Raw genomic sequence first — 141,890 nt, forward strand, 5'->3', positions numbered from 1 at the left:
GGATGAGGGAGGACCACATGCCACCCCATAGGGATCTCCGCTTCGGCAGGGCCCTGGGGGTCCGGGTCCTGCTGACTGACCCCCCGCAGAGTGTGCAGGCGTCTTCGTGGGCCTGGAATGTTCCACACCAGGCGTACAGGTCTTCCATCCTCTCTCTGCTGGTGGACCCCAGCCCTGGGCACCTCCTGAGGATGGGGTGTGGTGGGGCCCCATCAGTGGGGGAGCCCACAGTGGGCCAAGCAAACGCACAGCTGCTGGGGTGGGGGTGGGGTGGGGGCGGGTTCCCCTTGTTTATTCACAGACGGAAGGAACGGAAACAGTGGGCCCAGCTTGGCTCTGAGCCACAAGGGACGGAGGTGGCTACGTGAAGGCCGGGCTGCCGATGGCCTGGTCGGGGTCGCAGGAGAAGGCGATGGTGACAGCGTAGCGGGTACCCCACAGCACCTTCTCCACGTGGTGCAGGTTCTCGGACCCCGAGGTGAAGAAGGAGACACGGCCTGGGGAGATGAAGAGGAGAGAGGCAGGGGTGCAGGCCGCGGCCTCCAGGCCTCAGGGCCAACCCCGACACGGCAGGCCCAGGCCTGGCAGGGGGTGCCGGGAGCTCACACGCTGGTGCCCTTGGCGAAGGGCGGACGCTTGCCCCTGCCTCCCCGTGGCCCTGGGGGCTCTCCATGGGGAGGGGGCAGAGGACAGAGCCCTGCCGTGGGGAGGAGGATGTGGCTGCCCCCCACGGGCCTTGATGACCAGACAGACAAAACCCGAGGCGCAGGCCCTGGGCTGGTGACCCTCGAGTTTGGGTAAAAGATAAAAAGGCAGCTTGGCCAGGAGCTACCAAGGTCTGCCGTGGCTCAGGAGATTTCCAGCCTTTGGCTTGGCAGAATTCCTAGTTCATTTGCTTTGGGTAGTTCATGGGCCGCGCAGACACGGGTGGGGATGTGGTGTGACTTGGGTCCACAGCTGAAAACCAAGCTTAGGCACGAGGCTCAAGACCCTGGAGGCGCCAGGCCCTGTCACAAGGCCTCGGGACGAGTTGGCTCCCTTAAAGGTGATGTCGGAAATAACCTCTCCCTTGCATATGTGTCCCTTGGCCTGCGCCTCTGAACGGGGCACACCAACAAAACCAGGAGGGCAAGGGCAGATCCGAGGCTCCTTGGACTACTCTAGCCGCCTCCAGGTAGGAAGGACACACTTTTCTCAGGTAAACGGGACATTAATACTTTCCACAGCTCAAAAAAGGTTCTCAGTTTCTCTCAGTTTCAACCAAACCTGAAACACTGGGACACGGAGCCAGGCCCACTTGCCCAGGGGAGCAGAGCGTCTGCCACCCACGCCCGTCCCCTGTCTCTCAACCCCCACCGTGACCCAGCTTTCAAGGCACTTGGTGAGAGGAGGGCCCTCTGGTGTCTCTGCTCATCTTGCCAACAGAGACACAGAAAAAGAAAGAAACAGGATGGAAAAAATCCTGTGACCTGTGGGTGATATGAAAGTCTCACGTCCATGCTCCTGGAGTCTGGGAAGATGATGGTAAAATGGGGGCAGAAAAAAACCTACCTGAGCAAATAATGACCACAATTCTCCCCAACAGGCCGATCAAATCCCATGCAGGGCAAACACAAACTGACCACAGTGAAGCACATGGCAGTCAAACCGTGAAATGGAAGACGCGGGGACATGGGGAAACCCCTGACAACCTGGCGTGGGGGTGCAGGCCGGGCCCCCCAGAAACCTCGGGGGCCCGGGGAGGGCAGCAGAAAACTCCTGTCAACTCGGAGTTTCACAGCCAGTGGGATATCCTTCACAAGGGAAAAAAAGGTGAAATCCGGACTTTTTCAGAAAACTCCTTCCCGACAGACCCGCACAACAGGGAGGGCAAAGGCCGAGGAGAAATGGCTGCAGAGGGAGGGCGGGAGGGAGGGCAAAGGAAAGGTGGTCCCAGGGTGAGGCAGAACTCTGCAGCTCTGTCTCTGCTGATTTCCATACAAGAGAACACACTAAAAAAACAAACAAAAAAAAGGGATAGCACTGGAAGGAGAGTTCTCTCGGATCCTTGGGGTAAAATATATGGAAACCAAAGCCCAAGGGTCGGAAGCAGTAAATGGAAGAACACTGGCCCACCGGAGGGGGAGGCCAGGGCCCTCTCATTGGACATTCTGGTGTCCCCTTCAATTACGCCGCAGATTCAACCCAATCCAAAGCGATTCCTGCAGCCTCTGTAGAAATGAACGAGCTGGCCCTAAGACTGATTTGGAAGTGCAGAGGATCCAGGAAGGCCAAAACGATTTTGAAAAAGGATCATCGAGATTCTCTATGCGGTCAGCGCTGTGAAGCGCTGGGTGGGGAGAAGTGCAGACCCAGGGCGTGGAGCTGGGAGTCCTGGGATCCAGCCAGGCCGATGGAACCCAGATTTCTGAGAAGGCCCCGAGGGGAGCTTGCTGGGGAACAGAGAATTGGCAACGATGATGCCAGGGAACGACATTCCCATCTGCCATCAACAATCCCCAACCCCGACGCACAGCACACAGCTGTGCTATTTCAAAATGGGTCGGAGGCCGAGCGCCACAGCCAAGACCTTAAAGCTTCTGGAAACAAACGTGGGAAAAACCTCTGCGACCTTAGGGCAGGCAGAGAATTCTTAGGACACAAAAAGCACAAACTAGGAAAGAAAAAAAAAATCAAGAAATTGGACTTCACTGAAATTTAAATGTTTTTCCCTCCAAAAGAGACAATTAAGAAAATACAAAAGGGAGCCATACAATGGGAGATATTTGTAAAACACACTTCCAGTTAAAAAACTAGCATCCTGGAGCCACGGTGGCTCAGCAGGCAAGAATGCTTGCCTGCCATGCCAGAGGACCCGGGTTCGATTCCCAGTGCCTGCCCATGTAAAAAATAATAATAAAAAAAAAACTAAAAAAATAGCATTCTGAATATATGACGAATTCTTAGTAACAAAAAAACAAACAACATGATTAAATTGGGCAAAGTCTTGAACGGAAACTTCATAAAGACAACGTTCAGACGTCAGATAAGCACACAGAAAGGTGTTCAGCATTACCTGGAATTAGAGAAATGAAATCAAAACCACATGGCCAGGTGGGCCACGGTGGCTCAGCAGGCAGAGTTCTCGCCTGCCATGCCGGAGACCCGTGTTCGATTCCCAGTGTCTGCACGTGCAAAAAACAAAACAAAAAGCAACAAACCACATGGGCTGGAAGTTTTGGTCCTGGAGGGCAGTGATGGGAGCACAGCATGATAAACGTAGTTACCCTTAAATCATATACTGTAAAGTGGCTTAAATAGGAAGGCTTAGGTGCATACATGTTACCACAATAAACATTTTTGAGAATCCACAGAACTGCACAACCCAAAGGGTAAGCCTGATGCAACCTGTGAGCTATGGTTAAGGAGATCGTAACACTGGTCATCAGTGGAATTAAACATACCACAGCAGTGCAAAAGGTCAACAAGGAAATCTGAGGGTGTGGGCAGGTAAAATGGGAATTTGCCTTTCTGCATGATTCTTCTGTAGAACTACAAGTGTTCTGAAAAATAAAAATACTCCTGCCCCCTGGCTCCTGTGGCAGGCAGCCTCTACGAACCCCCCCTGACTCCCATCTGATCCCTGCCCTGAGTGTGGGCCGAACCTGGTGGCCCTCCATAAACAAGGAGAGGCACAGTGCAAGCCCTTACGACCCCCGAGTGTGGGCTGGATATGTGGGTGCTGGGAGCCCTTCCAAGACGAGTTTACAGAACGACCGTGGCCTCTGTGCTTCTGGGCCCTACTCACTCTGATGGCACCACCCGCCACGGGGAGCTGCCCTGTGCAGAGGCCCAGGGGTGAGGAACTGAGGGAGGCCCCAGGACAACAGCCCCCAAGGAACGGGGTCCAGCCAGCAACCACACTGGACCTGGAATCAGAGCCTCCTCCAGTTGACCCTGGGGATGCCTGCACGTTGGCCGGCCTTCATGAAGCCCTGGGAGAGACCCTGTGTGGGGGGATCCAGAGAGGCCAAGCCCAGAGATCCCACCCAGGGGAGCCAGAGAGGCTGTGCCCAGAGACCCTGTTCAGAGGACATGGAGAGACCCTGCTCAGAGACCCTGTCCAGGGCGCCTGGAGAGGCCATGCCCAGAGACCTTACTCAGGGGGACCCAGAGAGGCCATGCCCAGAGACCCTGCAAGGGGACCTGGAGAGGCCCAGAGACCCTGCCCGGGGCACCTGGAGAGGCTGTGCCCAGAGACGGAGGAGTGTATGGGGGGCAGCAGGTATCTACAGCAGCCCTGCTGGGTCCTGCCTTACCAACCTGGGTGAGCATTTTCCAACTCTCCAGATGGCCACGTGCTCACTCGTGGATAAAGCTCAAGCGGGCTCTATCATCTGCCTTGAGAGCCAGCAAAGACTAGGTGTCTAGATTAGGTGTCTAGCAAAGACTAAACACTTAAATCGGATGGCCTGGACGTCTACAGCGGTTACAATGATGCTGGGGTCCCCAGAAATGCCATGGAAACCAATCGGCAGTGCACAAGTCATTGGAGCACAAGGTGAGGTTACCTCCAGGCAGCGCGTGCTGAATGGAGACCAGGCGTGCCAGGTTCAAGAGCAGATGGGGTCCCATGCCAGCCTATGGGGAGGGGCAGGATCAGGGAGGGCCCTGACTAGGGCCCTGACCAGCCTGGGCGGGAGCTGCCCACGCTGGGCCAGTGGAAGGAGGTGAGGGTCAGGAGAACAGAGGGGCAGGAATGGACGAGGCCAGGGGGGAGTGTGGAGAGAGAGAAAGTTCCCTCAAGGTGAATTTGCAAAGAGTCTCAAATTAACACTGGGAAGCCAAACATCCAAACTGGGGACTGAAATTCTCTCCCCAAAATTCAAATTACAGAGGAATCTCAAAATGAGTGTATGTGAGGTCCTAAAAGAGAGAAAAGAAGTAATGAGAGTCATAATGAATCAAGAAACAAGGCTCCGGGCCCACCCAGCGCAACTCCTAGGCTGCAGGCAGCACTTACTCCCACTCCCCTACTGTCTTAATTTCCTTTTGAGGCATGCTTTCTTGTTCTCTGCCAACCTCTTTTTGGTGGCTACCCGTTCTTTGTTTGGGGTAAATTCAATATATTTCTATCTCCATTAACATTAAATGGAATGCGGGCCAAGATGGTGGCTTAGCAATGTGCGCGTTTTAGTTCGTCCTGCAGAACAACTACTAAATAACCAGAAACAGTATAGAACAGCTCCCGGAGCCATGCCAGTGACCGGACACACAGCGTACCCCAGTCTGGACCAGCTGGACAGGTTGCAAGCCTCCCCAAAACCGTGATTTCCCCAAGCTGCGGTGCCTGGCGCCCAGCGCCCCTCCCCCACAGGCGGCTGCCCAGAGGGAAAGGAAAGAGAATCTAAACCTGGTCAAGGCGGAGTTCGCTCATTGGGCTCACAGAAAAAGAGGAAAGGGGGAGGAAACAGAGGTTTTAGTGGCTGTGTTTCTACGGAAACTTCGCTGCCTCTGGATTCAGCGGTGGGACTTCTCGGGCTGCAACTGCCCCAGGCATAGGCAGAAACAGGCTGCTTTCAGAGCTGTCTCCCACATGAGCCTTCCCCAGGAGAGGAGTGAAGCCTAACTCAGGTGGAATCCCTCCCTCAAAGAATTCAGACCCCAGGGCCTGGCAATTTGAAGCCATTAAAACCAGCCTACAGAGACTTCCGGAGAAGATGGCGGCTTAGTAAGACGTGTGGGTCTTAGTTCCTCCTCTAGAACAGCTACTAAAGAAACAGAAATGGTACAGAATAGCTCCCGGAGCCACGACAGAGACCAAAAACACAGCGTACCCCATTCTGGAATGGCTGAACCGGCTGGGAGAATCCGCTGCGGTGAGATCCCTGAGGGGAGCGTGCTTCTCTGGGCCATGGCGGCTGGTGGATGGAGCCCCTCCCTCCCTCCTTCCTGGGTCAGCTGGGAGATTTGGAGTGGAGGTTCCCAAAGCCGTGGAGGCCGGCAACCTGGGTCCCTTCCACACACGTGGCTTCCAGGTCTGGCTGGGAACTTTGGATCGGGACTCCCCCAAGCCGCGGCGGCCAGCGACCCCGCCACGCTTGGCTTCCCGGCCGGCTGGGAGATTTGGATCGGCACTACCCCAAGCCGCGGAGGCCGGCGCCCCCCCCCACGCACGGATTCCCGGGCCGGCCGGGAGATTTGAATCGGCACTCCCCCAAGCCGCTTCGGCTGGTGACCCTCCCCCACAGCGAGAGTCTTCCAAAGTTAAAGGACCCACAGCATCTTTTACTGGTGGGACCCGCAGACAGACGAGCGCCACATACTGGGCAGGATAAGAAAAACAGAGCCCAGAGATTTCACAGGAAAATCTTTCAACCTGCTGGGTCCCACACCCAGGGAAATCTGATTAAATGCACAGACGCCAGCAAAAAATAACGGATCACGCCAGGAAAACTGAAGATATGGCCCAGTCAAAGGAACAAACCAACAGTTCAAATGAGATACAGGAACTGAGACAACTAATTCTGAATATACGAACAGAAATGGAAAACCTCTTCAAAAACCAAATCAATAAATTGAGGGAGGACATGAAGAAGACATGGGCTGAACAAAAAGAAGAAAGAGAAAGTCTGAAAAAACAAATCACAGAACTTATGGGATTGAAGGACAAAGTAGAAAAGATGGAAAAAACAATGGATACCTACAATGGTAGATTTAAAGAGACAGAGGCTAGAATTAGTGAACTGGAGGATGGAACACCTGAATTCCAAAAAGAAACAGAAACTATAGGAAAAAGAATGGAAAAATTTGAGCAGGGGATCAGGGAACTGAATGATAATATGAAGCGCACAAATATACGTGTTGTGGGTGTCCCAGAAGGAAAAGAGAAGGGAAAAGAAGGAGAAAAACTAATGGAAGAAATTATCACTGAAAATTTCCCAACTCTTATGAAAGACCTAAAATTACAGATCCAAGAAGTGCAGCGCACCCCAAAGAGAATAGACCCAAATAGGCGTTCTCCAAGACAGTTACTAGTTAGAATGTCAGAGGTCAAAGAGAAAGAGAGGATCTTGAAAGCAGCAAGAGAAAAACAATCCATCACATACAAGGGAAACCCAATAAGACTATGTGTAGATTTCTCAGCAGAAACCATGGAAGCTAGAAGGCAGTGGGATGATATATTTAAATTACTAAAAGAGAAAAACTGCCAATCAAGACTTCTATATCCAGCAAAATTGTCCTTCAAAAATGAGGGAGAAATTAAAACATTTTCAGACAAAAAGTCACTGAAAGAATTTGTGACCAAGAGACCAGCTCTGCAAGAAATACCAAAGGGAGCACTAGAGTCAGATATGAAAAGACAGAAGAGAGAGGTATGGAGAAGAGTGTAGAAAGAAGGAAAATCAGATATGATATATATATAATACAAAAGGCAAAATGTTAGAGGAAGATATTATCCAAACAGTAATAACACTAAATGTTAATGGACTGAATTCCCCAATCAAAAGACATAGACTTTTGATTGGCAGAATGGATTAAAAAACAGGATCCTTCTATATGCTGTCTACAGGAAACACATCTTAGACCCAAAGATAAACATAGGTTGAAAGTGAAAGGTTGGGAAAAGATATTTCATGCAAATAACAACCAGAAAAGAGCAGGAGTAGCTATACTAATATCCAACAAATTAGACTTCAAATGTAAAACAGTTAAAAGAGACAAAGAAGGACACTATCTACTAATAAAAGGAACAATTAAACAAGAAGACACAAAAATCATAAATATTTATGCACCGAACCAGAATGCCCCAAAATACATGAGGAATACATTGCAAACACTGAAAAGGGAAATAGACACATCTACCATAATAGCTGGAGACTTCAATTCACCATGCTGATCAATGGACAGAACATCTAGACAGAGGATCAATAAAGAAACAGAGAATTTGAATATTACAATAATGAGCTAGACTTAACAGACATTTATAGGACATTACATCCCACAACAGCAGGATACACCTTTTTCTCAAGTACTCATGGATCATTCTCAAAGATAGACCATATGCTGGGTCACAAAGCAAGTCTTAACAAATTCAAAAAGATTGAAATCATACACAACACTTTCTTGGATCATAAAGGAATGAAGATGGAAATCAATAATAGGTGGAGTGCCAGAAAATTCACAAATACGTGGAGGCTCAACAACACACTCCTAAACAACGAGTGGGTCAAAGAAGAAATTACAAGAGAAATCAGTAAATATCTCGAGGCGAATGAAAACGAAAACACAACATATCAAAACCTATGGGACACAGCAAAGGCAGTGCTAAGAGGGAAATTTATTGCCCTAAATGCCTATATCAGAAAAGAAGAAAAGGCAAAAATGCAGGAATTAACTGTCCACTTGGAAGAACTGGAGAAAGAACAGCAAACTAATCCCAAAGCAAGCAAAAGGAAAGAAATAACAAAGATTAGAGCAGAAATAAATGAAATTGAAAACATGAAAACAATAGAGAAAATCAATAAGACCAGAAGTTGGTTCTATGAGAAAATCAATAAGATTGATGGGCCCTTAGCAAGATTGACAAAAAGAAGAAGAGAGAGGATGCAAATAAATAAGATCAGAAATGGAAGAGGAGACATAACGACTGACCTCACAGAAATAAAGGAGGTAATAACAGGATACTATGAACAACTTTATGCTAATAAATACAACAATTTAGATGAAATGGACGGGTTCCTGGAAAGACATGAACACCCAACTTTGACTCAACTAGAAATAGATAACCTCAACAAACCAATCAGAAGTAAAGAAATTGAATCAAAAGCTTCCCAAAAAGAAAAGTCCAGGACGAGACGGCTTCACATGTGAATTCTACCAAACATTCCAGAAAGAATTAGTACCAATGCTGCTCAAACTCTTCAAAAAATTGAAGTGGAGGGAAAGCTACCTAACTCATTCTATGAAGCCAACATCACCATCATACCAAAACCAGGCAAAGATATTACAAAAAAAGAAAACTACAGACCAATCTCTCTAATGAATATAGATGCAAAAATCCTCAACAACATTCTAGCAAATCGAATCCAACAACACATTAAAAGAATTATACATCATGACCAAGTAGGATTCATCCCAGGTATGCAAGGATAGTTCAACATAAGAAAATCAATTAATGTAATACACCATATCAACAAATCAAAGCAGAAAAATCACATGATCATCTCAATTGATGCAGAGAAGGCATTTGACAAGATTCAACATCCTTTCCTGTTGAAAACACTTCAAAAGATAGGAATACAAGGGAACTTCCTTGAAATGATAGAGGGAATATATGAAAAACCCACAGCTAATATCATCCTTAATGGGGAAAAATTGAAAACTTTCCCCCTAAGATCAGGAACAAGACAAGGATGTCCATTATCACCACTATTATTCAACATTGTGTTGGAGGTTCTAGCCAGAGCAATTAGACAAGAAAAAGAAATACAAGGCATCAAAATTGGAAAGGAAGAAGTAAAACCATCACTGTTTGCAGACGATATGATACTATATGTCGAAAACCCGGAAAAATCCACAACAAAACTACTAGAGCTAATAAATGAGTACAGCAAAGTAGCAGGTTACAAGATCAACATTCAAAAATCTGTAGCATTTCTATACAATAGCAATGAACAAGCTGAGGGAGAAATCAAGAAACGAAATCCATTTACAATTGCAACTAAAAGAATAAAATGCCTAGGAATAAATTTAACTAAAGGGACAAAAAAACTATACAAAGAAAACTACAAAAAACTGTTCAAAGAAATCACAGAAGACCTAAATAGATGGAAGGGCATACCGTGTTCATGGATTGGAAGACTAAATATAGGTAAGATGTCAATGCTACCTAAATTGATTTACAGATTCAATGCAATACCAATCAAAATCCCAACAACTTATTTTTCAGAAATAGAAATACCAATAAGCAAATTTATCTGGAAGGGCAGAGTACCCCGAAGTGATACAAGTATCTTGAGGAAAAAAAACTAAGCTGGAGGTCTCACGCTGCCTGACTTTAAGGCATATTATGAAGCCACAGTGGTCAAAACAGCATGATATTGGCATAAAGATAGATATATCGACCAATGGAATCGAACAGAGTGCTCAGATATAGACCCTCTCATCTATGGACATTTGATCTTTGATAAGGCAGTCAAGCCAACTCACCTGGGACAGAACAGTCTCTTCAATAAATGGTGCCTAGAGAACTGGATATTCATATGCAAAAGAATGAAAGAGGACCTGTATCTGACACCCTATACAAAAGTTAACTCAAAATGGATCAAAGATCTAAACATCAGGTCTAAGACTAAAAAACAGTTTGAGGAAAATGTAGGGAAATATCTTATAAATTTATAGACCTTACACCTAAAGCAAGAGCACTGAAGAAAGAAAGAAATAAATGGGAACTCCTCAAAATTAAACACTTTTGTGCATCAAAGAACTTCATCAAGAAAGCAGAAAGACAGCCTACACAATGGGAGACAATATTTGGAAACGACATATCAGATAAAGGTCTAGTATCCAAAATTTATAAAGAGATTGTTCAACTCAACAACAAAAAGACAGCCAATGCAATTACAAAATGGGAAAAGACTTGAACAGACAACTCTCAGAAGAGGAAATACAAATGGCCAAAAGGCACATGAAGAGATGTTCAACGTTCCTGGCCATTAGAGAAATGCAAATCAAAACCACAATGAGATATCATCTCACACCCACCAGAATGGCCATTATCAACAAAACAGAAAATGACAAGTGCTGGAGAGGATGTGGAGAAAGAGGCACACTTATCCACTGTTGGTGGGAATGTCAAATGGTGCAACCACTGTGGAAGGCAGTTTGGCAGTTCTTCAAAAAGCTGAATATAGAATTGCCATATGACCCAGCAATACCATTGCTAGGTATCTACTCAGAGGACATAAGGGCAAAGACACAAACGGACATTTGCACACCAATGTTTATAGCAGCATTATTTACAATTGCAAGGAGATGGAAACAGCCAAAATGTCCATCAACAGACGAGTGGCTAAACAAACTGTGGTATATACATACAATGGAATATTATGCAGCTTTAAGACAGAATAAAGTTATGCTGTATGTAACAACATGGATGGACCTAGAGAACATTATGCTGAGTGAGACTAGCCAGAAACTGAAGGACAAATACTGTATGGTCTCACTGATATGAACTGACATTAGTGAATAAACTTGGAATATTTTGTTGGTAGCAGAGACCATCAGGAGATAGAAATAGGGTAAGATATTGGGTAATTGGAGTTGAAGGGATACAGACTGTGCAACAGGACTGGATACAAAAACTCAGAAATGGACAGCACGATACTACCTAACTGTAATATAATTATGTTAAAACACTGAATGAAGCTGCATGTGAGAACGACAGAGGGAGGAGGGCTGGGTGCATAAATGAAATCAGAAAGAAAGATAGATGTTAAAGATTGAGATGGTATAATCTAGGAATGCCTAGAGTGTATAACAATAGTGAAATGTACAAGGTACAATTTTAAAAATATTTTTGCATGAGGAAGAACAAAGGAATGTCATTATTGCAGGGTACTTAAAATAGATGGTAATTAATATTTTAAAATGTCACCTTCTGTGTGAGACTAAAGAAAAAATGTTTATTGTTACAAAATTTATATTTTGACTAGTGCATTTCCTAATATAACTAAAGTAGATAGTTTGATTGAATGCCATAAGTACTTGGAATCTCAGGTAGGACATGAAATTTTGTTGGTTTGTCCAGAGTGATGCCCCGATGAATCCCAGAGTGATTCGATCAGTGAGTGGAAAAGTATCTGCAAAAGCCCCCTTCGGGGAGTGGTGAGAACGGGGAGAAATTCAACTTCCCCAAGTTGAATTCTTGATATTCTCACAAGCAGTGTGGACAACCAAAGCTATAGGCAGAGCCCCCAGTCTTGGGGTTTGTTCATACGAAACTTAACCCCACAAAGGATAGGTCAAGTCTACTTAAAATTTAGGCCTAAGAGTGACCCCCAAGAGAGCCTCTTTTGTTGCTCAGATGTGGCCCCTCTCTCCAGCCAACACAACAAGCTGTCTCACCACCCTCCCCCTCTCTACGTGGGACATGACTCCCAGGGGTGTGGACCTTCCTGGCAACGTGGGACAGAGATCTTGGAATGAACGGAGACTCAGCATAAGGGATTGAGAAAAACCTTAGAATGAGCTGAAATTTAGCATCAAGGGATTGAGAAAACCTTCTGGACCAAAAGAGGGAAGAGGGAAATGAGACAAAGTGTCAATGCCTGAGAGATTTCAAACAGAGTCGAGAGGTTATCCTGGAGGTTATTCTTATGCATTAAGAAGATATCATCTTGTTATTCAAGATGTAATGGAGAGAGATCCAAGATGGCGGCTTAGTAAGGTACATGCGTCTTAGTTCCTCCGACTCCAAATCAACTAATAGGTGAACAGAAACAGTACAGAACAGCTCCCGGGGCTAGAGCAGGGAATGGACACACAGCGTAACCCAGTCTGGACTGGCTAGTCTGACTGCGAAACTCGGCTGCGGTGAGATCCCCGAGCGGCGCGCGATTTCCCGAGCAGCCGCAGCTGTGGTGGTCTGAGCTAATCCCTCCCTCCTTCCCGGGCTGGCTGAGAGACTTGGAGAGGCAAGCTTCCTAGCCAAGGCGGCCGGCGCCACACTTTTGCGGGCGGCTTCGAGTCTCGGCCTCGAGTCCGCGGTTACGAGTCTCGGATCAGAGGGCTATCCAAAGTCTGGGCTGGCTAGTCTGACTTCAAGACTCAGCTGCAGTGAGACCCCCGGTGGCGCGCGATTTCCCGAGCAGCCGCAGCTGTGGCGGTCCGAGCTACTCCCTCCCTCCTTCCCGGGCCGGCTGAGAGTATCGGAGAAGCAAGTTTCCCAAGCTGAGGCAGGCGGCGCCCTTCTTTTGCGGGCGGCTTCGAGTCTCGGCTTTGAGTCCGCGGCTACGAAACTCGGAACAGAGGGCTATCCAAAGTTTGGGCTGGCTAGTCTGACTGCGAGACTCGGCTGCGGTGAGACCCCCGAGCGGCACGCGATTTCCCGATCAGCGGCAGCTGCGGCGGTCCGAGCTACCCCCTCCCTCCTTTCCGGGCCGGCTGAGAGTATTGGAGAAGCAAGTTTCCCAGGCCGAGGCAGGCGGCACCCCTCTTTTGCGGGCGGCTTCGAGTCTCGGCTTTGAGTCCGCGGCTACGAATCTCGGATCAGAGGGCTATCCAAAGTCTGGGCTGGCTAGTCTGACTGCGAGACTCGGCTGCGGTGAGACCCCCGGCGGTGCACGATTTCCCGATCAGCGGCAGCTGCGGCGGTCCGAGCTAATCCCTCCCTCCTTCCCGGGCTGGCTGACAGTCTTGGAGAGGCAACTTTCCCAAGCCGTGACGGCCGGCGCCCCTCTTTTGCGGGCGGCTTCGAGTCTCGGCTTCGAGTCCGCGGATACGAGTCTCGGATCGGATGGCTATCCAAGCCGCGGTGGCCCCCCCCACGCGGGAGGCTTCCTGGTCCGGTGGGGAATCCCCCAGGCCCGCTGCGGCCCGCGACCAGCCACAGGGTCCCCTCAAGCTGCGGCAGCTGACGCCCCCACTACGCGCGGCCCCTGAACCAACGGAGAGAATTGGATCCGAAATTCCCAGGCCGCGGAGATCGGTGACTGGGGGAGACCCATTCCAAACACTTGAGACAAATGTCTGCCACGTGCGCCACCTACTGGGCAAGATAAGAAAAACAGATCCCAGAGATTTCACAGAAAAATCTTACAACCTGGCTGGGTCCGACACCCAGAGAAAGCTGAATAAATGCCCAGACGCCAGCAGCAGAAGATAACTGTCCACGCTCAAAAGATTGAGAATATGGCCCAGTCAAAGGAACAAACCAATAGCTCAAATGAGATACAAGAGCTGAGACAACTAATGCTGAATATACGAACAGAAATGGAAAACCTCTTCAAAAATGAAATCGATAAATTGAGGGAGGACATGAAGAGGACATGGGCTGAACATAAAGAAGAAATAGAAAAACTGAAAAAACAAATCGCAGAACTTATGGAAGTGAAGGATAAAGTAGCAAACAGAAAAAATAATGGATACCTACAATGATAGATTTAAAGAGACAGAAGATAGAATTAGTGATTTGGAGGATGGAACATCTGAATTCCAAAAAGAAAAAGAAACTATCGGGAAAAGAATGGAAAAATTTGAACAGGGTATCAGGGAACTCAAGGACAATATGAACCGCACAAATATATGTGTTGTGGGTGTCCCAGAAGGAGAAGAGAAGGGAAAAGGAGGAGAAAAACTAATGGAAGAAATTATCACTGAAAATTTCCCAACTCTTATGAAAGACCTAAAATTACAGATCCAAGAAGTGTAGCGCACCCCAAAGAGATTAGACCCAAATAGGCGTCTCCAAGACACTTACTAGTTAGAATGTCAGAGGTCAAAGAGAAAGAGGATCTTGAAAGCAGCAAGAGAAAAACAATCCATCACATACAAGGGAAACTCAATAAGACTATGTGTAGATTTCTCGCAGAAACCATGGAAGCTAGAAGACAGTGGGATGATATATTTAAATTACTAAAAGAGAAAAACTGGCAACCAAGACTCCTATATCCAGCAAAATTATCCTTCAAAAATGAGGGAGAAATTAAAACATTCTCAGACAAAAAGTTACTGAGAGAATTTGTGACCAAGAGACCAGCTCTGCAAGAAATACTAAAGGGAGCACTAGAGTCAGATACAAAAACACAGAAGAGAGAGATATGGAAAAGAGTGTAGAAAGAAGGAAAATCAGATATGATATATATAATACAAAAGGCAAAATGTTAGAGGAAAATATTATCCAAACAGTAATAACACTAAATGTTAATGGACTGAATTCCCCAATCAAAAGACATAGACTGGCAGAATGGATTAAAAAACAGGATCCTTCTATATGCTGTCTACAGGAAACACACCTTAGACCCAAAGATAAACATAGGTTGAAAGTGAAAGGTTGGGAAAAGATATTTCATGCAAATAACAACCAGAAAAGAGCAGGAGTGGCTATACTAATATCCAACAAATTAGACTTCAAATGTAAAACACTTAAAAGAGACAAAGAAGGACACTATATACTAATAAAAGGAACAATTAAACAAGAAGACATAACAATCATAAATATTTACGCACCGAACCAGAATGCCCCAAAATATGTGAGGAATACACTGCAAACACTGAAAAGGGAAATAGACTCATATACCATAATAGTTGGAGACTTCAACTCACCACTCTCATCAATGGACAGAACATCTAGACAGAGGATCAACAAAGAAATAGAGAATCTGAATATTACTATAAATGAACTAGACTTAATAGACATTTATAGGACATTACATCCCACAACAGCAGGATACACCTTTTTCTCAAGTACTCATGGATCATTCTCAAAGATAGAGCATATGCTGGGTCACAAAGCAAGTCTTAACAAATTTAAAAAGATTGAAATCATACACAACACTTTCTCGGACCATAAAGGAATGATGTTGGAAATCAATAATAGGCAGAGTGCCAGAAAATTCACAAATACGTGGAGGCTCAACAACACACTCCTAAACAATGAGTGGGTCAAAGAAGAAATTGCTAGAGAAATTAGCAAATACCTCGAGGCGAATGAAAATGAAAACACAACATATCAAAACTTATGGGATGCAGCAAAGGCAGTGCTAAGAGGGAAATTTATTGCTCTAAATGCCTATATCAGAAAAGAAGAAAAGGCAAAAATTCAGGAATTAACTATCCATTTGGAAGAACTGGAGAAAGAACAGCAAGCTAACCCCAAAGCAAGCAAAAGGAAAGAAATAACAAAGATTAGAGCAGAAATAAATGAAATTGAAAACAATATTGAAAATCAATAAGGCCAGAAGTTGGTTCTATGAGAAAATCAATAAGATTGATGGGCCCTTAGCAAGATTGACAAAAAGAAGAAGAGAGAGGATGCAAATAAATAAGATCAGAAATGGAAGAGGAGACATAACTACTGACCTCACAGAAATAAAGGAGGTAATAACAGGATACTATGAACAACTTTACACTAATAAATACAACAATTTAGAGGAAATGGACGGGTTCCTGGAAAGACATGAACAACCAACTTTGACTCAAGAAGAAATAGATGACCTCAACAAACCAATCACAAGTAAAGAAATTGAATCAGTCATTCAAAAGCTTCCTAAAAAGAAAAGTCCAGGACCAGATGGCTTCATATGTGAATTCTATCAAACATTCCAGAAAGAATTAGTACCAACTCTCCTCAAACTCTTCAAAAAAATCGAAGCGGAGGGAAAACTACCTAATTCATTCTATGAAGCCAACATTACCCTCATACCAAAACCAGGCAAAGATATTAAAAGAAAAGAAAACTACAGGCCGATCTCTCTAATGAATATAGATGCAAAAATCCTCAATAAAATTCTAGCAAATCGTATCCAACAACACATTAAGAGAATTATTCATCATGACCAAGTAGGATTCATTCCAGATATGCAAGGATGGTTCAACATAAGAAAATCAATTAATGTAATACACCATATCAACAAATCAAAGCAGAAAAATCACATGATCATCTCAATTGATGCAGAGAAGGCATTTGACAAGATTCAACATTCTTTCCTGTTGAAAACACTTCAAAGGATAGGAATACAAGGGAACTTCCTTAAAATGATAGAGGGAATATATGAAAAACCCACAGCTAATATCATCCTTAATGGGGAAAAATTGAAAACTTTCCCCCTAAGATCAGGAACAAGACAAGGATGTCCACTGTCACCACTATTATTCAACATTGTGTTGGAGGTTCTAGCCAGAGCAATTAGACAAGAAAAAGAAATACAAGGCATCAAAATTGGAAAGGAAGAAGTAAAACTATCACTGTTTGCAGACGATATGATACTATACGTCGAAAACCCGGAAAAATCCACAACAAAACTACTAGAGCTAATAAATGAGTACAGCAAAGTAGCAGGTTACAAGATCAACATTCAAAAATCTGTAGCATTTCTATACACTAGCAATGAACAAGCGGAGCGGGAAATCAAGAAACGAATCCCATTTACAATTGCAACTAAAAGAATAAAATACCTAGGAATAAATTTAACTAAAGAGACAAAAAACCTATACAAAGAAAACTACAAAAAACTGCTAAAAGAAATCACAGAAGACCTAAACAGATGGAAGGGCATACCGTGTTCATGGATTGGAAGACTAAATATAGTTAAGATGTCAATCCTACCTAAATTGATTTACAGATTCAATGCAATACCAATCAAAATCCCAACAACTTATTTTTCAGAAATAGAAAAACCAATAAGCAAATTTATCTGGAAGGGCAGGGTGCCCCGAATTGCTAAAAACATCTTGAGGAAAAAAAACGAAGCTGGAGGTCTTGCACTGCCTGACTTTAAGGCATATTATGAAGCCACAGTGGTCAAAACAGCATGGTATTGGCATAAAGATAGATATATCGACCAATGGAATCGAATAGAGTGCTCAGATATAGACCCTCTCATCTATGGACATTTGATCTTTGATAAGGCAGTCAAGCCAACTCACCTGGGACAGAACAGTCTCTTCAATAAATGGTGCCTAGAGAACTGGATATCCATATGCAAAAGAATGAAAGAAGACCCATATCTCACACCCTACACAAAAGTTAACTCAAAATGGATCAAAGATCTAAACATTAGGTCTAAGACCATAGAACAGTTAGAGGAAAATGTAGGGAGATATCTTATGAATCTTACAATTGGAGGCGGTTTTATGGACCTTAAACCTAAAGCAAGAGCACTGAAGAAGGAAATAAATAAATGGGAGCTCCTCAAAATTAAACACTTTTGTGCATCAAAGAACTTCATCAAGAAAGCAGAAAGACAGCCTACACAATGGGAATCAATATTTGGAAACGACATATCAGATAAAGGTCTAGTATCCAGAATTTATAATGAGATTGTTCAACTCAACAACAAAAAGATAGCCAACCCAATTACAAAATGGGAAAAAGACTTGAATAGAAAACTCTCAGAGGAAGAAATACAAATGGCCAAAAGACACATGAAGAGATGCTCAATGTCCCTGGGCATTAGAGAAATGCAAATCAAAACCACAATGAGATATCATCTCACACCCACCAGAATGGCCATTATCAACAAAACAGACAATGACAAGTGCTGGAGAGGATACGGAGAAAGAGGCACACTTATCCACTGTTGGTGGGAATGTCAAATGGTGCAACCACTGTGGAAGGCAGTTTGGCGGTTCCTCAAAAAGCTGAATATAGAATTGCCATACGACCCAGCAATACCATTGCTGGGAATCTACTCAAAGGAATTAAGGGCAAAAACTCAAACAGACATTTGCACACCAATGTTTATAGCAGCGTTATTTACAATTGCAAAGAGATGGAAACAACCAAAATGTCCATCAACAGACGAGTGGCTAAACAAACTGTGGTATATACATACGATGGAATATTATGCAGCTTTAAGGCAGGATAAACTTATGAAGCATGTAATAACATGGATGGACCTAGAGAACATTATGCTGAGTGAGTCTAGCCAAAAAGTAAAAGACAAATACTGTATGGTCCCAATGATGTGAATCGACACTCGAGAATAAACTTGGAATATGTCATTGGTAACAGAGTTCAGCAGGAGTTAGAAAAAGGGTAAGATAATGGGTAATTGGAGCTGATGGAATACAGACTGTGCAATAGGACTAGATACAAAAACTAAAAAATGGACAGCACAATAATACCTACTTGTAAAGTAATCATGTTAAAATACTGAATGAAGCTGCATCCGAGCTATAGGTTTTTGTTTTGTTTTGTTTTGTTTGTTTTGTTCTTATTATTATTACTTTTATTTTTTTCTCTGTATTAACATTCTATATCTTTTTCTGTTGTGTTGCTAGTTCTTCTAAACCGATGCAAATGTACTAAGAAACGATGATCATGCATCTATGTGATGATGTTAAGAATTACTGATTGCATATGTAGAATGGTATGATTTCTTAAAAAAAAAAAAAAATGGTCAGCACAATACTGCCTAATTGTAATGTAATTATGTTGGAACGATGAATGAAGCTGCATCTGAGCTATATATTTTTTTACTTTTTATTTTTAGTTTTGTTTTCTCTCTGTGTTATCACTTTATTTCTTTTTCTGTTGTCATGCTATTTCTTTCTCTAAATCGATGCATATGTACTGAGAAATGATGACCATACACCTATGTGATATTAAGAATTACTGATTGCATATGTAGAACGGAATGATTTCTAAATGTTGTGTTAATTTTTTTTAATTAATAAAAAAATTAAAAAAAAAAAAAAGATGTAATGGAGAGGCTGGAGGGAACCGCCTGAAAATGCAGAGCTGTGTTCCAGTAGCCATGTTTCTTGATGATGATTGTATAATGATATAGCTTTCACAATGTGACTATGTGATTGTGAAAACCTTGTGTCTGATGCTCCTTTTATCTACCTTGTCAACAGATGAGAGGAACATATGGAATAAAAATAAATAATAGGGGGAACAAATGCTAAAACAAATTTAGTTTAAATGCTAGTGATCAATGAAAGCAAGGGGTAAGGGATGTGGTAGGTATAATCTCTTTTTTTTTTCTTTCCTGTGTTCGTTTTATTTCTTTTTCTATTGTCTTTTTATTTTTTTCTGAATTAATGCAAATGTTCTAAGAAATGATGAATATGCCACTAAGTGATGATATTGTGAATTACTGATTATGTATGTTGTTTTATTTTATTTTTTTAATTAATAAATAAATTTTTTAAAAAACATTAAAAAAAAAAAAGAAACAAGGTTCCCTCTTCCACCCCCTCCTGGACTACCCTGTGAGCAGGACATGGAGGGGTGCATTTGCTCGGGGCAGGGGGCTCTGCTCAGGTACTTTTCCCGCCTACCAAGAGGCCCCCACCCTCTTGGGGGCCTGGGCCGTAGAACTAGGAGAGCCGGGGGCTGTGTGTCTGCCCCTTCTTGGCTCGCCGCTGCCCCCAGGGCCCTACTATACTGGAACTATGTGGAAAGTGGTGTAGGTCTGTGCTGGTTTGAATCTGTGGTGGACCCCAGAAAAGCCATGTCCTTTACTCCTCATTCAGTGTTGCTGGCTGGGAGTTTTTTATTGTTCCCTTGGAGATGTGACCCACCCAAAGGGTGGTAACTTTCGATTAAATGATTCCCATGGAGCTGTGTCTGCACCCATTCAAGATGGGATTGCTTACTGGAGCCCCTTAAGAGGGAATCATTTTGGAGAAAGCCGCAGATCCACCAGAGCCCACACAGCCAGATACCTTTGGAGATGAAGAAGAAAGATGCCCCCGGGTTCGCTTCATGAAACAGGAAGCTGGGAGAGAAAGCCAGCAGCCACCATCATGCTCACCATATGCCTTTCCAGTTGAGAGAGAAACTCTGAATGTCATCAGCCTTCTTGAACCAAGGTATCTTTCCCTGGGTGCCTTCTATAGCCTTATTTTAATTTCGACATTTTCAGAGTCTTAGAGCTGTAAATTAGCAACATGTTAAATTCCCCATTCTGCTTCTGGTATATCACGTTCTAGCAGCTGGGAAACCAGGACATGGTCCAAGACCCCCTTCGCAATGCTGAGTCTGAAGGAGCCCCCTGCTCTGGTCCCTTCCATCTCATCGCCTCCCACATTACTCATCATATATCAGCTTTTTGTTTATTGTTGTCTCCCTTCTTGAATGTATAATCCAAGGGACAGAAATTGTCTCTTGTGCACTGCTGCATCTCCAGAACTTAAACAAGGGTGAACACAAGCATGGTGCTCAATGCCTACCAGTGACGGACATACGGATGGATGGACAGATGGATGGATCCAACGAACCTTAAAGGCTCTAATGGTTTACCATCAGTTTCTACTGTCCCCGCTACTCAGCAATAGGGGTGCTTTCCGTGTTGCTGACAGAGGGAGTGTTTAAGGTGTAGCTGGTGGGCATCCCAGCTGCACGGACCTGGGAACTGAACTGGGTCTGGCCTTGTAACAGCTGCTCTCCTGGCCAGGTGGGAGAGGGTGGGTGGGGAAAGGGCCGGGCTGTGTGTACAGGATCTGGAGATAGAAGCTTCCCTGACTGACTTCCCAGTTCAGTCAGTGATCAGGACATCACGGCTTCCAACTGAGGCTGTCAAAACACCACAATTAGGGCCTGACTCCATCTGGGAAGTACATTTTCCTCCTCTAAAAGCAGTGCAGAAAGACAACCCACAGAAGGGGAGAAATATTTGGAAACTAGACATCTGACAAGAGCTAATATCCAGATTATAATATCCGGCTCCCACGACCAACAACAAAAGAACAATCAGGTTAAAAAGCAGGCAAAGGCTCTCCCTCCAGCCGACACAAGCAAAGTCACCACCCTCCCCCTGTCTACGTGGGACATGACTCCCAGGGGTGTGGACCTTCCTGGCAATGTGGGACAGAAATCCTAGAATGAGCTGGGACTCAGCATCAAGGGATTGAGAAAACCTCCTCAACCAAAAGGGGGAAAAGCGAAATGAGACAAAATAAAGTGTCAGTGGCTGAGAGATTCCAGAGTCGAGAGGTTATCCTGGAGGTTATTCTTACGCCTTAAGTAGATATCACCTTGTTATTCAAGATGTAATGGAGAGGCTGGAGGGAAATGCCTGAAAATGTAGAGCTGTGTTCCAATAGGCGTGCTTCTTGATGATGATTGTATAATGATATAGCTTTCACAATGTGACTGTGTGATTGTGAAAACCTTGTGTCTGATGCTCCTTTTATCTACCCTGTCAACAGACGAGTAAAACATATGGAATAAAAATAAATAATAGGGGGAACAAATGTTAAAATAAATTTAGTAGATTGAAATGCTAGTGATCAATGAAAGGGAGGGTTAAGAGCTATGGTATATATGAATTTTTTTCTATTTCTTTTTTGAATTAATGCAAATGTTCTAAGAAATGGTCACGATGATGAATATGCACTTATGTGATGATATTGTGAATTACTGATTATTTATGTAGACTGGAATGATCATATGTTAAGAATGTTTTTGTTTGTTGTTATTATTTTTGTAATTAATAAACAAAAATTTTTTTAATTAAAATTAAAAAAAAAAACGGCAAAGGACTTGGATAGACATTTCTGCAGAGAAGATACAGATGGCTGAGGAGCATGTGAAAAGACCTTCAACATCATTACCCACTAGGGAAATGCAAATAAAAACCATAATGCAATACCACCTCACACCCACTAGAATGGCTATTGTGAGAAAACAAAAACTGAAAATAACAAGTGTTGGAGAGGATGCAGATAAAAAGGAACTCTCACGCACTGCTGGTGGGGATGTAAAACGGTATACCCTCTTTGGAAAACAGTTTGGTGGGTCCTCAAAAAGTTAAACACAGAAACACAGTATGACCCAGCAATCCCACTTCAAGATATAGTTGCCAAAGAGCTGAAAGCAGGGATTCAAACAGACACTTGCACGCTGATGTTCACACTGGCATTATGCACAATGGCCAAAGGAGGAAGTAACTCAGAGTCCTTCCACAGACGAACGGATACACAAAACATGGTCTGTCCGTGCAGTGGAGTCCTACTCGGCCATGAAAAGGGAAGGAGGTTCTCAAACGTGCCACTATATGATGGACCTGGAGACATCCTGTTGAGTGAAATAAGCCAGGCACAGAAGTAGGATGTGAAATAAGTAGGATAAGCAAATCCAAGGACACTGCAGGTTTCCTGGGGCAGGACGAGGGGTGTGGAAGACGGGTGAATGTTGAACTGGCAAAGGGCTTTTGTTTGGGGTGATGGGAACGTTCTGGAAGGGCAGGTGGTGAGGGTATGGCAATGCTGTGGGTGTGTTAACCCCACCGAACCATGGGCTTGGGAGCAGCAGAGGTGGGGAATTTTATGTTAGATGTATGTTTCCACAATTAAAGAGAGAGGCTAAAGAGACCATGACAAATGCAACACATGGTCCTCTACTGGATCTAATAACGGAGGAGAGAATGCCCAAGGCATACTATTGGGACATACAGAAAACTGGAATATAGGCTGCAAGCTTTATATTAATGTTCGATTTGTTGAACTAGATAACTGCACTTACCTAAGGGAGTCACATAAATGAATTTCCTTGTCCTTAAGAAATGCACACGGAAGTAGCAGGTGTTCCAGGGGCACCAGGTATCTAACCTGCTCTCAAATGTTTAGAAAATAGATGAATAGACAGCTGAATGAATGGACAGACGGGTAGACAGATGGATCAATAGATAAATGGATGGATAAATGACAGAGCAAATGTGGTGAAATATTAAAAGATGGTTGGCGATCTGAGCGTCTGGGTAGAGGTGTGCTGGAGTTCTCTGCATGGGCTTCGTATTATTTTTGCAACTGTCCTGTAGGTTTGCAATGATTTCAAATCAAAAAGATTTTTGTTAAAACACCTGGTACTACAACCTGGTAAAATAACTGCTGAAGGCAAGCGGGGAAAGGCATGGATGTGCAAATCCAAGCAAGTGCACTGGGGCCCCCCCACAGTGGGGCTCTTAACGCACTTCCTGCCGGGGCCCTCCCCCAAGGCCAGCCCTCTTACCTGTCCTGGGCTCCACTGTCTTGTTGGCACCTTCCTCCACGAACACGAAGCGTCCTCCACTGAAGTCTGTCAGGTAGTCGGAGAGGTAGAGCAGCGAGGTGTAGTCGAAGGAGCCGTAGGTCACCTGGGGCACAGGCGGGGAACAGGGTCAGAGCTCAGGGCTCACGACCAGAGCTCAGGGCTCACGACCAGAACGTGCACTCAAGCCCAGAACACTCCTGGGTTTTATTTTCCTCATGGCCTCCTAAGGGGCCACCCACTGCCTCCCCAATTCCAGAGAAAGCCCTGCCGAGGCCTTAGCATCATGCTTTTCTGCCCAGGATTTCCGGATGGTGACGCGGACTTGGCAGCCTGCTGGGCAAGGAGTGCAGGATGCCCAGGACACGGTCACAAGCCAGTGAGGGCCACAAGGCGCTGCGCAGGGGATGCCTGGAGCCTGCGCAGACGTGCACGGATGACACTGGGCTGGTCCGTGGGATGCCCCTGGACCAAGGGGTGCTCCTGGACTATGGGGTGCCCCGTCCATGGGGATGTGGGGAGCCCCTGAGCTATGGGGTGCTCCTGGGCCACAGGGGACCCCTGAGCCATGGGATACCCCTGGGTTGCTGGGTACTTCTGGGCCATGGGGTGCTCCTGGGTGACAGGGTATCCCTGGGCTGCTGGATGCTCTTGAGCCATGGGGTACTCCTGGGCTGCTGGGTTCTCCTGGACCACAGGGTATCCCTGGGCTGCTGGGTTCTCCTGGGCCACGGGGTATCCCTGGGCTGCTGGGTTCTCCTGGGCCACGGGGTATCCCTGGGCTGCTGGGTTCTCCTGGGCCATGGGGTACCCCTGGGCTGCTGGGTACTCCTGGGCCACGGGGTATCCCTGGGTCACTGGACACTCCTGGGCCATGGGGTACCCCTGGGCTGTGAGGTGCTCCTGGGCCACGGGGTGCTCCTGGGCACCCCCAGCTGCACATGGTTTCTTGCAGGCTCTGACTAGTCTCTCCGGGGCACACTCTCCCCAGGTTTCCATGACCCTCGGGGGCGAGTGGGCCTGGGCTCCCCTCGCTAGGCCCCTCTTACCTGCTCCCGCAGGCCCCACCCAACTTCCCACAAAGCACCCCCTCCCTTGGGGGTGGCAGGACAGACAGCAAGCAGGGTACCACGCAGGAGGCAGTCTGTGCACAACTGAGGGAAACCAGCCACCTGCTGGGCAATCTCATGGCAGCATTTGCATTATTCTATGCAGCAGTGAGGAAAAAATCACGCCAACTTTTAAAAGACTGGGATTCTTCATGGTGTTGAACACAGTATCTTTATGCATTTGTTTTTATACTCATAAAGGCCTTGGAGAAGAACCCTTTAAAACCTCACATGAGTCACTATTTAGGTGCCTGACAGGGTCATGAGGGAGAGGCTGGAAGACATACTTTTTACGGTGCACCTTTTGTATTTTTAAATTTTCCAACCTTGTAGGATGCATCAGTTATTCAAAACAATTAAATTTAAAATACAGTGCACAGACTGGAAGTTGGGGCAGAACCACTCGAAGCATAATGCCATGACAATCACCCAGGTGTTTTTAATGATTCTCGTTCCCTGAAGTGAATGTCTTGCTAATTAGAGAACACAGATCATCAGCTGCTACTGGGACTTCCTGGTAAATAGAAAGAACTTAGTCATGGGCCAAAGGGGCAGGTGGCTGCAACGAGCACCAGGGAAAAGCCCTTCCCCCTCATGAAGTTGTTCACTGCTGGGGAAATACCAAAAGGACTAATATTCAGAGAATAAAAGGAAAACAACGATCTCCCAGCAAGTGCCCGTGCATCACAGAGGGCACGGCACCCTGCACCAAGGCGGCCTCTGCAGAGAAGGCCCCCAAGGGAAGGGACTGTGGGACCCTGTGCGCGGGGCAGCCCCTCTTCCCTGACACACGGCAGAGGAAGTGGCTGGCACAACGAAGGACTCCAAACAGAGTGCAAATAGCACCTGAGGACTCAGGAAGGCAGACAGGAGCACACAGACTGGGGATGGAATCAAACTGTGAATAAGCACCTGAACTTTGTGGGGGTCCCCTCCTCTGCCTTCTGGCTCTGATCTGGGGGCAGGTGGGGACAGAGGCAATCACAGAACTGCCAGGGGACGTGAGGCAGCATGACCTCTGGGCAAAACCCCTGGCCTCTTGCAGAGGATGGGAAAAGGGTCCCTGGATACGGAGGGGGGGGGTTTCTCTTCTCTCCTAGCCATGCTGGACAAATCCCTAGAAACATACAAAAGACCTGATATGACGCAAGAAAAAATAGAAAATCTCAACAGGTCTATAACAAGAAATTGAGTGAATAATTTAAAACCTCCCAACAAAGAAAAGCCCAGGACTGGAAGGTTTCACTGCTGAATTCTACCAAACATTCACAGGAGATTTGAAACCAATCCTTCTCAAGTCTTCCAAAAAATAAAAGAGGACGGCTGACTTCCTAACTCACTCTATGAGGCCAGCATTACCCTGGGACCAAAGTCAGATAAAGACAGCACAAGAAAAGAAACTTACGGACCAATATCCCTTATGAATATAGATGCAAAAATCCTCAACACAATCTTTGCAAACCAAATCCAACAGTACATTAAAAGGATTATACACCATGACCAAGTGGAATTTATTCCAGGAATGTGAGGGTGGCTCATCGTAAGAAAATCAGTGTAACAGACCACATCTATAGATTGAAGGGAAAAAAAACCACCCAATCCTTTCAATTGATGCAGAAAAGGCATCTGACAAAATCCAACATCCTTTCAGGACAAAAACACTCAGAAAACTAGCAACAGGAGGAAACTTTCTCAGCCTGATAAAAGGCATTTGTGAACCCCCACAGCATGCACCACACTCACTGGTGAAAGACTGAAAGCTTTCTCCAAGGTCAGAAATAAGACAAGGACACTCATGTCACACGGTGGTTCCACATCACACTGGCGGCTGCAGCCAGGCAAGAGAAAGGAGCTCCAGAATGGAGGAACACATCAAGGCATCCCTATTCACAGACAACATGACCTACATGGAGAAAATCACAACGAATCCACAACAAAGCTAAAGAACTAACACATGAATACAGCAAAATTACAGGACACAAGTTTAACATGCAGGTGATTTCAATACACCAGTAACGAACAATCTGAAAAGGAAATCAGTAGCACCTAAAAGAAAAAGCTACGGAGGAATAAATTTAACCAAGGCTGTGAACGACTAGGGCAGTAGAACACATTCTTGAGAGAAATTAAAGCAGATCTCAATAAATGGGAAAACATTCTGTGTTCACGGACTGGAAGACAAATTGTTATGATGTAGACACTGCGTAAAGCAACCTGCAGATTCAATGCTATCCCTACCAAAATTCTAGCAGCCTTCTCTGAAGTAACGAAAAGCTATTTCTCAAATTTGTGGGATTGCAGGAGGTCACGAATAACCATGAAGGGCTCACACTTGCTGATTTCAAAACTTAGCACACAGCCACATTAATTAAAACAGGGTGGGCCTGGGACACAGTGGCTCGGTGGCAGAGTTCTTGCCTGTCATGCCAGAGACCCGGGTTCGATTCCCAGTGCCTGCCTGTGCAAAAATAAATAAACAAAAAACAGGGTGGGCCTGGCATAAGGACAGACATATGAACCAATGGAATACAACTGAGGGTCCAGGGATAAATCCCCACATCTATGGCCAGTTGATTTTTGACAAGGCTGCCAAGTTCATTCAATGGGGAAAGAGAGTCTCTTCAACAGTGTGGGAACAATGGGAAATCCACATACAAAAGAATGAATGTGGACCCCTACCTCTCACCACATATAAAAATTAATTCAAAATGGATCCATGACCTGAACATAAGAGCCAATACTACAAAACTCTCATGACAAAACAAAGAGAAGTATCTTCAGGATGCTGCAATAAACAGTAGATTTTAAAATTTTATATCAAAAGCATAAGCAACAAAAGAAAAAATAAAGAAAATGGACATTATCAAAATTTATAACTCAAAGGAATATTTTCAGCCGTAAAAAGAAATGAGGTTCTGATACACATGACAGCATGGATAAACCTTGAAGACATCAAGTGGAGTGAAATAAGCCAGGCAGGAAAGGACAAGTATTGTATGAATTCTCTTATATGAAACAGTTAGAATAAAATTCGGAGTTGGAAAGCAGAAGAGTGAGTACATGAGTTTTGGTTTGAGATGATAAAAATACTCTGGAAATAGCGGTGAAAGTTAGCCTTGTCAATGTACTTAACAGCAGAGAACTGTTGACTTAAAATGGTTAAAATGATTTTTATGTCATGTATATCTTACTGCAATTAAAAATAAATTTTATGTTCTAAGAAATGATCATGATGAATATGCAACTATGTGATGATATTGTGAATTACTTATTATATATGTAGAATGTAATGATCACATGTTAAGAATGTTTGTGTTTTTTTGTTATATATATATTTTTTAATTTTTGAATTAATTAAAAAATTTTAAAATAAAAATAAATTTTAATTAAAAAAAACAAGACTTAAGAGACAACTCAGTACCAGGTGTGTTCTCCTGTGGATCCTGATTTGAACAAACTAGCCCTAAAAAAATCACATCTATGAGGCAATCAGGGAAATAGGAACTCTGACCTGTCTGATGATATAAAGACAGTACTATAGTTTTTAGACATAAGAATGGGATTGTGGTTGTGTTACATGGGGGGCAGAGTCACCTTTGCTTTCTGGATGGGGTTTGTGGATGCAATGATACGGCATCTGGGACTGGCCTCCAAAAACCCAGAGGAGCAGGGGAGGGAGCTGGGGACAGGGAGGGAGCAGGTGAAAAGAATAATTTAAATGAAAACCATCTGTTCAGCAACACTTTCTTACTCTACTAAATGTGGGCACTGTGGGGTAAAACCATTCCTGATCTTCCCAGAAACATACGTTCACCTTTTATTTGAATTTGAGCTACTGGGCTACAAGCCCCACCACTAAACCACATCCACTGTGGGCTGACCACAACTACTTCTAAATGATAAAAATTAGCTTTGAAAAGAGGTTGTTGGCTTTAATTACCTTCTTTTTATTAGCTGCACTTTTACCTTTATCTTCTAAAATTGTTTTTTTTTTTTGTATGCTGTATGGTGGAGTCACATTTCATTCTTTTTCCTTGTGAGTATTCCGTTATTGCAGCACCATTTGTTGAATTTTATTTGTTTGTTTTTTGGGAAGTGCATGGGCCGGGAATCAAACATGGGTCTCCCACATGGCAGGTGAGAATTCTACCACTGAGCTACCCTTGCACCCCTGTCTAAAATCATCTTTTTTTTTTGCATGGGCAGGCACCGGGAATCGAACCTGGGGCTCTCGTGAGAACTCTGCCAGCTAAGCCACTGTGGCCCGCCCCCTCTAAAACCTTTTAAGAAAGAGACAACAGAATGTTTATTGAGCAAATTCTAGTAGGCTAAAAAAACAGAAGTAACTAAAGGAGGTGCCTCCAAGTACCCAGGCCAATGGGAAAATCCATCAGACCACCCAGACAGGCAGACAGAGCGACGAGTGTTTCCTCGACTTTGCTCTCTCGCCTGCACTGGCTTCTGAGTGCTACCATCAGAAAGGCCACCGTCTCCCCGGCCTGGAGCTGGCGTCACCCATGCCCCCACACACCCGTCCTGGGCTGATGTATCGTCCAGAGACAGGTCACACAATCCCAAGCCTCAAACTACTCTGATTACGTTTCATTTAAAGGTCTAGCACTCAATAATAGGCAAGCATGTGAAGAGACAAGATGACATGACTCAATAATAAGAAAAACAACCGACAATAGAAAGAGACCAGGCGGTCCAGGTAACTGAGTTGTCATATGGACTTTAAAGAAACTGTGCTTAAAAAAATGTTTATTTGGTACAAAATTTATATTTTGACTAGTGCATTTCCTAATATAACTTATGTAGATAGCTTGACTGAACAGCATAAGTACTTGGAATCTCAGGTAGGCATGAGATTTTGTTGGTTTGTCCAGAGTGATGCCCCAATGAATCCCAGAGTGATTTGATCAGTGAGTGGAAAAGTATCTGCAAAGTCCCCTTCGGGGAATGGTGAGAATGGGGAGAAATTCAACTTCCCCAAGTTGAACTCTTGATATTCTCACAAGCAGTGTGGACAACCAATGCTATAGGCTGAGCCCCCAGTCTTGGGGTTTGTTCACATGAAACTTAACCCCACAAAGGATAGGTCAAGTCTACTTAAAATTTAGGCCTAAGACCAAACAGAGTCGAGAGGTTATCTTGGAGGTTATTCTTACGCATTAAGTAGATATCACCTTGTTGTTCAAGATGTAGTGGAGAGGCTGGAGGGAACTGCCTGAAAATGTAGAGCTGTGTTCCAGTAGCCATGTTTCTTGAGGATGATTGAATAATGATACAGCTGTCACAATGTGACTGTGGGACTGTGAAAACCTTGTGTCTGATTCTCCTTTTATCTACCATATCAACAGACGAGTAGAACATATGGAATAAAAATAAATAATAGGGGGAACAAATGTTAAAACAAATTTAGTTTGAAATGCTAGTGATAAATGAAAGCAAGGGGTAAGGGGTATGGTATGTATAATCTTTTTTCTGTTATCGTTTTCTTTTTCTGTTGTCTTTTTATTTCTTTTTCTAAATCAATGCAAATGTTCTAAGAGATGATGAATATGCAACTATGTGATGATATTGAGAACTACTGGTTATATATATAGAATGGAATATGTTAAAGTTTTTGTTTGTTTATTGTTAATTTTTTTTAATAAATAAATAAATAAAATTAAAAAAATTTAAGCCTAAGAGTCACCCCCAAGAGAGCCTCTTTCGTTGCTCAGATGTGGCCTCTCTCTCCAACCAACACAACGAGTAGTCTCACCACCCTCCTCCTGTCTACGTGGGACATGACTCCCAGGGGTGTGGACCTTCCTGGCAATGTGGGACAGAAATCCTGGAATGAGCTGAGACTCAGCATCAAGGGATGAGAAAACCTTCTGGACCAAAAGGGGGAAGAGTGAAATGAGACAAAGTGTCAATGGCTGAGAGATTCCAAACAGAGTCAAGAGGTTATCCTGGAGGTTATTCTTATGCATTAAGTAGATATCACCTTGTTATCCAAGATGTAATGGAGAGGCTGGAAGGAACTGCCTGAAAATGTAGAGCTGTGTTCCAGTAGCCACGTTTCTTGAGGATGATTGAAAAATGATATAGCTTTCACAATGTGACTGTGTGATTGTGAAAACCTTGTGTCTGATGCTCCTTTATCTACCCTGTGAACAAATGAGTAGAATATATGGAATAAAAATAAATAATAGGGGGAACAGGGCAGGCCACGGTGGCTCGGCAGGTAAGAGTGCTTGCCTGCGATGCCCAAGGACCTGGGTTCGATTCCCGGTGCCTGCCCATGTTAAAAAAAAAAAAAAAAAAAAAGACACTGGGTGACCATAAAGAAGAATTCGAAAATTTGAAAAAACAAATGGCAGAATTTAAGGGAATGGAAGGCACAATAGAAGAGATGAAAAAATTAATGCAGACTTACAACAGCAGATTTGAAGAGGCAGAAGAAAGGCTGTCTGAAGAGATACAGATTGTCTTTTATATATAGACTACATATAAAATACTACATGACAAAAAAAAAACAAAACACCTAAAGAAATTTTAAGGGCGGGCCATGGTGGCTCAGCAGGTAAGAATGCTTGCCTGCCAAGCCCGAGGACCCGGGTTCGATTCCCGGTGCCTGCCCATGTAAAAATAAATAAATAAATAATAGGGGGAACAAATGTTAAAATAAATTTAGTTTGAAATGCTAGAGATCTGTGAAAGCGAGGGTTAAGGGGTATGGTATGTATAATCTTTTTTTTCTGTTATGGCTTTATTTCTTTTTCTGTTGTCTTTTAATTTCTTTTTCTAAATCCATGCAAATGTTCTAAGAAATGATGAATATGCAACTAAGTGTTGATATTGTGAATTACTGATTATCTACGTTAATGTTATATTTCGTTTGTTAAATTTTTTAAATTAATAAATAAATTAAAAAAAAATAACCCCCAAATTAAAAAAAAAGAAACCGTGCTTAGTAGGTTCAAAGAAATGAAACACGAGCGTGAAGATTTCAGCAGACACTGAAAACAATAAACAAAGAACCAAGTGGAAGCTCTAGAAACAAAAATAATTCATCAGATGAGTTTTACAGCAGATTAAACACAAACAAAAAGGTGTGAACTGAAAGATCAAAGAAAATATATAAAGTCAAGCGCAGAGAGACAAAAGAGTGGAAAAATCATTATAGAGCACGAGGCAACGCTGGAACCGCCTAACACCAGGAGGAGACATGAGAGAGGAAGGGGCAGAAATAAAGCATAAAGAGATGACAGCGGAGCAGCTCCCTAACGCGCACAGAGAGGCAGGCCCTGCCGACTGCAGTAAAATTTCCGAGACTCCAAGGCAAAGCAAACTCGCTTGAAAGCAAACAGAGGAAAAGGTGGGAGTGCATTGAAAGAAGCAACAGGAATAAGGGTGGGGGGGAGGGACGCGCGGCCGGCAGCCACACTCCCAGGGCTGGGGACCAGGGTGACGGAGCGGAGGTAGTCGCTGGGAGAGGGAGCACACGCTGCGCCGACAGCGGCGGGGGTGGTAACCACGGGGCTCCCACGTCTTCCAAGGTTTACTTCACTACTTCTTACCGCCACTACAGGAGAAACACGTTTTATGCCCCCAACGGCATCCTACAGGCATGAATGCCCCAGACCAGCCTGTGCACAGGCGCAGGACGGGGAGCTGCTTGGCCTGCCTGGCGCCGTGCCCTCCCGCGGCCTCTCACCTTGTCCACGTGTGCGTGCCAGTATTCGTCGTGGGCCGTGCGGGCTCCCGTGCTGTTGATTCGAGAGAAGAAGGTGGGCTTCGTCAGGTACAGCGAGGAGGCACTGATGCCGAAAGCTTCGGCGACCGTGAGCTGGACTCTCCGCTGCACATCCCTGCAGAGGAGTTTGCATGCGTCACACTGAGCCGGGCGCCCTCGGAGACAGGTTTCTAGCACGGGGTCCTGGGGCTGCAGAGGGCTGAGCTGAGCCAGGGAAGAAATGGACGGGTGGGAGGCAGGGAGTCACATGCACTCACACAATCACCCGTGCACACACACCCGTGCAAGCACACACAGGCCTCCCTGGGGGACCCCCCCCCCCGCCTGTTCCTGGTCCCACCAGCGTGGCCTTTAGGGCCTCGACCTCTGTCCTCACACCTCAACCGCGTCCTCTTCCCCTCTTACTGGTACAGCTGGAAGTCCTCTTCCGAGAAGACGTTTCGTATTTTATCCCCAAAGTATCTGTGAAAAAAAAAGGCAATAAATATAACATTTAATTCTGGTTATCCATGTCTGCTTTGAAGTCAGTCTTTCCCCCGACTACATCCTTGCGGTTGACTTGCTCTCATCACCTTTACATTTCTACAACAGCCGGTTCCAGAAAAGGGGGTGCGATGTCCAGCGAGAGTGGGGACACTAACCAGGGATGACCACCCTGGCCAGTGCGAGGCGGCCCTGCCAGGAGCACTGAGATGGTCCCTGGCAGCTGCCGCCTGGCCGGCCCCAAGCCCTGCCCTTGCCACCGCTCCCTGCACCGCCACCCCCTTCCCACCCGGCCCCTGCCCACCCCATTCCTGAGCTTTGTGAATAAGGGCCCCTCCCACCCACCGGACCCTGCCTTCCCAGGCCCGCGGGGACCCCTACCCGAAGCTGCGGGGACCCGAGGGCAGCGGCTCTGCCAGAGCACCTGTGGCCGAGCTGGGGCCCAGCACGCCCGGCTCTCACCTGTACAGGTTCACGAAGTGCTTCCCCATCGACAGGGCTCCCGAGTGCAAGTCCAGGATGGACACCTGGAAGGGACGTCGGGAGAGCGACGTGTGAGGCTGCAGCAGTGGGTAACACGGTTTAAGACATCGCCAAAGGCAGGGACGCCTGCCCCTCTCCATAACCAGTCCAGCAAAGCCAGTCGCTTTTGCACGTTTACACACACAACTACCTTGTTTCACTTGTGATTCTGTCCATTCCTTTTCTTGTCTCCCCCACGTTTGCAATTAAAGTGCTGTCTGTATCCACGTCAAAGTGGGGGGTGCAGCAGGGGACTTGGGGTCACTGGGGACGAAGGAGGCTGGAGGTACACCCGCCCAGGACCTGGCTGCACCACTCGGACCCTTGTGCTGCCTGGAGGCTGGAATGGCGGCAGGACCCTCTGCCTGGGTTTCACCAGCCCCTAACGGAGTGAGGGTCAGTGCCCACAGCCCTCCTGCCCTCTGACCCCGGCGACAGGGTGCGGCCAGCCCAGTGGGCACTTGTCCTCGCCCAAGAACCTGCTCCCCTGCCCAGCACACCCTGTGCCCCATGGGCACGTGCGGCCAAAGGGCACTAAACAGCACGTCCTTGTCCCCTGAGCAGTGGAGAAAGAGGACGGCACTCGGAACTGCTGTTCACCCCGGAAGGCGCCCCAGAGCTCGCACAGTGCACCTTGCAGAGGCGAGAATCCAGAGCTCAGCCTCTGACGGCTGCCGTGTCCTGCCCTCCTGTGAGTCGGGCGAGCAGCCCAGCGGCTCGGGTGGCTCAGAGCTGCCCCTGGGGCCCTGTGAAGGGCAGTCTCAGGGCAGAGGGGGCAGCCTGGCCAGGGCCAGCAGGGCCTGCACGCGCCACACTGAGTCAGACAGGCAATTGTGGGCTGTGACATCTGTTACATCTCCCTGCAACTGAGTAGACCCAGGTACATTTATATCATGGGTAGGAGTGCTGAGGCCAAAACTCAACGTAGTTTTAATCATTTTTGGGAAGGGAATGTTGATCTATTTTTTTAAATTACCACTTGAAACAAACCTAAGGTTTATTGTGCTTCCTTTACTGTGGAATCAAGTGTATACACCACAGACTCCCATCCTGTTTTACCCAAATTAATGCATTTTAGTAGTTCTGAGTCACTATAATTCTCTTTAAAGAATGGGAGTGGGCCAGCAGAGTGAGTGGTAGGGAGAGGCCCAAGAACTGGTCCCCCCCCCACTTCAGGACACGTTGTGACCACACAGCCCCCTGTGGGAACAGCGGGTCACCACTGGGGTCGAGGGGGAAGCAGAGATAGGAGGAGGGAGGCCAGGGGGGAGGGGCAGGAGGAGGAGGGGAGGGCAGGGCCAGGAAGGGGGCAGGTGAGTTGAGAAGACCCTGGCCCACTACCTCGGGGGCTCTCCGGCTCCTGGCCTGTGCCCCACCCACCTTGAGTGCCCAAAGTCTGGCCCCCCCCAGCCCCGAGGCATGAGCATGAAGGACAGGAGGGGCCTAGAACCTTCTCGGGGGGCCGCAGACCAGACGATGCCCCCTCCCCGTGTAGGCCGATGCATCCCAGCTGAGCCTGCAAAGGCTCAGCTTTTCCTCTCAGCCTGTCCTCCCGTCCCCTGGCCCTCAGCTGCAGACACCTCGGGCTACCCAACTGCTCCCGTGGGCTCCACACTCCGCTGACCGCTGCAGCCCGGCTCACGGCAGCAGTGAGCCTGGAGCCCTGGACACAGGCCTTGCCCCCACCCCTCCCCGCGGCCTGGAGACCACAGACCCCCCTGCTCCTGAGATGTGCCTTCTCCACGCCCAGCTGCAAACTCTCACAGCTGAGCCCTGGTCCTGGCTTCCCCATGCCGGAGGCAACCCACCCACCCCCACCACACCCGCAGATGACCCCTCATCTGACTTCTGCCACCACAGATTAGTTATGTTTTCTAGAATCTTATGTGGACAGAATCACATTGTATGTGCTGTTTTCTGTTGATTTCTTTCACACAGAGCAACTGTTTTGAGAGTTACGCTGCTGCCTGTTCTAATAACGCATTCTCTTCCACGTTGAGGAGTCTTCCATGCACAGAGGCCCCCACGGTCTGCTCACCCATCCTGGGCAAGAACACCTGGGTTTTCCAGGTCGGGGATCCCAGACAAAGCTGCTGTGAAATCGGTGCGGAAGAAGCTTTCGCTCCTCTTGGGCAGATAGCCAGCGTGCAACTGTTGGGCCACGGCTTTGTAAAACACTGCCCAGGTGCCTTCCAGGGCGACCACTCCATGTCAGTGACCAGCGGATGGGTCTAAGCCCCGTGTCCCCACGTCCCAGTGATTCCGTGCTGCCAACCTCCCGATCGCAGCCATCCCAGGGGCGCGAAGTGGCAGCCTGCCTGGCTGGGCCTGCATTTCCCGAGGACAAGCGATGGGGAACACTTCCCATGTTCCTGACCATCAGGGTATCTTCTTCTTTTTTAATATCTTAAGTATACCCAATATCTTCTTGAGTTCAGATCTGTGGCCTCCAGAACACTCTCCAGCTTTCCGGCTGAGGTCACATCTTCCCAGGGGCACGGTGGGGGTCTGGAGCGGCGCCGGCCACACCTTCCACCATCACTGGGCCCGACGGCTTCCTGGGCCTGGTCCTGCCTCCTCCACGGACGTCCCTCGATGGCCTCCACCTCCATCTGGACCCCACGAAGGTCAGAGAGAGAAGGGCTGGAAAAACATCTGTGCAGATGTGTACACACTCTATACAATTTCTAGAAATGGAAAACGATTTAAACTCAACGGTTTGGCTAAATGGCAGATTCAATGCAGCTGAACCCAGAATTCCTGAACAGGAAAATAAAGCTAAGGCCAGAGAGGCAGAGGAGGGACAGATGGCAAGAGCGGAGGGGAGGGAGGAACGGGAGGTGGTGGAGCTGGCCGGGCACCAGTGGTGGAGTCCTGTGGGCCCGTGACTCGGTTTACCCACAGGAGGTAGAGCGCACAGACCCCCCAGAAGGAGTGGCTGCTGCAGGGCGCAGTCCCCCAGCCCAGGGACCCGGCTGGAGCGAGCGTCCAGTGAAAAGGACGCCGGTACGCAGGTCCAACTCACCCCTCCGTCGGCTCCTCCCAGGGCCAGACCCTTCTCGGCGATGCTGCGGGGGAGTAACTGTGTCAGAAAGTGTCTACACCAGCAGCAGTGCTGCTTCCAGACCCTGCACGTGACCTCGACTTGGAGGGCTCAGGCAGAAGCAGATGCAGAAGTGCAGGTCAGGGCCTGGGCTGCAAAGCCAGTGCCCCCCATGCGTGTGACCACTGCCCACGGCCCCTGAAACGTTTCACCACCCGAAGGAGACCTTGTCCTCGTGAATGACATGCATTTCTGAAAACTTCTTTTTCAGTGACAGTTCTCCAGCCCTGCTCTCCTGCTTGTTTGTTTCAAAACTGACACATGGACTCTCTGGGGGGGGCAGCTTTGAAATGTGGGGGGCAGGGACATAGGTCTGGGAGAGGGGCGTTGGGGCTCAGAGTGCAGGGCAGGGGGCAGGGGTGGAGGAGTGGATATGGGATAAGTGCGGGGCTGGGGCACAGGGTGGGATCAGGGCTGGGGCAAGGGCAGGGAGAGGGGATGGGGGCACAGGGTGTGGGCAGGAAGAGGGGATGGGTTGGGGGAGAGGGCAGAGGGTTGGGGCATGGGGGTGGGCAGAGGGAGTCAGGGTGGGGGTTCGGGGTTCGGGGTGCCAGGCAGGTTACCTGCGTAGCTGCTCGGCCTCCTCCCTGGTAATGCTTGTATCGGTAACTCCCCGGCCACACTTCCTCGGGGTGCATCCTGGAGACAGTGTCAAAGTCGGGTGTGATGTAAACCTCCGCAACGCAGTGCCAGGGCCTGCCCTACTCCCCGCCTGGCCCCTTCGCCTGGAGAGGATGTGGGCCCCATCTAAAGGTGGCCACGGCCCTGTGACCAGCTTGAGTCAAGGCCCCAAAGGACCAGCTGTGCCCCAGCACCAGAGCTGTGCCCAGGACAAGCGACTGTTTGTGGGGACACAAAATACCCAGCAACCCCACAGGTGATTCAAAACCTGTGGCAGCCTCTCAAAATTACCAGCGATAACAGCGAGAAAAGAACCTGAGGAGGGGAAATAATCAAAACCAACCAAGAGAGGGCAAATACAGTAGTAGACAAGGGCTTAACACTGTTATGACAACTGTTGTCCCTACGCTCAAAACGGGAGAGGAAAGGTTGAAGTGCAGATAAGCAAGACTCAAGCCAAATTTCTGGAGAGGAAAACGAAGTGGATGAGAGGGAAAATACACAGGATGGGATTTACAGCAAAACAGAAAGTACACTGAATTGGATGAAAATGAAAACACAATATGTCAAAATTTGTGAGATGCGACTGAAGCAGTTTTTAATGAGAAACTTGTATCACTAAGCACCTATCTTAGAAGAGAAGGTCCTGAATCAGCTTAAAAAGCTAGGAAAAGAAAGGCAAATTAAACCTAGAGAAGCAAATAAGAAAGATCATAAGAAATCAGCAAACTAGAAAACACTAAAGCAACAGAGAAAAGAGACCACCTATGTAATTGATGAAACTCTAGCCAGAGTCACCAGGAACAAAAGAGAGACCAAGACAGAATCTACAGACAGTAAAAGGGTAATAATGTAAATAATAAATATAAACAATATCATAAACAATAAAGAACATGATAGAAACCCCTAAAGTAACTATACTGTAATAATATTAGTGCATTAACTGTAATAAAGGTACCACACCAATGCAAAAAGTTAATGATACAGGAAAACATGGGGCTGAGGTGGGGGAATTCATACAGGAAGGCTGGTCTTTCTGCATGATTTTTCAGTAAATGCATAACTGCTCTAATAAAAAGAACTCACGCAAAGTAAAAGAAGACAGGTGCAGAAACACCACAGAGTTTATGGTGGTGAAATAACCCAGAAAAGCCTAATCTATAGAGACAGAAAGTCGCTGGCCAGGGGCTGGGGCACAAGTGGACAGTGGCTACACCTGGTCATTTGGAGCCTTTTTGGATGCAGGAGATATTCTACTATTGATTGCGGTGGTGACTGCCCAGCTCTGCAAATTCACTAATTTTCACTGAATTGCACATTTAAAATGGGGGATTGATAGTATATAAAATATACTTCAATGCTCCATTAAACATTTTTTTTGTGTGTGTATGTGTGTGTTTTATTTATTTATTACTTATTTTTTATATTTCTTTATTTTTTTATTAACGGAAAGAAAGAAAAAAAGAAAAAAAAATAAAAATAAAAAAAGAAATTGACACATTTAGAAATCATACCGTTCTACATATGCACTCAGTAATTCTTAACATCATCACATAGATGCATGATCATCGTTTCTTAGTATATTTGCATCGGTTTAGAGAAACTAGCAACACAACAGAAAAAGATATAAAATGTTAATATAGAGAAAAGAAATAAAAGTAGTAATGATAGTAAAAAACAACAACAAAAAAAACCCTATAGCTCAGATGCAGCTTCATTCAGTGTTTTAACATGATTACTTTACAATTAGGTATTATTGTGCTGTCCATTTTTGAGTTTTTGTATCTAGTCCTGTTGCACAGTCTGTATCCCTTCAGCTCCAATTACCCATTATCTTACCCTGTTTCTAACTCCTGCTGGACTCTGTTACCAATGACATATTTCAAGTTTATTCTCGAATGTCCGTTCACATCAGTGGGACCATACAGTATTTGTCCTTTAGTTTTTGGCTGGATTCACTCAGCATAATATTCTCTAGGTCCATCCATGTTATTACATGCTTCATAAGTTTATCTTGTCTTAAAGCTGCATAATATTCCATCGTACGTATATACCACAGTTTATTTAGCCATTCTTCTGTTGATGGACATTTTGGCTGTTTCCATCTGTTTGCAATTCTAAATAATGCTGCTATAAACATTGGTGTGCAAATGTCCGTTTGTGTCTTTGCCCTTAAGTCCTTTGAGTAGATACCTAGCAATGGTATTGCTGGGTCGTATGGCAATTCTATATTCAGCTTTTTGAGGAACCGCCAAACTGCCTTCCACAGTGGTTGCACCATTTGACATTCCCACCAACAGTGGATAAGTGTGCCTCTTTCTCCGCATCCTCTCCAGCACTTGTCATTTTCTGTTTTGTTGATATTGGCCATTCTGGTGGGTGTGAGATGATATCTCATTGTGGTTTTGATTTGCATTTCTCTAATGGCCAGGGACATTGAGCATTTCTTCATGCGCCTCTTGGCCATCCGTATTTCCTCTTCTGGTAGGTGTCTGTTCAAGTCTTTTTCCCATTTTGTAATTGGGTTGGCTGTCTTTTTGTTGTTGAGTTGAACAATCTCTTTATATATTCTGGATACTAGACCTTTATCTGATATGTCATTTCCAAATATTATCTCCCATTGTGTAGGCTGTCTTTCTACTTTCTTGATGAAGTTCTTTGATGCACAAAAGTGTTTAATTTTGAGGAGCTCCCATTTATTTATTTCTTTCTTCAGTGCTCTTGCTTTAGGTTTAAGGTCCATAAAACCACCTCCAGTTGTAAGATTCATAAGATATCTCCCTACATTTTCCTCTAACTGTTTTATGGTCTTAGACCTAATGTTTAGATCTTTGATCCATTTTGAGTTAACTTTTGTATAAGGTGTGAGATGCGGGTCTTCTTTCATTCTTTTACATATGGATATCCAGTTCTCTAGGCACCATTTATTGAAGAGACTGTTCTGTCCCAGGTGAGTTGGCTTGACTGCCTTATCAAAGATCAAATGTCCATAGATGAGAGGGTCTATATCTGAGCACTCTATTCGATTCCATTGGTCGATATATCTATCTTTATGCCAATACCATGCTGTTTTGACCACTGTGGCTTCATAATATGCCTTAAAGTCTGGCATCGTGAAACCTCCAGCTTCGTTTTTTTTCCTCAAGATGTTTTTAGCAATTCGGGGCACCCTGCCCTTCCAGATAAATTTGTTTATTGGTTTTTCTAATTCTGAAAAATAAGTTGTTGGGATTTTGATTGGTATTGAATTGAATCTGTAGATCAGTTTAGGTAGGATTGACATCTTAACTATATTTAGTCTTCCAATCCATGAACACGGTATGCCCTTCCATCTATTTAGATCTTCTGTGATTTCTTTTAGCAGTTTTTTGTAGTTTCTTTATATAGGTTTTTTTGTCTCTTTGGTTAAAGTTATTCCTAGGTATTTTATTCTTTTAGTTGCGATTGTAAATGGGATTTGTTTCTTGATTTCCCCCTCAGCTTGTTCATTGCTAGTGTATAGAAAAGCTACAGATTTTTGAATGTTGATCTTGTAGCCTGCTACTTTGCTGTACTCATTTATTAGCTCTAGTAGTTTTGTTGTGGATTTTTCCGGATTTTCGACATATAGTATCATATCGTCTGCAAACAGTGATAGTTTTACTTCTTCCTTTCCAATTTTGATGCCTTGTATTTCTTTTTCTTGTCTAATTGCTCTGGCTAGAACCTCCAACACAATGTTGAATAATAGTGGTGATAGTGGACATCCTTGTCTTATTCCTGATCTTAGGGGGAAAGTTTTCAATTTTTCCCCATTGAGGATGATATTAGCTGTGGGTTTTTCATATATTTCCTCTATCATTTTAAGGAAGTTCCCTTGTATTCCTATCTTCTGAAGTGTTTTCAACAGGAAAGGATGTTGAATCTTGTCAAATCCTTCTCTGCATCAATTGAGATGATCATGTGATTTTTCTGCTTTGATTTGTTGATATGGTGTATTACATTAATTGATTTTCTTATGTTGAACCATCCTTGCATACCTGGGATGAATCCTACTTGGTCATGATGTATAATTCTTTTAATGTGTTGTTGGATACGATTTGCTAGAATTTTATTGAGGATTTTTGCATCTATATTCATTAGAGAGATTGGTCTGTAGTTTTCTTTTTTTGTAATATCTTTGCCTGGTTTTGGTATGAGGGTGATGTTGGCTTCATAGAATGAATTAGGTAGTTTTCCCTCCACTTCGATTTTTTTGAAGAGTTTGAGGAGAGCTGGTACTAATTCCTTCTGGAATGTTTGATAGAATTCACATGTGAAGCCGTCTGGTCCTGGACTTTTCATTTTAGGGAGCTTTTGAATGACTAATTCAATCTCTTTACTTGTGATTGGTTTGTTGAGGTCATCTATTTCTTCTTGAGTCAAAGTTGGTTGTTCATGTCTTTCCAGGAACCCGTCCATTTCATCTGAATTGTTGTATTTATTAGCGTAAAGGTGTTCATAGTATCCTCTTATTACCTCCTTTATTTCTGTGAGGTCAGTAGTTATGTCTCCTCTTCCATTTCTGATCTTATTTATTTGCATCCTCTCTCTTCTTCTTTTTGTCAATCTTGCTAAGGGCCCATCAATCTTATTGATTTTCTCATAGAACCAACTTCTGGTCTTATCAATTTTCTCTATTGTTTTCAATTTCATTTATTTCTGCTCTAATCTTTGTTATTTCTTTCCTTTTGCTTGCTTTGGGGTTAGTTTGCTGTTCTTTCTCCAGTACTTCCAAGTGGACAGTTAATTCCTGCATTTTTGCCTTTTCTTCTTTTCTGATAAAGGCATTTAGGGCAATAAATTTCCCTCTTAGCACTGCCTTTGCTGCATCCCATAAGTTTTGATATGTTGCATTTTCATTTTCATTCGCCTCTAGGTATTTACTAATTTCTCTTGCAATTTCTTCTTTGACCCACTTGTTGTTTAAGAGAGTGTTGTTGAGCCTCCATGTATTTGTGAATTTTCTGGCACTCCGCCTATTATTGATTTCCAACTTCATTCCTTTATGATCCGAGAAAGTGTTGTGTATGATTTCAATCTTTTTAAATTTGTTAAGACTTGCTTTGTGACCCAGCATATGGTCTATCTTTGAGAATGATCCATGAGCACTTGAAAAAAAGGTGTATCCTGCTGTTGTGGGATGTAATGTCCTATAGATGTCTGTTAAGTCTAGCTCATTTATAGTAATATTCAGATTCTCTATTTCTTTATTGATCCTCTGTCTAGATGTTCTGTCCATTGATGAGAGTGGTGAATTGAAGTCTCCAACTATTATGGTATATGAGTCTATTTCCCTTTTCAGTGTTTGCAGTGTATTCCTCACATATTTTGGGGCATTCTGGTTCGGTGTGTAAATATTTATGATTGTTATGTCTTCTTGTTTAATTGTTCCTTTTATTAGTATATAGTGTCCTTCTTTGTCTCTTTTAAGTGTTTTACATTTGAAGTCTAATTTGTTGGATATTAGTATAGCCACTCCTGCTCTTTTCTGGTTGTTATTTGCATGAAATATCTTTTCCCAACCTCTCACTTTCAACCTATATTTATCTTTGGGTCTAAGATGTGTTTCCTGTAGACAGCATATAGAAGGATCCTGTTTTTTAATCCATTCTGCCAGTCTATGTCTTTTGATTGGGGAATTCAGTCCATTAACATTTAGAGTTATTACTGTTTGGATAATATTTTCCTCTACCATTTTGTCTTTTGTATTATATATATCATATCTGACTTTCCTTCTTTCTACACTCTTCTCCATATCTCTCTCTTCTGTCTTTTTGTATCTGACTCTAGTGCTCCCTTTAGTATTTCTTGCAGAGCTGGTCTCTTGGTCACAAATTCTCTCAGTGACTTTTTGTCTGAGAATGTTTTAATTTCTCCCTTATTTTTGAAGGACAATTTTGCTGGATATAGGACTCTTGGTTGGCAGTTTTTCTCTTTTAGTAACTTAAATATATCATCCCACTGTCTTCTAGCTTCCATGGTTTCTGCTGAGAAATCTACACATAGTCTTATTGGGCTTCCCTTGTATGTGATGGATTGTTTTTCTCTTGCTGCTTTCAAGATCCTCTCTTTCTCTTTGACCTCTGACATTCTAACTAGTAACTGTCTTGGAGAATGCCTATTTGGGTCTATTCTCTTTGGGGTGCGCTGCACTTCTTGGATCTGTAATTTTAGGTCTTTCATAAGAGTTGGGAAATTTTCAGTGATAATTTCTTCCATTATTTTTTCTCCTTCTTTTCCCTTCTCTTCTCCTTCTGGGACACCCACAACACGTATATTTGTGCGGTTCATATTGTCCTTGAGTTCCCTGATACTCTGTTTGAATTTTTCCATTCTTTTCCGGATAGTTTCTGTTTCTTTTTGGAATTCAGATGTTGTAACCTCCAAATCACTAATTTTATCTTCTTTCTTTTTAAATCTACCATTGTAGGTATCCGTTGTTTTTTCCATCTCTTCTACTTTATCCTTCACTTCCATAAGCTCTGTGATTTGTTTTTTCAGTTTTTCTATTTCTTCTTTTTGTTCTGCCCATGTCTTCTTCATGTCCTCCCTCAGTTTATCGATTTCGTTTTTGAAGAGGTTTTCCATTTCTGTTCGTATATTCAGCATTAGTTGTTTCAGCTCCTGTATCTCATTTGAACTACTGGTTTGTTCCTTTGACTGGGCCATATTTTCAATTTTCTGAGCATGATCCGTTATCTTCTGCTGGCGTCTGGGCATTTAGTCAGATTTCCCTGGGTGTTGGACCCCACAGGTTGTAAGATTTTTCTGTGAAATCTCTGGGTTCTGTTTTTCTTATCCTGCCCAGTAGGTGGCGCTCATGGCACACGTTTGTCTACAGGATCCACCAGTAAAAGTTGCTGTGGGTCCTTTAACTCTGGAAAACTCTCGCCATAGGGGAGGTTTGGCAGCCGAAGCGTCTTGGAAGAGTGCCAGCCGGCCCGGGGGTCCGAACGCGGGGAGGGTCGCCGGCCGCCGCAGCACGTGAGAGCGCCCGACCAAATTTTCTAGTCGGCCCGAGGCGCCAAGCGTGGCGGAAGGGCGCCAGCTGTCGCAGCCCGGGAGAGTGCACTGTTCCCAGGCAGACCGGGGAGTCACGTGTTTGGAAGGGACCCCCTGCTCACCGTTCTCCGCAGTCTGGGGATTTCTGACCCAACTCTTTCAGTTGGTCCGGGGGGCCTCGCGTGGTGGGGATGCCAGCCGCCGCGGCCTGAGGGGACCGCCTGCCCAATTCTGCCAGCTGGCCTGGGAAGGAGGAAGGGAGGGACTCCGGCCGCTTACCGTCCCGCCCAGGAAAGCCCGCGTCCCTCGGTGTTCTCACCGGAGCTGGTTCTCCCAGACAGTCAGCTGTTCCACGATGGGGTACGCTGTCCCTTTGATCTCCGTCGTGGCTCCGGGAGCTGGTCTGTATTGTCTCTACTCCCCCAGTAGCTGTTCTGGAGGAGGAAAGGTGAGGGCGGCAAGGCTGTCGAGGCTGGTGGCGGAGGAGCTGGTGAAGGCGGGAGAAGAGGGCACCGTGGTGGTTGGAGAGCCGCCGGAGCAGGAGGGGGAAGAGGGGGGAGAAGGAGGGCGGGCGGGTCGGCTGCTGCGGGGCGTGGGCGCTGTGCGGCGGGCCGGCGGAGAAAGAGAGGGGAGAAGGAGAGCCTATTAAACATTTTTAAAAGAATAAACAAACAGCCTGAAAACTCCTATATATAGAAGAAATTGAATTTGTAGTTAAAAACATTTCCACAAATAAATCTTCAGGTCCAGATGGTAAATTCCATCAAAAATCTAAGGAAGATATCAATTTCATATAAAAAGTTCCAGAAAATTGAAAAGGAGAAATATTTTCCCATTCATTCTATGAGATCAGCATTACTCTGATACCAAAATCAGACAAGAAACTCAAAAGAAAAGAAAACAAGAGGAAAATATCCAACTCCAGCAAAACGCATGAAAATGATATCATAACCAAGTGGGGTCTATATCTGAAGTGCAAGTTTGCTTTAAGATTAAAAAATCAGTCAATGTATAGGGAGTGAGATCCTGTTGGTTTGCACAGGTTGATATAAGACCCGATACTTCCCAGGAGTAACGTGGGCAGAAAACTAAAAAGAATCTGCGAAGTCCCCTTGAGGGACTGGGAAAAAGGTGAAAATATTAAAGTTCCCCACCGGGGGAAGGAAGACTTGATGTTTTTGCAAGCATTGGGAACTGCCATTTGACAGGACAGGCCCTTGATCCTGGGGCTTGCCTTTATGAAACTTATTCTTGCCAAGGAGAAGCTACGTCTACTTATGATTATGCCTAAGAGGCACCCCCAAAGATGTGATCTCTCTTTCTAAGTCAACTTAGAATTCACTGCCCTCCCCCTTATGTGGGACATGACTCCCAGGGGTGTAAATTTCCCTGGCAATGTGGATGAGTCAGGACCTGGCATCACGGGGATGAGAAAGCCTTTTTGGTCAAAAGGGGGAAGACAGAAACGAGACAAAATAAGCTTTCAGTGGCTGAGAGATTTCAAACGGAGTAGAGAAGTTAGCCTGGAGAAGTTATTCTTATGCATTATATAGATTTTCCTTTTCAGTTGTTAGTTTTCAGGAAATACCTGAAACCATTGAACTGTAATCTAGTAGCCTTGATTCTTGAAGATGATTGTATAACCATAGAGCTTTCATGATGGGACTGTTTGATTGTGAAAACCTTGTGACTAACACTCCCTTTGTCCAGTGTATGGACAGATGAGTAAGAAAAAACAAAGGGAGGTATGGGGGTTACGGGATGTTTTGGGTGTTCTTTTTACTTTTATTTTTATTCATAGTTCTCTTGTTTTGGGAATAATGAAAATGTTCAAAACTAGATTGTAATGATGAATGCACAGTTTTATGATGATACTGGGAACCACTGACTGGACACTTGAGATGATGATAGCACCATAAAAAATCATTGAAGGGAAAAAAAATCAGTCAATGAAATCCACCACATTAGTGGACTAAAAATGTAAAAATGTATGAATTATCTCAATAGGTGCGGAAAGAGCACTGGATAAAAACCAATATCCATTTCTAATAAAAACTGGAAACCAGAAGGAGTTCCCTCAGCTTGATAAAAGATCTTTATGAGAAACTGGAAGCCAGCATCAGCCTTCCTGGTGAGAGATGGAAGGAAGCTTCCCAGAGGCCAGAAGCGAGACCAGGGTTTCATGTGGACCTGCAGACTTCAGCCAGCGTGTGAGGGCAGGGAAAAGACATTCAGACAGGAAAGGAAGAAGTAAAACTATCTTTAATCATAGACGACATGATTATGGGCAAAATCCTGTGGCATCCACAAAAAGCTACTAGAACTAATAAGTGATTTTAATAGGCTGCAAAACATGGTTCCACAGATTAAACCAACTGTCTCTTTATATACTAGCAAGAAACAATAAAAAATTGAAATTTAAAAAATTACGCCAGTTACAACAGCATCCGAAAATGCAAAATACTTAGGTATAAAAATGACACATGATGTGCAAGGCCTGTACACTGAAAACTATCATATTTGCTGGCAAAACCAAAGAAGACCTGCCTAAATAGAGAGCTATAAAATATCTAAGATTGGAAGGTTCAGTTTCGTTGATACCTCAGGTGTCTTCACATTAACAAAGAGAGGCAATGAGTTCCAGGCAAAACTGCCACCGGCTTGTTTGCAGAAATTGACAACCTGATTCTAAAATGCATTTGAAAATGTACAGGACCTAGAACAGGCAAACAACTGTGGAAAAAGAAGGAAGTTAGAAACATACTGCCTGACTTCACAATTTGCTATAAAGCTATAGTAATCGAGACAGTGTGGCACTGACATAAAGAAGTACAGAGAATTCAGAAATACATCCACCTGTGTATGGCAAACTGATTTTCAACAAAAGTGCCAAGGCAATTCAAAGGGGAAAGGATAATCTTTTCAACAGAATGCCTCTGGAATGAATGGATGTCCAATATGGAAAAAAAAAAAAAGAAAAGAAACGTGACCCTTACTTTCAAATGCATGCCTCATGCATTTGAAAAATTAACTCAAGTGAATCACAGACTTAATGTAAAACCTAAAATTCTTCTAGGAGAAAATCTTCATGGGCTTGGGTTAGGCAAAGAGTTTTAGATACAACACCAAAAGCACACCACGTAGAAGGGAAGCTTGGTTAACTAGACTTTATGGAAGTTGAGGACTTTTACTCTTCTACCATTAAGAAAATGAAAAAACAAGCTTCAAACTGGGAGAAAATATTTACAAAGCTCATAGCTAGTAAAAGATTTGAACCCAGAATGCGTAAAGAAGTGTCAAAGTTCAGTAATGAAAGTAACAGCTCAATTAAAAAAATGCACTAAGCGTTTAAATAGACACTTCATCAGAGAAGATATATGGATGGAAAATGAGTCCATGAAAAGATGCTCAGTATCAGGAGCCACAAGTGAAATGCATTTTAAAACTACAATGAGATGTATTACCAACTTACTGGAGCGGCTAAAATTAAGAGACAATAACAAGTGTTGTCACTGATAGGAAAAAACTGGAGCACTCACACACTGTGGTGGGGATGGGAAATGGGCCACCACTTGGAGAACAGTTTGGCAGCATCTCTGAATGTTAAACATACACCCACCATGCAGCCCTGCCATTCCAGTCCTAGGTATTGACCCAAAGAAATGAAAGATTAAGCACACACAAAGGCTTGTACGCAAATGTTCTAGCAGCTTTCTTTGCAACAGTCTAAAACACCCCAGACGACCATGGATAAACAAACCAGTTTATCCCTGGAATACCACTTGTACATCATGGATAAACCTCAAAATAATTACACTAAGTGGAAGAAGGCAAAAAAAAAAAAAAAAAAAGAACATACTGTGTGGGTCCATTTATATTAAAATTCTAGAAAATGTGAGCTAATTCAGAAAATAGATCAGTGGTTGCCTCGGAGATATCTATAGCTGTTAAATCTTACCAAATTGTATACTTTAAATATATGCAGCTAAAGTATAGGTTATACCTCAATTTCAAAAAAATGTATATAGGGCAGGGGACGGTGGTTCAGCAGGCAGAGTTCTTGCCTGCCATGCCGGAGACCCGGGTTCGTTTCCCAGTACCTGCCCACGTACAAAACCAAAAACAAAAAAAAGTATATAATGTACCTAAAATCAATTTAACAAAAGGTGTATAATATATATCAGAAAATTATGAAATGCATAAAGATACTCCAAGACCTAAATAAATGGAGACATGTAACTTGCTCATGAAAGGAAACCAGTTATTGCAGAGCCTTCTCTCAAGGGTTGCTGTACTTGCTTCGGCTATGTGGCTCTGTTCTGTCTTCTTCTCTTTTTCCATCACTGTCCTAGCTTTCAAAAAACGATTTTTCCATGGTTAGGAACGAAGGTGACTTTTTCTCCCCACCCACTTGCTAACGCTCTCAACATGAACAAAGCTTCCGTGTCACCCCAACAGCCCTGCACTGCACCTCCCCATGCTCGTCGCCCCTCGAGTGGGAGGAGGGGCGTTCTGGGTCCACAGGCCCCCTCTCCACCCCTTGCCCTGCAGACTCTCGAGGGCTGGTTCTGGAGAATGGACTCCATTTCTAGGTGCGTCTCCACTGCGCCCCTCCATGGAAGAAGGGGCCCTGTTATGGGTTCAAGTGAAAAGCATATGAAATTTTAGAATACATGGAATGTTCTCTTAAAAACCCAGCTCAGTACGCCAGACTCTTTAGAGTAAAAGCATCTAGGCAGCTGGGAGTGTGCAGGAAAGCAGTAGCCAGTGACGGTCCTCCAACCTGGGGTCTGGTGGGGTCCGGTGGGGTCTGCTGGGGGCTTGTAGGGTCTGGTGGGATCTTGTAGGATCCGGTGGGGTCCAGTGGGGTCTTATGGTGTCTTCTAGTACCTGGTGGGGCCCAGTGGTGTCTGCTGGGGCGTTGCAGGGTCTGATGGGGTCCTTTGGGGTCTGGTGGGGTCTGGTAGGGCCTGGTGGGGTTCTGGCAGAGTCTTATGGGGTCTGGTGGGGTCTTATGGGGTCTGGTGGGGTCCAGTGGGGTCTGATGGGATATTGCGGGGCCCTTTGGGGTCTGCTGGAGTTCTCCAGGTGCTGAACTGCCTCGTCCCCGCCCCCACGGCCCTGACAACCATGGGCTCCTGTTCCTTGGCTCTTCTGGGACCCCCACCCAGCCTCAGGCCCAGATTAGGGGCTACCCCCCAACGTAACCAGAATGAGAGCAAGACTACGATGCAGATCGGAAGGAGGGCCTCTCATAGTAAAGGTCAGGAGGGACCCTGGTCGCATTTTCTGCATGACAAATTTCTACCACATTCTCTATGTTTTCTGATTTCAACTTTCTTACCCCCTGTGCAATAAATTCTCTTATATCCTTCTAGGCAAATCAGCTGCACCTAGCACCTAGCTTTCTGACCCCCTCCCCCCGCCCGGCCTCCCATGCCTGAGTCCCCCGCCCTGGTGCCCTACCCTAGCTACCCAAGATGTCCCCTTGCCCTTCCATGTCTCCTTGGGCTTTCCCCAGCATATGTGGGGTATAGCCAGGGAGGGGCCAGCCCTCTGGGAGGCTGATGTGCACCCCAGAAAGGCTGCAGAACACAAACCCAGCAGCCACTGCTCTGCTGAGATCTCTGCAGCGTCCACTCTCAGGTGGCCACAAGAGCTTGCCCATGCAGACCCCTGGCCCCTGGAGCTGGCCCCTTGGGGATCCCCCAGGAGTCTGTGCCATAGGTACCCAAGGAAAGGAATGAGACGCCATGGCAGGCTTCCAATGAGGTCGAGTGCCCTGTTCTCTGGTACCCCACCTGGCATCCAGATGGACACTTGGATAGAGCACAGGCCCTCGCAGCCGTGAGGGCAGGGCCACTGCGACCTGGCCGGACATGCAGTAACACGTCCTGCTCAAGCTTCTCAACCACTGCCATGGAAAGATACATGTAAACTCAAAATTGACCCTCAAAACTCGGAGACCCCCAGGTAGGACCTGGGCACGGACGTGCATTAAATGAGTAGGGCTAAGATTACAGCCCATCCTTGTGCCCTCACACTTCCTAGCCCGTCACCTCCTGGCCCTTCTGACCTCTGACTTCACGATGTGTCCCAGTCCCTCCCCAGAGCGCCCTCAGGTCCCACCTCTGGCACGGCACCTCCCACAGGCACTGCCATGAGACGAAGGCCACGACTTGGGCGGTGGCCCTGGTGGGAGTGTCCCTGCTGGGTAGAGCCTGTCCCACCTGCTGCCCTCGCTGGGGCTCTGCTGTGGGCCCAGGGGGCCTCCATCTCCTGGCCATAGTGGGTGATGGAGGCCAAGTAACCTGAGCATGAGGACAGGTCACTCATCAGACCTCCCAACACTTTGCACACGCGCACCCCTCTTTCACGGGGTTTCCAGCAGTGGGCCACGGCAAGAGGCAGACAGCGCATTCCATGTGGGGCGGGCAGCAGTGCGTGGCCCGAGGAGCTGCATTTCCTGGGAACCGCAGGGGTGCCACCAGCACGCACCTTCGAACCTCTGGTGGCTGTCATAGTCCTTGGAGCATGGCACCTCCATGAACCTGCCCGGCAGGACCTCTCCGCGGGATGCCAGGACCTCGGGGATGTCCTGGGGGCCCCTCAGGCTGCTCCAGAGCAGCAGTGCGGCCAGCGCAGCACAGATACCGGGGACTGCGGGCCTCAGCCACCTCCACAGGGCCTCCCGCCGGCCCGGAGCCATCATGGGGCTGTGGAGAGAAGACAGGCACGCGTGTCATGCCGTGTCGTGCAGGGCCACCACGTCTACAGAATGCAGCACTTCATCGGCCTTGCTGACCCTCTTCTCACCTGAGCATTCTGCCAGTCACTTCCGAGCTGAGAAGTGGCTTCATCAGTCCACACACAGTGGTGACAGGCATCCCACGGAAATGTGCAAAGCCGCAAGGACGCGGAAGGCCCCTGCGATACCCACCCACCACCCTGGCAGTCTTGGGCCCTTCCCTGTCTCCAGTGCCCAGACGTGGGGTGGAAGGACGAGGCGGCCAAGGTCCTCCCTCCACGCCCAGCCCTGCAGCGCCTCCTGGATGCCCACGGGAGTCTATGTCCAGTCGCGCTGCCCATCCCTGAAATGACTGCCCCATCACACATGTGATCCCCCCACACCCACACATAGAGGTGTGCCCCCTACACACACATGTGCACACTTGAACTGATTCATGAATTGAACCTGCTCAAGTAAAACAGCAAACCAGCCAGGTGAGAGTGTATGAACACCCTGGAAATTATCTGAGACCAAAGCCCTTTCTGCACAACCTGGGATTAATTCTCAAGGACGGCAGGTGTGACATGTCAACAGAAATGAATGAAGCAGCCCCCAAGGAAAGCAAAAAATAAAGCAATCAAAACAAATCATTGCATGCTAAAAGATCTCTCGCTAATAATTATAAATCAACTATCGTCTGTGAGAGTGTGTGTTAGGAGAGGAGTGGCCCAGTGGGACCTGGCATCTAGGAGGTGCCTAAAAGGAAACAGAAGGAACAAATAGAAAAATGGGAGGGATGGCACAAAGTCAAGGCAGAAGAGAGTTCCATATAGAACAGCATGGTTAAGCTGGAGCAGGAAATCTTGCTGATGGACCACTAAACCAGCAGCTGGTGTCCATGAAAGAGATACAGCCTCTCCACAGGTAGAAGTCTGGGGTCTGGGGAGGGCTGAGGAGGGGCTGTGCGGGTGCAGACCACTCTCAAGGATGTGTCCCTGGAAGGGGACAGGGTGGTACCCAGTGCGAGGGGCAGCTACTGCTGCCCCTCTTGCATGCCTGCCTCTGCCAGGGCTTGGCAGCAAAAGGTCACAGACCTAGCCTCCCCAAAACGGGGTCCAGAGACTCCCTGTGAGTCTGGGATGAGAAGCGAGGCTGCTGGCCCCAGCCTTGGGCCCTGTGGAAGCACTGGGACCTGATGACCCTGCATGTTCCCCTCTGGCCAGGGCTCTAGGAGGGAGCAGCTTTCCTGACCATTGAGATCAGAGGTCCTTTTCCCAGAACCCGAACCCCTAGTGCTCACAGGTGGCTAGGAAAGCTCCAACTGTCTGTTTTAAAAATGCCTTCTGCTCACAACAGTGGAAGCAGATGTTTCTGCAATATGAGCACCGGGAGGGTAAGGCCAGAAGGACAAGACACCCAGGGTCCCTGGCCCCAGAGGAGAGGTCAGGGTGGGGGTGCTGCAGCTGGGGCTCAGGCAAGAGGCTGCTGCCCATCGTGCCCGAAGGGCCTGGCTGCCTCCTGTAGCTCAGTCCTTACATCTGGGCCTCCGGCTGAGGGTTCATAGAAGGGGCCTCAGCAACAAGGTCCTCAATCAAAGGCTGTGCCTGCGTCGCCAAATGCAACTCGAAGATTGGCTGGAGCGCGAATTGGCCGAAAGCGACTTTTCAGGCCACCGAGCCGGGCCTCCTCCATCCTGACAGGGTCTAGGGGCACCTGGACGCAGCCTGCCCAGGTTCCGACCACGCCCCCACCGTCCAGGCCACGCCCCCGCGAACAACCACGCCCACCCCCTTGAGCACGCCCCGACCACCTCGACATCTACGCCAGGCCACGCCCCCGGCAGGCCCCGCCCACGCCGCCGCGCGGCTCCGGGGCCAGACCCCGCCCGGCGCAGGCCCCGCCCAAGCCCGGGCCCGGTTCGCCGCCGCGTGCTCCCAGCCGCATCAGCCCCTCGCTGTTCCCGCGCTCCCCGCTTACCTGTTCGGGCGTCGCCGCTCCGCTGCGCTGCCCTCCGGCGCCTTGGACGCGACCCTCCTCTGAGGCGCCATTGGGCCCTGGCCTCCGCGGAGCCACCCCGAGCCCGGGAGCGAGCGCCACGACAGGTAGCGTGAGGCGGACGCGGCACGGGGAAGCGGGAGCGATGCGCTCGGCGGTCGGCCCCGGGGCTGGCGGCCAGGCCGGAGCAGTCGGCAGCCGAGCGTCCGAGCGGGGCGGGGCCTGCTCGCCGGGGACCCGCGAGGCAGGTGCGGACGCGCTGGCTGGAGTCCAGCCCTGGTGTGGCCCGGCCAAGCCGCCCGGCCTCCGTCGCGCGGGGCCAGGGTCCCCGCCGGCGCTGACCCCTCTCTTCCCGTGGAGCGCGGACCTGAAGAACCCCGAGCCGGCCGCCGCAAGTCTCCTCCGGGCCCCCCACCTGCCGTCTCTGCAGCCCGTCTTGCCCAGCTGGCCGACCGCACGGCGACACTGGAGCGAGGGGTGCCGAGGACACACCCTGCCGCACGGCCAGTGCCCAGCGCCCCGCCTGCTGCTCGGGGCCCGCCTGTCAGTTTCCTAGAGGACCAGCCCTGGTCCGGGTGCTTGACACGGAGGGTGATTCAGGAGGGTCCAGTCTGACGGAGGTGAACGATAGAGGGGAAAATCCTCACATTCGTGGGACTGAAAAAGAGAGTACCTCGTAGTCTTGAACCTGGAAAAATAAGTGCCAAGTCAGATGGCATTCAGGAACTCCTGGCTGCCCTTGGTAGCTCACCTGATCTCCAGGCCTACCAGTTAGTCTGAAAAAGACCCAAATCTTTGAAGTAATCTAAATTTCTGTATACCTTATGCAGGAGGGACTCAAAGCAGTGAAATTAGCACAAAATTGAATACTGATTTCTCTGTTTCTTTACTTTTAGATTTTGCAGCAACTTGTGTGGGTAAAACAATTCTGAATAAATCTGTTGCAGGTAAGATGTGTATATATATATATTTTTTACCCCAGAGTTACAGAAATAGCAGGATTTCTCTTTCAACATGAGCAGGGACAGTGGTGGTACAGATTTTCCAGTTCAAAAATTTCTCTTTTCCTGGCACTTCGCCACGACCCCCCAAAAAGTTCAACAAATGGTACTGTAATAACGGGATAGTCACATGAAAAAAGAATGAAATGTGACCCCCACCATACAGCATACAAAAAAAAAAATTCTCTTTTAGGGCTGTTCCTTGGAAAATGGATTTTGTTTGTAAGATTTCAAAACAATTCGGCTTTAAGAGCATTTCATTTTCTCAATACCTTTTCATAAAGCTGATCCACTTCGCAGCTGGTAATTTATGTAATTGCCTTGAGAATCTGGTTGTTTAGATTGCATTGGATATGATCATTTTAAAAAATCAAAATGGGGTGGACCACGGTGGTGCAGTGGCAGAGTTCTCAGCTGCCATACTGGAGACCCGGGTTTAATTCCCAGTGCCTGCCCCTGCAAAAAAAAAAAAAAAAAAAAAAAAAAAAAATCAAAATGATTGGTTTATGTGTGCATTTATTTTATTTCCCTACTATATTGTAGATTCCTTAAGGTCAGGTATTTATTCATCCTATTAGCCTTGCACAGAATAAGTAGGTTTAATTAGTAAACTGAATTTATGACATATATTTACCTATGAATATGTAAAGATTTCCTTTCTTTTCTCCATCTAATCCTTTGTACTTTTATGATAGGTGGGAAAAAAATAAGATTTCACTATTTCCCATTTGCTTCATTATCATCCAGACAGTTCTTTAAGTTTAATATAAATTATACTCAGCTCAGATATACCTGTAGCTCATTTGTTTTCCAAGTTATCATTATCTGATTTTCAGTTTCAAAAATTTTCTCTGACCTGTGAATAAATTTTGATATTTCTTCTTCCATATAACCAAGTTGTCTTGACCTTTACAAATGTAATTACTTTTAATGCTATCTAAAATAAAATAAAATTGAGGGCAGATTTTCTATAGAAACATCAGATCATGAGATCTGATAAAAGATATTTAGTGATGTCTGTGTCACTGTTTTCACTGGCACAATATGTGTAGTTTAAAAGAGTCTTAAAACAAGGAGTCAGTTTGTAGTCATTTGTGTTATGATAAATTGTAACCATCTTGTAAGGAGACCAATGCTATTCTATTTTAGAGGAAAATCACAATTAAATGGTAGAGATTCCTTTATAGAAACCTGGAGGTAGTCTCCTTGATTTATTTTCTTATCAGTAGAATGAATTTCTGACGAGAAAATTAATTAATAAAACAAAACTGGCCTATAAGGGTGGGCCACAGTGGCGCAGTGGCAGAGTTCTCAGCTGCTATACGGGAGAACCGGGTTCGATTCCCAGTGCCTGCCCATGCAAAAAAAAAACTGTCCAATAATAGAAGTGAAATGGAAAGCATGAGGGAAAGGGCAGAAAGGGATAGCCTCTGCCCCTATTCTGACCCTATTTATAACTTTAAATTTTTCCACTAGGATCAAGTGACCAGACAAAAGATTTTTGTTGTAGGAAGTCCCCAAAACTATCGAAATGTCAGCTTCCTCGCCATTTAAGATGCGGTTAGTTCATTTGGACCTTAAAGGAGCTCCACCAAAGGTGTCGTACCTTTCGGAGGTAAGGATTCCTTTTTATTTCTAGAGGAGAACCTGTTGCCTTGGGTCCAGTCTTTAAGGCAGCAGATGGTATTCCATCGAAACTCATGCTTAGCACTCAATTGTGAGGTTGTAGGTTAGAGCAAGTTAATGGCAGTGACATAGATTTCCCCTTACAACAACAGAACAACCAGGATAGCACAAGGTCAAACGTTTTCAGGATACCCACAACCTTTTCAGCAAAACTAAGTGACAGGGTAAACCCATGAATTCCAAAATACAAAGAGGCGAAATCAGGCCACTGACAGCATAACACCCATGTGGGGTTAGCAGCTGGGCAGGAAGTGAATGAGGAAAGAGAAAGGAAAATTCTGACAGTGCTAAGACCAGAAAACCTAGAAAATAGCCCCCAAAGTAAAGATCTCCCTTAGGGAGAAACTTGGGAAAGGTCTCCCAGGCTCCAATTTGGAGGTGAGCGCAAAAAGACCCAAAAAGGGTACTGGGGGGGCCCAAGGTCTTGAGGCTCTTGGGAAGAAACCCCCTTCCAGGAGATCAGAGCCCCATACTAGAGACAGAATTTTGAGAAGAGAATCCACACTAAGCAAGGAGAAACACTGAAACCGAGGAGACAGAAGGTTTAGATCCTGGAGGAAAGGGATCCAGGAAGGCAGATATAAAAATATACTGCCAAGGTAGCTAGACAGGACTCATAATTTCTAATAGTGTATGGTAACAAAAGGGAAGGGAGCCCAGGACTGCCTGTCTCCATCCTGAACAGGAAGCTGTTCTTAAAAATGTGAGAAAACTCATCTCATGTAAAAATGAACAACAGTAGATATCTACTCAGAGGACGTGAGGGCAAGGACACACACAGGCATTTGCACAGCAGTGTTTATAGCGGCATTATTTACAATTGCCAAGAGATGGAAACAGCCCAAATGTCCATCAACAGACAAGTGGCTAAACAAGCTGTGGTATATACATAACAATGGAATATTACACAGCTGTAAGGCAGAATAAAGTGATGAAGTATGTAACAACATGGATAGACCTTAAGGACATTATGCTGAGTGAGATTAGCCAGAAACAAAAGGACAAATACTGTATGGTCTCACTGATATGAACTAACATTTGTGAATGAACTTGGAGAATTTCAGTTAAGAACAGAAACCATCAGTAAATAGAAATAGGGTAGATATTGGGTAACTGGAGCTGAAGGGATACAGATTGTGCAGCAGGACTGATTGAAAAAACTCAGAAATGGGCAGCACAATACTACCTAAATGTAATACAATAATGTTAGAACACTGAATGAAGCTGAATGTGAGAATGATAGAGGGAGGAGAGCTGGGGGCACAAACAAAATTAGAAGGAAAGATAGACGATAAAGACTGAGATGGTATAATCTAGGAATGCCTAGAGTGTATAATGATAATGACCAAATGTACAAATTAAAAAACGTCTTTGCATGAGGAAGAGCAAAGGAATGTCAGTACTGCAGAGTGTTGAAAATAGATGGTAATTCATATTTTAAAACTTTAACGTATGTGTGAGACTAAAGCAAAAATTGTTTGGTACAAAATTTATAGTTTGACTAGTGCATTTCCTAATATAACTTATGTGGACAGCTTAATTGAACACCATAAGTGTTCTTGGAACCTTGAATATGGCATGAGATTTTGTAGGTTTGTCCAGAGTGATGCCCCGATAAATCCCAGAGTGATTTGAACAGTGAATAAAAAATATTTGCAAAGTCCCCTTGGGGAAATGGTGAGAAACGGGAAAAATTCATCTTCCCTAAATAGAGAATTTCTGATATTCTCACAAGCGTTGGGGCCCCCTAAATCAATATGCTGAGCCCTCAATCTTGCGGTTTGTTCCTATGAAATTTACCCCACAAAGGATAGGCTAAGCCTACTTAAAATTAGGCCTTAGAGTCACCCCTAGAGAACCTTTTTTGTTGCTCAGATGTGGCCTCTCTCTCTCAGCCAACATGGCAAGCAGACTCACTGCCCTCCCCCTCTCTACATGGGACATGACTCCCAGGGGTGTGGACCTTCCTGGCAAGGTGGGACAGAAATCCTAGAATGAGCTGGGATTCAGCATTAAGAGATTGAGAATACCTTCTTTTTTTTTTAAAAAAAATGGGCAGTCACCGGAAATCGAACCCGGGTCCTCTGGCATCACAGGCAAGCATTCCTGCCTGCTGATCCACCATGGCCCGCCTGAGAATACCTTCTTGACTAAAAGGGGGAAGAGTGAAATGAGACAAAATAACGTGTTAATGGCTGAGAGATTCCAAACAGAGTCAAGAGATTATCCTGGAGGTTATTCTTACGCATTGTATTGATATCCCCTTTTTAGTTAAGATGTAATGGAAAGGCTGGAGGGAAGTGTCTGAAAATGTAGAGCCATGTTCCAGTAGCCATGTTTCTTGAAGATGATTGTATATTGGTATAGCTTTTGCAATGTGGCTGTGTGATTATGAAAACCTTGTGTCTGATGCTCCATTTATCTACCTGATTGACAGACAAGTAAAACATATGGATTAAAAATAAATAAATAATAGGGGGAACAAATGTTAAAGTAAATTTAGTAGATTGAAATGCTGGTGATCGGTGAGGGGGAGGGATTGGGGTATGATATGTACAAATTTTTTTCTTTTTTCTTTTTATTTCTTTTTTTGGATTGATGCAAATGTTCTGAGAGGTGATCGTGGTGATGAATATACAATTATGTGATGCTATTGTGAGTTACTGATTATATATGTAGAATAGAATGATCATATAGTAAGAATGTTTGTGTTTGTATGTTGATACATTTAACAAAAATAAAAAAATTATAAAGAAAAAACCGTAGGACTGTACAGCACAAACAGTGAACCCTAATGTAAACTATGGATTATAGTTAATAGTATAAGTACAATAATATTACTTCATCAGTTGCAACAAAGTAACTGCACTAATGCAAAGTGTAAATAATACGGAAGACTGCATGTGGGGGGGGGTGTGGTAGATGGGAACTCGTGTTTTCTGCATGATTTTTCTGTTAACCTACAACTTCTATTATGAAAAAATAACAATAAATTTCTAAGAAAAAGCAACAGAAAAAGATTTTGGTTAAACTCCACATTGAGTCATTTTAAGAAAAAAGATAATAGTAATGTGACTAGCATTGAAACAATGACAGTGCACTGTCATTGGAAACTGGCCGCAAAGCAGATGATACAGCACTGTAATATTTCAAATCAATATAATAGATATCAATAAAATGAAGCTTTGATAAAACATCATAAATTAGAGATAGAATAGCTCAACAGGTGGATGTGAAAAGCCGGCTGATAGAGCTCAGGAACAAATTATAAATAAAAGAAGAGCTCAGGCGTGAATTATAAATAAAAGAAAAATATTTCAGAAATGAAGACTAAATTAGAAGAAGCACAAAGATGAATAAGCACCCTGTGAAGTACAGTATTCTGAAACAAATGACAAAGGAAAAAAGTCAAGCATGGAGAAAGATAAAAAGGCATTATAACTAACTGACAGATAGAGAAGATAGGCAAAGACCCAACATACGTATAACGAGTCCCTGTTTCATTTATCTGTTGCTGCATGACAGCTGTATTAGCTAGGGTTCTCTTGAGAAACAGAATCAGCAGGAAATATCTATAGATAAAAAATTAATAAAAGTGTCTCACGTAACCATGGGAGTGTAGATTCCAAAATCTGTAGGGTAGGCTATGAAGCTGATGACTCCGATGAAGCGTCTGAATGCATTCTACAGGAGAGACTCGTCGGCAGAAGTAGGAAAAGAAACTGTCTCTTCTGAATTCTTAAAAGCCTTTCAGTGATTAGATTAAGCATCACTCATTGCAGAAGACACTCCCGTGGCTGATTACAAATGGAATCAGCTGTGGAAGCAGCTGACCTGCTCGTGATTCAATTCTGTGAAATGTCCTCATCACAACAGACAGGCAAGCACTTGCCCAACCAGACAAACAGTCACAACCACTTGGCCAAGTTGACACGTGAATCTGACCATGACAACAGGCCACTCCAAACTTACGGGTTTATAGCAGTTTATTTTTCTGTGGGTTGACTGGGTGGTACTGCTGGTCCCTGGGCTCCCTCACATGCAGAAAATAGCCCCAAAAGAAATACCTAAGAGTCCCATATCGCCTTGCCCACATGCCTGGCCGTTGTGCTGGCTGTCACCTGGGGCGCCGTAGCCCTCTCCATGTGTGCGCTCGTCTTCCAGGCGGACAAGCCAGCCTCCTTCAGCAGGCAGTCTCAGGGCTGTGTTGCAAGAGATTGAGAGCAGAAACTGCAGGGCTTCTTGAGGCCTAAGGGCTGCAGCTTGCTTAGTGACCCTCTGCTGCTGATTGTTGGTAAAGCAGGTCCCCCAGTCAAGAGCTGGGAATCAATTCCACCTCTTGATGGAAGGGGCTGCAAGACACTGGCCATGTTTTTTCAAAGAAGAGAACCAAAGCAGTGTGCTGAACAAATGCTAAAAAAAGAACAATTCTGGGGTGGTGCGACGGTAGCTCAGTGGCAGAATTCTCGCCTGCCATGCCAGAGACCAGAATTCAATTCCCGGTGCTGCCCATGCAGAAAAAAAAACAAAAAACCAACAACAATAATTCAGAAAATTATTTTACTGAAATAAAAGAATATTTGATAAATTGGGTATATTAAAATGCTAGTGAGCAGTGAAAAGGAGGGGTAAAGGCTATGGTATGTATGAATTTTTTGGTTTTCCATATTATTTCTTTTTCTGAATTGATGCAAATGTTCTAAGAAATGATCATGATGATGAATATAGTGATGATGTGAGTTATTGATTATATATCAAGAATGGAATGATCATATGGTAAGAATGTTCGTGTTTGTATGTTATGTTTAAAAAATTAATTAATTAATAAAAAAAAATTTGAACCTACTCATTAAACAGTTATACCATATTCCTGGGAAAATTGACCTAGAATCATTTATACCAAGACATCTTTGGTAAACCTTTCAGACTTTAAAGAAAGCAAAAGTGAAAAAACAAAAACAAGTTTGAGCTTCCAGGAGAAAGACTCAAGTCATATATAAGGGAAAAAAAATCAGGTTGGCATTAGACATTTCTACAGCAACATCTTATTCAACAAAGTGTGCGTCAAAAATATCATATCTAGCCTGAGGAAATTTATGAAGAGCAAGCTTTAGATAACCAAGAAATTATTAAAGAAATTTTAGCCTAAGGATGGAGCGAGAAAATAATCATGAGGGTAAATTCTTCGTTAAAGAAGAATTGAAGGGAATAAACTCGGAAGGAACAGCATAATGTGAAAATCACCATCCTGCAACTCCTAATGAAATCTGAGTACTATGCAATAACTGTCTATGGTGCTGAAACAATTAGACAAAAGTCACTGCCACCTGGGGGCTGCCAGGGTTGTTCAGTGGTAGAATTCTTGCCTGCCATGCAGGAGACCTGGGTTCAATTCCCGGTCCATGCCTTTCCCCAAAAATCAAACAAGCAAGCAAACAAACAAACAAACCAAAAACTGAACAAAAAATTCAACAAATGGTGCTGCAATAACGGGATACTCACATGGAAAATGAATGAAATGTGACCCCTGCCATGCAGCATACAAAAAAAAGAAAAAAGTCAATGCCACCTGAATTCGTGGATCAACCCAACACTGCACCAGACCTGCGTCTTCTAGAACCATCTAGGAAAGACTCCTCGTGGCTTCATATCTAACTGGGCAGTGAGTAGGAAAATGGGAGACATTGCAGCTTGAGAATGCAATCAGTCAAATCCAGAATTGGGAAAAATCATATAAAACAAATTGCTTCAACAGATAACTCTCAAAGAAAAAGGGAACAGCATTAAAAATTAATAGAACCTTAAGAGCCACCCCCCCCCCCAAAAAATTCAATGTTTGGACATTGGATCTGATTCAAACAAACATACCTATAAAAAGACTTTTGAAACAGGAAGCTCTGAACATGGAATAGATGTTGGATGAATGTGGTTAGGTGTAATAATGGAATTGTGGTTGTTTTTGAAAGTCTTTATCTGAGAGTCATATTGAAGTATTTCTGGTGAAAATACATGTTGTCCTTAAAATAAGCCAGCCAAAAAGAAAGATGGAAGTTATGTACAACAGACTTGGCAAAATGCTGACAAGTATGAGTGCACAGGGATTCATTATTACAATTTTTCCTACTTTTGTGTTTGTTAAAAAAATTTTTTTAAGGAAAAAAGAAATTGTGATGGACCTCCTCTTTTGTCACTGGCTATGTTTTGTGAATTATGCACGGCTAATTTTTAGTCCCAAACTGATTTCCTCCTTCCATTCAGCATGCTTCAGAATTTGGTCGTGTTCTTGGGGAAAGCAAACCTCGGCCGTAACATAAAGAAAATAATGTTACAAATCATGTCTACTATCCTTACTTGGGAGGCTGGTTGCTGATCTAAGGGTCCCTCTCCATTAGTGCAGACAACCTGCTATTTCTTATCACTGGTCTTGATGTCACATGAAGAAAGTCTTGATTTTATGTATAGTAGACGTGCACTAGTACTAAAAATTCCGGAGGATAGATGTTCTAGTTTGCTAGCTGCTGGAATGCAATATACCAGAAACGGAATGGCTTTTTAAAAGGGAAATTTAATAAGTTGCTAGTTTACTGTTCTAAGGTTGAGAAAATGTCCCAGTTAAAACAAGTCTATAGAAATGTCCAATCTAAAGCATCCAGAGAAAGATACCTTGGTTCAAGAAGGCTGATGAAGTTCAGGGTCTCTCTCTCAAGTGAGAAGGCACATGGCGAACACAGTCAGGGTTTCTCTCAGCTGGAAGGGCACATAGTGAGCACGGCATCATCTGCTAGCTTCCTCTCCTGGCAGAAGCTCCCTGGGAGGTGCTTTCCTTCTGTATCTCCAAAGGTCGCTGGCTGGTGGACTCTCTTCTTCGTAGTGTTGCAGCATTTTCTGCTCTCTCCGAATCTTTCTCCAAAATGTTTCCTCTTTTATAGGACTCCAGTAAACTAATCAAGACCCACCTGAATAGGTGGAGATATGTCTCCATCTAATCCAGTTTAGCAACCACTCTTGATTGAGTCACATCTCCAGGGAGATGATCTAATTACAGTTTCAAGCATACAGTACTGAATAGGGATTAGAAGAAACAACTGCCTTTCCAAAATGGGATTAGGATTAAAACATGGCTTTTCTAGGGCACATACATCCTTTTAAACTTCTGGCACAATAAAGAGGTGCACATTCTTTGAAATAGAGAAGGAAGTGGTGGAAAATCTAGGGGAAGAGAACCTCAGAGTGGATCCCCAGAACAGATAGCCCTCTGCTCCGTCTTTCACTTGCTTCCCTGTTCCCCTCTGCCACCTGGCTTTCCCTCCCCAAGCAGTAAACACTAGGCTTCAAATCCAGGAGCTCTCCCCCATTCTCTGAGTATCCCAGTTCCTGTGCCCTGAACACTGTGTGCCCCATTCCCTGTGCCCCCCAACTTCTTAGGCAACCCATTCCCTGGGCCTCCCAACTCCCTGTGTCCCCAACTTCCTATATCCCCATTCTTTGTGCTCCCCGTGTTCCTCAACTCCCCATGTTCCCCATTCACTGTATCCCCTGTTCCCTGCACGACCTGACCCCCCCCCATTCCCGGGGCCCCCGAGCTTAGATCTCTGCACCCCCTTAACCTGGCTTCCATCGGTATGTGTCTCATCTGGCTAAGAAACCGCAATATGACAGACAAGAGAATGGAGTCTCCTCGCTGCCCACCCTCCAGAGTTCATGCTGGCTAGGGCTGCTCCGTGCTGGGACGGCTCTGCTGGAGCCATTCTGCGCTGGGGCCGCTCTGTGCTGGGGCCGCTGTGCCCTCAAGACCGCTCTGCGCTGGGGCCGCTTTGCGCTGGGGTGGTGCTGCTCTGGGGGGCTCTGCGCTGGGGCCGCTTTGTGCTGGGGCTGCTGTGCCCTCAAGACCGCTCTGCGCTGGGGCCGCTTTGCGCTGGGGCAGCTGCTCTGGGCTGTTCTGCGCTGGGGCCGCTTTGTGCTGGGGCTGCTGTGCCCTCAAGACCGCTCTGCGTGGGGGCAGCTGCTCTGGGGGGCTCTGCGCTGGGGCCACTCTACACCGGGACAGCTCTACTCTTCCCTGCGGCTGTCACCTGATTAGAGAGTCTGATTAGGCATGGTGGGAAGTACACATTCCATTGACAGGTTTCCGGGGAAAATATAAATATATCAAATATGGTCAATCCCAGGGGTAAAGAGTGAACTGTCCCCCAACTATAGATTTCCCAACCTACCAGTGGTCACTTGGTAACGTGCCCCTGTCTCCCCTCAGATTTTCCCTCTGTTCCACGCTCTGGGTGCAAACGCCCTGCTCATTGAGTATGAAGACATGTTCCCCTACGAGGGTCCTCTGAAGCGGCTGAGGGCCAAGCACGCCTACAGGTACCACTGAGGCGGGCGGGTGGCAAGCCAGAGGCCGGGGGACAGCTGAGAACGTCCGGTCCTGCTTGTTCTTGTTCTGCCCTTTTAAACACATCTCCTTAAACTGAGAAAAACAAAACCCAACACTGAGGGGAGTCTGGAAAAGTTTACACAAGAAAGCAGCATCAGCTGTGAGCCAGCACAGGGAAGAGCTGGGGTTCCCCTTTCAGGGTGTGCCAGAAGTGCCTCGAGAGTGCCAGCCAGACCCGTCGGGGGGAACGTGGGATGAAAGGGGGGGTCGATCAAAATGGAAATATCAGATGTGGTGTGTCAGGGAGCACCCGCTTGGCTTTAAAGTCAGGGGTCCCCATGTAAGTCCATAATGGATGCCCCAAAAGAAGAATGAACCTCTCATAGCAACCAAAGGCACTAAAACAACAATGAAATGCCATTTTCGGCTGTCAGATCGATGGCACTTCTTAAGAAGTTATGTTCTGTGCCCATGAGGGTCCTGGTGGAGAGATAGGGACCTGCCACTCTGGAGGCCGAACACAGCTCTGGACTCTGGTCACTGCCATGGATGTCTGGGTGGGAGGGTGGGAAGGACACACCCAGTGCCCGCCTGCTGCCCGCGAGCATCAGTGACTCATTTTCTTTATAGTGTTCTCTTTTATTTCCTGCAATGAACATGTGTTTTTTTAAAGTGAAAAAGCTCCTGGGATACCTTTGATGCTTAAAGAAGGTATATTTAGGGTAAGGACAGAATTTTATACGATAAACAATGAATTGATAAAGCTTAAGAGATGGTTCAAACATATATAGAAACTAATCACTTTTTCATTGAGATTTCTTAAGTTGAGATAAATTCATGAACAAATTTATCATGACAGAGCTTGTAAAAAATCGTAGAATTGACACAGGGCCTTCAGTGTCCCACCCCATCCATGTGGTGACCCTGTGGCCAAGGCAGCCTTAGAATAGTGACCAGAGAGACCTGGTGGGCAGGTGGGAACATGAATGCCCACGGCTTAAGTCCCCTGACGTTCTCTTGTCACTAGAACGTGAAACCCAGGTCTGTGGCTTCTATGTCTCTCCTCCTCCTGTCCGCTGGCTCAGGGGTCGGCAGATATCCTCTGCAAAGGGCATAACCCCTGTTGTAGCGATTCACTTCCCCGCATGATACAGAAAGGAGAGGGCTTGGCTGTGTACCCAAAACACTTCATTTACCGACACTGAAGCTGTGCCGTGTAATTCCTGGGTCGTGAAACATCACTGTTCTTTTGATTTTTTTTTTCCAACCATGTTAAAAAGCTGTAAAGAAACATGACAGGCTGGGTGTGCCCATGGGCCACAGTCTCCAGGCCCAGTTCCTTATAAAATGCAGGTGACCCCAGCCTACTGTGGTTGGGTAAGAAGAGCTGGTAAAAGCAGGCAGTTGCCATTTCCCCAGTTCTGGAGTAGGAGCTGCCCCAGAAACCTGAAGATCCTGTGCCCTGGGAGATAGCAACCTGGCTGGCCCCAGGGGGCCCTTGGGCACCTGGCAGGGAAGGGTATGGGTCTGTGGGCTGTGCTGAGCACGCAGTGCCACCCTCTGTCTGGGTGACTTTTGTCTAGTCCCTCTGAAATCCAGGAGATCCTGCATCTGGCCAGACTGAATGAGCTCGAGGTCATCCCCCTGGTGCAGACATTCGGGCACATGGAGGTAAGTGGGGCATTGCGGATGGCGTCCAGGTGTGGGTCTAGACACCCAGGTGGGTCGAGACGTCCAGGTGTGGGTCCAGGCACCCAGGTGTCTGTCCAGTGCCCAGGTGTGGGTCCAGGCATCCAGGTGTGAGCCCAGGCATGCATCTAGACTTCCAGGTGTGTGTCCAGGTGCCAGGTTCAGGTGTCCAGACCCACTAGGCTCGGTGGAGGTGTGGGAGCAGCAGGCTCCAGGGGACTTAGTCACACCCGTGGCAGAAAGGGGTCAGTGCTCCTGGAGGGGCTTTGTGGAGTCCAGCTCAGGGCCTCTTTTCCACCCGACCAACAGAGAAAGGCCCAGAAGAGGTCAGCATGACCCCCAGACCCTGGTTCTCCAGGTAGTTGTTCTTTTTAATTTATGTTCATCAAACCTTGATCTTGTAAAGGGTATGGGATGTATGAGTTTTTTCTTTTTTCTTTTTATTTCTTTTTCTGGAATGATGCAAATGTTCTAAAAGTGACCTTGGTGACGGATGGATAACTGTGATGATGTTGTGAGCCACTGATTGTACACTGTGGATGGGCAACGGGAAGACTTCTCAGTAAAAATATTTAAAAAAAAAACAACACAACCATCATCTTGTGCAGTAAAGTACAAAATGAAGGGGAAAACCGCTTTCCTTTTTCTGTATTTCTATCTTGTCTTTGGCTACAAGCATATCTTTGCACAGTTGTCATCATGCCACACCTACAGTTTTTGTATCTTTTTCTCACTTAATACTGGAAATATTTTCCCAAGCTTCTATGTGGTCTTCAGGAGTATTTTTCATATCTTTTAGATAGAATGGAAGTAAATCAAGTTCACCGTTGATTTCATGGCTGGTCAGTTCCATTTTTTTTCTCCAACAAATACCTATTAGATTTATTAGCAACAGTCTTTCCCTCATTCTTGTCTTGATGGTAAAGGTTGTGGCTTTCATTTGGAGTGGGGCATTCCTTCTCTTGCTTCACGCTAGGTGTTCTGGACCATCTTTCTGGAATTCTCCGCCATGTTTCAGTCTGGCGGCACTTAGAGGGCGGCTAGGAGGCATGGCAGTCACGCAGACCTGGGCTTGAGAGTGACTCCACCAGACTCCACCACACAAAGCTCCATTCCCTAGTCTGTACCTGGAGCTAAACTTGACCAGACAGAGTAAGAATTCTGGAAAGCATCCAGCGCCTGACTCTAGCTGCTGATGCCTCTTCCACACGGTTACTTATTGAGTATTTCTCACGTGCCTGATTTATCTACATGTATTCCCTGACTCAAGTGAGCCAGAGAGCGACAGCTGGAAAAAAGTCAAGGCGCCAACAGTTCACTGATTGTAAGACATATAACTGGCACCCCTGCCTTCCCAGCTATTGGCTTCTCAACTGAGTAGCTCAGTTTCTTAGGAGCTGGTGGTTTGCTACAATCAGCTAGGTTTCCTGGTCTCTCAGTTTTGCCTCTTTAGATGCAAGTTAAACAAAACGATGTTGTATTTGTATTGAAAATACTCTTTCCTTTGGAAATTAAAAATCGTTGTTCCCAGACGTGGATTTCCATGCTGGCAGATAGGAGAGAGAAACCCCAGGCATGGCAGGCTCGCATCCTCGTCTGTCTCCCCATCCTGGAAGCTTTAGTAAGTAAAGCTGGAGTGGACAGAATTTTACTTTATTTTGTTGATTTTCGGGTGAGGTGAATTGGGATTTCTTGGTTGCTCACGTTCTGATGTCATCTGTGGATTAAGAATTCCCAGTAGAAAAACACACCCGTCATAAAAGCTGTTTCTAACCTTACTGAGGTAAAGGCTGCACACCATTAAATTCACCCACTGTAAGTGTTTTAAATAAGTTTATACAGTTGTGCCATCATCTCCACAATCTAGTTTTAGACCATTTCCATACACGCACCCCCAAAGTTCTCTTCCACCCATTTTTAATCTAACCCAGCCCCAGCCTCAGGCAACCACTCATCAGCTTTCTGTCTCTGTAGATTTGCTGTTTCTACAAATTTCGTGTCAGTAGAGTCATGCAAAATACAGTCTCTGAGGCTGGCTTCTTTCACTGAGCATAATGTTACTGAAGTTTCTCCGTGTATGTAGGTGACTCAGTAGTAGTTTGCTCCTTCTAACTGCCGGGTTGCTTTCCATCTGTGGCTGGAGAACCTTTTTATCCACATTGTTTCTAGTTTGTGACTATCACAAATAATGCTGCAGCAAACAGTTTCATGTGGGTCTTTGTATGGACACATGTTTTCGTTTCTCTTGGGTAAACTCTGAGGAGTGGAATCCCTAGAGCATAGGGTAAATTTCTGTTTGGCTTTGTGAAGAATTGTCAAACTGTTTCCCGCAGTGGCTGCACTGTCTCACAGCCACTGCAGTGGCTTCGCAATGCATTGGAAAGACGGTCTCCTTATGCTTCTGATTTTCATTCCCAGGTGAGTAATGAGATTGGTATCTTTTCATAGAGATTATTGCATTATTATTATTATTACTATTTTAGAGATCATTCGACATTTGTAGGTCTTCTTTGCTGAAATGTCTGAACTATCTTTTTCCCATTTTTTAATTGGGTTGTTTTATCTTCTTATTGAACTATAAGACTTATATATAAGTCCTTTATCAAATATAAGACTTGTAAATATTTTCTCTCTGTCAGTAGCTTATCTTTTCATTTTCTTTATGGTGTCTTTTGAACAGCAAAAATCTTTAATTTTGATGAAGTCCAGTTTATTGTTTTGTTATTTTTGTTAAACCTAAGAAATCTCTACCTAACCCAAAGTCAAATGATTTCCTTCTATTTTCTACTGAAAGGTTCATAGTTTTACTTATATTTATACACATGATACTTTTTTACTTAATTTTTGTGAGTGATAAGGCCAAGTTCATTTTTCTGCATATAGATCTGCGATTGTCCCAGCACCATTAGTTGAAAGAATTCTGCATTTTCCATTGAATTGCCTTGGCACCTTTGCTGGGATGGTTAATAGTAAATGTAAGGATCTGTTTTTGGACTCTTGTGATCTGTGAATCAGTGTGTGCATCCGTATCCTCACCTCCAACTCTCGATTACTCTTGGCAGTTCTCCACCTTTGTTCTTTTTCAAAATTATTTTTGGCTATTCCTGGTCCTTTGTATTCTCGGTCCAACCTGACAGTTTCTACGGAATGATTGTTGGGTTTTCTCCAGGATTGCATTGAATCTGTAGGTCAAGGTGGGGAGAATTGGTATCGTAGCAATGTTAAGTCTCCCAATCCATGAACATGGTATGTCTCTCCATTAAATAAATGAGGGCTTAATTTCCCTCAGCATTGTTTTGTAGTTTTCAGTGCGCTTATTTTGTTAAATTTACCGATATACCTCTGGCGTTTTGGAGCAGCTAGAAGGAAAAATCTGGAATAATCCATAACAAACTCTGAAAAATCTGTTCTATAACTACTTGTTGAAGTGTACTTTGAAAATTATTGCTTTTTCTTTCTTTTCTTTGTCTATATATTTCACAGTAAAAATGTTTTACAGTTTACTGATACATATTTTATTATTTTTGGTTCCCTTGCTGATGGAATTGCTTACTTGATTACATTTCTGAATTGTTCATTGCTAGTATATAGAAATATAACTGATTTTTTTTCTTCATGCTTTCGAGATTTTCTCTTTGTGTTTGGCTTTCGGCAGTTCAATTGTGGTATATAAAAGTTTGGGTTTTTTTGTGTTTATATTATGTTGGGTTTGTTGAGGTTCTTGGATCTGTCGATTATTGTTTTTTATCAACTTTGTAAAGATTTTAGCCATTTCTTGAAATTATTTTTCTGCTCACTTCTCTTTTGCCTCTTCTCCTGGGATCTCCATGGCACTTGTGTTGGCATGCTTGATGTCACAAGGTCTCTGAGGCGCTATTCATTTTTCTTCCTTCTTTTCTCTGTGCTATTCAGATTGAATAATTTCTGTTAATCTATTTTCACATTCACTAATTCTTTTTCAGAGTTTCTCTTTCTCTATGAGATTCTCTTTTGTTGAATCAATATCATAAATGTCTTTAATTCTTTGTGAATAGTTTTCTTTAGTTCTTTCAGTGTGTTCATAATCATTGCTTTGAAAGCTTTGCCTAATTTGTCTAATATGGGGGCCCACTTAGAGTCACTTTCTATTGGCTCCTGTTTTGCTGTTTTGTAGTAAGTTGCCTGGGTTTAAGCTGTGGGATATCTTCATTTGCCCTGATATCTCTCCTCTGGTTTTTAGTCTTGTTTTTATTTTGCAGCCTGGCTTCTGAGAGGTCACCCTCTCTTGTGATGGCTGGTGGCAGGCTGTGGCTTTGGGCAGAGGTGTGCTCTCGAAGCATCCACCTCTGCCTCTGGGACTGGCTGTGGCTGGGGACTCTCCAAGCCCACCTGGCTCTCATGTGTGTTTCAGCCTCTCTTCCGCCGGCCCTCCCAGGTCTCCCCACATGCCCGTGTGGTCTCCCGCCAGCTAAAGTGTGTGGAGAGGTGCACAGCCTTCTGTGCCTCTCTCATTTTTGGAGTCTCCCCATGAGATTTCGGCCAGGCGCTGCTCATGCCTGGGCCTGCACCATTGGCTGGCCGAGCTGTGCATCTTCTCTGTTGCTTTCCTGCTCTTTGCTACTTCTGTTGACGGTGCCAGCAAAAGAGTGGGTTTTGTCCTGGGCGCCCCACCAGGGCCGCCCCTCCAGCAGCAGCACCGTTGGTGCTGACAGCCAGCCCACCTTACCAACCGGGTAAGAGGAGTGACCCCAGGCACGAGGGCTGCTGTTCTTACCCAAAGTAATAACAGTTTTTAGGAATACACAATTTCAAATGGTTGTGTGCCTTTGGTTGATCTCCAGAGCCCTACTTTTTTTTTTTTTTTTTTTTTTTTTTGTCAAATCTGTCCTGTTTCCACACCTGCTTTTGGGGGAAGGTCTTGCCATGGCTGGAAGACTGCTGACTCAGTAGCTCTGAGCGCAGATGGAGCTTGCCCTGTCCCAGCCTCAGCACTCACCCCACCCAGAATGGAAGGTCCCCGCTGTGCCCTGCTTCACTGCAGACTTCCTGGGGATCAGGAGAGCGAGCAGCATAGGCCACCAAGGCTGGGAGCAAGTCCCACGTCTCCCGCCCGCCCGCGACACTGCAGCGACACTCAGAGTTGAGGCACGGCCCACACAACCTGTCCTAGGCAGGTGTGAAGGCCGGGGGCTGCAGGGGTCTCCCCCTCCCTGGGCACAGGATGGTGAAGGGCTCACCCGTGAGCTGCCCTCATTCCCTGACTGTCGTCTCCCCACAGTTTGTGCTGAAGCATGCGGCGTTCGCCCACCTCCGAGAGGTGGCACCTTTCCCCAACACCCTGAACCCCCATGAGGCGGAGTCCCTGGCGCTGGTGGGGGCCCTGCTGGGCCAGGTCATGGAGCAGCACAAGGGCGCCCGCTGGCTGCACATCGGCTGTGACGAGGTGTGGCTCTTTCCCCATCCCTCTCTCTGCCCTTCCCTCTCACCTGCAGGCCAGGTGCATGTCCCTGAGATCTGCCACCTTCCTTCTCTGTTCACTTCAGGGCCACCTCCTGCCACGGCACAGTTTGTTCTTTTAAATAGAAAAATCTCCCGAGTACCAAAGCTTAAAGACAGGGTTTGCCAAGGAGCCCTCTCCCCATTTAGGGAGGCCCACAGCCCCGAGTTCTCCCAGAGGACAGGACGGCCAGGCTGAGGCAGTCAGCCAACCCACCGTAGGCCCTGGCAGGCCAGATGAGAGCCCCACCCAGTCTGGTCACAGCACACTTAGACCCTTGGGTCCAGCAGTTTGAGCATGTGACTTTCTTCCAACTAAATGCAGCATAGGATGGTGGGCACAGAGGACTCATTTTGGGAACCATAAAGTGCCAGCTCAGAAGTAAGGACCCCTGGGGGCACCCCAGCCGAAGGTGTGCTCCTCCACTGAGGACCACCCACCTCCCTGCCCCTGGCCCCCCACCGGCTTCCCGCATTCCTCCCAGATCACACCCATAGGGCCTGGGGAAGGTGTGTGCCACCTAGGCTGGGTGAGCCAAGGTCTCCTAGAGCCTGTAACTGGGGGGCTGGCCAAGGTCAGGGAGTGGCAGACGTTTCGGCTACAGAGACTGACCATTTCCATCAGAGACAGCCTGGGTGGTGGCTTAGGCCTACATGAGTGGTGGCTTAGGCCTACGTGAGTGGTGGCTTAGACCTGCGTGGGTGGTGGCTTAGGCCTGCTTGAGGAAGGCAGAGTCCCCGAGGCCATAGGGGCGGGAGGGTCCGAGCCCCCTGTGGCCCTGTGAGCCCCGGCGTCCCCTGTGCTGCTCCCAGGTCTACTACCTGGGCGAGGGGGAGGCCTCGCGGCGCTGGCTGCAGCGGGAGCAAGGCAGCAAGTCCCAGCTGTGCCTGGCCCACGTGCGGGCGGTGGCTGCCCACCTGCTCGCCCGGCACCCCACCACGCGGCCCCTGCTCTGGGACGACATGCTGCGCGACATCCCTGAGGACGGCCTTGCAGGTAGGGGGGCAAGGCCGCACCAGGGGTGGGGGGCGGACTGTGCCTGGGAGGGGGCTCTGGGATGGGGCTCCAGTGCTGGCGGGGCAGGGAGTGTGGCTTCCCCTGGGACTCCTGACTACGGGAAGAGCAGATGGACACAGTGAGTCTACGCCAATGCCTAGCCTATAACTCCAGGCAGTCCATTTGGAACTTGCTGCATTTTAAATGTTCTCCTGCAAAATGCCAGCTTTAAAAATCCTTCCGTAAAAGTCATTTTTAGTGTCTTACAGGAGTGTGGAGGTGATAGATTTTACCTGAGGCAACAAAAGGTGGCCCCGTGCCTCGGATCGGGAGGAAGGGGGTGTGGGGCAGAAGGGTCCAGGGGCGGCCTGGGTGGTCACATCTCTATTCTAGCCGCCTCAGCCCCACACGGGTGCACCCACCCCATGCATCTACACATGTCCCCATGCTCCCCCATGCATAACCCATGTGTCCCCCCAACACATGTCTCCTCGGGTCCTACGTGGCCAGCCTTCAGAGGCTGGGAACCAGGAAGTGAGAAAAGCCCCTGGGTCCTGGTCAGCCCTGTGCCCCGCATACTGCCTGAGGCTAGGGTGACAGCCCCTGACCCCCAATAAAGAGGGGATTGAGGTGGGTCCTTTCTTCCTGAGGCCCAGCGAGTGCAGGGTGCACCCCTTGGCCTGGGACCCCATGCCTGTGTCATACACACAAACACACCCAGTGAGGCAGGGGGGCCAGATTCCAAAGGAAGCACATCTGAGGGCCACGCTGTCCCCTGGTCGCCACGAGCCACGTGGGTTCAGTGAGAACGAATGAAAACGTGTTCTCTGCTGCAAGGTGACCCCGGCCCGAAGCCTGCAGCTGGGGGGTTCAGCCGCCCAGCTTTGGGGTGGCAGAGCGTCCCCTTGGAGGGCTCCAGGAGAGGGAGCATTTCCAAGCAGGTACCCTCAAGGAGCACCCTGGCAGTGAGGGGCCCAGACCTCAGGTCCTGCAGACTCCTGAGACCCGTCTCATCCTTTAGGCTCAGGCGTGCCGCCGCTGGTGGAGCCGGTGATATGGGACTACGGGGCTGACCTGGACGTGCCCAGCAAGGGTCAGTGCTGGATGGGGAGCCCCTGCCCCTGCCACCCCTCTGAGCCCACCTCCCCGGCTTCACACAGAGCCCTGGCTAACCCCGTGGAGGCCCTGCTGCGGTGACTGCCCCAGGGTCTGCAGCCGTTTTCCCCGGAGCAGTAGTTGGGCCTCGTTGGCTGGATGGAGCTGGTCAGGGCCGCCTGGCAGTGGCACCCCATGCCCTTGCAGCCGGCCATGTCCTGGGGCGGGAAGTAACACCCCTCGTCTCCCTGCAGTCCTCCTCATGGAGAAGTACCACAGGTGCGGCTTTCCTGGGCTCTGGGCCGCCAGCGCCTTCAAGGGGGCCACGGGCACCAACCAGACCTTGACCCCCGTGGACCATCACCTCCGGAACCACGCGCAGTGGCTGCAGGTGGCCCGCAGGGGGCCAGCCAGGGCCCTCCAGGGCATCGTCCTCACAGGCTGGCAGAGGTGGGGGCGCGTCCCGCGGGGCGGGGAGAGGTGCGGTGGGGGCAGGAGGAGAGAGCACTTACCCTATGGAGAGCGTCTCCTGTGCACCCCAGAGCAGACCAGGAGTCGCAGGGAAAACATTACATGTTTTCGAGTCTCTTAACACTTGGGGGTGTCCAGAAATTAGTGGGGGCTCCGGGGGTTGCTCAGGTGAGCCCTGTGTAGGCAGGAGGCCCATGCCTTCACCAGGTGCCATGGGGGACGAGCCCTGCAGGAGAAGGGGCTGCACCTTCACCTGTGCCCACTTCCCCACTAATGGCTGAGAAAACAGAGCATGGGCAGGGGGCCAGCCCCAGACAGCAGGGCCTTCAGAGACCCAGAGACCCTTCACCCCTGGGCAGCCTTGGCCCTCCGTACAGCCCCTGCCCGGGGACAGATGCTGGCCTAACCAGCTGCCTGCGCAGCCCCCACTCATCTTCCCCCCTCAAGGAATGGTCTCAGAGAAGAGCCCCCTGCCCTAGCCCCACCTGCTGATCCTGCCCAGCTCCACCTGCCATGCCTGCCCTCTGGAAACACCAGAATTTAGAGGCGAGAGGGCCAGTAGGAATAAGTAGTAAAAGTTAAAAAGAAAGAGTACACATTAAAGAATTTAAAACACTGATGTGTTCAGGGGAGAAACGCGCACTGAGGGGGTGGGTTAGCTTGCTTTATAGGAAGGTTTTGGCTAGTGGCAGGTTTCCATAGTAACCTTTGCACTTAGATGCTCACATGGCTAGCTAGCATAGTTCCAGAAGGAGATAAATATAGTGCTTGTGGTCAGCCCCTCACTATCCAAATTTGTCTCTGGGCAAATTTTTAATGATCTTTGCAACCCCACGCTTTCTGTTATTAACTGAGAGTTTTCTTCAGGTTCATGGTTTATAAGCTTTTCTGGTTTGGGAAGTTTCAGGGCTTCAGGAGAACTTTTTATCCCACGGAGTTTGAAGTGTTGCATTAATTCCTTTGGAGTAAGTTGTCCTTTAGCTCTTTTAAGAGCTGAATAGGACCTGCAGGTGCCCTATTTTAACTTGCTTTAGGACTAGCAACGCCCTCCAGAACTGGGACTGGTGGCTGGCTCTGCACCAAGCCAGTGAGGCCACAGGGCGCCACGGGATCCACTGCTCCTAGTGGCCTCTCATTCTGCACCCACCCTGAGATGGCAGGGTGTCTCCTGGAGCTTTGCGAAATGTTTCTGCTAGTTCTTGCTGGTTGTTCAGATCTCCCGTGTCTCTCTCTGCCATCCCGATGGGGCAGGCTCCTGTTTCTTTAATTTTTTTTAATGTGAAGAAAAGAAAATGGTGTGAAAGGAGGGAGAACACCTCAATGGCAGAGGAGGGATGTCCAGGCTGGGGTCGGTTGAGGCTGGGGAGGAGAGAGGAGTTGTAAGGAGGTGAGTGGAAGGGGAGGTGCAGGGCTGTGAGTGGGGTGCCCACCTGATGCCTGGGGGGCCCTGGACATTCTTCAGGGTCCAAGGAGTCCCAGCAAAGAATCCCAGAGTGCTTTGTTCCCTCCTGTGTCCAAAGCAGAGCTGGGCCAACCCCTGGGACAGCCAGCCAGCCTGGGGTGCAAGCCCAGGTGGCAGAGCCAAGAGTGAGCCCTTCTTGGGTTGTAGGTACGACCACTTCTCAGTGCTGTGTGAGCTGCTCCCAGTGGGAATCCCGTCCCTGGCTGCCTGTCTGCAGACCCTCCTGCATGGTATGGACCCCACTGCTGCCCCAGTGCGGCAGAAAGATGCAGCGGGAGCTGGGAGGTCAGGTGGGGACAGTGGGGCCAGGCCAGGTCTTCCAGCCTAGACCTGCAACAGGCTGGGATGTTGAGGGGATGGGCATCCTGGACACAGTCAACCCTATAGGAGAGCCCCGTTGCAGCTGGGGATGGGTGCCCCTTACCCCAGGCCACCTGTGGGAACAAGGGGGTCAGGTTCAGGCAGGAGGCACCTGCAGCATGGGCAGCAGCCACCAGCCTACAAGCCAGGCCGCTTTTCATTCTTTCTTAAATTTTTAACTCTGAACCACAGTGTGGAAAAAGCAAGGAAGGTCCAGAAAGACCCAAACCCTGTTTAACCAGCAGTGCGTCTGCCCCCACCCCCCAGGGCCGTTGCACTGCGCAGCCGAGGCTGCCACCCACCCTTCCCTGCTAACATTTTTTTCTGATTTTTAAAACTCAATGCACATACTTGGGTCCCCTGGGGGCAGCCCGTATGGCAGCAGCAGGACAGGCCCTGACCCTGGCCATCTGCGGTGCACAGGGGGCCTCACCCCAGAGGCAGAGGAGCAGGTGCAACGCTGCCTCGGCCTCCCCAGCCTGGAGAGCATCGGCTCTGTGAGGTAGCCCCCCACCTTCCTGCCGCGAGGCGCCTGCTCCTTCCCGGTCCCTCCCCCACACACCCCCGTGCCCCCACCCACCCCTGACCTCATGCGGGCACTTGCAGCGAGGGCACCGGCTCCTTCCCTGGCAGCGACATCCTCGCCCTCGTCACGCAAGTCAGCCTGCACCTGCGCAGCTCGGTGGCCGGCCTTTTGGATGGGAATAGGTGAGCCGTTCTGGGAGGGCCCTTCTGAACCTCCTGTGCCTTGGGTGTCCTTTAAATGGCCTGGGGGCTGCCCCTGCCCCCGTGAGCCCAGCAGGCACCTGTGTGTGTTTGTGCCCAGGTACGTGACAGGCTGGTTCAGCCCCTTCCATCGCAGGCGGAAGCTCATCCACCCCGTCATGGTCCAGCACATTCAGCCAGAGGCCCTCAGGTAAGTCCCAGCCCCTAGGCCCCGTCTTTTCTTTTTTTAATTAATACAACCAGTCAACATACAATACGAACATTCTTGTATCATCCCATATTTGTATATTCATAATCATGATCATTTCTTAGAACATTTGCATCAATTCAGAAAAAGAAAGAAAAAGACAACAGAAAAAAATTCATACATACCACACCCCTTAACTCCTCCCTTTCATTGATCACTGGCATTTCAATCTACTGAATTTATTTTAACATTTGTTCCATTATTTATTTTTAATCCACGTTTTACTCATCTGTCTATAATAAATACAAGAAGCATCAGACAAGGTTTCACAATCACACAGGCACATTGCGAAAGCTATATCATTATACAATCATCCTCAAGAAACATGGCTACCGGAACACAGCTCTACATTTTCAGGCAGTTCCCTCCAGCCTCTCTGTTACGCCTTAACTAAACAGGTGGTATCTGTATAATGCATAAGAATAACCTCCATAACCTCTTGACTCTGTTTGGAATCTCTCAGCCGTTGACACTTTGTCTCATTTCTCTCTTCCCCCTTTTGGTCGAGGTTTTCTCAATCCCTTGGTGCTGAGTCCCTGAGCCCCATCTTTAACTGGGCCTAGCCTGAAAGGGGGGCCAGGGGGCACGCCTGGGACCTGGCCCCTGGGGCCGGCCCTGTGGGGCTGAGTGCTCTGCAGAGCCTCTGTGCCACAGGACCGCCAGCCTGGCCCGGCCCCCTCTGCACACCCTGCACTGAAGCCTAAGCCCCAAGACAACCTTCTGTCTGGCTAAGAAAAAAACTGCCAGCCATTGGTCAGGTGTAAAATGCAGCAAGTTCATTTATTCTTCTTCCCAACAATCGTGGAAGGTCATGGTAATAGCCTGGTTTACAGTAAGTAAACTGAGGCACTTGGTCGCATTGACTCAGGTAGTGGACACGGGCCCTGGCCTGGGGTTCACAGTTGCTGTCCCCCAGTCTCCTGGCCAGGTGGGACGCCGTGGCTCAGGAGCTAGAAGCCGCCCTGCAGCGCACCTTCTACCCCGACGCGGTGGACGAGTGGCTGGAGGAGAACGTGCGCCCCAGCCTCAGGGAGCTGCAGCAGTTGCTCAGGGACCTGGATGAAGCGGCTGCAGCGGCTGCCCCCCTCCCCACCAGCCTCGAGCCAGCCCCAGGCCCCTAAAGGGGAACGCAGCATTGGGGGAGGTGGGGGCACTGGGCTGCCCCTCCCCCATCCTGCAGAGCTGCCTCGGAGGCCAGCCTGGCCCCACGGGGTAGATGGCATTGAAGGGAAGGACTTCAGAAGCCATGTTATGCTGTATTGAAAAATTTTACTGAGAAATAAAAAGAATGAGGCTAGTAAGTTTGCAAGCTGTTCTTTCTGTTGCCTTTGGATCCCTTCCTTTGTGTCCTGGGCCCTGGAGCAAAGCGTCCAGAAACAAGCCTGACCCAGTATGCAGCCCTTGGGGATGAACGCACCACGCACCTCCCCACTCTCAACCCAGGCACCAGGCAGACCCCAGGTGAGAGGCTCAAGACGGGTTGGACCCAGCTGTAGGCTGCCTGGCCTGCTGCCACCCCACGAGCCCATCAATCTGAGGACCTCTCCTGCCTCCCTAGGCTCAATCCTGACCACCAGCCCAAGCGCCCCAGGAAGTCAGGGCAAACAGCCAAGGAGAGCAGCCTTAGACCTTTTGGTGGGGGTGACACAGCTCCCCACACCTACCTGCCCCCAGGGAGCCTCATGAGGTCCCACACAGGGAGCGGGCACCCCCGCTTAGAGCTGTGGGGGCAGCAGTCACCCCAACAAGGGAGCGCTGGGGTGCGAGGCTCAGGAAAGGCCTGGTGTGGGAAGCACCTGGGGAGCAAGCCAGAGTGCCAGGTATGGGTCAGCAACCCAGGCACCCATGCCCAGCTCGGGGCAGCTGTGAGCTCCAGGCCACACCTCCCATCCAGAATGTCTGCCCATTGTCCAGGAGAAGCTGGGAAGCTGGGTCTTCATGTGAAAGCTCCCGTTTCTAAATACTGCTTTAAGTTTTTGAAATGCTTGAAAAGGTGACGTCTTTTCTCATCAATAGCCTTCTGGAGAAGAGCGGGTGGCCTGGCTGGGATCCTGCAGTCCAGAAAACCCAGGCGTGCGACGAGTGGAGTGAAGGTGACATACACCCACGCTAGCAGTCAGGAGCTGGGTCCCAGGGGCCGGGAAGAGCCCCCAGGCCAGGGGCCTGCTTCGAGCAAGCAACTCTTGGAGGCTGTGCCACACAGGGCCCCTGTGGCCAAGGGACGCCAAGTTGGAAGGGCCCCTGTGTCTGGAGGCACAAGAACCTCTTGTGGGTTCAGGCATTCAACCACAGGGCTCCAGACAAACTAGAAAGCTGACACGGCCTGGACCTGCAGGAACCTGCCAGACGCAGGGCCTCCCCCATGCACCCATTCAGCCAGCACACGGGCCCAGGCGCCCCTCTACTCGGAGGCAATGGGCCAAGGCCCTGTCCATTCACCAACAGCATTGTCACGCACAAGCCACTGGACCTGAGCCAGGGCCTCAATGCCTGATCCTGGAGTAGATTCTAGAGGCTCTGGAATGTTCTGGAGGTCAGCTGCCTCTCCCCTGGCACCCAGGGAGGCAGCAGCCATCTGTAGCTCTTGTGCTGAGGCTTCCAACCCCTCCTATGTGGAGGGCAACAGTGCACAGGCAGAAAGCAGACAGGCCAGCCCTGGGGTGCAGACGGCCAGAGGGAAAGGGTCCCTAACTGCTGCACTGAAGGGAGAGATCCTGGACCCCCATTGGGGGCACCACTCTTCAGGATGCTGGAGGCCAGGGTGGGCTTTCAAGATGAAGTCCCCGCAGGCGTGTCAGGGAGTCCCTGCCTCCGGCCATCAACTCTGGTGCCCAGGCTCATCAGTGTCGCTGCCACTGCTCTGGGACGGGTCCGTGGGACTCTCCGGGCCATGCAACTCCAGGAAGCCGGCAATGAGCTTGGCAACAGCTTCCACGTCACTGGGACAGGGCCACCCGAGAAAAGCAGGTGACCCCAGTGCAACAGGGAGCCCTCCCACTCCCAGCAGTCCCTGGAGCCTCCATCCTGGGCCCCATCCTCATCAACGCCCAGCGGGTTCTCTGCCCCCCAGGACAGTCTGATGTCCTGCATCCCCCCACTGGGCTGATCCCCAACAGCTTGTAACCCTCCTGCTAGTACCACTGTGTCCTACAAACTCTCCTCCTCTCTCCCACTGCTCTACAAGTGGGCAGTCAGGAAGGCTGCCTGACAGACGCAGCAGCCATGGCCAGGCCCGGTCCCAGCGCAATAGGGGCTCAGAGTAGGGTGCCATCTGTGTGTGCCCTGCCCCACCCCCCACTCCAAGAGACAGGGCCTGCCCCCTACCTGCGCTGGCCCATCACTGCGCTCTGGGTGAGGGGATGGGAGAAGCCAGTTGCAAACCGGAGCACGACCACGTAGCCCTTTCCGAAATACCGTACTTTCTCCTCTTCCACATTCACATCACGGATGTCGTTCAGCAAAACCACCGCTGCAGGGTGGGGAGGTGGGGGGTGAGCGACCGCATGGCCCCAGCACTGCTTGCCTGCCTGCTGTTTTCTGACAGAGGACAGGGCCACATGGACATCCCCACAGGAGAGAGGTGGACAGATGGTCCCACAGCACAGAGGACAGCCCCATCCCTGGTCTTGGGTATCTTGCAGTAACGATATCTGTTCACAGCCAGCCAGGTCTGAGTGCTAAGGGAAGCCCTGGCTGCTCATCTGTGTGAGGGGCATCTGGGTGGTCCTTAAAAGCCGGTCACTGAGGCATGGGGGAGTCCCAGCAGGTCTCGGGGCAGCTGCAGAGAAACCACCTCCTTGGGTTCCGGGGACACCCTAGTCTCCAGCAGCCTCACCCATGCACAAAGCCCCACGGCCCCACCCGCCGCCCATCCTGTAGCCATCTCCGAGGGGCTAGGGGTGCCCAAGACGTACTCACAGGCACCCGCCCACCACAATGTCCTTCCTACCCCGAGGCAGGGGCTCTGCTCAGTTCAGGACTCTCGTCAGTCACCCCCACTGGAAAGCCCACCCAGGCTCCAACCAGCCCACGGGGACTGACCCGCTATGACCAGCCCACAATGACTGACCCGTGGTGATCAGCCTTCTCACACCCACCACTCAGGGTGCCGGTGGAGTCCTGACCTTGGTCGTGGCCGGCTCTGCAGAAAGTCAGCAACTTCTTGTACAAGCTGAATGTCTTCAAAACGCCTTTCCCAGTGTTCTTGTTGAAAACGGCTTCCTGAAAGGCACAGAGCTGTGAGCAGACATGCCAATGCACACACCAACACACCCACCACCCCAACAGCCAAGGCTTGTGGAGGGTTTGCACCCCCCCACTGCCAACCCCAGGCAGAGCCCCTTACCCTGAAACCCACCCACCCATGCTGCTGTGGGAGGCAAACATTCCAGAACCCGAGTCCCTCTTGTATCCTTGGAGATCAGGGGGTGGTGGTGGATAAAAAGACACGGGCTCAGCTGCTGAAGTCAGCGGCTCCTCCACACCTGACCACTAAGGTCACTGATTAGGGCATGGAGGTCAGAGGTCAGAGCAGCACTTGGGGCCAGCCCTTTAGCAAAAGGCTCAGGTGGGGACCAAGGGTGAGAAGGAAGCCTGCACCTACCCCCGCTCTGGGTGAGGAGTGCTCCAGGAATACACAATCTGGGTCAAAAAGTCATGAGGAGGGATTGCAAGGGTAGTTCAGTGGTAGAATTCTCACCTGCCATGCAGGACACCCAAGTTCAATGGCCAGCCCATGCACCCTTTCCCCTGACCCCAGCCAAAAAAATTCCACAAATGGTGCTGTAATAACTAGTCACATGGAAAAAGAATGAAATGCTGACCCCACCACACAGCATACAAAAAAAAGATGTCATGAGTAACTCATGACATGTTTATAAGGGGAACAACAACCTTAGAAAGTTTCTCAGCTGGCAATGGTCCTGGTCACCGAGGCCCTGCTGCCCACAACCAGACCTGGAAAGGCGAGGCTGGTCAGGCAGAGCAAGCAAGTCCAGCTGAGGGAACTGCTGTGCCAAGTCAGAAGTTTCAGGCCCAGGGACTGGGGGGTAAGCGTCCAGGGAGCCTCCCTTCAGTTTTGGTTCCCACCAGAGGCCAGGAGGGCCACAGAGCCACACAGCTCAAGCTCCAAACAGCCCCTGCCCTCCTCGAGGTCCCCACAGCCCAGCCTGCTGCCCCTGCCCTTACCTCCCAGTCCTCCAGGTTCTGCACTGCCACAAACAGGCAGCCGGTGATGTAGAAGAGCTTCCAGCCTAGGCTATCTGCAGAGCAAGCAGAGGCTGCTGGTAGGTTTGGGGACCCAGCAAAGGTGTCCACTAGGAGGCTGTCCCTCCCCAGCACCTCCGCCCACACCACAGCCATCCTGGCAGAGAGCTGGCTGGATCTGACCCGTCTGCCAGATCTGCAGCACTGCTGTGCCTGCTCCATCAAGCGGGATGCCCGCCCTCCCAGGTACTTGTCCAGGGGCAATCAGGTGGCATGGGGTGTGGTGGTGGAAAGCTAGGAACGCTAATAGGAGGCAGTGTCCAGTGTGGGTTCACCCTGTATCAGAGTCCCAGGCAGATGTTAAAGAGTAGCTTTTAGGAGAACATTCATGACACAGGAAAACGCTTATCTATATGAGGCCAAAGCAGCAGGCAGCCCAGGTCGGGTACCCGCGCCTGAGAACAGACATGCTGGCCACTCCAGGCCACTGCTGCACTGTGGCGGGGTCCCCGAGGGTCATGAGGGACAGTTTCCCCTTCTTTTCGCTATTTTCCGAACAGCTGGGCAAGTCAAGAACCAGGCCCTTTACCTCCACTGTAGTAGGCAGCAGCCAGGCCAATAGACAGGATTCCTGGAAAAGAGAATGAGAGCCTCTGTCTGGCTGTCCACCCAGGGTCCTACCTCCTCCCTGACCCAGCGGTGCTGGCTCCAGGGCTCTCACATGCCTTGGCCCCAGGACCACAGCCCCAGGCAAACAGGCCCTTCCCCTTGCCAGGGGTGGCTGCAGACGGGATGGAGGGGTGGGGGCAGGATGGAAGAGGAAAGCCTGGGATTCAGAAGTGGGGGGACAGCTAAGAAATTCATCTGAAACCCTGATACTGGCCTCCACAAGCACCCCTGAAAACGTCCAAGGCAGGGCCTGGTGCTCAGGTGCGGAACAAGGACAGACATATGGCAGCCAGGAGGCCAAGCAGAACCCCGGCCAGGGTCGCAGGGAACAGCACAGTTGCCCCTGAGCTCCTGCTGGGCAGGTATGTGGAGGGGCAGCTCCAGACCAGTACAAGGTGCTGAAGATGTAAACCACTGAGCACAGAGCAGGGGCCGGGATGGGGGGGCCCAGAGAGCAGGGGAAGAGTCTCACTGAGACCAGATAAGTGGCAAAGAGAGATGCCTTGTTTGTAAAACATGAATACAGGAAAAACTGAAAAGCATACGAAGAAACAAAATGTGGCCTCTCTCTCCAGCCAACACAATGAGTAGTCTCACCACCCTCCCCCTCTCTGCGTGGGACATGACTCCCAGGGGTGTGGACCTTCCTGGCAACGTGGGACAGAGATTCTGGAATGAGCTGAGACTCAGCATCAAGGGACTGAGAAAAACCCTAGAATGAGCTGAGAATTAACATCAAGGGATTGAGAGAACCTTCTTGATCAAAGGGGAAGAGTGAAATGAGACTAAGTGTCAATGGCTGAGAGATTTCAAACAGAGTCAAGAGGTTATCCTGGAGGTTATTCTTATGCATTAAGTAGATATCACCTTGTTGTTCAAGATGTAGTGGGGAGGCTGGAGGGAACTGCCTGAAAATGTAGAGCTGTGTTCCAGTAGCCATGTTTCTTAATGATGATTGAACAATGATACAGCTTTCACAATGTGACTCTGTGAATGTGAAAACCTTGTGTCTGATGCTCCTTTTATCTACTATACCAACAAAAGAGTAGAACATATGGAATAAAAATAAATAGGGGGAACAAATGTTAAAATAAATTTAGTTTGAAATGCTAGTGGCAAATGAAAGCAAGGGGTAAGGGGTATGGTATGTATAATCTTTTTTTCTCTGTTATCATTTTATTTCTTTTTCTGTTGCCTTTTTATTTCTATTTCTAAATCAATGCAAATGTTCTAAGAAATTATGAATATGCAGCTATGTGATATTAAGAATTACTGATTGTATATGTAGAATGGAATATCTTAATGTTTTGTTAATTTTTTTAATTAATAAAAAAAAAATAGTGGCTGTATTCCGGGGGTAGTAAAACAAGGAATTTTTCATTTCATTTTTATTCTTCTTCCAAAGTCAGTGTTTCTTTTGTTTCTTAGAGAAATAAATCCTTACCGACCAGGAGCGACCAGGACCTGATGCCAGGTGCCCTCCTCAAATGCAGGCGGGAGCCCGTGCGCACCTCCACCTGCATGTACATCTCTGCGGTCTGGGGGCGCCGCGCAGAAGGCCGAGGCTGCGGGGACAGATGCCAGCCATGAGGCCCCTCAAGCCCGCCACCTGCCCCTCCTTGGCCCTGGCCATCTCAGGGCCCGCCCCTCCGCCATCACCCCCGCAAGGGCAGCACCCCCACTAGCCAAGGTGAGTGGTCTCTACAGTGTGTGGAGTCGGCCCCAGGGTCTGCTTCCCCCTGAAGCTCTTCTGTGGAGGGTCGCACCCGCCCCACCGGCTGCGTCCGCCGCCGAGAGGAAGCGGGAAGGAGCGCGAGGGCGCGGCTAGTCCGAGTCACGCTCTGAGCTCGCCTGCTGCTAGGACAGGCCCACGTCGTTTGCTCAAATCACGCAGACTAACCCTAGACTTCGCCCCGCCGCCGCCCCACGCCCCCGGTCCTCCCTCCCAGCCCGGTTATCCAGGACAGCTGCGCCCCCCGCGGACCCCGGCGCCTCGGGCCGCCGTCACTTCCTGCAGCCAAGCTCTCTTGCTCCGTTTCCAGCTGCCTCCCCAAGGAGAAAGCCGCACGACAGCAGTGCCTCGTCAGTGGGGCTCGCCCCGGGGCCCATGCGAGCCGCAAGGCGGGCTGGGGCGCAGGCCCTCCACGAAGAGTGCGGGCCGCCACTCGGTCAACCCGCGAAAGGACACAAGCGCGGGAAGGGACGCGCCCGTCAAACCGCCGTGAGAGCGGCGTCCGGGCGGAGAGAGCGGCGGCGCGCACGCGTCCGCCTTCCTCATCGCGAGGGGACCGGGCCCTGCCCGCCTCCTCGGCGCCAGACGCGCTTCTCGTCTACTGGGCCGAGCCCACCCACCCCCAGACCCCGGCCAGTGAAAGCCCCGCGCGCGCTTCCCGACTTCCGTTTTCGAGGGGCCACTAGGAAAGCCGGCGCGGCGCCCGTGGGAACGGCCTCCCCTCCCGCCCTCACGGCTCCGCCACACCCGGAGGGCAGCCGGGGACCAAGGAGTCCTACCGAGAAGCCGTGCGCACCTGTGCCGCCGCGAAGGACCCCGGCCGCGCGGCGAAAGTGGAAGGCGAGGACCCGCGGCGTTCGCTTCCGGGCTCGCCAGGCAGGTCGGCACCCACTTCCGGGCTCATGGGAGAGGGCGGTGCTCACTTCCAGGATCAGGGTTCCGGGGCGGGATTCATTTCCGGGATCGCGGAGGTGGGGCGGAGTCCACTTCCGGGCCAAGCGAGGCCCATCTGTGTCGGTAACCGGAAGCCTGAGGATTCGCCAGTTGCCCTTACCTGTGTCCTGTCGACGGCTGCTCGCGTGTGACCGGTTTATTGAAATCTTAATGCGTGTAAACATGTGTAAATTATACCCCAGAAACAGCTGGTAAAAATAGTTTCAAGAATATGATCTATTGAGAGAAACTATAATAAATAAACACACACATTTCATAGAAAAAAAAAAAGAATATGATCTACGTAGAAATGTCTAGCAAAAGTTGTGCAAGAAGTTTACAGTAAAAAGTGTAAACCCTTTGGTGAGCGACGTAGAACTAAGAGTTGTTCATGGATTGGAAGGTTCAATATTCTGAAGATGTCAGTTCTCCTAATGTGATCTGTAGATTCAATGCAATTCCAATAAAGATACAAATAGAGGTAAAAAAAAAAATTGAAGATAACTAGCATTTCTCATGCACACAGTGAGAGAAAGGCAGATGAGCATGTCTGGATCCTTGACTTAGAAAACCTTCAGTGTAGCTGGGAAAACGAAACATTCACGCATGTTTGTAAACCCCACAGATGGCATTTTTTCTGTTATTAACTTGGCCCAATCTTTAGGAAGGAAGGATGTAGTCGGAGACATTTTATTCCACAGGAACAGCTTGTCAGGGCCTACTAAGTGTCCTCTCTTCCTCACTCTACTAAATTTTCACTGATTTTTGCTGCTAAATAGCTGAAGAACAGCCTTCCCAGATCACTTTTCAATTTCCAGCCAGATAGAAGAGGAAGGACCCTACCTGGAACTGGAGAGTCTCTACCACACAACCACTGCCCACTGCAGTGGTCTCCAAAGTGAGATTGCCAGGATGACTGTGGGGTGCTGGATTTATATTTGTTTTTATCTTTTTATACCTTTTTGTAATTTATATAAATATTAATACAATTGTGCATAACATAGTTTTATAAATGCATACTCATACACTGGTCTGCAAAAACTCATGAGTTTTATCGATAGGTACATGCTCAGAAAATTTGGAGATAACTGTTATAGTTTCTTCAGATACTCAATGCATGTGATACTCAAACTTTAGTATCTGTCCTTTAGTATCTGTCCGAATCTCCTGGAGGGCTTGCTAAAACACAGATTGGAGGACCTTGTTCGCAGAGTTTCAAATGTACTATGTATTGGGTGGGGCTCTGAGAATTTGCTGTTCCTGGGACCACTCTTTGAGAACCACTGCTCTAAGCTGCCACAAAACTATGCTCTGCCTGAACACTAGAGCTTCCCTGACCTAATGCTTCAGCTTATGTTGCATCTTTTTGAAATGGCCTACTTCACTGTTAAGGTTGTACACTGTTTTTAAGGTCTATTTTAATTGTCAGAACCTCCTTTAAGTCCTTCCTGATTACTGCAACTAGAATTTTGTGTGTTGGAATTTAAATAGGACAAACTGACATCTCAGTTATTGATATCCAGCAAATTCTACTTTGCATTATAGTTATTTACACAATTTCACCTTTCCTGCTAGACTATTTGCTATTTAAAAATAAAGACACAAGCATTCTACAAATGTTAAGTTGAACAAGTTATATCTGATTTTGTTAAAAGTCCTGCTGAATATTGGTAATAGCAAAAGACTGGAAATAAACACACTAACCACTAATAGAGGATTACTTGAATAAAATGCATATGTTGTGCCAATTATCATTATATTTTATCTCAGCTCCAAATTCATCCTTCATTGTCTGCTCTGTGAAGATGGATCTGAGTGCTTCATTTTCTCCTGTAGCAGTGTGAAGCTTTGTCAGTAGAGGGCACTGCAGAGACATTGCAGGAAGAGGCCCTCTTGGTCCCTGGTTCTGCCCAGCTTTGCTCTGCGGACTCTTGAAGCACACAGGGCTTCTGTGGCATCCAGCCTCTTTGGTGCCCGTCAGCCAGCAGCACCCAGTGTCCAGCAGCTTCCCCTGGTGCCCTCCTGGCTATTGGTAGCAAAGTGCCTCTGGTGAGACACCTCTTGTGCCATTTTTCCCTAGCACGCTGGAGGGCAGATTTTCAGCAACTTCTGCCAACAACAGTGATTTATTTGCCAACCAGTGAGTCACAGCTGAGCCCTCTCCAACAAAGTCTCCAACAAAACCCCAGGCGGTGGGATGGAGTTCTTCATTGAAGAACTGGTGGTAAAGAGATTGAGGGGAAGAGGTGGCAGCTCCTTATTTCTGCTGTTCCTACAGTCTTCACATTTCTCCTAGTCTTAATGTCTCTCCACGTGCGAATTGACTTATAGTTAATAAATCTTTATATTAAACTCCCCCCGTTTAAGTTGTTGTGTGGGTTCTGTCTTCTGATTGGACCCTGACAAATACATACAACCCTCATGATGGAGTGCTATGCAGCTATGAAAAGGAATGAGTATCTTTATATTACTATAGAATGCGCTCATCCATATATATTTGATTGAGAAAAGCAGGGTTGAGAAAGTATGTGTTTTATGCCATAGATTAAGAAGGGTATGTATGGGGGTGTAAATATATATATATATATATATCCATATTTTTTGAAATGGATAGTAGAGTTAGCATTGTTAGCATCGTTAGCATTGTTAGTCTGAGCCTGTTATGTGGGTAATATGAGATAAAGGAGATGAATAATTATGTAGGTGCCATGGAGAAATTGAAATTTCAGTACAGGAGAAAGGAGTCACAGATATAATTTCAATGAGGCTAAATAAGATTCCTGTATTCTTGATTTTGAATTAGAAAAACCTATATGAACTTATGTTATATTTTGCATGTGTTATGTTTCCTAGTACTGTTTGCTGAAAGGTCCTAGAAAAAATGACCAACCCAATAGCAATGAGCAACTCTAGTACCCGTTTTCTGTTTTTTCAATACCAATTCATTCTAAAGGCATCATGATTTTTGGAGAAATACTAATTCCAAGTCTGAAGCAAGAAATTTATAAGGAAATGTATCAGAAAGAAAGAAGATACTAAAGACCGTTAGTTCTTGTCAAAAGAATTCAGGAACCTAAATAAGAGATTCACACTACTTTAAAAAAAAAAAAAAGGATTATTTGAGCATCAGTAAGAAAAATTACAATGAATTGAAAATCATCAGGTTTTTAAATCCATGGATTTATAACGCTATGTGAGAAATGGTAGAATTTAAACATCACTTTCATGACCTACAATGGATCTAGACAATTTCATCAATGGCTGCTAAGAGCACAAGACAACATTTAGGTAACAGAATCTCCTCATGGAATTATACATCATCTATGAAGTACTCTTGCTAAACACCTTGATTCTGAATCTGATCAAACTTCTAGAGTTATCCAAGGACCTATTTACAGGAGCTTCCAAATACAAAGGGATATGCTAAAGGACCCCACAGAGATGCAGTTGACCACAGTGGGGAACCCTACAGGGAAAAAACCTATTTCTTTTTTTTTTTTTTTTAATTTTGTTATTAATTAAAAAAAATTACGGGAAAGAAACACAAACATTCTTAATATGTGATCATTCTACTCTACATATATAATCAGTCATTCATAATATCACATACTTGCATATTCATCATCATCATAATTTCTTAGAACATTTGCATCGATTCAGAAAAAGAAATGAAGACAACAGAAAAATAAAACAAAAACAGAAAAAAAAACTATACACACCATACCCCTTACTCTTCCCTTTCATTAATCACTAGCATTTCAAACTAAATTTATTTTAACATTTGTTCCCCCTATTATTTATTTTTATTCCATATGTTCTACTCATCTGTTGACAAGGTAGATAAAAGGAGCATCAGACACAAGATTTTCACAATCACACAGTCACACTGTGAAAGCTATACCATTATACAATCATCATCAAGAAACATGGCTACTGGAACACAGCTGTACATTTTCAGGCAGTTCCCTCTAGCCTCTCCATTTCCTCTTGGATAACAAGGTGATATCTACTTAATGGGTAAGAATAACCTCCAGGATAACCTTTCGACTCTGTTTGGAATCTCTCGGCCATTGACACTTTGTCTCATTTCACTCTTCCCCTTTTGGTTGAGAGGATTTTCTCAATCCCTAGATGCTGATTCCCAGCTCATTCTCAGATTTCTGTCCCACGTTGCCAGGAAGGTCCACATCCCTGGGAGTCACGTCCCACGTAGACAGGGGGAGGGTGGTGAGTTTGCTTGTTGTGTTGGCTGGAGAGAGAGGCCACATCTGAGCAACAAAAGAGGTTCTCGTGGGGGTGACTCTTAGGCCTAATTTTAAGTAGACTTGACCTATCCTTTGTTGGGTTAAGTTTCATATGAACAACACCCAAGACTGGGGGCTCAGCCTATAGCTTTGGTTGTCCACACTGCTTGTGAGAATATCAAGAATTCAACTTGTGGAAGTTGAATTTCTCCCCGTTCTCACCATTCCCCAAAGGGGACTTTGCAAATACTTTTCCGCTCACTGATCAAATCACTCTGGACAAACCAACAAAATCTCACGTCCTACCCGAGGTTCCATGTACTTATGTTGTTCAACCAAGCTATCTACATAAGTTATATTAGGAAATGCACTAGTCAAAATATAAATTTTGTACCAAATAAACATTTTTTGCTTTAGTCTCACACAGAAGTTGAAATTTTAAAATATTACCATTTATTTTCAGCACCCTGCAGTAATGACGTTCCTTTGTTCTTCCTCATGCAAAAACATTTTTTAAATTTGTACATTTAGTCACTGTCGTTATACACTCTAGGCATTCCTAGATTATACCATTTCAATCTTTATCGTCTAGCTTTCTTTCTGATTTCATTTGTGCTTCCAACCCTCCTCCCTCTATCATTCTCACATTCAGCTTCATTCAATGTTTTAACATAATTGTATTACAGCTAGGTAGTATTGTGCTGTCCATTTCTGAGTTTTTACATTTAGTCCTGTTGCACAATCTGTATCCCTTCAGCTCCAATTATCCAATATCTTTCCCTATTTCTATCTCCTGATGGTCTCTGTAACCAATGAAATTCTCCAAGTTTATTCACTAATGTTAGTTCATATCAGTGAGACCGTACAGTATTTGTCCTTTTGTTTTTGGCTAATCTCACTCAGCATAATGTCCTTAAGGCCCATCCATGTAGTTACGTACTTCATAACTTTATTCTGCCTTACAGCTGCATAATGTTCCATCATATGTATATGTCATGGTTTGTTTAGCCACCCGTCTGTTGATGGACATTTTGGCTGTTTCCATCTCTTGGTAATTGTAAATAATGCTGCTATAAACATTGGTGTGCAAATGTCCATTTGTGTCCTTGCCCTCATGTCCTTTGAGTAGAGACAGCATGTAGATGGGTCCCGTTCCCTAATCCATTCTGCCAGTCCATGTCCCCCAATTGGGAAGCTTAATCCATCAACATCAGTGTTATTACTGCCGGGGCACTACCCTCCTCTACCATTTTGCCTTTTGGCTTTTATATGTCCTTCTAATTTTCCTTTTTTTACCTTTACTCATGGTCTTCCTTTCTACACTCTTCTCCACACCTCTCTCTTCTGCCTTCGTATCTGTTTCTAAGGACCTATTTCTTTTTAATGACATGCTAAGATGAATTTGGGTCGGCCAGATAAAATAAAGCAACAACAACAAGAAAAAGCACATAAGAATGGGAATGCTATTATTGCAACTTCTAAATAAGCCTCAAATTATTTCAAAATAAAAATTTTGAAATATCCCAACAAATATTTTTATTTCAAAATAAAATTGATGAAACTAAGCAATTGCAATTTATTTTTTCAAGCATAGTAATGGTGTTATGGTTGTTTTTGAAACACTAGCAAAACCATATAGAAATGACAGGCTGAAATTATCATTTTATTCTTGCAGAAAATTGAAGGGGGACAGTTTCTAAGAGAGACTGACATGCTTTGAGTAATCCAGAGGGTTAATCTGAAAGCCAGGAATTAGATGTTTGTAAAAAGCTGTAGGAACAAAAAACTCTATAAATAACACCCTTTTAATGAAGAAAAAATTTAAAAAAATGCTAGTGGGGTGACTGAAACCTGGAATGCCTTTACTATCTGACCTCTACGACCTCCAAAAAGAGATGAGAAGGCTGTCTGCCACTTCAGTTTTGAAGAAAAAAAAGGAAGGGTCTAATGGGATTCCTGGGAACCTTTGTTATTTCACAAAGACAACCACAGATTGCTTTTCTTATCTTCCACTGAACTCATGTTCTCTTGTCTCTCACTTTTTGACGTTCCTGAAAAGAGCATGCACTGATTTTATAATGTTTATAGTTCACAAAGAAAATCTCATCATTTCCATTATAGCCAGGCAATAGTAGCAACAAATTTTGTTTAACTGAAGTACATTTCTTATAGAACCAACATCCTTTGCTTTGTAAAAATGTGAGGGATCAAATCATCATACTCCGGAAAACTGTTTGTATTGAATGGAGGAAAACGTCAAGCAACCCCGTTTAAATTTCCCCCTCGTGCTTCGGCTCTCTGTTCACGCGGTCCCCGGCCCCGACGCGCCCGCGCCTGCGCACTGCCGCCGAACCGCGCGGCGCCTACGTGACGCGCCCCGGGGCGGCCATGGCGGCCGGCCGCAGGCGAGAGCCCCGCCTCTGCCCCGCCCCGTTAGGTCGGGACCTTCTCAACCGCTGCGAAGAGTCGGAGCTGGACGGAGTCTCGACGCCGAGTAAGAGGGGCGACCCTCGCCGCGCTTCCCGGGGCATACGATCCGCCAGGCCCGGCGACCGCCGCGGCCGGGCCGAGCGCCCCGGAAACTACAAGCCCGACTCTCCGCCAGTGCCCGCGCGGCCTCCTGGCCCGCCTCGTCTCGTGAACGCGGGCTCGGCCGCCGGCAACGCGGAAGCCGCGCGTGCACCTGCGCCGTGGGCGGCGCGGGCCCGCCCCCGCGGGCTCCGATTGGCTGCCCTGTCCCCGCCCCGAGTGCTCATTGGCCTAGACCGGGTCGGGTGGGCGGGGTCGCGCTGGGGGTGACCCCAACAAAGGGTGGCCGGCGGCGGGCGGCCGGGACCCGCGTCTACGCGCTCCCCTCAGGCCCTGCGCCCGCCGGTGCCACCCGCCGCGCTCCAGATGAAGTGTGAGCATTGCACGAGGAAGGTGAGTTCTGCGGACCGGGGGTGTGCTCGGTCCGGATGTGGGTCGGGGGCGCGTGGAGACCGCGGGCGCTCATCTCCTCGGGCCTCCGAAGGTCACACTGACCCCTAGTCCATCCCGCCGCGGCCCTCCTCGTGGATGCGGGAAGCGTGGGGTTCCCGAGTAGGGCTCCAGCGCCCCACGAGAAACGCTCGGCTTTTAACTGGGGCATCAGAGGCTGCGGTTGGCCGGTCAGCTTGAGCCGAAAGCCAGCCGCGGCGAAAGGAACTTGGGGCCTGGCCGGAGAGTGCGTGCTCTGGGAGTTGGTGGTCAATGTTGTTAGGGTCTGTAATGGAACCGCGTCTCGCCTTCCCCGTGCCCCAGGGTACTTCTGAGCTACTGCTCAGGACAGCCCGAGCAGACACCGTTCTTGATGCGAACATTTAATACAGAGGTGGAAAATGTGTTTGAGTGGTATTTGTACTTTTTAGAAGGTAAGGTAAACATTGGCTCTCTTCCTCTCCGGCTCCACCTTGGTAACCATGGCAACCAGCTTGAAGGGTTTGACGTTAGCCTTCCACTGACAGTGCATGCATGGAGATTTTGTTTTTACAAAACATTGTTTCTAGCACACTAGCCGGTGTTCTTTTTTTACTCAGCACTATATGGGAGGCATCTTTCCAGCATTACAAATAAGTCTAGTTCGTTCTTTGTTCTAGGTGTATTCAGGTATCCAGGCCTTGAGTCCCCTGTTGATGGAAGCCATGTTGCTTCTAGGTTTTAGCTACTAGAAACACTGCAGACATAGAAATATATGTATATATCTCTAAGTAAATGTGCTTTCGTTTCTGTAAAAGATTTCTAAACATGAGGTTGATTGGTCAGAGGGTATCTATATAGTTTTAATGGATATAATGAGATGGAAAACCGTTTCTAATGTGTTTCTTTGCCTTTTTTAAGGAATGTAGTAAAAAATCAAAAACCGATGATGAAGAAAATGCATCAGTGGATGCCCCGCGCTCAGCCAATGAGAAGGAAGAGGCAAGTATATTTTACAATGTTATACCAGCCTGGAGTAAACCCCTGCAAAGGGAGCTCTTTTTCTCACACATCCTTGCTCCTGGAAAGATAGAAGTGAAAATGGAAGGGGCCAAAGAACCACCTTGGCCTGGGCCAGCAGGCCACTGCCCTCAGGATGAGGCTGTAGAGGAAAGTGTCTTCCCCAGAACACATCAAGCCAAAAGAAAGTGCTTTGGGAGCAAAGAAACAGTTCTCCATAGTAATTTATTAGAAGTAGCAATATAATATTTAAACCTTGAATTTACTTATTTTTTAATGGGAAATTCCATCCTGTAAAATGGGGGTTCCGAAAGGTGATAAGTTTATTCTGTCCTCCTGAGTTGGTAGTGATGGTATATGTTTACTGGCACGTTCTCTGCTGGGCCCTAAAGAAAGTCTTTACACGTGTGCTCTCAGTTCCTGTTCAGCTCGAGCCCTATCTCTTTGCCTGTCTTATGGAGAGAAAGATGCTGAGGGGAGGGGTTGACATTATTTCTTCCCTTGGAGATTTCTGATCTCAACTTTCCAAATGAAGAATTAGCAACAGGGGAGCAGCAAGTAACAGATTTACTTGTAAAGTTCGTTGGTCCTCATATGATGTTTACTCTGATGTTGATCTGGCCCAGGGAGCCCTCTGCTGTGGGAACTGTGGGGCTCAGAGAGCACAGGGGATGCATCGGCCCCAGTGAGACAGAAGTAAGATGGGAAACACCCAGCCTCCCTTGCTGTGTCATCTGGGACAGAGCCCTGAGCCCCCGGCTCCTTATCAGCAGCATGGGTAGTTGGGTTACTTTCCCCCAGGGCTGTGGTGGAGGTGAGATAATGATTTCAGCCAGTGCCTTGTCAGCTTAGCAAGTGGAAACACTGTTAGGGCAAGAACAGCCAGGGAAGGGTTTACTAGAGTGAGCCTTGCATTGGTGGGGGGTGTTCACTAGCATCTGAGGCGTGAGGATGGGGTGGACTGGGTGGCTGGGAAAGGGGCTGCCACTCCCCCTGGCCAGGTTGCTGGTAGAGAGGTGTTTCAGGGCAATAGATTCAAGCTGGCTGGGGCAGGCAGCGATGCAAGGAGACCAGTTAAGAGGTAGCTTCGAGAACTTGGGCAGAGGGCAGTGAGGCCTGGTGGGCCAACCAGAGGGGAGGTTGCAGGGGCCTGAGATCAGGGCCATCTAAGTCCACAGACTGTGTGCCTCCTGCAAGAAGTCTGTGTGAAGATGGAGAGGTGTCCATGGGAGCTGGCAGGTGCTGCCCTGGGTGGAGATAGGATGTCCGGCTGGGACCAAGAAGAGAGAGCTATGCCTAGCCATCTGCAGAACACATATGCTTAGGAAACAGGAGGACAAAGTAGAAGACATGCAGGAAGTGGGAAGGGAGCCAGACCCTAGCCATGGAAGGAAGGCTGGGTGTGGAGAGCAAGCCAGACAATGGAGTCAGAAGTTGAGGCGCTGCTGGGCTGGAGAGTGTGTGGTCTGGTTGTGGGCCTTCTGTGGGTGGTCCTGGCCCTGTATGGAGACAGTTACTCAGCTCAGCAGACATTTATTAAGTACCATCTGTGTGCCAGGCCACATACTGTAGACCCTTGCACCAGCGGCACTAGCAAGGAGCTCGTCGGAAGTGCCCGTCCTCAGGCCCACGTGGACCTCCTGAACTCCGAGGTGGCTGTGCTGGGGGCTGCGTGCTGATAGATGTGGGGAGGAGCAGGGCGGACGTGGGACAGGGTGCTCTGGAGGGATGGGTGTGTCCTGAGGCCACACACAGGGCCTCTGATAAAGTTGTGCTTGGGAGAAGCCAGGCACAGCCCCTGAGTGCTTCCTTCACTTGTGGGAATGACTGCTGTAGGCATCAGAATATCTGCACGTCTACCCAGGCAGCTGTTTGTTGTATGCCTTCCTGGTGCAGGGCCTGTCAGAGGTGCTGGGAAGTGGGAAATGAGACGAAGGCCCTATCCTCTTAGAACCTCTGTCCCACTGGAGAGAGACAGCAGATAAATGCCAGTGTGGTCGCCTCATGACAACAAAGTAGGGGGAGCAGTGGGGCAAGTGAGGTGGGTGGCATCCTCTGCAGGTCTTGGGGTGCTCTTTATGGAGGGCCACATGACAGGAGGCCGCCAGGAAGTTAGGCTGAGCCTGGGACACTCAGGAGAGCATTTTCCATAGGCCAGAGTGGCGGGAGGTGATGAGAGTGGCAAGGGCCTCTGTGGGAGGGGCTGCATAGAGGCTTGGTTTACGTTTCCAGAAGATGGCTACACTAGCTACCAGGCAGAGAGAGGCTGCAGGGGTGGGGGTGGGAGTGGGTGCCGATCAGGAGGGCTGTCTGTGGGGCTGAGGGAACCAGGGGTGCCGATCAGGAGGGCTGCCTGTGGGGATGAGAAAACCAGGGGTGCCGATCAGAAGGGCTGCCTGTGGGGGTGAGGGAACCAGGGGTGTCAGTGTGCAGCTGAACAGAATCGCTCTTTCCTGAGATGGGGAAAAGGGGCAGGGGGAGACACACTGTCCAGTCTTGGAGAGTTCAAGATTTTGTTTGTATGTCCGGCTTAGGGGAGAGGCCAGGGCTGTGGGCGTCCATGCTGGAGCCATGGGACTAGATAAGCCCAGCTAGGAAATGCAGGATTGGAGGAGGGACCAAAGGTTAGCCAGGCTGTCCAAGGCAACTGAGGAGTGGCAGCTAGGGAATGAGTCACAAGCAGGGAGAGGAAGGGAACCAGGGAGGAGGGAGAGGGCCAGACGGGTCAGTCACCCCTTGATGACTGACAGGACACTGACTGTCCCCTGGTATCATGGCCCACGTCCTGTGCCCTCAGCCCAACTGTGAGCTGCTTGCAGACAGAGGCTGTCCCTTCTCAGCACCAGGGGCACCAGCCCCAGCCCCTGGTATTGTCTTGCATACTTCCTGTTCTGTATATTGCACATTTGTACTGTTCATCTTCCTGGAGAAGCAAATCTTAAAAAGCTTTAGTTTGAAGATTTGGGCCCCCAAAATTGTCTCTGTTTTGTAGAAAGGAGAATTCCATAAATTGGCTGATGCCAAAATCTTCCTGAGTGATTGCCTGGCGTGTGAGAGCTGCCTGACTGCGAAGGAAGGCGCCCGGGTGTCTCAGCAGAATGCAAAGGACTTCTTTCGCTTTCTAAACCTTAATAAGGTAGGCATCCAGGGCGCTGCTGCTGCTGCCATCCAGCTTGAGGAGCTGACGGACTGGCTAGAGGTGGAGGTGGAGGCACCTGAGCCCTGGACACCTGGCCCAGCGAGCGAGGGCACGCATGCTGATCTTGACTCCAGGCACCCCTGTCCCCTGCTATCCTGGACCCTCTCCCAAGCCTTTCCGATCAGAAACAAGATCCATACTCCCTTGCTGGTGGCAGGAGTGATCCCGTGAGGCTGAACTGGCACCACCTCAGCCCACTGACGTTTGGGGAGCCCTCCTGGCTGGGCTTTTGCATGTCTTGGCTTTCCTGCACCCCCAGTGACTTTCCCCTTGTAGTCTTCCAAACCACAGAAAAGAGTCTTCTTTTTTTTGGTGTACACATTTAGTTTTATTGTAACTAAACAACTTGTACACTTTTAACGTTTAAAACTGAGCATCATTTTTCCAGTGAAACAAAAACAAAATTAAAATAGAGAATGTCAATTCCGAATAAAGAGCCTACAGGTTCTACTGATTCTCCCATAAAGTGGCAGGGCTCGGGTCATCATTAGGTGACAATTTTATTTTGTTTTATTTTTATTTGGTTTTTTATTTTAATTATATTTTTAAAAAGTAATATATTCCAGGACTCACAACTCTAAAGGCACAAAATGGTATACAAGAAGGTGTCTCCCCCTCCCTCCCTCGCCTCCAGCCACCAAGTCAATCTCCACAGGGACAGCCAGTATTACCAATTCCGTTTGGGTACTGAATCTTTTTTTGGATACTCGGTACAAATACGAGCAAATGCATTTTTTCTCTTAATATGCATGTTCACTTGCTTTTTCTATTTAATTTTTTCAAACTTTTTATTGTATAGTATACCATGTACACAAATCAAAGAAATAAAAAAGCAGTAGTTTTCAAGCACTCTTCAACAAGTAGTTATAGGACACATCCCAGAGTTTGTCATGGTCTACCATACCATCATCTCAGATTTTTCCTTCTAGCTGTTCCAGAATATAGGAAGCTAGAGGGCTTAAATAGTTTTTTATCATCACAATCGACTTTTCCTTCTTTTTTTGTGAAAAAAATAACATATATACAAAAAAGCTATAAATTTCAAAGCACATCACCACAATTAGATGTAGAACTTATTTCAGAGTTTGACGTGGATTACAATGTCACAATTTTAGGTATTTACTTCTAGTTGCTCTAAAATACCAAGAGACTAAGAGAGAGATCAATTTAATGATTCAGCATTCATATATATGTGTTAAATCCTATCTTCTCTGTATAACTCCACCATCACCTTTGATCTTTTCATACCTCTCTTTGGGGTTGTTTGAACTATGTCAGTTCTAAATTTTTGATATTGGAAGGGTCTGTCACTTGTATGGGGTAGGGAGATTGAACTATCTGATGTTCTGGAGAGAGTGGGCCCTTTAGGTTTCAGGGCTTATCTGGACCAAGGACCCATTTGGAGGTTGTAGGTTTCTGGAAAGTTACTCTAGTGCCTGGAACCTTTGTGGAATCTTATATATTACCCTAGGTGTTCTTTAGGATTGGCTGGAATGGTCCTGTTTGGAGGTTGGCAGGTTATGATAGGTAGCGAGGTCTAACTGATGATTGCATTAGAATAACCTCCGGAGTAGTCTCTCAACTCTATTTGAACTCTCTCTGCCACTGATACTTTTTTAATTACACTTCTTTTCCCCTTTTTGGTCTGGATGGAATTACTGATCCCACAGTACCAGGTCTGGATTCGTCCCTGGTAGTCATCTCCTGTGTCGCCAGGAACTTTCATCCCTGAATGTCATGCCCCATGTAGGGGAGAGGGCAATGATTTCACTTTCAGAATTGGGCTTAGAGAGACTGAGGCCACATCTGAGCAACAGCAGAGGTCCTCCAGAAGTAACCCTTGGGTATGCCTATAGGTAGTCTAAGCTTCTCTGCTACCTACATAAGCATCACAAGAGTGAGACTCATGATTGAAGGCATGGCCTATTGATTTGGGTATCCCTAAAGTTTGACACAGTATCAGGGGATTCCCTAATGGTAAGGTTTAATAGTTCCATATTCTATCTCCCCTCCCTCAGGGGAATTTGCCAATAGGCATTACAATGTAATAGGCATTACAATAATCTATACAGGATTAAAGACCCTCTTATTCTGTGCTCCCTGTGTTTTAATTGTTCAAATGAGCTATGCAGATAGGTTGGATTAGATTATGCACTACAGAAAATTTCAGTTCCAGACCAAATAAACCTTTCTTCCATTGGTCTCAAAGAGTATGTGTGGTTCTAAAATATAGACACCGTCTTCCTTTCCCCTGTGTTCTAAATTACTTTAATCCCAACCTGCTCGGCTTTGTTCTTATCTCTAAATATCAGATTATGTATATAAAACAGCCCCTCAAAATCCAGAAATAATAATCACCACTCCGGACTTAATGTGTCTGCTCTAAAATCAAGGCCCCTGTTTTCTTATAAGCCTTTTCTAAAGGTGACCATACTATTCTTGTTCTTTTGTTTCTGTCTTATTTTGTCTCACCAAATGTCCCATGTGTTCATTTATATCATTGTGTGCCTCACGACTTCGTTCATTTTTTAGCAGCACAACGTTCATTTATTAGTATACACCATCGTTCGCCAGTCTACTTCTCCATCAGTGTATCTTTCAGCCCCACCTGCATACATTGGGAATCATTTAGAGGGCCCAAAGTCCACAGTCCATCAACATTCTCAATTTTAGATAATTTCATTTTTCCCAAGAGAAAGAAAATCAGTAAACATACCCTCTACAAATAGGAAACCTAAACCTCCTTGTCCCTCCCCCCCATTATTTACCTCTGCTGTTGCAATGATAGTGCTGATGGTTTCCTTTTGAACATAGCTCATAGCATACAATAGCCATTTTCCCCCTGTCCCCTGTACTTACATGCTCTTTATACAAGAATCATATCTTTGAAGTAGTTCTTGCGAGAACTAATTCATATCTGTGGTGTTAATCAGTGAAACATGTAGGTCTATACAAACAACCCCTTTCAATCTTGTTCATCTTCAATATGGTAATATTACTTATAGGCCCACTAGAGAACAACCTTCACTCCTATCTGTTCCCTTACATCAAAGTTCAAGCCCATTAGCTAACAGTTCACCCATCTCTAGCTTCTATGTATCTCTAAGATCCCTATACTCTGTTTTGTAGGCCTCTGATTGTATCTTTATGCTGGTCATAAAAGTGGAATCATACAGCATCTATCTTTTTGTGTCCATCGAATTTCACTCAGCCTTATGTCCTCAAGGCTCATCCATCTTGTCCTGTGCCTCAGGATGTTATTTTTGTCTTACTGCTGCATAATATTTCATCGTATGTATACACCGCATTTTGTTGATCCACTCATCTGTTGATGGACATTTGGTTTGTTTCCATCTTTTGGCGATTGTGAATAATGCTGCTTTGCATATCAATGTGCAAATGTTTGTTTGTTTCATTGCTTTCAGCTCTTCTGGGTATATACCAACTAGTGATATTGCTGGGTCATAGGGCACCTCAATATTTAGTTTCCTAAGGAACCACAAAATAGTCTTCCATAGTGACTGCACCATTGTACTTCCCACCAGCAGTGCATAGGTGTCCCAGTTTCTCCACATCCTCTCCAACATTTATAGTTTCCTGTTTGTTTAATAGCAGCCATTCTTATAGGTATGAGGTGGTATCTCATTGTAGTCTTGTTCTGCATTTCCCTTATAGACAATGAAAATGAGCATCTCTTCATGTGCTTTTGAGCTATCTGTATTTGCTCTTCAGAAAAATGCCTATTCATATCTTTAGCCCATTTTATAATTGGGTTGTTTGTTCTTTTGTTAGTGAGTTGTATGATTTCTTTGTATATACAGGAAAACAGACCTTTGTCCGATATGTGATTTCCAAATATTTTCTCCCATTGAGTTGGCTGCCTGGTCACCTTTTTGACAAAGCCTTTTGATGTGCAGAAGCATTTGATTTTGAGGAGTTCTCATTTATCTGTTTTTTCTTTTGTTGCTTGTGCTTTGGGTGTAAAGTTTAGGAAATTACCTCCTGTTACTAGGTCTTGAAGATGTTTCCATACATTTTCTTCTAGAAGCTTTATGGTGCTAGTTCTTATATTTAAGCGTTTGATCCACTTTGAGTTAATTTTTGTGCAGGGTGTAAGATAGGGTTCCTCTTTCATTCTCTTGGCTATTGATAGCCAGTTCCATGCCCAATTATTGAAAAGTCTATTTTGTCCCAGTTCAGAGGATTTGTGGGCCTTGTGAAAAATCAGTTGACCATAGATTTGGTGGTCTATTTCTGCACTCTCAATTCGATTCCATTGGTCAGTGCTTCTATCTTTGTGCCAGTCTCCTGCTGTTTTGACCACTGTGGCTTTATAGTAGATTTGAAAGTCAGGCAGTGTTAACTCTCCCCCTTTGTTCTTCTTTTTAGGATGCTTTTAGCTATTCAGGGTCTCTTTCCCTTCCAGACAAATTTGGTAGTTAGCTTTTCCGAATGTTCAAAGTAAGTTGTTGGAATTTTGATTGGTAATGTGTTGACTCTGTAGATCAATTTGGGGAGAATTGACATCTTAACTATATTTAGCCTTCCTATCCCTGAGCAGGGAATCTCTTTCCACCTATTTAGATCTCCTTCGATTTCTTTTAGCAATGTTATGAAGTTTTCTTTGTACAAGTCCTTTACATCCCTAGTTAAGTTCACTCCTAAGTATTTGATTCTTTTAGTTGCTATTTTGAATGGATTTTTTTCCTTAACTGACTCCTCAGCTAGCTCGTTACTTGTGTATAGAAAGTTACTGATTTTTGCACATTAATTTTATATCCCACCACCTTGCTGAATTTGTTTATTAGCTCAAGTAACTTTGCTGTAGATTTCTCAGAATCTTCCAAGTATAGTGTTCTAGTTTGCTAGCTGCTGGAATGCAACACACCAGAGACAGATTGGCTTTTAATAAAAGGTCTTCAGAGGAAAGGCAGCTAACTTTCAACTGAGGTTCTTTCTTACACAGGGAGGCACAGGGTAATCTCTGCTGGCCTTCTCTCCAGGCCTCTGGGTTCCAACATCTTTCCCCAGGGTGACTTCTTTCTGCATCTCCAAAGGCCTGGGCTGAGCTGCAAGAGCTGAGATGAGGTATGCTGAGCTACTTGGGCTGTACTAGGTGTTCTCTCTCATTTAAGCACCAGCCAGTTAAGTCAGAATCATTCATTACAGCAGGCATGCCTCCTAGCCAACTACAGGTGTAATCAGCAACAGATGAGGTTCATGTACCATTGGCTCATGTCCACAGCAACAGAACTAGGTGCCTTCACCTGGCCAAGTTGACAACTGAATCTAACTACCACATGTAGTATCATATCATCTGCAAATAGTAAGACTTTTTCTTCTTCCTTTCCAGTTTGGATGCCTTTTATTTCTTTGTCCTGTGTGATTGCTCTAGCTAGAACTTCTATACAATGTTGAATAATAGTGGTGACAGTGGGCATCCTTGTCTTGTTCCTGATCTTAGGGGGAAAGTTTTCAGTCTCTCTCCATTGAGTACAATGCTGGCTATTGGTTTTTCATATATTCCCTTTATCGTATTGATTCCTATCTTTTGGATTGTTTTTATCAGAAAAGGATGCTTAATTTTGTCAAATGCTTTTTCAGTATCAATCGAGAGGCTCGTGTGATTTTTCCCTTTTGATTTGATTCTCTTGTGTTGAACCATCCTTGCATTCCTGATATAAACTCCACTTGGTCATGGTGTATTATCCATTTAATGTGGTGTTGAATTCGATTTGCTAATATTTTATTGAGAATTTTTGCATCTGTGTTCATTTAGGGAGATTGGGCTGTCTTCGTCCTTTGTTATAGCATCTTTACCCGGTTTTGGTATTAAAATGATATTAACTTCATACAATGAGTTAGGTAGAATTCCTTTTTCCTCAATTTTTTGGAAATGTTTGAGCAGGATTGGTATTAGTTCTTTGTGGAATGTTTGATAAAATTCCCTTGTGAAGCCATCTGGCCTTGGGCTTTTCTTTGTGGGAACAGTTTTCATGACTGATTGAATCTCTTTACTTGTGATTGTTTTGTTGAGATCTTCTATTTCTTCCTGTGTCATTATAGCTTGTTTGTGTGTCTCCAAGAATTCATCCATTTCATCTGAGTTGTCTAGTTTATTGGCATATAGTTGTTCATAGTATCCTCTTATGATTTCTTTTATTTCTTCTGTGATAACGCACCCCTTCTAATTTCTGATTTTGTTTATTTGCATCCTCTCTCTCTTTTATTCTTTGTCAGTCTTGCTAGTGGCCCATCAATTTTATTGATTTTTTTCAAAGAACCAGCTTTTGGTTTTATTGATTCTTTCTGTCGTTCTTTTGTTCTGTCATTCATTTATCTATGGTATAGTCTTTGTTATTTCTCTTCTGTTTGCTTTGGGGTTAGTTGGTTGTTTGTTCTCAAGTTCCTCCAGCTGTGCTGCTAAGTCCTCAATTTTTGCTCTTTCTTGTTTTTTAATAAAGCATTTAGGGCAATAAATTTCCCTCTCAGCACAGCCTTTGCTGCATCCCATAAGTTCTGATAAGTTATTTTCATTTATATCCAGATAGCTGCTGATTTCTCTAGCAATTTCTTCTTTGACCCACTGGTTGTTTAAGAGTGTATTATTTAATCTCCTTGTATTTGTGAATGTTCTTGTTCTTTTGTGGTTATTGAGAGATCCAGCTTTATTCCATTGTGAACAGAGAAAGTGCTTTGAGTAACTTCAGTGTTTTTAAATTTATAAAGACCTGTTTTGTGCCCCAGCATATGATCTATCTTGGAGAATGTTCCATGAGCATTAGAGAAGAATGTATAACCTTGTGCTGTGGGGTGGAATGACCTATATATGTCTGGTAGATCTAATTCATTTATCAAGTTATTCAACTTCTCTGTTTCCTTGTTGATCTTCTGTCTGGTTGGTTGTTCTATCTATAGAGAAGAGTGGTGTATTGAAGTCTCTTACTATTACTGTTGAAACACCTATCACTCCCTTCAGTTTTGCCAATGTGTGTCCCATGTACTTTGGAGCTCCTTGATTGGGAGCATTAACATTTATGATATATCTTCTTGGTGAATTGACCCTTTAATTAGTGTATAGTGTCCTTCTTTGTCTCTTTTGAGGTCTTTACATTTAAAGTCTATTTTGTGGGCCACAGTGGCTCAGTGTTAGAGTTCTCACCTGCCGTGCCGGAGACTCGGGTTGATTCCCAGTGCCTGCCCATGTAAAAAAAAAAAAATCATATAAAGTCTGTTTTGTCCGATATTAGTATACCTATTCCTGCTTTCTTTGGGGCATGGAAAATCTTATTCCAGCCTTTCACTTTCATTTAATTTGTATCCTTGTATCTAAGATGAGCCTCTTGTTAGGAGCGTATAGCTGGATTATGTTTCTTAATCTATTCTGCCAATCTGTATCTTTTAATCGGTAAATTTAGTCTGTTAACCTTCAAAGTTATTCCTGAAAATGCATTTCTCGAATCCACCATCTTATCTTTTTTATTTTATTTGTCAGATCTATATATTCTTTTACCTCTTTCTCTTTGTATTCTTTAAATTACCCTTAGTAGTACTCTTCAATTCTATGCCCTCCTCCAGACCTCCCTCTCCTATCTTTTTTTTTTTCAGCTGGCAGGACTCCTTTTAGTATTTCTTGTAGAGCCTGATTCTTGTTGACAAATTCTTTCAGGACTTATTTGTCTGTGAAAACTTTAATCTCTCCCTCAATTTTGACAGAAAATTTGGCTGCGTACAGTATTCTTGGCTGGAAGTCTTTCTCTTTCAGGATCTTGAATATATCATACCACTGCTTTCTCACCTCCAGGATGCTAGTTGTGTAGTCTGAACTCAGCCTTATCTGGTTTTCCTTGAATGTAGTAGATTGTTTTTCTCTTGTCACTTTCAGGATTTTCTGCTTCTCTTCAGCATTTGACAGACTGATTAGAATGTGCTTTGGGGAAGGCCTATTTGATTTTATTCTGTTTGGAGTTCTTTGGGCTTCTCTGACTTGTATATTTATGTCCTTTATGAGGGTTGGGAAGTTTTCCCCCATTATATCCTCAACTACTCTTCCTAGCCCTTTACTCCTCTCTTCTCCTTCGGGACACCAATGATTCTTATATTTGTGCCCTTTGTTTTGTCTGTCATTTCCCTGAGTTCCAATTCAGTTTTTTCCATCTTTTTGCCATTTGCTGTTTTGAGTCTTAGAAGCCGATTATCCTGTCTTATGTATCACTTATTCTTTCTTCTGTCTCTTCAAATCTGGTGTTGTGTGCCTCTAGTATGTTTTTTATTTAGTCTACAGTCTTTAATCTCTGTGATATCTGCTATTTTCTGTTTACTCTTTCCAATTTCTTTTTGTGCTCTTCTCCTGTCTTATTGATCTCCTTTATGTCCTTTGCTGTTCCACTTATTTTATTAAGTAGAGTTGTATGAACATCTTGAATTAGTTGTTCCATTATCTCTGTCTCTGGTGTTTTAATTTGGTCATTAGGCAGGGCTATATCTGTCTGCATTGTTATATGCTTAATGATCTTCTGCTGTCTTCATGGCATGTAAATAACTTGATTGATTTACTTTGGGAGTTGATTTCTTTCACTAGTCTAAGGCCTTGTGTTTGCGGGAAGGTGGTAGAGCAGGGAGCAGGGCACAGGGTGGGGCACTCAGTGCAGTGATTTGTTACAGGGCAGGTACAGGCGCAGGTTGGGGATGTTATGCTGATACTTTTGAATGTGGGTGCCCTGCAGGCAGGGAGGATGTAGCTTTGCGGGTGCACCAGTTTGAGGACGTAACCGTGGTGTGCACTGGTCTAAGGGACGAGGCCCTCTATGTGCATGTGTAGAGCTGTGGCAGCAGGTCAGCATTATGCTTTCCTGGATTGGGGGTGGATGTGACCTGGCTGTACAGGTCAGCACTTTCTCAAAGCTAGGAAGTGTGGCTGAGAGCTGCGTGCATGCACATCTCTAGAACTGCTGTTAAGTGTGGTTCCCAGAGCTGAATGACGTGATAAGGGGCCTATGCGTATGCCTGGGCCTGGGAGTGCTGTAAATGGATGCCCAGAGCTCAGGGGTGCAGAGTGAGGCTGTGCGACACTATGGGCAGGGGTAGCCTAAGTATGGTCATTAGTGCCAGCTGCCTTTATGCTCTGGCAACAGCCTGCAGAGAACAGGGAGGGGGAGGTAATGCTCGGGAGGGGTGCAGGAGAGATGGGTTGGACTGCACTTAGGGTGGGGGCTGGGGTAGGTATGTGCAGTGGGGGCTGGTGGGTAGGAAGCTCCTGGAGCGTGGGGAATGGGAGCAGGTGATGGCGTTTGGGTGCGTGGGGTGTGGGATGAGTCACCGGTCCTGCCGCTACGCTGGTGAGGGTAGCGGGCCCAAGGAATGCGGCCTGGCTTACTTCCCGTCTCCACACCACTGCACCACGCTCAGCTTTCTGCCTCTCACTTTCTCAGCCTCTGCAACCAAAGCTGCCCCATGTGGAGGGAACTTTATTTTAAAAGTGTCATCTTAATCTCCAAGAATGTCCGTTAAACATCACGATTAGGGCCGGCCACGGTGACTCAGCAGGCAGAGTTCTCGCCTGCCATGCTGGAGACCTAGGTTAACTTCCTGGTGCCTGCCCATGCAAAAACAAACAAAAAAACAACAACAAAAAAATCATGATTAAACATGCCAAAGGGAAAACCATGTTGTCAGAATCCCCACTTAACTCACCCAGATCTCTCAAACCCACCCCTTGCTGACCTTTAACCCTATTTTTTAAAAGTTTTTAAACAAGAGAAAGTAGACACATACAAGTTGGTAAATGCTAACTACCCATATTCACATAGAGACACAGTGTAATATCTGTGCCCATACAAGGAAAAAGGAGGGAAAAAATTAGCATTCTATGAACCGCAGCACAGGGGCCTCGCACCCTCCAGCTTCCATCAGAGTGAAGGGAACAGAAGGTTTTTCTTTTTTTCCCACAGAGCGTGGTGGTATGTTGATTCCATAAAGTTTTTTGTCGAGACAGGAGAAGATAAAAATGACTTTTCTTATTTATACCATTTCATCTTACTTCTTGGGGCCCCCCTTTCAGTTCCTAGGCTTTCCTCCCCTGTCTAGATGGGTTGCTGCCAATGACTGTTTTCCTTTACTAAAATCCCAGAAATTCTTTTGATATCTCCTATACTGATTTCCATTTCCTAGGTCCTTTGGCTTTCTCTTTCTTGGCTGATGTTTTCATTTTGGTATAGCCCATCCTCTGTTTCTTCCTGAGAAAGAAAGGATGGGAAATAAAGTTTTGGAGACCTTACCTGTCTGATAATGTCATGAAGTTGATGGTTGCTTGTCATTTTCTTTCAGGAAAGACCCTCTCTTCTGGTTTTATGTGTTCTTGTTTCCCGTTTTTACATGTGATCTGTTTATTTCTGTCCAGAAGCGCCTAGGGCCTAGGGTCGCCTCTCTGGCTGGTGTTTTGAAATGTTATAATGATGTGCCTCTGTGTGGCCTTTTTTTTTAATTCACCGGACCCTTTCAGTGTGGAAGTGTATGTCCTTTCCTCTGGGAAATTTTCTGAACTTACTTCCTCAGTGGTTTCTTCTCCATTGTTTTCTGCTTTCTCCCTCTAGTATTCCTTTTATAGGGATGTTACACCTTCTAAACTGGTCCTTTTGCTGTTTTTAATTTTTATTTTATCAAAGTGATACATGCACATGTTAAATGGTGTGGAATGCTGACAATAAGGCAGCTCCTGTCAGCAGCCTGCTTCCACTCCCCTTGGCTGCTTGGAATTGTGCCTGGGAAGATTTGTTGGCTACCATATCAAGCCATAACCTAAGCATTCTCTTTCCTCTGTTCTTTGTTTTTTTTCTTCGTTTTTTTTTCCTTCTGTTGAGTTTTTATTTCTACTAGAATGTTTCAAGAGTTCCTTCTTTAAGTGTTCCTTTTTCATAGCATCTTATTCTTATTAACAGATGCAGTGTATGTTTCTGAGATTAGTGTATATAGTTTCTTTGAAGTTTTCTTTTGTTCCCTGTTTTATCTTTTTCCAAGTCCCATTTTTCTGGCTGCATATTTTGCTTACATATTGGTAGATCTCCTATAGCTTATGATTCTTAGCTGTCTATAATTGAGAGATGGGCATTAGAAAGTATTTGGAAACTGTGTGCATGTGTGGTGCCTTCATTGGTGCAGAAACTTCCCCCTACTCTAGCATCTGTGCTTGAGCTCCCTGGATGAGCCTCTAGCTGTCTCCTGGGGCTGGGCCATCGCTCAGGTGTCCTGGGCACGGAGGGTGCTTGAGAGGATATCTTAAGCAGTCTCTGTTCACAGCCCCTGCACTCTTGCTCTCCTGGAATGTTCTGGCTGGAGGTGGTAAGCATCCTGGGTTCCCCATCTCCTCTCCACTGGCTGCTCACTCCTCTTCTGTGCTCTCTGCCCCCCCACCCCCAGCCACACTTATCCTTGCCTGTGTGTGCTGGTCTTGTCCTTTGCTGCTGTTGTGTGGTGCTTCAGGCAGACCGCAGCTAGGCACAGACTTTGAGGGGAGACCTGCAGATGCTCCTGTTCTTGGGACTGGCATAGTGAGGCTCTCCTGAGGGCCGGGCTCCCATCCACAGTGTGTCTGAGCACTTGTCTGTGCTCCTGTTGCTCCCCACAGCTCTCCCCTGTGGAGACACAAGTGCTGGCCTTCCCAAAGCCCTTTGCCGCTGGGATTTTGATACTGCCTAGTAAGGACCACAGGGTGGCTATGCGTGAACTCGGGCCCCCCTGGAATGGTCTCTGCTGCCTCACACCAACATCCTCAGGTCTCAGACACAAACTCTCCTCTCCACTGTCTGGTGAAATCTATCCATCCCCAAAACTTGAGCCCCTTTAGGGAGTCATTGCTGACTGCCCCTCCCACCCCTCAAGTCATTCCTCACACAGTCAGCCCACCTCTCTCACTGCATTTACTTTGTATAGACCTCTCCTGACATGACTATTGAGTCCTCAAAGGGCAGGAGCTCACCCAATCCGCCCCATACCAGGCAGGTAGGAGCCCATCTGTCCTCAGCAACTTGCAGCCGAGGGCGATGCAGTAAGCCACATTGTTGGATCACTCCACGTGTGCTAGAGCAAAGCAGAGCCTTTAGGAAATAGTCCTTGATGGAAGTGTCCAGCATAGTGGACAGGCCTAACAGCCTCCTCAGTGTCCCGCCTTGCTGCTGGGGCACACGTCTGGGCCTTTCCAATGGAAATGTGCTTTTCTCTGTCCATTTGTGCCTGTGGTGTGCCCCCTGGTCTGCAGGTCCTGCCTGTCTCGTCATGTGTGAAATCTTCTGTCCTTTATGAGTTCCCTCTATGTAGAGTTCAGTCTTTTCCTTCCTGGTCTCTATTTGCATTCTGTTTAAGAAAGCCTTGCTTGCTCTAAGATATAAATATAGTTTATTATGTTACTGTCAGTAATTTTAAAGTTTTGTTTTTGAACAGTCTAAAGTTTATATTTTGGTATGGTGCAAGGTTAGAATCTAATATTTTCCATATGTAAAAGCCAACTCTCCCAGCGTCTTCTGCTCTTTCTCCATTGATCTAAAATGCCACCTTTGTTATATGCCAAATTCCCACGGATATGCATCTATTTCTTGACTCTGTTATCTTATCTTAATGAATATTTCTCTTCTGTGCCAATGTCACACTGTTTTAAGTAAAACAATTTTATAATATGTCCTAATACCTGGTAGGGCCCATTCATCACTTTGGTATTTTTCAAAATTTTCTAGGTTCTTACACTAGTCTGTGTACCTTATGGAATTTTCACTGGAATTGTATTGAATTATAGAGCAATTTGTAGGATATTTATATTTTACCATATTGAGTCCTTCCATCCATGAACATGGTATGTCTCTCCAGTTACTCAGGCCTTCTGTTGTGACATTTAGCAAACTTTAATAATTTTCCCCAAAAGTGGGTGTGTTGGATTATTCCTCAGTAGTTCATGTGATTGGTATTTTTTATTGTTTATTATATATTACAGTTAATTTTGTTACATTCTGTAATGTTGCTTATTGTTGCTGTATTGGAAAACTTGATTGTCATATCTCTTTTTTAAACTTTCCTAGTGTTTAAATAGTTTATCAGATTATCTTAGGTTTTTTAGGTTTGTGGATTAGGAAACAAATTGGTTTCTTTTTTTTCTCTTCTAAACTTTATAGCATTTATATCTTTTTATATTGGGTAGGACCTCTAGAGCAATCTCAAATAACACTGATATTAAAAGGGACTGATATCTTGTTTTTTACTTTAGTAAAAATGTTTTGTTTGTTTTTTTGATATTTTTATTATAAACAAGAACAAATATACAAACATTCTTGACATTCGTATGTTCCTGACATGTTTAAAATCAGTGGCTCACAATATCATCACATAGTTGTGTATTCATCACCATGATCATTTTTTGAAACATTTGCATCTCTCCAGCAAAAAAAAGAAAAAGCTCATACATGCCATAACCCTTACCTCTCCCTTCCATTGACCACTTTTATGAAAATGCTTTTAAAAGTTATACTATTAATTAATTAAGGTGTTTGCTTGAAATTCAGGTAGATACCCACATCAGAAGAATTTCAGCTTCAGATTAATGGATACCCAGGTCAAACTGTCATAAGCAATAGGAAATGGTTGTTTCATGAGACTGGAGGCTTAGAAGTAAGTATGAGTCCCAGGATTGGTGATTCAACAGCTCGGCCTTGGTGTCAAGAACCAAAACAGTTTCTAGCTCATGCTCTGCCACCCTCAGCTTTGTTCTCAGGGTCACAAATCAGCTAACTCAGCATCTGTAGTTGTCAGCTGTGAGGAAGAAATACTTGCTCCAGAAGCTCCAAACAAGCCTCTCTCCATATCCTCCTGGACCAAGTCATTTTAATCTTGCCTCTTCTTAACCTTTTATTGGCAAGGGAGTGAGACCACTGTGACTGTTTGCAGAACCATCCTAAGTGGAGGAATGCAACCTAACATCTGCAGTAGCCTTGAAAATGCGTCCTGCAGCAGAACGCATGCTCACTTGTCCCCCCCAGATCTAGACCTACCAGGGCCTCAGTGGTCATCACCCGGGACATGTGTGGCTGGTCTGGTTCAGCAGCCTGCAGCTAGATGGTTTGGTCCTCTTCCAGTACACGCAGTATCCAGTGGTAGAAGGTGGATAAGACTGCCCGTGTCAGAGTGTCTTTGTGGAAGAGGAGAGGATGATGGCCAATGAGACTGGGCCAGTGAGGCATCATATGTGCCCTGGCCTGCTGGCTCCAGCCTGCACAGCGATGAGTTCCTGGGGAGTCCTCTCTGGCTCATCTTTGCTCTGCTGCCACACCTCCCCCCATGCCCTAGCTCAAGCCTCTGCAGGTGTCTTTCTTGTCCACTTTTTCCATTGCCTCGTGCATGATGGCCATTGGGGAAGTTGCCTTTCTGGGGGCTGTGCAGCTGGTGCAGCTCTCTTTGGATCAGTGCGGGTTTGGTGTTCTGGAGGGTGCCTCAGGGCTTGGACATGTGGAGGCTCTTGCTGGCCAGGCTTGGAGTGTCCTGGCAGTATGACTGAGTAGGCTTCTGCTCTGCCAGTTTTCGTGGGCTGGAAGCCACAGTCAGGGAGTTGGTACCGATAAGCTCCCAGCTAGGCCCTGAGCCGGGCCTGAGGTGCCCCCAGAGCCTTCTCTTTGCCTCTGAGACTTGTCCCCTCTATAGGGTCTAAGTGGAATGCTTAGGAAAGAAACCTGGTCGATGATCTTGTCTTACTCCAACTTTCCCTCCACACCTCTGCCTGTGCAGCTTTAGTTTGAGGCGAGTGTTGGGGTCTTCCAACTCCATGGGTTCCACCAGACACTGACTGACTCTGACCGTACCTCCCTGGCAGGAAGGGGCTATCTACAGGCCATCTGGTCTTCCCTTTGCTCTGGGGAAGGTCACCTGCAGTTTCAGCCTGGCCACCCTGGTAGGACCTTCCTAAAGGCTGCCAACAGTTATCTTTCCTGCTTTATGTCCATTCTACAAGACTCTGCGTGTGCACCTGGGCCCAGGCGTGTTCTACAAAGCCGGGCAGTAACTGTGAAAACTGTAGGCAAGCTCTTCCTGCTGTGAAGCTCACACCCCACCAGCAAAGACGGACCCTAAACCAGCAGGCATAATGGGAAGTGCTCCAGGACAGTACACAGCAGGGGGCTGGAAGGGGCAGGAGGGCCTCGGCAGAGATATCTGAGTAAGATGTGAAAGAAGAGAGGGGGTGACATTTAGGCAGAGGCGCTCTGGTTCCCAAGTGTGAAGATAGGAAGTTAGCTGTCTTTTCTCAGGCCGGGAATAGTGGTTTGTCACCTCTCTGCTTCCACCCCGATTAGCATCTGCTACTTGTACCCCTCATGCCTGATTCCAACTTAGATTAGAGTGCTGTTCTAGTTTGCTACCTGCCGGAACGCAATATACCAGAAATGGAGTGGCTTTTAAAAGGGGGGATTTAAATCAGGTTGCAAGTTTACAGTTCTAAGGCCCTGAGATTGTCCTAACTAAAGCAAGTCTATAGAAATGTCCAAATTAAGGCACCCACAAGAGATTACCTTCACTCAAGAAAGTCCAGTAAAGCTGAAGGTCTCTTTCTCTCTCAGCTGGAAAGGCACATGGCAAATATGGCAATATCTGCTAACTTTCTCTCCCAGTTTCTTGTTTCATGAAGCTCTCACGGGGTGTTTTCCTTCTTCATCTCCAAAGGTCTCTGGCTGTGTGGGCTCTTGTGGTTCTCTTGGCTATCTTGTCCTTCTCAAGTTTTTTCCAAAATGCTTCCTCTTTTAAAGGATTCCAGTAAACTAATCAAGACCCCACCTGGAATGGGTGGAGTCACATCTTGGTCTAATGAAAGGTTAATACCCACAAGTGGGTGAGTCATATCTCTGTGGAAATAACCTAATCAAGTTTCCAACCTACGTTATTGAATAGGGATTAAAAGAAATGGTTGCTCCCACAGGATTGATTAGGATTAAAACATGGCTTTTCTTGGGTACGTAAATCCTTTCAAACCACCACAGGTGCTGTCAGCCACAGGTGGCTGGGCCATGAAGGTTCGTGGGGAAGCTGGAGGTCAGTGTTTTCTGGTCAGCTCCCTGAGACCTCATGCTGCCACCTGGGTGCAGGCTTTCATACAGCCAGGCCAGTCTTGCAGGGCAGGCCCGGTATGGAGAAGTCACCACTGGCCCCTCTGATTGGCTAGGAAGGGCTCCTGGCCTGCACGGCCTCTGCCCAGGTGATCCTTGGCCTCCAGTGTCTGGATTTCACTGTCTCAGCTCTCCTGGGCCAGACTCCATGCTCAGGTCTCAGCCGTTCACTGTCTTTCTGAATTTGACTTGCTAGCTCTTTGCAGAGGATTTCCTCTCCTGAACTGCTGGTGTCTGGTTTTGGTTGCAGGGGGTTGCTGGCCTCGTGCTCCTGTGCTTCGTTGTGGCTCTATGGCATTGCTTAGGGCAGTTTGTGTGGAGCTGAGGATGATTCACCTCTCAAAACTTGCTGCTGCATCTGATGCCCTTTAGGGGCAAGTCCTCCGGCACTATGTCAGTTTTTATACGTACATATATTTTTCAAAGGCTATTGGGTCAGTTCAATGTTGACAATTTATATTTTTCCTTTAAAATTATCCATTTCTTCCAGATATTCATATTTATTGATATAATATTGTTCTTAAAGTTTGCAAACTCTCTTGGATCTTTAGTTGTATCTCATTTTTCATCTTGATGTTTGTTTTCTCCATTTTCCTTACTTATACTTGCCAGCATTGTTTCATTAGTCTTTTCATAGAGCATTGCATTTCTCCAGCGTCATCACCACATATGTGACATTACAGCCTGTTTCTCCTCTTAGAAATGCGATACCTCAAAGCACAGAGTGTTGGCAGTGTCTGTGTGTCCTCAGTCTCTGCCTTATTTTGCTGCTAAATTCAGCCTTGGTGTGACTGACGCATCCAGAAGACTCTGTGGCTTCCTCAAAAATCTTGGTGAGTTGACTGACTATATTATTGTGAATTTATAGCTTCAGTTTATAATTGCCCTTTTTGTATCTGAAGTTCTTTTTTCAAGGGAAAGGGGAGATACAAGAGTCTGGTAGATGGTGAAAGGGCCTGGCTCAGTGTGTCATGATACCCAGCTTCTGAGTGCAGCAGGGTACATTGCCCTCGCCATGTGTGGACAGGTACTTCATTATAGTGGGGGTCGGAAGTGAGCACCTGGCCATGGCCCGGGGACAGCTTGAGGGGCAACAGGTCAACCCTTCCTTGCCATCAGCCTGTGCATCTCCTCCGCCTCCCTGGGTGTCCATCTGATAGAGAATCACGTCGGGTATGATGGCACCTGACTCCAAGGGCACTGTAGAAGCAGAGCTGTGAGGGAGGGTCTTTGTCCCTTCACATCAGGAACAGGAGGCAGGAAGTTGGGGGCATAGTCCAGGATTTCAAACGTGAATGCTGGAATAATCGTACCTCAAACAGCAGAAAAATTGCATCTGCAGTTTCTGCTTTTGTAAATCCAGAACTCCCCCCTCTGCCCTAGTGTCCAGCTCACTCGGTGTTTTTATGACTTCTGAGCATGCCCATGTTCTGGCCAGATCAGAAAAGGAGAACGTAAGCTTTTGATGGAATAAGAGTTGCTCCATCATGCAGTCTGGGTAATTATGGGGGCCAAGAAACTGTTTCCTGTAGTGTGCAACTTACAGAAAACAAACGTGAAGTGTATAGACCACACTTGAGTAACTGGCAATAGAGAGAAGAACCAGGAGTGATTTTAAAGGCTCAGGAGAGAGACCTATAGAATCTGCTAAACATGAGAGAGGAGAAAACCACCTAAGAGTAGTGCTTATAAGTAGGTCCCACGTCATGAGCTGTGGAACTGTGAGCTGCACCTTTTTTTGCTGCAGGGGTACACTATGTATTCGACATGACAGTAGCTGCAGACTTCAGCATCCTGGAGAGCCAGAAGGAGTTTGTGCGCCGGTATCGCCAGCACCAGGAGGAAGAACGGGCACTGCCCATGCTGACCTCCGCTTGTCCTGGTGAGCTGGGAGCTGCAGCCCACCCCTCGGCTCCTAGACCGCGAGGGAGGAGTTGGGGTTCTGTACAGTTTCAAGGCAACCAGCATTTGAACTGTGCGGAGTTTGGAGTGAGACATGGCTAAATTTCAGTTTCTTATTTTCATTTACATGTATTTCTGAACTTATTTATTTGTATATTATTTAAGAGAAATCTATTTTTTCTTAAAAGTTATGGCATATCTCAGGCATCCAAATAATTGCTGACAACAACATGACCAACTCATGGGTCCTTTGTTCAGTTTAGTTAAAAGTTACAGATTACAAAATCTTGACATTATTTACATTCCATCAGGAAACAGTTTAAACCAGAGTCTTTAATTACTTTAGTACAAAGAGTTTGGTGAATATAGAAAAGATTTATCACAGGCTTTTTAAAAATGCTGAAATCATTTTATTAATATAAAGCAATGGAATAATTCCTTTAACAGGAGTATTTTTTCACTGTCACGGGTGAGTATCGATACTTCAGTGCGGTATCATGCCTGATTCAAATTATGTGTGGATTACATTCACTTCCACATATATAAAAACATTTATATTTCATCGGTTGATAGAATAGCATGCAGCTACTCACTATCACAGACTTTTTAATTTTGGAAAAACGGGTAATTTGAATTTTGAACCCTTGTAGGGTGATATGTAAAGGAAGAGGGAAGGAGGTGCTGTATGATGGATGGCACTCAAGTCAGAAATAACTTCTAAAGGCATCAGGCCCATGGGAGAGCAAAAGTGCCCTGAACCATCACAGGCTATTTTGGATTTTTGTTCACATTTCTGTTCTCAGTTTATTCCTCCACTACTATAGCTTCAGCTTTTCTTAGTATTTCACATGTCAACCTTCCATCATTAGGATTATAATTTGAAGAATAGAATGTCAGCATCATGGCGGCTTAGAATTTGGAAATCCTTTCTACCTGGGGGGATCTTGACTGCCTCACAAATGGAGCCCTGCTGCCCACAAACCCACAGCCAGGCACACTTCGCAGCTTTTATGGGAGGCCAGTTCATGGCATGGCTCAGGTGTTTAGGGGCCTCCAGCTTGTGTAGGCTGGGCAGAGGTCCAGACGTGAGCCATTCAAATCTGTGTCCAGAGTTGAGCTCTTACCTCATTCCAGGTGTTTCTGTATATGCTACAGCAACTGCCGAGGGCTGGGCCCACGTGGGCTCTCCAAGTTCTGCACGGAGGCAGTGTTGGTGACACAACTCCCATTTGTGGGACCTGTGTGCTGGGGAAGCAACCTCTTCTCAGCATGTGCCTCGGTTTACCCTTCAGCCCATGAAGTGAGCCAGTGTGAAAGGACCTTGAATGAAACCCCCTGTCCTGGAGCAGAGGTTTTTCAGATGGACTCTACTGGGTGCCTGTCATCAGGACAGAGCAGGAGCCTGTCAGACCAGTGCAGTGGATGTTCATTGGTCTCCTTTATGCGCAGGCCCCAATGGGGTGGGCTCTAGGGCAAGACCTCCAAATCTGCAGAGGAGCCACACTGCCACGGTGGATAATAGAAAGGCTGGTGAGTCCTCGCTGTGCTGGCCTGCAGATCCCAGACCCTCGTCGCACAGGCATAGCCTCTTTCCACCTCATCTTAGCTTGACATTTGCTGCAGTTCATGTCTCGTTTAGCTGCTCAGCGTTCTTTCCTTGTCAATTTGGAGCTTCCTAGAATATAATGCATTTTCCTTCTGGAATTCTTTTTACCTAAGCGTGTCAAGTCTATAACTGTTGCGTTTGGGTTTACAACACCTACAGATGGGCAAGACCTGGCTCAAAATCAAACCTTTATTGTACATTGGCATGGACTCATCTTTGCTTTCCTGGGACAATTTAAGCTTATTTTACACCACACCCAGGTCAAATGACTTCACATTGCACCTGGCACCAGGAGACCTCGGGTGACCATGTACAGGCTCCCTGACCCAGGGATCTCCAGCAGCCTGTGGGGATCCATGCGCCCAGGGCTGCAGGGGAGTGCAAGGGAAAGACAGGCGAGCAGGGCCCCAGCCCTGCGAGCTGCTTCAAGACAAAGAGTGCCTCGTTTCCCCGGTTGCTGCTGGCGCACTGCTTGGCTTCCTTGAGGGGCTTAATGAGGTGTCATGCTTTTCCCCTGCCCTGGCCACGGTAGATTTTGTCACTCCATGAGGCCAAGAAGCATTATGGGAATCCATCTCCTCGGCCAAGCACCTTCAGTCCATGGTGCACTTGTACAGCCATCCAGAGAGATGCTGTGCCAGCCCTGCCCATGCCTCAACTTCCCTCTCATGCCTTAAAAGGCATCGCTCTGAGACGGGGGCACAGAGACAGCTCTCCTGTTGAAGCAGGACAGCACCCCCCCACCCCGACCCTGATGCTGACCAGGTTACAGCCCCGCCCCTACAGGCTCTGCCCTGATCCCATCTGAAGTGCCTCCTGAGGCCAGGCTGACCTGTCTCTCTCAGGTGTGGTCCAGGGCAGGTACCCCTGAGCTGTGGGGAGCAGCTCCTCCTTCTCACCTGGCCATGGGTGTGTCTGGCAGGTGGTCAATTTTTTTAGATGGGCAAGAAATTATTTCTTTTTCTCTTTTGACCCACTTAGTGTCTTAAAAATTCCCCAGTGGGGTGTTGAACTATCTAGATCTTTGTAATGTAAAGGACGTCTGGTCTCTCCTCCACCCCCTGCCTCACACAGGTTTCCACGAGCTGCCCGGTGCTGTTTGAATAACTCCAATGACAGAGAAATCACTACCTCAACACTGTGTATTGAGTGAAAGGGCCTTTGGGTTGGGACTACAGGATGGGTTGGCTCTTCTCTCTTTTTTTAATATTTACAAGAAACCATCCCATTTTGCCTCCCTCCATGACCACCCCACCCACTTACCTCTAATCTACTTTTTATCTCTCTGAATTTGCTGTTTCTTGTCATCTCTTGGAAGTGACATCATACAGTTTTTGTCTCTGTGCCTTGCATAATACTCCACATAAAGTTTGCAAGGTTCTCCTGTGTCACAACCTGTCTCACACTGCATTCTCTCTGACCAAATGGCAGCCTGGTGTTGCCCGTTCACCTCAGGGTGGACACTGGACAGCTTGTGCGTAGTGCTGCCATGAGCACTGGTACATGCACATCTCTTGCTTCCTCGGGCTGATAACTAGGAATGAGAGGGCTGGGTCACTTGGTAATTCTGCGGTTCACTTCCTGTGGAGCCACCATATTGTGTATCACGGTGGCTGCATTATTTTCCAGTTCCAGCAACACACTAGAGTTCCAGTCTCTGCACCCTTTCCAACACTCATCCTGTTTTTTTTCAATGATACCCATCCTAGTAGGTTTGAAGTGGTATCCCTTAGGTATTCTTTTTATCTAAGCATGTCAAAGCTATAACTGTTGAATTTGGGTTTACAAGACCTACAGATGGGCAAGACCTGGCTCAAAACCAAACCTTTATCATATATTGGCATGGACCCATCTTTGCTTTCCTGGGACAATTTAAGCTTATTTTACTCCACACCCAGACTTCACATTGCACCTGGCACCAAGAGACCTTGGGTGACCATGTACGGGCTCCCTGACCCATGCGCCCAGGGCTGCAGGGGAGGGCAAGGGCAAGACAAGGCGAGCAGGGCCCTTGTGGTTTTGATTTTCATTTCCCTGGTGGCTTTTTTTTTTTTTTACTACAAAGTATCGTGTACACAAGGCGAGAGGTTTGAGCTGAGTGGGAGGCATGGGGGAGGGCTATCCTCCCCTGTGGCAACTTTTGGGCATCATTGCAGGCTTTCCTGGTGCTCCCAGGCCCCGGGACACGTGTAACCTGTGGTTTCAGATGCAGATTTCAGAATCAGGGTCGCCGCTTCTGACGCTGTGCTTGTGCCGTCTCTCACCTCTAGTGTGAGAGTCCATGGAGAGGCTGAGAGTGGGCGTGGGGTGGTGGCTGCCTGGGAGAGGCAGTGTGCCAAGCTTCTCACTCCTGTGTCCTGCATGTCACAGGTCGGTGCCCAGGCTGCTTCCATGTGCATGAGTGTCAGCGTGACAGCGTGCACATGTAGGAGCGAGGGTGCATGTGAGCATGTGTGTGTGACAGTTCCTTTCACAGTGGCTGTGGCCAGCCTGATTACAGGGCCTCCTCCCAGGGTCAGGGAGCGAGAAGCAGCTCTCTGGAGCATGTAAGATGTCAGGACTCACACAGCAAGCCTGCGTGAAGGTTGCTGTCCCCTGTTGGTGGTTTGGGAAACACATGGCCGCACTGTCCTAGAGGTCAGACAGAGCTGTGCTGACCTCCCAGCCGCACCCCTTTCTGGGGTGCACATAAAGGAGGCCTCCCCCACCCTGACTGCTCTGCTGCCCTGTGCCCTGTGGCCCAGGGCCTATGGGGCCCTCTCAGCTCTCAGCCTCCTCCAGTCCCACAACAGAAACATTTGGAGTCTCACTGCCCTTGGCCTGCACGGTTGAGGAGGATGAGCCGTGCTGAAGGTTTGGGGAGACAGATTGTTGGGGTTCTAGCATAGCCTGGTGACGTCGGGGACCCAGGAGCAGAGAGGGGCGCCCCTTGCTGCATTCTCACATGACAGCCTTCCTGTCTCCCCAGGTTGGGTCCAGTATGCCGAGCGGGTGCTGGGCGACCCCATTACCCCCCACCTTTGCACCGCCAAGTCCCCCCAGCAGATCATGGGCTCTTTGGTGAAGGATTACTTTGCCAGGCAGCAGGTAAACCCACACTACCCCCCAGGTGGGCTGCAGTGGATGGGGGGCTGAGGGTGTTGCTGGGCAGAGGTGGGAGGGCCCACGCAGTGGAGGAGCCACTGAGAGGGGGCAGGGTTTCCACCCATGCGCTCGGGCAGTTGCCCTGTCCCACACCCACCCGCTCAGGAGCCTGTGTCTAACCCCTGCCCTTCTCCAGAGCTTCCTTCACACGCTGATGCCATCTGGGCCCCTGCAAGGGATGCCTGGCCTGTGGGGCAGGTGGAGGCCCTGCCCCAAATGTGCTGGGGTGGGTGGGGGCCAGACGAGGGCCTCCTTCACAGTGATTCACACCTAATTTCCTTTACTGCCTCTCAGGACGCCTGCTGAAGGCAAGAACCCCGTTCTCCCTGGTTCCCACCTCCTGTCCTCGCCAGGGTGGTCCTGGGTGTGGCTCCCTCTCTGTGGCCTGAGCTGTGTTCTTCAGCCGCTGAGACAGCTGTATGTGGGGCACGTGACAGCTGGGGAGAGACAGAGATGGGGGTCTCGAAAGCCTTGGGGCCAGCTTCTAAACTCCACGCAGCCTTTTGGTGACCTTGCTGACTTAGCAGCAAGGGTGTGGTGTCTCACCTGGTTTGCTGCTAAATGTGAATGTGATGTCAAGGGATGTGTGTTTGAGGAACAAAATAAAAATGACGAAACTTTGAAACTTTCCCGTGCCGCTGCCCTCCACCTGAATGGGCAACACCTCCGTGTTTTACAGGCTTATAAACACTGCTGGCCCCACCCCACCCCCAGTCTGAAGCACCTACCCCCCCAGGCCCTGGCCCTGGCACCACAGATTCAGTCACTGGTGTGTCATCAGCCCAGGAGGCCTGCTGCCTTCTGAGCCTACGGCCGGGTCTCCCCTTCTGTCTTCTGCCTTCTGCCCTCCTCTGAGCAGGACCTGCCCCCTCTCTCCCCACCCCAACCTCACATCAGCTCCTGCCCCTCAGCACAGTCTGGGCACATGCTTGGCAAGAGCTTGGCTGCCACAGGAAGGGGGCTGGGGAGAGAGCACTTGAGGGAGGTGCTAGAAAAGTTGCAGCCCAAGCGGCTGGGCACCCACCATACCTGCTGGCCTCGTGGGGACATTCAGGTGGCCTCTTCAGGACTAAGTGGTCGTTATACCATAAGATACTCAGAGGGAGGAGGCTTAAGTTTCTGTGACTCCTTCAGGAAGTCTCAGTCTGCTGGGACTTCCACAGTTGTTAGGGTGGTTGCAGTGTGCAGTGACTGTGTGTTTGCTGCTGGGTGCCGGGCAGAGTGGAGCAGGTGGGGACCCGGACACGGTGTGTAGGAGCTTGGCTTATGGGAGGCAGGACTCGGCCTGAGAAAGGGCCTCTGGCCAGCTGGGGGCAGAGGTGAGCATATGCATCTGTCGCCTGCTGTGTTCCAGATGCCACCCTCAATGCCCACTTCTCTCTCCCCTGGCGTCAGCATAGGTTTCCTCTTTCCCTGCAGAACCTGTCTCCAGATAAGATCGTCCATGTCATTGTGGCGCCCTGCTACGACAGGAAGCTGGAAGCGCTGCGGGAAGACTACTACGCAGCCCTGCACGACTCACGGGCGGTCGACTGTGTGCTGACGTCTGGTGAGACTCCAGGGCCCGGCTGGCAAGGGGCAGAGGCTGTGCCCAGCCTCCTTGCTCATGGCATCCTTGTGCCCACACAGAGCTGCCCACCCTCCCTGGAGCTCCCAGACCTCCGCCCTCCAGGCCCCAAAGTTGGGAGGAAGATGGCTTTTCTGCGCAGGTTCTCCTCCCTCTGACAGTTGAGAAATTTTCAGTGATAATTTCCTCCATTAGTTTTTCTTCTCCTTTTCCCTTCTCTTCTTCTGGGACACCCACAACATGTATATTCATGCACTTCATATTGTCATTCAGTTCCCTGAGTCCCTGCTCGTATTTTTCCATTTTTTTCCCTATATTTTCTTTTGCTTGCCGGATTTCAGATGTCCCATCCTCCAGTTCACTAATCCTATCCTCTGCCTCTTGAAATCGGACATTGTAAGTTTCCATTGTTTTTTCATCTCTTCTACTGTGCCTTTCATTCCCATAAGTTCTGTGATTTGTTTTTTCAGACTTTCGATTTCTTCTTTTTATTCATTCCTTGCCTTCTTTATATCCTCCCTCAATTCATTGATTTGATTTTTGATCAGGTTTTCCATGTCTGTTCGAACATTCTGAATTAATTGTTTCAACTCCTGTATCTCGTTTGAATTGTTAGTTTGTTCCTTTGGGCCATATCTTCAATTTTCCCAGTATGATTCCTTATTTTTTGCTGGCATCTAGGCATTTAATTACCTTAATTAGTTTATTCTGGGGATAGTTTTCACTTTTTTTTTTTTTCCTAGGGTTTTCTTGCTGGATGACTTTGTTGTCTGTTCTTTGACATTCAATTCAGCTTATTCTTGTCTTCTAGCTTAGATTTTGTTTAATAGATCAGAATTTTTCAGTTCTTGTTTTTTTGTTTCTTGACCTGCCTGTGTGGTGCCTTTCCCCCATCCCTTAGGAGGGTCTACATAGGTATTATAGACCCCATTCAGATTTTCCCAGACCAAACTGGTCTCCTCTCAGGAGGAAAGAGTCACTTGCGTCAGTTTTCCCTGAGGGTGAGACCCAGCAAGTTGAAAGACTTTCCTGTGAAGTCTCTGGGCTCTGTTTTTCTTATCCTGCCCAGTATGTGGTGCTTTTTGCCTGCAGGTCCCACCAAGTAAGGTGATGTGGTACCTTTAACTCCAGCAGACTCTCCCTACTAGGGGCATGGTGGAGACAGAGGAGAGGTTGTAGGCTGGCTTTAATTGCTTCATTTTTCCAGACCCTGGGGTCTGAATTCCTTGAGGGAGGGAATTCACCTGAGCTGGGCCCCACCCCTCTCCTGGGGAAGGCACAGACTCCAGAGAAGCTCTCAAACAAGCTCAATTCTGCCTATGCCTGGGGCAGTGGAGCCCAAGAAGCCTTGCTGCTGTATCCAAAGAGTAATCAATCCATAGAAACACAGCCACAAAAGAGAAAAAGAAAAATCCTTTGCAGAGCAGGACTCCCGTTCCTCAGGTTTGCCAATCAAGAGCTTAAGTTGGTACATTGCTCTGGTCCTGTGTGCCCCCTCCTTTCCTGCAGGGCCCAGACCTTTTCAGATCCAAAAAAAACTCTTTTTTTTTTTTTCCTTCTGTCAGCCCTGCCCCCTCTGCGCCAGGGTAAAAACCAGTGACCACTGCTTTTACTCGAGGTTCAGCTGAGCTGGGGTCCTATTTTTAGTAGTACGAATTTGTTAATAATTCCACAATTGGAGTTTTGTTGTGCTCAGCCCCTGCTGCTAGAAGTCTCTTTCCTTTCCCCTCTGGGAAGCAGCCTGTGGTGGAGGGATGTCAGCTGCCTGAGGTTGGGGAACTCACGGTTCTGGGGGGCTCGCAGCTGGTCCAGACTGGGGTACAGTGTGTGTCCGGTCACTGATGTGACCCCAAGAGCTGTTCTGTCCTGCTCCTAGCTATTTACTAGCTGTTCTGGAGGATGAACTAAATCCCACACCTCACTAAGCCGCCATCTTGGCTCTGTCCTCTGCTAGTCAACCTCCCTCTGACAGTTGAATATCCCATGGCTTCTGGCTGGACGCAGCAGCCTACTTGGTGAAAGGACCACTGGGCCTCTCATTCTGTGTCCTGAGATTCTGTCCCTGGAGGGTGGTTTTCACATGGTGGGGATGGTCACATACGACTAGACTTTCCTTTACAAGCCAAATCTGAACTTCAGAACCCAAGTTGAGTTTTTTCCTTCAAAGTAACGTGGAAAAGACGTGTCCGCTGCTGTGTGCTGCCACGGTGCTGGTGGGCACATCCCCATGCAAGTCCATAGCAGGTGCCATGAGCATCAGTGGGGATGGAAAGTGTCCCTGGAGTGGCAGCGGGTCACGCAGAAGAGATCTGAGATCAGATGGTGGCATGACGTTTGGGGACCTGCATCTCACTGGCTTTGTGAACGGGTCCTCAGGGGTCCCAGGAGGTGGTGGTTTAGGCTGAGAGTGGCCAGTTCCAGGCTGAGCATCAGGACAGTGGCTCCCATTAGCTGGGTCACATGCTCTGACCTGAAATCCCAGCCTACACACTGCCAGGCAGAGCGCTGGGCAGGGGCAAGGGAGCAGGAGTGGAGGTCAGAGCAGAGCTACCTGGGACCATCGGTGTGTGGTGGAATGCACACTGGCAAGCAGACCGGCCTTCCTCAGCAGTCCCGTGCCCAGCCAGCTTTTTCCAAGTGCAGGCTCTTAGATTTCATTGCATTTTCACAGACGTGCACAGTAATCTCACCCATTACATCACTACATCTTATCCTGTAGCAATTGACTAGTGATCTCCTTTTGCTGTCAGGGGTTTTCTCTGAGACCCTTGTGTAAAGGGCCCACAGCACCTGCCGATGCAGCTTCCTGCTGACGCAGTCAGGCTCCTCTGGTCGTCTTGTCCACATGAAGTCACTGGACACAGAGGTTTTCCCCCTGGGGAGTAAGAACATGGGGTTCCAGGGCAGAGGGAGGGGCTGGACACCCCGCCCACCTCTCCTTGGCATCACTTCCATTCAAGATGGGCTCTTGTAGTCAGAAGAGACTTCATAGAGATGCATCCTCCTGCCCCCTTCATGGGATTTCCTGTGGTGAGGACAGTCAGGCAGTGGGCAAGGGTCGTGAGCAAGCACAGCACCAGGGGCCAGGCCGAGCAGACCTGTCACAGTGTGTGCACCTCATGTTTCTGCAGGTGAAATTGCTCAGATAATGGAGCAGAGCGACCTCCCAGTGACAGAAGCCGCTGTGGACACCCTGTAAGTGGCATTGCAGCAAGTCATCTGTGGGTGGGCACCGGGTGAGGTGAGCTCTGCCAGGGTCCACGCCCCAGCCCTGGTTCCCTCTGCCCTCGAGTGCTCCTTATATGTTGCCACAGCACCACTGTGCCCCTAGTCATCCTGTAGGCAGGACCCGGGTGGGACACCGTTCCCAGGCCACTGGGAAGTCTCAAGGCCTAGTGGTGCATAACGAGTGGTTGTGTCTTTCAGCCCCACCCAACCCTTAAAGGAGGAGGAGCACAAGCAGCTACATCCCTGCTGGGGCAGGGCCAGTGCATGTGACATTTTCCCTTTCTGAGCATGATTTGTGCCCGCCACTCAGATCAGAACCACCCCAGGCCAGCCAGCCCAGAAGATGCCCCTCCAGCCCTTGGCATGGGAACCAGGCGCTGGGCTGCGGGTGTCCTGTGTGCCAGCCACACCCTCTTCCCAGCAGTGGATTGACGCAGGGCTGTTATATGCCATTTTCTCGAAGGTAGAGAGGAGGTCCTAGAGGTTAGGCTGCCTGCCTCTGGGTGGAGCCTCTACTTGAGCTGAGTGGTATTAAGCCCCACCATGTGGCCTGGTCAGGTGACGGCTCCCCCAGGTGCTCATGGGTGTCAGAGCCTCGTCCACCTGAGGCGTGAGTTCTTGAAGGATGTGCTTCCACCACAGGTTGAGTCCCCACCCCCACCACCAAGATACTCATGCAGGAAGAGAAGGGAACTAGGTAGACCAAGCTGTACTGCCAGCTGCCTCTGCCCACTTGGCCCTGCCCTCATGCTTGCCACCAGGAGAGCCTATCTGCCTTGGCAGAATCTCAGTTCCCCACTTGTTCCGGACTTTTGAGGTTGTCCACAGGAAGCCAGAGAGAGGGGCTGGTTTCTGAAGCATGGGTTCTGCCCCCACCCCCACCCCCACCCAGGGATTCCCCACCCTTCCCGGCACTACCTTCCCCAGGTTTCCCCTTCCTTGCATGGAGGCACTACTGTGGGCCTTTCGGAGAGGATAGCCAGGAGAAGCTGCATATGGGATGCTTGGTTTTGCTGTCATAATCAGGTGTGGGGGCAGGTTCTTGGTGCCCCTGTGGACTCTGCCTGCCCATGGTCACTGCTGCCAGCAGCCTGGCGTGGGGTCCTGGGCTGAGGTGGTTTCAGGGGTGGGCCCCAGCATTTCCAGCAGTTAGTGACAGGATAGACTGAAGGGTTGCACGAGCCTCTGCTGTGCATGTCCCTCGTGCCCTGGGTCCTGGATTCCAAGAGTAGCTGAGACTTAGTGGCCTCTTCATCAGAGATGGGGGATGTTTGCAGACATGGAGACTGGAGCCAGAGTTCCTGTGGGAGGGTTTCCTAGGCTCTAGCTGCAGCCTCAGACCAGACTGCCAAATAAACCTCACAGTGATTCATTAAAACTGAAACAAAAATGAGATTTTACCCAGAAGTGTAACTGTTTATGGAAGACTTAACTTTTAAAGTGGTTATCTTGGGTCATAATCACTCTGATTTCACTCTTGATGTTGATTTCTCAAATAAGTGCAAGTCATAGCAGGGTTAGTGGGCAGACTGGGGACTTGTCTTCTCTCTGCCTGTGAGGTTCGGAGGCTTGGAGGAGGACGAGGTCAGGCGCCACGGCGGGGCCAGTGCGGACGGGTACCTGGTGCACGTCTTCAGACATGCGGCCAAGGAGCTGTTTGGCGAGGACGTTGAGGGAGTCAACTGCCGGGCGCTGAGGTAGATGGCGTCTGTCTGCGGTCCCCTTGCTTTTCAGAGCAGATTGCTCACCACTGGCCGTGTGTGCACCTGCCTTTTTTGTTCATGTCGTTTCCTGGAGTGTGTGTGCGCGTGCCTGTGTTTTCTGTTTCGTGGAGTGGTCTGTGTGTGCCTATGTGTTTTGTTCTGTGTTGTTTTGTGGAGGATGTTTGTGCGCCTGTCGGTTTGTGCTCTATCATTCTGTGGTGTGTGTGTGCACCTATCTGTTTTGTCTGTGTCGTCTCATGGAATGGTGTAGAGTCAATATCAAAGGGATTTTTTTAATTTAGTGTCACACTAACCTTTTTTTTTAGTTTTGTTTTTGCTGACATCCCGGACTTAGATTGGAAAATAAGCACTTGCTCGGCGGTATCCTAGAGAGGCTAAGGGACTCAGTGGACCCAAATGCCTGGTTTTTTACAGAAACAAAGACTTCCAGGAGGCAACTCTGGAAAAGAATGGGAAGGTCTTGTTACGCTTTGCTGCTGCCTATGGCTTTCGAAACATCCAGAACATGATCCTGAAGCTGAAGAAGGGCAGGTTCCCGTACCATTTTGTGGAGGTCCTCGCCTGTCCTGGAGGTAGGGTAGGAGGTATGGGCAGCTCCTGCGCAGGCGGGCTCAGAGGCCAGGACTGTATCGAGGGGCCAACTTGTGCCTTGTCCTCAGGCCAGTGGCTGTGACAGGACATGCAGGGATCATGGGCTCCTCTTTCCACCACACTCGCATAGCTGAGGGCAGAGGAACTGACCATATCCCAGAGGCCCTGCATGGTCTTAGAGGAGTCATGTGGGGTGGAGTGCCGCAGCTTCCACCAGCCCCAGTGCAGGAGCTGCTTGCGCCCAGCAGTTGGCTTTAGAGAAGATACTGTCAGCATTAGCATCTCCTCAACAGGACCTGTGGACCCCAGGTACCTGCCTCCTGCTGGCTGTTGGCCAGTCTTTAGTGGAGCTGGAGACACACAGTCGCCTCACTCCACACCATGACAGATGGCCCCAGGCCAGCAGGAGGGGCAGTGGCGCTGGGTCCCCAGAAAGGGTCCAGTAAGGGAGAAGGCCTGGATAGCTGGAGGGGCAGGCCAGTGTAGCAAAAGCCAGAGAGACTGAAGATGGGACAGTACACGCTCCCTCCTGCGCTTTCCAAGGCCCCCAGCTACAGGGGAGGGGTGATAGCAGTAGTCCAGGCAAGAAGAGGGTCAGGTGGGAGGGGCAACAGGGAGGCCAAAGGCAGGACTTGGGGGGCTGGGGGCGGGAAGTACTGGGAGGACATGCTGGGGATACAGTGAGGGGAGTAGCACCAGTATGTTGGAGGCACAACCCTTATTCAGGCCGCACAGCTTTGCTTGGGGGTTCCTGGGCCCCCCACAGCAGGGAACAATGTAGGAAGCCTTGTGCAGATGGGAGTGAGCTAACTGCTTGGTGACACTTTCCCTGCTCTCCTGTTCTCGTTAAATTTGAAGAGAAGCCAGAAACGCAGATGAGTATTCAAAGCCCCCCTAGTTGTAAAGGCAACCAACTTCCCCAGTTCGATCAAGGTGGGATCTTTTCATGGGTAATTTAAGTGGTTTAAATCAGAGATGTGTGGGGCAGACCTAGGAGGGTGCAAAGCCTGCAGCCAGGGATTCCTAAAACTTTCAAGGGCGAGTTGTGGGCCAGCCCATCCAGCGCCCTGCAGCAAACACCCCTTTTCACACCTCTCCTGCCACACAGCCATCTCCTGTTGAGGCCAAGGCTTCCCTGAACGGCTTCCACAGAGAGAAGGGCTCAGCTCAGGCCTGGTGTCTTGCAGGATGCCTGAACGGCAAAGGCCAAGCCCAGGCTGAGGACGGACAGGCGGACAGAGCCCTGCTGCGACAGATGGAAGGCATCTATGCAGGGATCCCTGTGCAGCCCCCAGAGGCCAGCAAGCACATGTGGAGGCTGTACCAGGAGTGGTTGGATGGTACAGACTCACCAAGGGCCCAGCAGGCCCTGCACACCACGCACCCCAGCTCCGAACCCCCTGCTAGCAGCCTGGATATCAAGTGGTAGAAGGAGAAAGGGGCCTGGGCTGCTGCCCCTGGAGCAGTGCGAGGAGCAGGGTGCTCCACAGGGAGTGGGTGAGAGGTGCTTAGAGAAGGCCCGCTGACTGGCTGCTCGGTGCTCTGCAAGCCTCTCACCGCTGTGTCCACTGTCCTGGGTGGTCTCCCTTGCTTTGTGGTGCTGTCCTGTAATGTGTGTGGGACCGGAGTATTGTCAGGTGAGAGGATTTCCCTGGTTTAAGTATCCTTTTATCCTAGGGCTGTGATAAAATCCCAAAGAACAAGAATGCAAATTATCTCTTAGGTTAAAAAACAAAGTGGAAAAGCTACAAATGCAGATGTTTTGTTTCACGTGCGGCAGAGAAAACTGACAGAGATGGTGACGGGAGAGGGCTGGGCCAGACCCCCAGACAGGCTGACCACACTCAGCCCCATGGCCCCAGGCCTTCCAGGCCGCTTCTGCCCGGTGGCTCACACTTTTATTCACAGACCCTGGTAAATGATTGTGCCTAGAACTTGAATAAATTGCCAGCCTTTGGAATCAAGAGGCTTCCTAGGCAAATCTGAATATCCAGTTTTGTTTTTGTTTTTGTTTGTAAACTCCTGAGTTCAGGCAACAGGGGCTCACCTGGCTTCTGCCCTCCTGGGACCAGGCTCTCTAATCTTTCGGACCCTGTAGGTGCTTGTGACCTATGACCTATGCCCTGAAAGCTCAACTCTTAAACATTCAGCTTTAAATTGAAGTCACCACAAGGAGAGGGGAAAAGCTGACAAGGTTAGAATTATTAAAAGAAAAGTAAAACCAGCATCAAGAACTGAGAGGCCACTCTGAGCCCTGGGGCCACCGCTACCAGGCTGCTGGCTTCCCTGAGCCTTCTCTGCACCCTGCTACCCGACACTGAAGGCAAGGGAGGGTGTGTGCAGGCTGCTCCCGGTCCTGAGCTGGCTGTGTTGGCTCCTCGCAGCCCGGCCCTTGAGGTCTCCTCATTGTCCTTCTCAAGGGGACCTTACTTGGCTGCACACCCACCTCCGTGGGCACAGGGCGGGTGCGTACTCCTGGCATCAGCTTGCCTTAGGGGGCTGGGGGGTGCAGAATACCACTTGTCCACCTGAATAAATATGAAGAAAGGGCTGGTAAACAACTGGCAGTCCACAGGATCAAGTAACTTTACCTTAGGGTCACCCTGTAGGGAGGGGGTGTAGAAACAGGTGGATTGCATTACACAGGTGATGGCAGTCTTCTTTTAACTGCCTGGCCTACTGGAGAACTTTCCTCTTACCCTGTTTGGATTGTACCTGCTTAACTATCTTAATAATTGGATATTTTAGGTTAAATTGTATTTTTTTTCAATCTGTATTCAATTGAGTTTTTGTCCCCCAAATAACTGATTATGGAATAAACAGTTCACGTGTGTGTGTATGTATATACGGGTGGGTGGACCCTGGCCAGGGCAGCTCAAGTGGCCTGAGGTTCCAGTTCCCATGTGTCGGGTGCTGCCTGCCTCGGCAGGCCCAGGGCAGACAACCTCCTTCGTCCTTGAGCCCTGACCTGACGCAGAGTTAGGAGGAGGGGGAGGAGGAAACACACAGGTAGAGAGCTGTGACCAAGCGTCCGAACTTCATTTCTCCAAAGCTGCAGGGTAGAAGCCAATCCCTACTGATCTCACTAGTGCATCCCTCGAGGCTGAGCGGCCTGGGGCTTCCACTCTGGGGGGCCAGGGGCGTGCCAGGCTGAGCCTCTATTGTGGTCTAGTTAACATTTTTCCTTCTACCCTAGAGACCCCAGGCTTAGTTGTCCTTTGTTATGACCAAAACAGTAGGAGGAACCAGGTTAAGGAAAGTGAGAGTCACGTGAGTACAGCCTTGAGGTCAGGTCAGCCAGAAGCCCAGTACAGCTGGGGTGAGGCGTGGGCAGAAAAATCTATTGGGGGAGGGTAGAAGGTGGGGGAAGCAAACCCAGGTTCAGGCCCCAGCCCAGGAGTGCTCCTGCCCAGATTTCAGGTCCATTTCTGCCTTGTCCAAGAGCTTGTGCTGGTTCCAGCAAATGTCGACACCAGACCCCTTGGGAGTCTGCCCTGGCTGCCAGCCTAATGGTCCTGGGTGCAGCGAGACCATGCTCTTCTGCAGCTCTGGGCTCCCGGCCTCACCTGCTGTTTGCAGTTCAGCAGCTTCAGGTGAGCCACCTCCAAATAGTTCGTCCCCACCTGCTGGATGAGAAAATGGCCTGGACAGCTGCTAATCCACAGCAGGGATTACGGTACCCAGAGCCTAGTATTTTGTGTGCTTTCCACTCAAACACTTTGCCTTTTCCCAACCTGCAACACCAAACACGGTTTTAGTCTAAAGCAAAGAAATCACCACATGTTTTGGAGACAAGAGCAGGTATTAGGGCTGAATCATGTCTTAATTGAAATGCAAATATATGTTTTGCCCATGAGATCAGCAAATAAGTTTTAGAAAGGACAGTGTTAGGAGTGGGTGCTCGGCTGTTAGAAATGTGGCCTGGGCAGCCGTGGTTGGGGACGGTGGCAGCTCAGTGGCAGGCCCAAGCCCCTGATATGTACCCCCACGTGGCACCCGCATGGGCGGGCAGCTAAATACAAAGGCACTTTCCTCATAAGAAGTATTTCAAGTTGTTTGCTAAGAAAATCAGTAACATATATGGAGGAAGCTGTAAATGGTTAAAAAGTGGTCAGTTTTAGGAACTGACGAAGTCTCAGAAAAATACAGAGTGTGGGCCCCTTTGGATCTCAGAACATTAAAAAGAAGAGGAAATGTAACTTGCAGCCCCATGACCCTCCCCCTCCCTCAGCACTGGCCTGGGTGAGGGCATGGGGAGAAGCCTACCTGACGGCCCATGCTGGGATCAGGAGGGGTCACAGACAGTCGAGTTAAATCGACTAAGATTTAACTCCGATTGCTAGACTTCAGAGTGCTGACTGCCACTCAGGGAAATGCTGCAGGGGGCTGGGATGGAGGCAGGAGAAGCAGGCCAGGGAAAGAGGGAGGCGGGGAAGGGGAAGGAGGACTCCGGCCGAAAGTAATTCGGAGTGCAGACTGCTGACTGCCACGCCATGGAGTCAGAGCAGACCTGGCAGGGTCCAAACATCACAACCCTAGTACCCACTGACCTCTGGGCCCAGCATGCCCCCAGGCTGCCAGCGCTGGCCAGAGCAGACCCGAGGAACCCTGGGAACCTGAGGTGGGCAGTCAGGCCCCTGGGGACACCTGCTGTGACTGACCTTTCAGGCTGAGGACTGGTGGACTGAGAGACCCCACAGGTCATGGTGATCCCACCTAGGCATGGCTCCTGAAGGGGCCAAAAAGAAGCACAGCCAGCTGTCTGTTCACCGAAAAGCTCAACTTTTGCTTTTCCTCCTTCAACTTCATGTCCAATTTTCTGTTGTTAAACCAAAAAACAGTAAGTCAGGTGTTCTAGTTTGCTAGCTGCCAGAATGCAACACACCAGAGATGATTGGCTTTTGATAAAAGGAGATTTATTTTGTTAGTTCTTCAGAGGAAAGGCAGTTAACTTTCTACTGAGGTTCTTTCTTACACAGGAAGGTACAGGGTGATTTTTGCTGGCCTTCTCTCCAGGCCTCTGGGTTCCAACAACCTTCCCCAGGGTGACTTCTTTCTGCATCTCCAAAGGCCTGGGCTGAGCTGCTTAGGCTGTGCTACGTTGCGTTCTCTCATTTAAGCACCAACCAATTAAGTCAAATGTCATTCACTACAGCAGGCACGCCTCCTAGCCGACTGCAGATGTAATGAGCAACAGATGAGGTTCACATGCCATTGGCTCATGTCCACAGCAAAAGAACTAGGTGCCTTCACCTGGCCAAGTTGACAACTGAATCTAACTGCCACATCAGGAAACAAAACTTTTACACTCCAAAGTGTCCATGTTCCAGACAATGGTGACATCTCTGAACTGCAGTGGTGATAGTGGCTGGATTTTTGGAAAGTGATTGGACCCATGGTTTTTCCCATTGGTCGAAAATGACTCCTAAATTGTGCTGTTATGAATAAACTATCCATCCCATTCTGCTTCTTCCAAGTAGCCAAGGAGCTTCTCCCACGCAAAACCGTTTAAAATTTAAGTGACAAGAAACCTTGCTGTTCAGTTTCACAATTTAAAGTAACAGATAAAACTTGGTATTTTCAAAGTTACAAACTGTTCCCCCCAAAACATTCAGCAGATAAATCATTTGGGAATAATCTTTGAATTTGTGTTGAACTTTTATACGTAGCGAGAGATGGTGGAGCTTGTGGATGCAGATGGTAGGCAATTTCCTCTCTCAAGCCAACAGAAGCAATGAGAAAAAGAAACAGACTGATACACCTTGGATCAAGCTGGCAGCAGGAGTCACGGTACTCAGGACATGATGGCAGTAAGTTTAACGACCTGCTTCAACATTTATGGGCAGGGTTTAGGGAGGAAGACAGGAGGTAGTGAGTACCCAGTACTGAGCCACAGCAGAGAGCTTCCAGGACCCCTGAGACCTGAACTGAGGCAAGGGACTCTCCAGTTCCTGGACCCTATGAGAGCTGGAGCTGTTGGAGAAGGTCCCTCTCTTCTGTGGTGCAGCAGCTGTCAACCCACTGTGAGATGGGGAAAAGCTGGAACAGATGGAACGAAAACTCCAGGCTCTCCACTTCCAATCTCCTGCCAGTGCCTCCCATTGGCTGTAGCTCCTGGGCTCCTGCCCTCTGGTTTCCCATCATCTTAGGGGAGAGAAAGGTAAAGTGGATCTGGAGGGGCTGATGGAATCCAGTACTCTAAGAAATATCTGAAAACCCAAGCATGACCACAAACCACCAAGGGCAGTGAAAAGAGGATGAACAGAAGGGAGACCTGAGCAAAGTCAAGTTCACCAGCAGGGACTTCTCCAGCATTGTGAATACCTCCAGGTGGCCAAAGGCACAGCCCCTGCTTGGGAGTACGATAGACTGGGGTTGCCGTGGGGGTGAGACTCCCTGAACTCACCCTCATTGCTGTATTGGTGGCGTCAGATTTCTCCATACTGGTCTGAAGGGCATTGTCTGAACCTAATCATGCTGGTGGTATACGTACAAAGTAAAGTTAGAAGTGAAGAACTGTAAACCCTCTGAGCCATGCATCTCATGGTCTCCTGAGACAAGGAGATGCCCCGCTTCTTGGACAGATCAAAATGTTAGGGGCTTGGTACATATGGATTGGAGGACTGTTGCCAAAACCAATCCATGATGAGGTGTGGGTGGACTTCGTGGATTGGGCCCAGCTTGAAGAACATTCATGTTCTAGGTGAAAGCTCATCAAAATGTCCCTACAGCAGAGAAAACTTTCAATCAAGTGGACAAGGTGATTTATATGTGTTAGTCTGACCTTTCCAGCCACCCTAGTGGTGCTTGTTTAACCTTCCCTGATTGTAAGACTCCTTTTTCGTTCATCCCAGCTGTCCTGGCTACAGCGCCTGCTAAATGTTTTCAGTGATTGACTAAATCCCAATAATGTTGGGGTGGGAGAAGAGCAGTCAGCCACTTCACTGATGGCAGGTGGAATTCACTGAATCTTTCCCTATAGGAGGGAACATGAGAGACCTGGTTGAAACAGACGTTAATTCTGGGCTTGGACAGCTACTCATGCTTCTGTTGCCCCACCCCCCACCCCACCCACACACGCTCACTGCACCTGACGCAACGTGCAACATGCTCACTTTTCGCAGCACAATAAGCAATGGGCCTGTGTTCATGGGAAACTATTTTTGTTTCCAGATACCAAGCAGAAGTAGCTGGCCTGGAGAGAAATATTGTGGCATATTTCCTGTCTTGAGGAAATAGAGGAAATGAGATTACAGGATGAAAGTGTGAGCATGTTTTCACACTCGGGGCAGATACTGCCAGGTTACTTATACGGCGGGTGTCCCGATTTTCACCTTCAAGGCAAAGGCAGCCCTGAAAGCTGGCACCGTGTTTTGGTCATTCTGAATCCCCAGCACTGTTCTGGGCACAAAAAAGCCCAACAAATGTTTGTTGGACGAAGACATCAGGAACGCTAGAAACGACTCTCGGACTCGGTCCATTTACCTCTGCTTCCTTTTATCCCAAATTTAGTTATTCTAAAGGCAAGCAGGCGTTTGTACCTCGTCTGCCCGCGGAGCAGGTAAGAACGTGAAGTCTCGGGGCAGGGAGCAGCCGGCCGTCACGTGGATGACCAGTCACATGACCAGACGGAAGTTACGGCCCGCGGGGGCACCGTGTTCGCGCATGCGCACCTGGTGTTACGGGGCGGGCTTTGCAAGCGAGCCCACGTGGGAGCCACAGGCCGGGGACGAGCTGGGCTGGGAGTAGGGGTGGGGGTGGGGGCGGGGGCGGGGGTGGGGGAAGGGTGGCAGCTGGGCCACCCGCTCCCACCACGGGCTTGCTTCTGTTTGTTTTAGAAATTGTGGTAACAAGTATAAAGGATGCTCCGTTTTAAACATTTTAAAGTGTACCGTTCAACCGTTCCCACCATCCTTGAATAAAACTTTTCATCATCCCAAACAGAAACTGCCCTTGAAAATTAACTCCCCGTACCACCACCCTTCGACCCCTCATTTGCTTTGTGTCCATGGACTTGCTTATTCTAGGTATTTGGTGTGAGTGGAATCGGACCATATTTCTCCTTCTCTGTCTGGCTTATTTCACTCAACATGTTTTCAAGATGCACGATGCTGGTAAACGCTTCATTCCTTTTTAAGGCTGCATAAAATTCCATTGTCAGGGTGGACCACATTGCAGATGGACACCTGTATACCGCTATGAACACTGGCGTACAACTATCTGAGTTCCTGCTTTCAATTCATTTCATTCTTCAGGAGTGGAATGGCTGCATCACATAAGTCCATTAGCTTTTTCAGGACCCCCCAGACTGTTTTCCTCAGCGGATGCACCGTTTCACATTCCCACCAGCAATGCATGAGGGGTCCTACTCGGCATCCTCTCCAGCACTTATTATATTCTCTTTTTAAAATAATAGCCATTCCATTGGTTGTGCTTTTGATTGGCACTTACTTCATGGCTAATGATGAATATCTTTTCAGGCACTGATAATCAGCCGTTTGTATATCTTTGCAGAAAAGTGGATTCAAATCCTTTACCCATTTTTATTTGGGTTGTTTGTTCTTTTGTTGTTGAGCTGTAGGAATTCTTCATATATTCAGGATATTAAACCCTTATCAGATTTATGATTTCCAAATATTTGCTCTCGTTCCGTTGCTGTCCTTTCACTTTCTTGGTAATGTCTTATGATGCACAGAAGTTTTCAATTTTGATGAAGTCCCATTTATCTATTTTTTCTTTTGTTGCTTGTGCTTTTGGTATGGTCAAAGAATCTGTCACCTAATAATACAAGTTTTCATTGTTCTAGTTTGCTAGCTGCCGGAATGCAACATACCAGAAACAGAATAGCTTTAAAAAGGAGAATTTAATAAGTTGCTAGTCTACAGTTATAAGGCTGAGAAAATGTCCCAGTTACAACAAGTCTATAGAAATGTCCAATTAAAGGTATCCAGGGAAGGATACCTTGGTTCAAGAAAGCCAATTATATCCAACGTTTCTCTCTCAGCCGGAAGGGCACATGGTGAACACGGTGGCGTCTGCTGGCTTTCTCGTGGCTCTACAAAAGGGACTCTCTCCAAAATGTTTCCTCTTTTAAAGGATTCCAGTAACCAACTCCACTTTCAATGGGTGGACACACACCTCCATGGAAACCATCTAATCAAAAGTTACCACCCACAATTGGGTGGGTCACATCTCCATGGGAACAATCAAAATGCTCCCACCCAGCAATATTGAATGAGGATTAAAGGACATGGCTTTTCTGGGGTCCACCACAGATTCAGCCTGGCACAGTCATGAAAATATTTCTTTGTCTTCTTCTAAGAGTTTTATAGTTATTTGAGTCCATTTTTATATACAGCTTGAAGTAATGATCTACTTTTATTCTTTTGAATGTGGCTGTCCAGCTTTCCCAGCACCATTGTTGAAGAGACTATTCTTATCCCATTGCTGAGAGTTGGCACCTTTGTCAAAAATCAAATGACAGTAGATGTGAGGCTTTATTTCTGAACTCTCAATTCTATTTTATTGGTCTAAATATCTGGCCTTGTGCGAGTGCCATACTGTTTTGATTATTGTGGCTTTGCAATAAGTTTAAAAATCAGAAAACTGTGAGTCCTCCAACTTTGTTCTTTTTAGGCTATTTAATATCACATCAAATTTCCACATAAATTTGATGATCGGCTTCTCCATTTCTGCAAAGAAGATTTTTGGAATTTTGACTGGGGGGTGGCACTAAATCTGTAAATTGCTTTGGATAGTATTGATGTCTTAATGATATTAATTCATCCAAGTCACAAGCACAAAATATATTTCCATTTATTTAGGTTATCTTTAATTTCTTTCAATAATGATTTGTACTTTTCTGGGTGGGAAAATCCTTTATATTGTTGGTTACATTTATTCCTAGCTAATTTCTTTTTGGTTGCTCCTTGCCGGTATATAGAAAAACCCTGAATTTTATTTGTTATTCTTGTACTTTACCACGTTGCTGAGTTTATTTTTTAGTTCTAGTAGCTTTTTTGTAGATTCTTTGGGATTTTCTATATATAGGATCATGTTGTATGTGACTAGAGACGTTTTACCTCTTCCTTTCCAATTTAGATGCATTTTCTTTCTTTTTCTTGCCTATTTCCTCTGACTAGAACTTCTAGCACAATGTTGAATAGCAGTGGTGATGGCAGACATCCTGCCTTTTTCCTGACCCGGGGGGATGGGGAGGTGGGGAAGTATTCAGTCTCTCACTGCTGAGTATCACGTTAACTGTGGGATTTTCATATAAGCCCTTCATTATTTTTAAAAAATTTTTTATTAATTAAAAAAATTACAAGAAACACAAATATTCCCAACATATACTCAGCAATTCACAATATCATCACATAGTTGCATATTCATCATCATGATCATTTCCCAGAACATTAGCATCAATTCAGAAAAAGAAATAAAAAGACAACAGAAAAATATAACAAACAGAAAAAAAATTTTTACAGGCCATACCCCTTACTGATCCCTTTCATTGATAACTAGGATTTCAAACTAAATCTATTTTAACATTTGTTCCCCCTATTATTTATTTTTATTCCATATGTTCCTCTCATCTGTTGACAAGGTAGATAAAAGGAGCATCAGACACAACGTTTCACAATCACACAGTCACATTGTGAAAGCTATATCATTATACAATCATCATCAAGAAACATGGCTACTGGAACGCAGCTCTACATTTTCAGGCAGTTCCTTCCAGCCTCTCCATTACATCTTGGATAACAAGGTGATATCTACCTAATGCATAAGAATAACCTCCAGGATAACCTCTCAACTCTGTTTGGAATCTCTCAGCCATTGACACTTTGTCTCATTTCACTCTTCCCCCTTTTGGTCGAGAAGGTTTTCTCAATCCCTTGATGCTGTGTCTCAGCTCATTCTAGGGTTTTTCTCAATCCCTTGATGATGAATCTCAGCTCATTCTGGGATTTCTGTCCCACATTGCCAGGATCCACAACCCTGGTAGTCATGTCCCATGTGGACAGGAGGAGGGTGGTGAGTCTGCTTGCTGTGTTGGCTAGAGAGAGAGGCCACATCTGAGCAACAAAAGAGGTTCTCTTGGGGGTGACTCCTAGGCTTAATTTTAAGTAGGCTTGACCTATCCCCTGTGGGGTTAAGTTTCATATGAACAAACTCCAAGACTGAGGGCTCAGCCTATAGCTTTGGTTGTCCACACTGCTTGTGAGAATATCAAGAATTCAACTTGGGGAAGTTTAGTTTTCCCCCCGTTCTCACCATTTTTTTTTTGCAAATACTTTTCCACTCACTGATCAAATCACTCTGGGATTCATCAGCGCATCACCTGGACAAACCAACAAAATCTCATGTCCTATACAAAGTTCCATGTACTTAAGGTGTTCAATCAACTATCTACATAAGTTATATCAGGAGATGCACTAGTCAAAGTGTAGATTTGTACCAAATAAACATTTTTTGCTTTAGTCTCACACATTAGTTGAAATTTTAAAATATTAAGTACCATAGTACTTTCTTCTACTATTTTGCCTTCTGGATTTTAGATGTCATATCTAATTTTCCTTCTTTTTACCTTTACTCATAGTCTTCCTTTCTACACTCTTCACCACACCTCTCTCTTCTGTCTTCGTATCTGTCTCTAGTGTTCCCTTTAGTATTTCTTGAAGAACTGGTCACAAATTCTCTCAGTGATTTTTTGTCTGAAAATGTTTTAATTTCTCTCTCCTTTTTGAAGGACAATTTTGCTGGATATAGAATTCTTGGTTAGCAGTTTTTCTCTTTTAATAATTTAAATATATTATCCCACTGTCTTCTCGCCTCCATGGTTTCTGCTGAGAGATCTGCACATAGTCTTATTGGGCTTCCCTTGTATGTGATGGATTGCTTTTCTCTGGCTGCTTTCAAGATCCTCTCTTTCTCTTTGATCTCTGGCATTCTGATTATTAAATGTGTTCGAGTATATCTATTTGGATCTATTCTCTTTGGGGTATGCTGCGCTTCTTGGATCTGTGATTTTAAGTCTTTCATACAAGTTGGGAAATTTTCAGTGATAATTTCCTCCATTAGTTTTTCTCCTCCTTTTCCCTTCTCTTCTCCTTCTGGGACACCCACAACACGTATATTCGTGCGCTTCATATTGTCTTTCAATTCCCTGAGTCCCTGCTCATATTTTTCCATTTTTTCCCCTATAGTTTCTGTTTCTTGTCGGATTTCAGATGTTCCGTCCTCCAGTTTTGAAATCCTATGTTCTGTCTCTTGAAATCTACCATTGTAGGTTTCCATTGTTTTTTTCATCTCTTCTACTGTGTCTTTCATTCCCATAAGTTCTGTGATTTGTTTTTTCAGACTTTCAGTTTCTTCTTTTTGTTCTTTCCTTGCCTTCTTTATATCCTCCCTCAATTCATTGATTTGGTTTTTGATGAGGTTTTCCATGTCTGTTCGTATATTCTGAATTAATGGTTTCAGCTCTTGTATGTCATTTGAATTGTTGGTTTGTTCCTTTGACTGGGCCATACTTTCAATTTTCCTGGTGTGATTTGTTATTTTTTGCTGGCGTCTAGACATTTAATTACCTTAATTAGTTTATTCTGGAGATTGCTTTCACTTCTTTTATCTAGGGTTTTCTTGCTGGATGAATTTGTTGTCTGTCTGTTCTTTGACATTCCGTTCAGCTTTATCTGGACCTTTAGCTTAAGTTTTGTTTAACAGAGAAGAATTTTTCAGTTCTTGTTTTCTTGTTTGTTGCCCTGCTTGTGTGGTGCCTTCCCCCCACACACACTCAGGTGGGTCTACTTAGATATTATAGACCCCAGCCAGATTTCCCCAGACCAAACTGGCCTCCTATCAGGAGGAAAGAGTCACCTGCATCGGTTTTCCCTGAGGGTGAGACCCAGCAGGTTGAAAGACTTTTCTGTTTTTCTTATCCTGCCCAGTATGTGGTGCTTGTCTGACTGCAGGTCCCACCAGCATAAGATGATGTGGTACCTTTAACTTTGGCAGACTCTCCCTGCTGGGGGCGTGGTGGAGACAGAGGAGAAGTTGTAGGCTGGTTTCAATGGCTTCAAATTACCAAGCCCTGGTGTCTGAATTCCTTGATGGAGGGATTCCACCTGAGTTGGGCTTCACCCCTCCCCTGGGGAAGGCACAGTCTCCAGACAAGCCCCCAAAAGAGCTCACTTCTGCCTATGCCTGGGGCAGTTGCAGCCTGAAAAGTCCTGCCGCTATATCCAGAGGCAGTCGAGCCTTTGTAGATACACAGCCACAAAAACCTCTGTTTCCTTCTTTTTTTTTTCCCCCCTTTTTCTGTTAGTCCTGCCCCCTTGGTGCCGGGGCAAAAATGAGCAACCTCTGCTTTGATCAGGTTCACCTAAGCTGGGGGCCTATTTTTAGTAGTCAGAATTTGTTAATTAGTTCCACAATTGGCGTTTGATTGTGCCCAGTCCCTGCTGCTGGTAAAGTCCTTTCTTTTCCCCTCTGGGAAGCGGCCAGTGGGGGAGGGGCACTTGCCACCGCAGCTTTGGGAACTCATGGTTCTGGGGGGTGCTCGCAGCCAGTCCAGCTGTTCCAGACTGGGATATGCTGTGTGTCCGGCCACTGCTGTGGCCCCAGGAGCTGTTCTGTACTGTTTCTGGTTATTTAGTAGTTGTTCTGGAGGACGAACTAAAATGTGCACGTTGTTAAGCCTCTATCTTGACCCGGAAGTTCCCTTCATCATTTTGAGTAGTACTGTTCTAGTCTCATTTTCCTGGGTGTTTTGAGCAAGAAATCATGCTGGATTTTGTCAAATGCCTTTTCCATGTCAACTGAGATGACAATGTGTTTCTTTTCTTCCTTTGTTCTATTAATCTGGTGTATTATATGGATGCTTTTCTTATGTTGAAAAACCCTTGCCTTCACAGAGTTAACCCCACTTGATCATGGTGTATAATCCTTTTAACGTGCAGTTGGATTCATTGGCTAGTATTTTATGGAAGTTTTTTACAACTCTAGTCATAAGGGATACTAGTCTGTAATTCTGTAGTTTCCTTTCCTTGGGGTATCAACCTGGGCTTGGCATTAGGGTGATGCTGACCTCATAGAATGAATTAGGAAGTGTTCTGTCCTCTTCAACTTTTTGGAAGAGTTTGAGAAGGATTGCTATCGATTCTTTGAAAATTTGGTAGAATTCAACAATGAAGCCAGCTGGTCTGGATTTTTCTTTGTTGGGTGATTTTTAATCTCCTCTTTACTTTACCCAATCTTTTTACTTTTATTAGTCTCTTGAGATCTTCTATTTCATTTCGAGTCAGTTTATGTAATTTATGTGTTTCTAGGAATGTTTCCTTTCCATCTAGGTTGTCTAATTTGTTGGCATGCAATTGTTCATAATATCCCCTTATAATTCTTTTTTTATTTCTTTGGGGTTGGAAGTAATGTCCCATCTTTCATTTCTGATTTTTGTTATATGCATCCTTTCTCTCTCTTTTTTTTTCTTCTTCAGTCCAGCCAAAGGTTTGTCGAATTTATTAACCTTTTCAAAGAACCAACTTTTGGTTTAATTAATGCTATTGTTTTTCTACTTTCTGTTTCATTTTCCTCCAGTCTACCCTTTATTGTTTCCCTCCTTCTGCTCACTTTATGTTTAGTTTGTGCTTCCTTTCCTGGTTCTCTGGGTGTGAGGTTGATCTCTGCTCTTTTAAGTAAAGTGGTCGGTTTGCGTTTACTCACCAGGGGACTGCATCAGGTGACCGGTGACACACAGGACAGGGTTCTGGTGTGGGGTGGCCTGAGAGGACAGAGCAGAACGGATGGAGAATGAGTGGTCGGCCTCAGGCTGGCGAGCAGTGTCATCCAGGGACCAGGTGTGCTGCTGTGGGAGCTGTTTGTCTCCTGTGATGAGAGGCTGGAGGGAGGGGCCAGGGCTGGGTGGATTGTAAGATGGCCATGTCCACAGAGGAAGGATGTTTCTCTTTTCTCTACTTAGTGAGGACTGCCTGACATGACCACGCCCCCGAGGGAGGCTGGGGACGGTGGCTTTTCAGCTGGGAACTCTATCGCCCACAAAAACAGCATGGAAGAAGGAAGAACGGATATTGATAGGCAGGTGGCAAATCTGCCACCTGCACAGGGTAGAATCGGTGTGGCAGAGAAGCCTGGAACGCTCTGCTTCATGATGTTTATCATTTTATTGGGGGCAGGGGGTAGAGTGCATGTGTGTAAGGTTTAAAACTCTTATAAGAAGTACATCTACCCTGGTCTCTCCCCATCTTTTAAAAAATGATTTCTCGAAGTAGAGTATGCATGTAGGAAAGTCTGTATCATAAGTGTCCAATTTGATGAAATTTTACAAAGTGAGCATACCTCTAGGAACAGACTCTCACCAGCATCCTGGGGTGCCCGGGTCCCCCTTTCCAACTCACATGACACCCAAGGGTGCCCTCCTGACTTCAGTCCCCACTGACTCTTTCGC

The 141,890-nt window shown here is 47.1% G+C and overlaps 4 protein-coding genes across 14 annotated transcripts; 2 read left to right on the plus strand and 2 right to left on the minus strand.

Moving 5' to 3' along the window:
• Positions 1 to 260: 260 nt before the first annotated feature.
• Positions 261 to 53,150, minus strand: OGFOD3 (2-oxoglutarate and iron dependent oxygenase domain containing 3). The gene is made up of 9 exons (XM_077166297.1): positions 52,996 to 53,150; positions 50,787 to 51,004; positions 37,208 to 37,283; positions 36,567 to 36,609; positions 33,482 to 33,546; positions 32,942 to 32,998; positions 32,498 to 32,651; positions 23,663 to 23,786; positions 261 to 497 (listed from the first exon to the last, which is right to left on the minus strand). The coding sequence occupies exons 1-9, from the start codon at positions 53,064 to 53,066 to the stop codon at positions 361 to 363; spliced, it is 945 nt and encodes a 314-aa protein (XP_077022412.1). The 5' UTR covers positions 53,067 to 53,150; the 3' UTR covers positions 261 to 360.
• HEXD (hexosaminidase D) lies at positions 52,929 to 78,326 on the plus strand. Of its 8 annotated transcripts, none has more exons than XM_077166295.1 (14): positions 52,929 to 53,120; positions 53,910 to 53,960; positions 55,525 to 55,629; positions 63,952 to 64,061; positions 65,655 to 65,742; positions 71,018 to 71,182; positions 72,049 to 72,232; positions 73,254 to 73,325; positions 73,582 to 73,777; positions 75,408 to 75,490; positions 76,044 to 76,122; positions 76,227 to 76,328; positions 76,447 to 76,536; positions 77,510 to 78,322. In XM_077166295.1, the coding sequence occupies exons 3-14, from the start codon at positions 55,546 to 55,548 to the stop codon at positions 77,712 to 77,714; spliced, it is 1,458 nt and encodes a 485-aa protein (XP_077022410.1). In that variant the 5' UTR covers positions 52,929 to 53,120; positions 53,910 to 53,960; positions 55,525 to 55,545; the 3' UTR covers positions 77,715 to 78,322. The 8 variants fall into 8 exon arrangements, with proteins under 8 accessions (XP_077022410.1, XP_077022406.1, XP_077022408.1 ...); XM_077166291.1 differs by having other exon boundaries at positions 52,930 to 53,120; positions 55,491 to 55,629; positions 77,510 to 78,320; XM_077166293.1 differs by lacking the exon at positions 52,929 to 53,120 and adding an exon at positions 53,259 to 53,813.
• Positions 76,813 to 85,098, minus strand: CYBC1 (cytochrome b-245 chaperone 1). Of its 2 annotated transcripts, none has more exons than XM_077166299.1 (7): positions 84,996 to 85,098; positions 83,912 to 84,032; positions 82,388 to 82,429; positions 81,781 to 81,854; positions 80,718 to 80,814; positions 79,918 to 80,062; positions 76,813 to 79,532 (listed from the first exon to the last, which is right to left on the minus strand). In XM_077166299.1, exons 2-7 carry the CDS (start codon positions 83,994 to 83,996, stop codon positions 79,412 to 79,414), a joined length of 564 nt encoding a protein of 187 aa, XP_077022414.1. In that variant the 5' UTR covers positions 83,997 to 84,032; positions 84,996 to 85,098; the 3' UTR covers positions 76,813 to 79,411. The 2 variants fall into 2 exon arrangements, with proteins under 2 accessions (XP_077022414.1, XP_077022413.1); XM_077166298.1 differs by having other exon boundaries at positions 84,979 to 85,085.
• A 7,071-nt stretch (positions 85,099 to 92,169) lies between these two features.
• Positions 92,170 to 129,246, plus strand: NARF (nuclear prelamin A recognition factor). Of its 3 annotated transcripts, XM_077166302.1 has the most exons (12): positions 92,170 to 92,298; positions 93,235 to 93,319; positions 94,679 to 94,692; positions 96,326 to 96,469; positions 113,363 to 113,495; positions 114,410 to 114,544; positions 119,139 to 119,257; positions 120,734 to 120,863; positions 124,013 to 124,076; positions 125,669 to 125,806; positions 126,248 to 126,405; positions 127,612 to 129,246. In XM_077166302.1, exons 1-12 carry the CDS (start codon positions 92,272 to 92,274, stop codon positions 127,851 to 127,853), a joined length of 1,389 nt encoding a protein of 462 aa, XP_077022417.1. In that variant the 5' UTR covers positions 92,170 to 92,271; the 3' UTR covers positions 127,854 to 129,246. The 3 variants fall into 3 exon arrangements, with proteins under 3 accessions (XP_077022417.1, XP_077022415.1, XP_077022416.1); XM_077166300.1 differs by lacking the exons at positions 94,679 to 94,692; positions 96,326 to 96,469 and having other exon boundaries at positions 93,235 to 93,315; positions 126,248 to 126,417; XM_077166301.1 differs by lacking the exons at positions 94,679 to 94,692; positions 96,326 to 96,469 and having other exon boundaries at positions 93,235 to 93,315.
• The last annotated feature ends 12,644 nt before the right edge of the window (positions 129,247 to 141,890 follow it).

This window comes from Tamandua tetradactyla, chromosome 6, assembly GCF_023851605.1.
Source record: "Tamandua tetradactyla isolate mTamTet1 chromosome 6, mTamTet1.pri, whole genome shotgun sequence".
NCBI lineage: Eukaryota > Metazoa > Chordata > Mammalia > Pilosa > Myrmecophagidae > Tamandua > Tamandua tetradactyla.

Bases quoted from the DNA above. Each gene is read 5' to 3' on its own strand.
- CYBC1 (XM_077166299.1), bottom strand. From the start codon at position 83,996: ATGTACATGCAGGTGGAGGTGCGCACGGGCTCCCGCCTGCATTTGAGG. The intron at 80,063-80,717 runs GTCAGGACTCCA...CCCACCCTGCAG, and splicing joins CAGAGCCGGCCACGACCAAG to CGGTGGTTTTGCTGAACGAC. The intron at 79,533-79,917 runs GTAGGGGGCAGG...GCCCTGTCCCAG, and splicing joins GCAGTGATGGGCCAGCGCAG to TGACGTGGAAGCTGTTGCCA.
- HEXD (XM_077166295.1), top strand. From the start codon at position 55,546: ATGTCAGCTTCCTCGCCATTTAAGATGCGGTTAGTTCATTTGGACCTT. The intron at 72,233-73,253 runs GTAGGGGGGCAA...CTCATCCTTTAG, and splicing joins CCCTGAGGACGGCCTTGCAG to GCTCAGGCGTGCCGCCGCTG. The intron at 73,778-75,407 runs GTGGGGGCGCGT...CTTGGGTTGTAG, and splicing joins GTCCTCACAGGCTGGCAGAG to GTACGACCACTTCTCAGTGC.
- OGFOD3 (XM_077166297.1), bottom strand. From the start codon at position 53,066: ATGGCGCCTCAGAGGAGGGTCGCGTCCAAGGCGCCGGAGGGCAGCGCA. The intron at 51,005-52,995 runs GTAAGCGGGGAG...TTCTCTCCACAG, and splicing joins GAGCGGCGACGCCCGAACAG to CCCCATGATGGCTCCGGGCC. The intron at 498-23,662 runs GTAAGAGGGCTG...TCATCTCCCCAG, and splicing joins GACAGTGGAGCCCAGGACAG to GCCGTGTCTCCTTCTTCACC.
- NARF (XM_077166302.1), top strand. From the start codon at position 92,272: ATGAAGTGTGAGCATTGCACGAGGAAG. The intron at 119,258-120,733 runs GTAAACCCACAC...CTTTCCCTGCAG, and splicing joins ATTACTTTGCCAGGCAGCAG to AACCTGTCTCCAGATAAGAT. The intron at 120,864-124,012 runs GTGAGACTCCAG...ATGTTTCTGCAG, and splicing joins CGACTGTGTGCTGACGTCTG to GTGAAATTGCTCAGATAATG.